The 144,179-nt window shown below is 37.4% G+C and overlaps 1 pseudogene; it reads left to right on the plus strand.

Annotated features, from left to right (window-relative positions):
* Positions 1 to 6,076: 6,076 nt before the first annotated feature.
* On the plus strand, positions 6,077 to 108,196 carry LOC138094451 (large ribosomal subunit protein eL8 pseudogene; annotated as a pseudogene).
* Positions 108,197 to 144,179: the final 35,983 nt, after the last annotated feature.

Below are 144,179 nucleotides of genomic sequence, written 5' to 3' on the forward strand. Positions count from 1 at the left end.
CCCACTCCAGTACTCTTGCCTGGAAAATTCCATAGACGGAGGAGCCTGGTAGGCTGCAGTCCATGGGGTCACTAGGAGTCGGACACGACTGAGCGACTTCACTTTCACTTTTCACTTTCATGCATTGGAGAAGGAAATGGCAACCCACTCCAGTGTTCTTGCCTGGAGAATCCCAGGGACGGGGGAGCCTGGTGGGCTGCGGTCCCTGGGGTCGCACAGAGTCGGACACGACTGAAGCAATGCAGCAGCAGCAGCAGGGAACTCTATTAATTTATTTTCTGATTTTATTAAAGAAAGTCTATTCCATACAGAATCACATTTCAAAATATAAAGATTGGTTTCTGCTCTAATAGCTCTGTTACAAACATTGTCATATAGTAAAGTTTATTCTAATTCCAGACCAATAGATGGACATTGCATAAAATAAACAGCTTTTTAAAACTCAGACTGAACAAAATGTCTTGCAGCACGAATGAACAATTACCATGTTTCTTCATCTCCTGGAAAAGTTCTTACTGTAGCTGTAAGCCCCAGTGAGTTATAGTTCTCTTATACACATAAAAAAAGATAATGGTTATAAGTCCTCTATGTGAGTTTCAACTTTCACCTCTCTTTCTAAAGTTAAAAGTTAGCTTCCAAAGCTTTTAGAAGGCTGCTGCCCTTTTCAAACTGCATTTCTAGTACATCAGTCTTATTGATTTATTCATAGTAAATGTTACCCGCTCATTCTTTGTGTGTGAAAATGAAGAAGGCTACATAAGTGCTTCCCAAACCCTGGCAACCATCTCAGACGTAACTTGGCTAAACAGTGAAAACGTATTCTTTCTGATCAGGACAATGGGCAGGCTGGAAAGGGGAAATGGCCAACTAGGATAGGTCATAAATTCCAGTTTACCACCAATATTGAATGTGAAACATTTTACCATTCCAGTAACTGTTACTTTCAGAAAATGATAGAGCCTCTCCACTAATGAAGGCATTGATCCTGAACTGAACCATGAGTGCATGATGTAAATTGGGGGAGTCTTTTTGGAGAAATCCATTTTTGAGTCTCAAAGTCCTTCAGCTTAATATCAATCAATGCATAACAAAAGAAACAAGTTAGGCAGCTTAACTCTACTACCCAAAATACAAATTTACAAAGAGGAAAAAAAAATTAGACCGCTTATTGTTATACTAAGATATCTCATCTCCCTTTATTTATGTTTATTCATTCATGTTATTTCTAACGTTTTAGCCCTGAATTTGCATTATATATTTTATTCCATGTGACAATTTATGCTGAACTAACTGACTTACTACTACCTAAAGATTTATAAAGTAGGGAAAACCTGAAAAACATTTTTTGACCAATAATAAAAAAAAAATATGTAATAGGTTCAGTTCAGTTCAGTCACTCAGTCATGTCCAACTCTTTGCAACCCCATGGACTATAGCACGCCATGCTTCCCTATCCATCACCAACTCCTCGAGCTTGCTCAAACTCATGTCCATTGAGTTCATGAGGTCATCCAACCATCTCATCCTCTGCCATCCCCTTCCCCTGCCTTCAGTCTTTCCCAGCACCAGGGTCTTTTCCAGTGAGTCAGTTCTTTACACCAGGTGGCCAAAGTATTGGAGTTTCAGCTTCAACATCAGTCCTTCCAATAAATGTTCAGGACTGATTTCCTTTAGGGTGGATTGGTTGGATCTACTTATAGGCCAAGGGACTCAAGTGTCTTCTCCAACACCACAGTTCAAAAGCATCATTTCTTCAGCGCTCAGCTTTCTTTATGGTCCAACTCTCACATCCATATGTGACTACTGGAAAAATCATAGCTTTGACTGGACATAATAGGTAATAGACTAGATGTAATAGGTAAGTTCACCTTTTTATTACCTTTATTGCCTATGCATTAAAAAGAAAAGCAAGAAGCTGAGATGATTTGATCTGAGTAGTTTGATCCCCATCACCCATTCTCTAGTTCAATATTTAGAAAGATAACAATCAAACTTATGAGAGAAATAAATGATGATGATATTATTTTCTAGAAAGCAAATATGACCAGAAAATTCTGTTTATTGTTTAGTGCTGACCCAATTAGTCAATAATGTGGCAGTGGGGCCAGTGTGTAGTGAAGGATGTTCTAAGCTGATTCTTCATGCCTCAGTGTTAAATATAAATCACCAAGGAGCACCTGACATTTGAGATAAGCATGTAATAGGAAATTACAGTGACATGTCAATATGCTAAACAGAGACAATGTTTGTAGATGAGGAAAAAATGCAAAGAAAATATATGTAAAGGGGAAAAACATGGTCCTTTAAGGAAGAAAGATAAAAAGAAAGGAGACAAGAAAGGTAGGAGGAAGGAAAAAGAAAAAAGAAACCTAAAAGGAAACTCAGGAAAAAAGATATTAATATATGTTATAGAAGATTTTTTTGTTTTTTGTTTTTATCTGACAGAAAATTCAAGGAAATCCTATAGGAAAGGTAAAAAAAAAATCAATAACTAGAGAAATATAATTTTCATTTTTTTGCTTTATAATATCACGATAAATATGTAACTTACCTAGTTGTTCAGTTGAACTAATTTGAAGTTCTCAGCTAATAATTCCAATAACTAGTGTAAATAATGTTGACTATAACATTAGCTGAGGTTTTTTTTTTTTTTTTTTTTCTGAAGATTTCCATTAAAGTCATCCTTAAAAATTCAATTCCTGGGACTTTTTTCAAGAAATGGAGGGTAAATTACAACCATCTGTGGTTATGCAGTGTTCATCCATGTGTCCTATTACCACACACAAAAAGTCATGTCCTCTTAAGTAGAAAAGAAACATTTTGCATAGAACCAGCTTTACACATTCAAAGGACTACAGAACATGTATACACTTAAGTTGGCCTCATTCTGGAAAGTCTCTGTGTGGTCTGATACAAAGGAGGATGTTCCTGTCACAACTAAATGCTTTTAACACTTTTATTTGAAGAAATTCTGCAGAATTGAATTTATACAATATTTCAATTGTACAAATAGATTGTTGGTACAGAGTTTTTTACTTATTGCATTGTCCATCGTTACTAGAATGCATAATATTATATATCTCTATTATCTACACATGAATGTTCTACTTTAAAAGAATGCTTTACCTGAATGGTGATTTCTTTAAACTTTGTTTATCTCATATATTATATGTGAAAGTGAAATGTCGCTCAGTCTTGCCCAACTCTTTGTAACCCCATGGACTGTAGCCCACTAGGATCCTCTGTCCATGGGATTCTTCAGACAAGAATACTGGAATGGGTTGCCATTACCTTTTCCAGGGGATCTTCCTGACCCAGGAATTGAACTCAAGTCTCCCTCCCTACAGGCAGATTTTTCACTGTCTGGGCCATTAGGAAAGCCCATTTGGACATTAATAATAAGCTAATAATCAATAAAGAAAAGATAAAGAAAATTATAGGAAAAGCAAGGAAAACATTCTTCAGGAACTATGCTCAAATGAAATGATTTTTAAAATCACTTAGTATAATAAGTTATGATATTGATAAGATTTTATGTATGCATGTTTTAAAAATCATCCATTTGAAATCAAGAGGGAGAGGAAGGATAAAAATCTGTTTTCCTCTAAGATAGCTTTCTTTAATTATGGATTATTCATTATCTAGGCTAGTTTTATTTATGCAGAATTCTTATCTCATGATAATCATATACTATATCAACATTTTGAATTCTTACTATGGGAATGATACTAAGATCTATTCAGCCCCCAAATATTTTTACAATACTTCCATTCACTTTTTGGGCTTCCGTTGTGACTCAGTTGGTAAAGAATTTGCCTACAATGCGGGAGACCTGGGTTCGATACCTGGGTTGGGAGAAGGGAACGGCTGCCCACTCCAGGATTCTGTCCTGGGGAATCCCACGGACAGTATAGTCCATGGAGTTGCAGAGAGTCAGACACGACTGAGCGACTTTCACATCATTATCCATTCATTTTTGGCTGTACTTCCCCAAATCTGTTCCAAAACTTTTCCATTTTTCTGTTTCATATTCACTGATATTAATCCAACATATTTATTGAGAAATCAAAGTTATCTAAAGTGATGTCTGTCCTCATTCTCTACTACATAGCTCCTTCTTCCTACCCTCTAGCCTCAGGGCAGAAAGCATCTGCACCACTGCCAAAAACTAATTTCTCTACTTAAGTTTTCAGTTACAAGCCCTGTATGCTTCAGTTCTCATTCTCCTTTATAAGTTTTAATTTCATCAAACAGGTAACTTTTAAATTCATCAACCAACTAACACAGAGATAACCACTGAACACTGATGCTATTATTTTATCTTTAAACTACGGCCCTCCTTTTAAATGACTAATATCTAAGGATTAGTATCTCACAATCACTGCCTTTCCATGCTAACTCTGTTCTTTCCTTAACTACTCCCATCTTCCAAATTCCTTCCTCTCAACTGTCAAAAAATATCAGGGATTCACAAAACTAATAGTTGTTTCCAAGCCTGCATTTTCCATAATTTCCCTGAAGCCAGTTCTGCTTCTCCCTACTCATTGAAAGATGGAGCACTTTATGTTTTATTTCTGTCTGCACTTCTACTTGCCTTGCTCATGAGTGAATGCAGTGTGTGCATTTCCACTTGTCTAGGGTTACTTGCATATGCTTGCCTTTTCTTATTTTAACACAATACATCTACATCTAAATTTAAGATTATAAAATGATGTATTTACACTAAGCCCAATGAAAGGATCACGTCCTAAGTACCAAGAAACTATTTCAGCCCCTTCCCGAATCCTGGGACCCAGAACAGATTAGGATGAGGGCTCGCTGGAACCAAACTCTCAGACCACAGCTAGGAGAAGAAAGGCCCCATGGTTCCTCGCATTTATCACCTGTGAATCTCTCGAGGGCAGTGAGTCCTGGAGGCTTTTAGGTGCTAAAACTGACCTGCTGCGGGACAAGGAACCCGAGCAAATCAGGACAACCACCCCCCGCCCCCAGCCCCCGCCACGGCAAGTTCTGCAGTAGTAGTTGTGGGTAGTCCATCCCTGAAACTGACTTTACTGAGAGAGACCGTGTCCAGAGGGGAGCGGCCACCCTGGAGCCATGCACATCTCCAAAAGCGGTTCATGGTAAGAGGTGCTAGTTTCTCGGGAAGCATCTAAGCAGTCTAGTCTGCGAGCGTTTGTCCCTGGTGTGATGGAGACCGTCCTCACTGGCTCCTTGTGTTCCAGCCACCTGCAGACAGAAGCACTGCTTGACTCAGAAACACAGCCACCTTCCGCCTTTCGCTGGAGAGAAGCTCACTCTCAGTGCGTTGGAGGCGGTGATGTGCTCCACGCGGGACGCGGGGAACTGGACCTGCCCGCGCGTCCCACGCGGCGTGACTGGCGGCTCCTCCCAGACCCGCGGGAGCGCGCCTCAGTGCCGGGCTCGGGCTTCAGCAGGACAGACTCTAACGTGTTAGCTCGTGGGTGGACACCAGGACGATTGGTTGGTTATACCCAGTCCATCCATCTCCACCAGGAGGTAGTTGAGCATCTGCCCTCCTCGGACCTGGAGAAGCAGCTTCTTGCTCCCAGCGTGGATCTCCGCGGTGCACTTGTTGCGGGGCGCTGGGCAGAGGCCTCGTTCCATGGACTCCAGGCGGCTCCTTGCAGGAACAGCACCCGTGATTAGGGAGCTATTGCCTTGGTCCGCAGGGTCTTCCCAGCACGGCCCGTCCAGCAACAAGGGCTGACTCCTTTTCCCGTCATCCCCGAGATGGAGGGGCATTTCCATAAAAGCCCCCAAGGAAACTGGAATCCTGACCTTGCCTTCGATATTCAGATCATCTGCAGCCGCTTGAAGTTTCTCTCAAATGTGTCAGTGCTTGTAACCTGCCTTCGGTACATCAAGGCCACCTGAGCCACCCGAAAGCCCCGGCTCCATGTTGCAGGTAGACTTTAACCAGGTGGTAAAACTGACCTGCTGTGGGACAAGGAACCCGAGCAAATCAGGACAACCACCCCCCGCCCCCAGCCCTGTCTGAACCCACCTCACTTTGTTCTTAGCCAGCGTCTCGTGAGCAAAGTTGGTCTGGAAAATGGTACCCCTGCTGGTGCTGAGCGGATGCAGTAGGCTTCTGAGAACAGAGATGACACAAGGTGAGTATATGCTCCTAGTACAGCTGGTCTTTCCTATTCATGAACCTTTTCTCCTCTTCATCATCTTCAAGGGTCCTCTCCTTGGACTTATCATTGTTTTTAGTCCTCTGCTTCCTACTTGAGGTGTTAAAATATTAATAGTAAGTACCACCTAGAAGGTTCCAGAGTCTGACTGGATTCTGGAGTAGAGGATTTTTCAACAGCAATCTATTGATCCATCAAAGTCAGGTGTTACCAGCTGGCAATTGCAAGCTCTATAGTTTCCACCTCCAGCCTAGGCAAGACCGGCCTGAAGCAGGTGGACAAAATTTAGCCACCTCCTTCCACCTGGGTGAAGAGACCTGGTTTCCAGCCCTAGCCTAGGACCTGAAACCTCCTAGAATATGACCCAGGCCCTGGAGGAGGGACTTTCTTTTTTTTTTTTTTTTTTCTTTACTAGTTGAAGTTCTTTTTGTTTTTAGAGCAACTAAAAACATTTAATATAAAGTCTATTTTTAAAAGGAGCATGGTAGAAGTGAAAAGCTCAAACATGATTCACTAGATTAGGACAATACAGTTAGGAGCTGGTCAGGGAATAAATAATCCCTGAGCCTGAAAAAAGGTCAAAAGCCATGACCTAATCTGAAAATCAAGCACAGGAGTAAAAAATGAAATAGAGAAATAACAGAGATTCCATGACCTTTGTGATGATATCAAAAATGGTCTAACATGCATGTCATTCAAATGCAGAATGAGAGGACTGAAAGAAGGATAGAAGCACTGTTGGTAATTTAACACCAGTAATTCTTAGAATTTGGTGAAAAGCACAAATGTATAGATTAAAGAAGTACAGTGAGCTGCCAAAGCAATAAGTAAAAGCAAAATATTTAACTGACAACAATCCTGTATAAAAATATGTACAGTACTCTTAAAACTCAACAATAAAAGGGCAGTCTAAGAAATGGGCAAAAACCTTGGATAGTTCACAAAGAAATATGTAAACTGTGAAATAAGATGAGAGAAAAGTTCAACATTATTCATAAGGAAAACTTTAAAGTCAAATACAGACACACACGCACACACTAGAAAGGCTAAAATTTAAAAGTCTGTTAACAGCAAATGTTGGTCAGGATTCCTAACACACACACACACACACACACACACACGGCTAAAATTTAAAAGTCTTAAAGGTAATTATTTCTAACAACTAGTTCTCTCATACGTGCTGATAAGACTGTAAATAATACACATTCTATTACCAAAAAAAAAAAAAAAAAGTTTGGTTGCCTATTATAAAGGTATATATAAAGGTATATACCTGTCCCTGAAATTCTACCTACCAAGATCACTGAAATTCCATGTCTACAAATAGTCTGACACAAGAATATCTAGAGCTGCTCTATAGAAGAGTGAAAAATGTGAAATGGCTCTGCTGTCTGTTCAAAGGAAAATACATAAATATTCTGTGGTAAATTCATATCACAAAAATAATGCTCATCAGTAATAATAAACTACTAACACATATAAAAATAGATGCCTCTTGCAAATATGTTGACAAACGAGTCCAATTCAAGAAATTATGATTTCTTGAAATGCTGTATGATTCCAAATGCTATATGATTCCATTTGTAATATATTCTAAAACAGGGAAAACCAATCCATGATGGAAAAAAATTATAACAGCACTGGGATGACCCAGAGGGATGGTACCGGGAAGGAGGTGGGAGGGGGGTTCAGGATGGGGAACACGTGTACACCCGTAGCTGATTCATGTTGATGTGTGGCAGAACCGATACAATGTTGTAAAGTAATTAGCCTCCAATTAAAATAAATAAATTGAAATTTTAAAAAAAATTAAAAATAGAACAAGAAAAAAAAAGGTGAAAGTATTGATGAAAAATAGCCAAATGTTAACTTTATGAGATGATGGAAATATTGTTTTAGTATATGCATTTATCAAAACTCAATAAATTATACATTTAAGCTTGGTTCATTTCCCTCTAATTAAATTTTACTACCAAAATATAAAAAGACAGTAAACAAATATTGAACTCTTGTTTGTAGGTCCTTTTTATTTGTTGTTTAGTAGTATGTTACCAATTTTCAAACTGTATTCTGTTTGCTGAGTTAAAGCAAATGTATAATGAGGGCCAGATTTCTCACTGGTTTGGAAGGGAGTTAAAAATGTTAAAAAGAAAAATATATCTAGAAGATATCCTAATGTTAGCTGTGTTGTTGTTCAGTTGCTGAGTCACGTCTGACTCTTTGAGACCCCATGGACTCCATCATGCCAGACTTCCCTGTCCTTCACCATCTCCCAAAGCTTGCTCAAACTCATGTCCATTGAGTCAGTGATGCCATCCAACCATCTTATCCTCTGTCAACCCCTTCTCCTCCTGCCCTCAATCTTTCCCAGCATCAGGGTCTTTTCCAATGAGTCAGCTCTTTGCAGTAGATACAGAAATATGCATATGTTCAAGTTCTGTTCACTGGTAAGGCGTAGAAGCTATGAATATACTCAGTGTCCAGTTTTATTGTCTAAGAACTGTTGCAAATAAAAAAGGAACAAGGAGTGTAGCTAATAATAGGGCTGAGCCAGAGAAAGTGATATGCTTGTCTGGGCTATCCTGTAGTACCAGGCATTAAAACACTAGAGAATCACAGAGGCAGGTCAGGGGAGGGCCTCATACTCTCAGAGAGTGCAAGAGATAAAGAATGTTAAAGTAAAAGAGGATAACTGTCAATATCTGATAACTGATGAGTGTGAGAAAAGCATGAAGCAACTTATCTGTAAATCTGAAATTAAAACAAGATGAAATGTAGTAAAATATATTGTAGTCAATGTCTTAAAAAGGATTGAAAGCCACTAGACTACTGTAGCCAGTATAACTGAATTCACCCCTAGAATTCTGACTGCATCCTTCTTTTAATAATACTTGCACTATGAATGATGCCTATTTCCTACATCCCTGTCTCAACCAGTCCCTCAGAGTTCACCTGTTTTCTTCTCCATGTGACTTTTTAGCTGACCATCTTTACACCTGACTGGGTGGACCACTCAGGTGTAATTTACAAGTGCTTCCCTTCCATTATTCTTACACTTTGGTATGTCTTTTGTTTTAAAGCTTTTTATAGCTCTAAAAGGCAGAAATACTATTTCTACTGTTGCCAGCCCTCAGAACTAACTACTTTGTATGAGCCAAGCAGGTGCTTAATATTTTCAGTGTGATTGCTCTTTGTATGAAAAAAAAAAAAAAAAACCATATATTAGAAAATTAAGTTTTTTCAGGGTTTGGGTTACTTATAACTTCTTGAAATTGAAACTCATTTCATTTCTGCAGTTGTGTTCTAATTTGTGAGTTACTTTAAGAGCTCAAACATCAGTCAGTTCATGACACTGCACTTGCTACTCTGTTTTGTAGGATATAGCCTCTACTATGCCATCAAACTTGACTTCCCTGGTGGCCCAGACGGTAAAGCATCTGTCTCCAATGTGAGAGTCCTGGGTTCGATCCTTGGGTTGGGAAGATTCCCTGGAGAAGGAAATGGCAACCCACTCCAGTACTCTTGCCTTGAAAATCCCATGGACAGAGGAGCTTGGTGCAGGCTACTATCCATGGGGTCACAAAGAGTCAGGCATGACTGAGCGACTTCACTTTCAGTTTCACTTTCATGCCATCAAAACATTTTCACACCTTGATTCTATTTTAATCGCACTCATCAAAATTATCCAACTTCCTGGTCCTTGCCAGACATAACACAGTCTTTGTAGGCAGATAACATTATTATGTGAAAGACTTTATCTTTAGTGGATTCTGTACTGACAAGAGGAGCGAGAGTGAACAGATGCATTCAAACTCCAGTGACCATCTGCTGAGCCCTGAGCAGTCCTCCTGACAGAGGAGCAGTCTACAGAGTGCTTACTCATAAAACACCCATTTTGTGAATGAAATGGTTTTAGTGGTCTCTGAGGCCATCGCTTTGTCACTCTCTGTCAGTACTGAAATTAATGTGGAAATAAAAGTAAACAAAACATCTTTCCTTCCTGTGTTTCCAAAAATTTATCGACTTGTTTAAACATCTAACTCTACTGCAAGCAAACATGGTTTTATTATAATTGCATTTAAATCTTGATGGAAAAACAGCAACTTCACATCAAATAGCTTTTCCTTTCTCAGATTATATATACAGGCTTACAACTGAGCTCTAGTCTACTCTTCGAGTAGAAGACCAGTCATTTTTTTTTTTAATTTTATAGAGGTAATTTTTTCCTCTGGACATACTAACTGCCACATACTGATTTTGGCATATAATGACATCACCTGCTAAAACCTGCAATAGTCTGCTAGGGCTAATCTAACATAATACCACAGACTGTATGGCTTAAACAACATAAATTTGTTTTCTCACAATTCTGGAGGCTAGAAGTCCAAGATCAAAGTTGGTTGGTTTCCACCGAGTGCTATACAGGAAGGGTCTTCTCCAGGTCTCTCTCCTTGGCCTACAGATGGCGCTCTCTCACTGAGTCTTCCCATGGTTGTCCTTTCGTACATGCCTGGGTTCTGTCCCCCTAAACTCCTTCAGAGCCTTTCTCATGTGAGTTATTTCCCTAGATCTAGGCTTCACCTTATTCCCATCACTACTTAGTCATTGTATGGGACCACCTTACTCAATTTCTCCTCTTTTATACATTTAATACTTCACCATTTAATGGACTTCTGTTACAAGCTTGAAGACAATGGCACCCCACTCCAGTACTCTTGCCTGGAAAATCCCATGGACGGAGGAGCCTGCTGGGCTGCAGTCCATGGGGTCACTGAGGGTCAGACACGACTGAGCAACTTCACTTTCACTTTTCACTTTCATGCATTGGAGATGGAAATGGCAACCCACTTCAATGTTCTTGCCTGGAGAATCCCAGGGATGGGGGAGCCTGGTGGGCTGCTGTCTATGGGGTTGCACAGAGTCAGACACGACTGAAATGACTTAGCAGTAGTGTTAATTGCTGGAGATAAAAGAAAAAGTAAGTTATAAGGGTACATTTATATTATGAGGGTACATTTATATTATGAGGGTACATTTACCCTCATATATAATTGGGAGATGACCTCTGGTTGTGTTTATATAGGTATGTGTGGCAGGTGGTATTACACAGTGACTGAAAGTGGTAACTGGTGAGTGTCTAAGAAAACTGGTTTAGCTGTAGTTGGTATTAGCCATTCAGCCGTATCCAACTCTGCTACTCCATGGACTGTAGTCCACAAGGCTCCTCTAGCCATGGAATTCTCCAAGCAAGAATACTGGGGGTGGGTATCCATTCCCTTCTTCAGAGGATCTTACAGACCCAGGTATTGAATCCGAGTCTCCCACAGTGCAAGGCAGATATGTTACCGTTTGAGCCACCAGAGAGAAAGAAAGAGGTCTTAACAAATGCCTCCTCAGAGATATTTTAGTCTACCAGGAGGAGAGCTGCCATCAGCTGAGGTGAAGAAAACAGCAATTGGAACAGATTTGGAGTCAAGGAGGTCAGAATATCAGTTTTGGAAATGCCAAATTTTGATAGTCTAATTAGAAACGTTAAAAAAAAAAAAAAAGCTAATAGGCTCACACATGTATTAGTCTGAAATTCCTGTAGAGGTCTGATGGGAGATCAAAACTGAAAGTGACTAGGGTTGTATAAGATCATCAAGAAAATAAATGCAAAGAGAAGACTAAGTCAGTGCACACCAAACAGGAGTGCTTAGAGGATAAAGAGTATTCCAGAATTCTTTTTCTGGAGTAAAATAATTTTTGCTTTTTCTCTCATTTACCCTCATAATTTTCCCTCGTGGCTCAGATGGTAAAGAATCCACCTTCCATGTGGGAGACCTGAATTCCATCCCTGTGTTCAGAAGATCCCCTGGAGGAGGGCATGGCAACCCACTCTAGTATTCTTGCCTGGAGAATCCCCAAGGAGATAGGGGCTACAGTCCCTGGAGTTGCAAAGAGTCAGACATGACTGAGCGACTAAGCACAACCTTCATAATATATAGTTGGGAGATGACTGAGGAGTAAATTGAAAGGACAGAGGGAAGTCAGGTGATGGGAGTGTTCTGGAAACTAGTGAAGGAAATCAAAACCAGGTCTTTTGGATTGCAGGCAGATTCTGTACCACCTGAGCCTCCGACGGATTTGAGATGATTGGAATTGCCAAGGGAAATTGTGCAGAAAGGGGAAAACTGCCAACAAAGTTGCATTTTATCAGCCTATAAGTATTGATTAAAATAATTTAAACCACTGAAAATCTTGAAGGATTTCTCCAGCTTTTCTGAGGAGGAAGATGAGAAAAGGGCTAAAGTTGGAATCTAGAGGGTCTGGCACTGGGTGAAAATACAGCAAAGGCTGTTCCTAAACCTTAGGATTTAAAAAATTCTTAGGTTTTATGATATTTCAAACTAAAATTTGATTTCTTGTGTTTGGCAGATTTTAACAGCATAGAACCTATTTCCCTTTCCTAAAACTCAAAAGTATACAGGTGAAAGCTTGTGTAGAATAAGTTCATTCTGATGCTTTGGTATCAAATGTACATTCCAAACTTTTTTCACTTTACCTTTAACTTTATCTTCCTCAAGGCTCTCTTATAAATGCTGAGGTACAACACTCCTTCTCAAGTTTAAATCATTGCCCTGCATTTTCCTTTCATCCCCTAATTAAGGACATTTAATGCAGGCTGCTTCCCTCACATTTTAGAAGCCTCCGTCACTGGCATATTCACTTCAGGACCTAGCTTCTCTCTACAGATTAAACTGAATTTCCTCTTATTGCTAACCCTCCTCCAGGGGATCTTCCTGAGCATGAAGTTGTATCTACTTGTGTCTCCTGCGTTGCAGGCCGATTCTTAACCCACTGAGCCACCTGGGAAGTAAATTGAATTGACCTATATCTCCCTATTCTTCCAAGCCCTCACTCCTGGGAAGCCATCATTCTACTCTCTGTTTCTATGTGTTCAGTGTTTTTTTATGTTTTACTGTAGGTGAGATAGTACTGCATTTATATTTCTTTGATAAACAGTTTTCTTATAATGGATCTTAAGGCAAATCACCACAGGGAAACAGAACAGTCTAAACAATTTAGATATGGGCAGTGGCAAAGATTAGAGTGGTTTTGAATCAGCAGTTCTTGAACTTAAATTTCTGCCTTGCACTTCTGATAGCAAAATGAATGCAATTCTGGCTTCGGACTCTAGCTCCATATTTTTGCTAGTAGAATCCTCCTATTTCTCTCACCCTCAACCTTATCCCACTACTCAAGCAATGTAAAGTGGTCTTGTAAACTTTGCGCCCTGTATCCATTATGTCTGAAAAGAAAATTTAATTCAACTCTGATTATGCAAATTAGACATAATGAAGCTGGCGAGGGGTTGGGGGGCGGCTCTCTCTCTTTTTCTCTTTATTAAACACTGAAACTCAAAGGAAATAATTTCTTTCCTAAGTATTGTCTCAAGTCCTACCTTCCTATGGTTCAGGATTTCTTTTCTTTAGTCAAGTTTTCTTCTCAAGAAGAAGTTGTAGGTGAGGTGAGATATAGGTGTGCAGTGAGGTGCAAAAACTAAAAATATCTCAGTAGACCTTTGAAGGAGAGAGATCTTTGTGTGATTACAGGAAGAGCAATTCTTGACAGTTTTATGATCCTCTTTCCTAGTCAGATTGAGGTATTTATGAAGAAAAAGTGATTGTCTATTTCTTTAGATTTAACTGATTTCTAGTTATTTTAAGTATTGAAAACATGCTTAGAGTCAACTAGCAAATGGTTATAAGCCATGTTATACAAATTCTAGCCCTGGACCAGTCAGTCTCAATTCTTCAAACCTATCAGTCAGATATCACTAATTCTAAGACACCTAGGGGTGACTGTATGTGTACATACCCATAAGTACAACTACTACATGGATAAGGAAAACAAAGAAACAACAAATGAAACCCTCAAGGCCTATGTCTACTGGATCAGCAGTAATACCTCTCCATATAGTTTAGTAGTAATATCTCCCATATAGTTTTTATCTTTTATTTTTTTATGGCTGGATCCACTTCATTCCTGGACTTCCCATGTGGCTGAGTGGTAAAGTATCTGTGCACAATGCAGGAGATGCAAGTTCCTGGGTCAGGAAGATGCCTTGAAGAAAGGAAATGATAGCCCACTCCAGTATTCTTGCCTCGATAATGCCAATCCAAGGGGTTGCAAAAGAGTCAGACATGGCTGGGTGACTAAACAACAGCAACAATACCTAATATATACCCCACTTCATTCCTAACACCAAAATAAAGGCAAATGAATTAAAGATTTACATATAAATATTGAGATATACTTGCTTCGTGTATTTTTGTATTGTTTGAATTCATTTAGCAACACACTTTTCAAATAATTTTTAATACGGTAAAATATACATCAGTTCAGTTCAGTTCAGGCTCTTTGTGACCCCCCATGGCAGCACGCCAGGCCTCCCTGTTTATCACCATCTCCCGGAGTCCACTCAGACTCACGTCCATCGAGTCCGTGATGCCATCCAGCCATCTCATCCTCGGTCGTCCCCTTCTCCTCCTGCCCCCAATCCCTCCCAGCATCAGAGTCTTTTCCAATGAGTCAACTCTTCGCATGAGGTGGCCAAAGTACTGGAGTTTCAGCTTTAGCATCATTCCTTCCAAAGAAATCCCAGGGTGGATCTCCTTCAGAATGGACTGGTTGGATCTCCTTGCAGTCCAAGGGACTCTCAAGAGTCTTCTCCAACACCTCAGTTCAAAAGCATCAATCCTTCGGCGCTCAGCCTTCTTCAAAGTCCAACTCTCACATCCATACATGACCACAGGAAAAACCATAGCCTTGACTGGGCGGACCTTAGTCTGCAAAGTAATGTATCTGCTTTTGAATATACTATCTAGATTGGTCATACTTTTCTTCCAAGGAGTAAGTGTCTTTTAATTTCTTGGCTGCAGTCACCATCTGCAGTGATTTTGGAGCCCAAAAAATAACGTCTGACACTGTTTCCAATGTTTCCCCATTTATTTCCCATGAAGTGATGGGACTGGATGCCATGATCTTCGTTTTCTGAATGTTGAGCTTTAAGCCAGCTTTTTCACTCTCCTCTTTCACTTTAATCAAGAGGCTTTTTTAACTCCTCTTCACTTTCTGCCACAAGGGTGGTGTCATCTGCATATCTGAGGTTCTTGATATTTCTCCCGGCAATCTTGATTCCAGCTTGTGTTTCTTCCAGTCCAGCGTTTCTCATGATGTACTCGGCATAGAAGTTAAATAAGCAGGGTGACAATACACAGCATTGATGTACTCCTTTTCCTATTTGGAACCAGTCTGTTGTTCCATGTCCAGTTCTAACTGTTACTTCCTGACCTGTATACAGATTTCTCAAGAGGCAGGTTAGGTGGTCTGGTACACCCATCTCTTTCAGAATGTTCCACAGTTGATTGTGATCCACACAGTCAAAGGCTTTGGCATAGTCAATAAAGCAGAAATAGATGTTTTTCTGGAACTCTCCTGCTTTTTCCATGATCCAGCGGATGTTGGCAATTTGATCTCTGGTTCCTCTGCCTTTTCTAAAACTAGCTTGAACATCAGGGAGTTCACGGTTCACATATTGCTGAAGCCTGGCTTGGAGAATTTTGAGCATTACTTTACTAGCATGTCAGATGAGTGCAATTGTGTGGTAGTTTGAGTACTCTTTGGCATTGCCTTTCTTTGGAATTGGAATGAAAACTGACCTTTTCCAGTCCTGTGGCCACTGCTGAGTTTTCCAAATTTGCTGGCATATTGAGCACAACACTTTCACAGCATCATCTTTCAGGATTTGAAACAGCTCAACTGGAATTCCATCACCGCCACTAGCTTTGTTCGTAGTGATGCTTTCTAAGGCCCACTTGACTTCACTTTCCAAGATGTCTGGCTCTAGATTAGTGATCACATCATCATGATTATCTGGGTCATGATGATCTTTTTTGTACAGTTCTTCTGTGTAATTCTTGCCACCTCTTCTTAATATCTTCTGCTTGGTCCATACCATTTCTGTCCTTTATTGAGCCCATCTTTGCATGAAATGTTCCCTTGGTATCTCTAATTTTCTTGAAGAGATCTCTAGTCTTTCCCATTCTGTTGTTTTCCTCGATTTCTTTGCATTGATTACTGAAGAAGGCTTTCTTATCTCTTCTTGCTATTCTTTGGAATTCTGCATTCAGATGCTTATATCTTTCCTTTTCTCCTTTGCTTTTCACCTCTCTTCTTTTCACAGCTATTTGTAAGGCCTCCTCAGACAGCCATTTTGGTTTTTTTGCATTTCTTTTCCCTGGGGATGGTCTTGATCCCTGTCTCCTGTACAATGTCACGAACCTCATTCCATAGTCATCAGGCACTCTATCAGATCTAGGCCCTTAAATCTATTACTCACTTCCACTGTATAATCATAAGGGATTTGATTTAGGTCATACCTGAATGGTCTAGCGGTTTTCCCTGCTTTTTCAATTTAAGTCTGAATTTAGCAATAAGGAGTTCATGATCTGAGCCAGTCAGCTCCTGTTCTTGTTTTTGTTGACTGTATAGAGCTTCTCCATCTTTGGCTGCATAGAATATAATCTATCAGATTTTGGTGTTGACCATCTGGTGATGTCCATGTGTAGAGTCTTCTCTTGTGTTGTTGGAAGAGGGTGTTTGCTCTGACCAGTGCATTTTCTTGGCAAAACTCTATTAGCCTTTGCCTTGCTTCATTCTCTACTCCAAGGCCTAATTTGCCTGTTACTCCAGGTGTTTCTTGACTTCCTACTTTTGCATTCCAGTCCCCTATAATGAAAAGGGCATCTTTTTTGGGTGTTAGTTCTAAAAGGTCTTGTAGGTCTTCATAAAACCATTCAAATTCAGCTTCTTCAGCGTTACTGTTTCAGGCATAGCCTTGGATAACTGTGATATTGAATGGTTTGCCTTAGAGACGAACAGAGATCATTCTGTCGTTTTTGAAATTGCATCCAAGTACTGCATTTTGGACTCTTTTGTTGACCATGATGGCTACTCCATTTCTTCTGAGGGATTCCTGCCCACAGTAGTAGACGTAACGGTCATCTGAGTTAACTTCACCCATTCCAGTCCATTTTAGTTAGCTGATTCCTAGAATGTCGACGTTCACCCTTGCCATCTCTTGTTTGACCACTTCCAATTTGCCTTGATTCATGGACCTGACATTCCAGGTTCCTATGCAATATTGCTCTTTACAGCATCAGATCTTGCTTCTATCACCAGTCACATCCACAACAGGGTATTGTTTTTGGTTTGGCTCCATCCCTTTGTTCTTTCTGGAGTTATTTCTCCACTGATCTCCAGTAGCAATTGGTCACCTAATGACCTGGGGAGTTCCTCTTTTGGTATCCTATCATTTTGCCTTTTCATACTGTTCATGGGGTTCATAAGATTTACCATTTTAACCATTTTTAAGTGTACATTTCAGTGACATTATTACATTTACCTTGCTGTGCAGTTATCACCACTATCCAGTTTTTTTTCCAGAAATTTTTATATTCCCAAATTGAAACACTGTACCCATGAAACTGCTCTCCATTCTATTTTCACCCAATTCTGCTTTTTTTTTCTATAAATTTGACTACTCCAGGTAATTCATATAAGTAGAACTGCACAATATTTGTACTTCTGTGGCTTATTTCACTCAGCAGTATTTTTTTAGCATAAATATGATACATCCATGTTGTAGCATGTGTCAGAATTTCCTTCCTTTTTTGAGGCTGAATAATATTCCTTTCTGGTTTGTCTACCGATTCATCTACTGATGGGCATGTGGGTGTTCCCACATTTTGGGCATTGTGAATAATATTACTATGAACATAGGTAGATAAGCGAGAAGAGACCAGAAAGTTCCTCCTCCCAGCCTTACCCTACTCCATCCCTGTCCATAAGTCAGGAAGAGAGTTCTTACCAGAAACCAAATTGGCCAGAAACTTGAACTTGTAGTATCCAAGAACTGCAAGAAAGTAAATTTCTGTGTGTGTGTGTGTGCAGTCGCTCAGATCTGTACTACTCTTTGCGACCTATGGACAGTTGCCCACTAGGTTTCACTGTCTATGGGGTTTTTCAGGCAAGAATACTGAAGTAGGTTGTCATTCCCTCCTCCAGGAGATCTTCCCCACCCTCAGTTCAGTTCAGTTCAGTCGCTCAGTCATGTCCAACTCTTTGACACCCCATGGACTTCAGCAATGACAGGCTTCCCTGACCATCACCAACTCCCGGAGCTTGTGCAAACTCATATCCAGGGGATCTTCCCCATCCTAGTTTAAACCATATGGTTTTGATCTTATTCCACTCATTATTCTATGATGAAATTTTGTATAAATTTTGTGTAAATTTTCATTAGAATTAGTTTTTCGTAAAGTCTTTAAAGAGGAATGATGATGGTTAAATGCTTCTTTAATTAATGTTCACTCATCTATTTCTCAACAAGACAAAATAAAGCCTAATCAATCTGCTGCTCTAAAAATTAATGTCTTAGGTTTAATGATATAGGGGCAATTCCTCCTGATAATTGTATTTATGTCATTCTTTAGCTTTATTCATACCTTAATTTTATATTGAGCTAGCTTCTAAAATCTACCATTGAAAAGAATGTGAAAGCTCCTGAATTAAGTTCTCTAGGGCAGCCTGTTCACTTCCTCCGAAGGAGAATGAAGTATGCATGTGATTGTGAAAGGATGATGTTCTTTATTTTTTTGTGAAGTAAATTGCATTTTGTGGTAGAGACAGGAGAACTCAGTCCTTTCAGAAATTGGCTGAACAAATTAAATCAGAATTTTGTTCTTGCCACCTCTTTGATTTCCCCAGTCCTTCTTAACTTTTCCATAATGAATGTTGTCCTTTGAGCTATAACTCTTCTGCTACAGAACATGCCGGTTCAAGTGAGGGTGGTAATATCCAAAGGGGACTTGACTCAGAGAAATTCCAACAAAAAAACTAATTTTAAACTTAATGTTTGTTATAAATCACACCTAAGAAACCAAGGGGAGTTTTCCTTTTAAATGTTATTGAGACCAGAGTAAGCTAGAAAGGAGTTTAGTAGTTGGAAAAGCAAAGTTGACACTCAGAAGAAAACATCTTGTGTTTATTTTATTTTGTGCTATTCTCTGGTAAGTTAAGAAGTCTTTTAATTTCTCCCCCCTTAATATATAATATCAATAATTTAATTAGGTGAACATATGAGCTGCTCTCCTCATATGGGGAGAAGGGTGGTAATGCTTTAACTAGCAAAATAAAAATAAAATCCAAGAAGTCCTTTAACTTATTTTAAGATGAAGCAAAAAGAATCAGGTGGTGGCTTTTTTTTCTTTTAAACAAAATAACATTATTTTTGTAACCTGAAATGAGAAATTCTAACCACTGATGAAGGCAAAAAGAAGACAACACCCTCTTCCAGAAACACATTTGTAATTAAATTGCTAAGAATCAGTAATACATCTCCTTTCCCCTCCTCTAGGCATTTCTTTTGAAGATCTTTCATCACATATATTTACTGCAAGGAAAAAATGAGGCTGGACAAATGAGTACACCAATATTTAATCATTCATAATTTTTCTAGTCTAGTAAAACTTCCCTTCATAAGATCAAGTGAAGGATGGCACATCATGATAGGAAGCATTTCAAAGCCTGTAGTCAGTGTCAACATTAGGACAAAACCTCCAGAGTTTATGCACATCTAGTGTAAACCTCATTCTTGTTTTAATTAAAAACATCATACATTGACATTTGGTGTTTTTGCATGTACAGATGCAAGGTGGATGGTTCCAGGCTTTAAAAAATTTGATATGCAATAAATAAGTGATATATTGAAATACATTAAAATAAACGTGTGTTACTACTCATTTCTGTATTTACATGTTTATGCTTAAACATATATAGGAAGCTGTACTGGCAGATAGAGACGCTGTTTCTAAGGACTGACAGATTTCCATGTGTGGGTTTTATGTCTCTGGGAATGTTGCTTAGTCTTTCTAAAATGTATGTTTCAGTATACACACACACACTCGCTGCTGCTGCTTCTGTACTGTGCTCAGTCGTGCCCGACTCTTTGCGACTCTGTGGTCTGTAGCTGACCAGTCTCCTCAGTTACCCAATATGTGAACCCCCCATCCCCTACTTCTGGCAACCACCAATGGCAATGATAGGCCCACAGACGATACTAGATACAGATTTCCGCCATAGCTATTTTTGAACTTTTACAATTATTAATATTGTAAGGGCTTATAGAAGACAGTCTTCAAAGGGAATTTCTAAAGTTGGATATACTAATAATCCCTTCTCTCCCCTATACTTATTAATGTTGACATGATTTTAAAATGTTCTTACTCCTCAGTGAAATGCCTTATTTGATACTCAGGTGTAAGTCCTAATTAGATTAAGCCCATCCTGGTAATATGGTAATCAATGGTATGGACAGCAGCATCAATTTGGCAATGGCAGCAGAGAGCAAGTCCTCTGGTAAATGCTAGGAAACTTTTTCTCATTATCATAAAAAATGAATTTCTACCTACAGCAAACATTGTCCTATTTGAATGTGACATCTAAAAATGAAACAGTCATCTTTTAGAAACATGAGAACTCACTTGAAAAAATAGAAAGACATAATCATGAAATCAAAGTGCAAAGAAAAAAATAACCAATTCTGAAATAATTCTACCTCTGTATATTTTACTACGGGAGATCTTTTTGTTCTTAAATTTTAGTTCCTTTGTGTGGGATTTATCTTAAGTGGAAAGTTAAGTAGTTTCACCCATTCATCAGAAGCAAGGGGCTCACTTCAGTATTTGACTTTTGGAGGTTGGTCATTTCATTTATGGGACTTCCCTTGTGGCTCAGCTAGTAAAGAATCTGCCTGCAATGCGGGAGACCTAGGTTTGATCCTGTGTTGGGAAGATCCTTTGGAGAAGGGAAAGGCTGCTGCTGCTGCTGCTGCTAAGTCGCTTCAGTTGTGTCTGACTCTGTGCGACCCCATAGACGGAAGTCCACCAGGCTCCCCCATCCCTGGGATTCTCCAGGCAAGAACACTGGAGTGGGTTGCCATTTCCTTCTCCAATGCATGAAAGTGAAAAGTGAAAGTGAAGTCGCTCAGTCATGTCTGACTCAGCGACCCCATGGACTGCAGCCCACCAGGCTCCTCTGTCCATACTCACTCCATTATTCTGGCCTGGATAATTCCATGGACTGTATAGTCCACGGGGTCACAAAGTGACGACTGAGCGACTTTCACTTTCATTTCTTTTATCAGGTGTAAGACATTTTTAAAGACTCATTGTGTATGCCTCAGAATAGAGACTGCATAATCATCAAGCTGTAGCATTAGAGAAAGTGGAAAGCCAAATTCAAGATATTGGTGTTTCTTGGTCAATTCATACCAAGCATCTATATGCTTTTTTTTTTTTTTTATATTGTAAAAGTAAAGATAAATATTCTGACTGAAATAATGTCCCATCTTTGTTAGATAAAATATTTCATATGTAACTATATATTTATAATGTTCATTATCTTGACTGTTACTATCATGAAATGTTCTGATAATTTTGTGGTCAAACAACTTCCATTCAGGATGTGTGTATATGTGTGCATGTATTACTTTTAAAAACAGCTACAGACTTTTGTTCATAGCAACTAGGTAGATTAAGTACCCATCTTTATACAAAAAGCAACAAGAATGGTGACTAAAATATATTTAACTTAATCAGTAGGAAATGAGGTGTAGAGTATTCAAAAGCTAAAACCTCATTGTAAGAGGGATGCAGAGAGCTTACCAGAGAATTAAAATTTTCTTTTGCCTTGAAAACATTTGATAAAACTTACTAACTTTCAGTCCACTGTGGATAAAACCCATAGCCTACTGAATTGTGTGAAAGCTCATAAGAGACCCTTTGCTCCATTAAACTTGGATACATAAGAATCCTTACTGAAACAGTTAACTATAATTGCCCAATCTTATTTCTAAAGTATACACAGTTCATGACTTCAAGGAGAAGAGCCTTATATATAAACTGTGACTTTCAGGAGAGGAACGTTTGTTTGTTTCTTTCTTTCTTTCTTTAGATTTCATAATCGCAAGTCAACATCACAGCAGGTTTGCATACCAAATTCACACTGTCTGGATATCAGGCAATCTCAGGTGAACAATTTGTTATAGATGACATTGCTTTCATGTGAAATGTAGAAATGGCAGCAATTTCTCTCCAGACTAACTAACTTTGACGCTGGCCTCAAATTTTTCCTTAAATAGGTCTCACAATAAATGAGCTCATGGTGTAAACAATCCAATCAGAAAATGAGCACAGGACCTAAATAGACATTTCTCCAATGAAGAGAGACAGATGGCCAAAAGGCACATGAAAAGATGCTCAGCATCACTAATTATTAGAGAAGTGCAAATCAGCATTACAATGAGATATCACTTCACACTGGTCAGAATGGTCATCATAAAAAAAGTGTACAAATAATAACTTCTGAAGAGGGTGTGGAGAAAAGGGAACCCTCCTACATTGTTGGTGGGAATTTAAATTGGTCCAGCCATTATGGAAAACAGTATGGAGTTTCCTTAAGCAGAGTAAAAATAAAGCTACCATGCTGCCAAGTTGCCACTAAGTCTCTTCAGTTGTATCCGACTCTGTGCGACCTGGGTTTATATCTGGAGAAAATCATAATTCAAGAAGACACATTCACCTTGTTGTTCATTGTAGCACTGTTTACAATAACCAAGACATGAAGCAACCTAAATGTCCATTGGCAGCTGCATGGATAGAGAAGATGTGGTATATATACACAGTAAAATATTACTCAGCCATTAAACAGAACTAAATAATGCCATTTGTAGCAACATGGATGGCCCTGGAAATTATGCAAACTGAAATAAGCAAGACAGAGAAAGACAAATATTTGATATCACTTATATGTAGAATCTAAAAAGAAATCGATACAAATGAGCTTATACACAAAATAAAAATAGACCCCCATACAGAGAAAACAAAATTATGGTCACCAAGGGGGAAAGGAGGAATGATCAATTAAGAGTTTGGGATTAATGTATCCACACTACTATATGTAAAATAGATAACCAACAAGGGCCCACTGTATAACACAAATTATACTCAATATTTTTAATAACCTATAAGAGAAAAGGGTCTGAAAAAGAACAGATATGTGTATATATATATATATATATATATGACTATAAATATGTAGGGTTTATGAAATTTAGCATATAAAATACATAAAACATAGTTTATTGAAATAGGAAAAAATGTAATAGAGCATATCAAAAGGGCCAAAATAATGTCATCATTCAGTTACCAATATAGACATATGTAAAGAGGATTAAAGAAAAAATAAGGAATGTCAAGAAAATGAAATAAAATGGTATTCTGCAAATGTAAACATAAAATAAAGATATATTAATTAAAATTTATATCACTAGAAAAACTTGAATTTATTTCTCAATAATTTCTAAAAATGACCCTAAAGAATAACTTACTAACATTGTAATAATATATTCAGTTAAATCAATATTACAGTTGTTTTCTAGTTTCTAAGTCATGTTTGACTCTCTTATCATTTAACAAATTAACAGGCCTAGATTTGTTTTCAGTGAATTTTACCAATTTCATAAGTTTCAAGCTTACTCAAACTATTTTAGAGCCTTTATCTTATGAGAAGTACAGCCTTGACCTAAAGACCCATGAAGACATAAACAAATTTAAAAATTTATGCTAATTTCATTCATGATTATGAATGTAAAAAATATTAAATTAGACATTTGTAGTAGAATCATGAATCTGGAAATAAAATTGGATTTATTTCAGGATTGCAAGGTTTATTTAACATTATAAAATTAGATGATCTAATTCACTAGCATGTTAGCAGAATAGTAATTCATAATGTTTATGTAATAGGCCACAGGATAATTTATTCATAAAATTTCTCCATCTATGACAAAAAGTTAATCTAATTATTAAAGGGTATTTCCTTTGCCTGATAACCTTATCAGAATAATTAAATTGTATCTTGTATTCAAAAATATTATGGTTTTTTTGCACTCACTTAACAGTTCACTATGGATTCACATTGTTGAGCAGCTATCCCTTAGTGACCTCAGGGGTCAGTTGCTTTCTCTCTCATCATGTGTTTGTTTTTTAATTGGAGTATGATTGCTTTACAATGCTGTGCTAATTTCTGCTGGGCAGCAAAGTAAATCAGCTAAATGTATACATATATCCACTCTGTTTAGATTTCCTTCCCATTTAGGTCACCACAGAGCATTGAGTTCCCTGTACAATACAGTAGGTTCTCATATGTTATGTATTTCATATATAATAGTGCATATATGAAAGCCCCAATCCATCCAACTGCTTCCCTGCCTGGCTATTGTATATAGTGCTGCAGTAAATATTAGGGTGCATGTATCTTTTTGAATTGTGGTTTTCTTCAGGTATATGTTCAGAAGTGGGATTGCTGCGTCACATGGAAGATCTGCTGGAGAAGGAAATGGCAACCCACTCCAGTATTCTTGCCTGGGAAATTCCATGGGCCGAGGAGCCTAGTGGGCTACAGGCCATGGGATCACAAGAATTGGATATGACTTAGTGATTTAACCACAACCTCCACCATGGAGGTTCTATTTTTAGTTTTTAAAGGAATCTCCACACTGTTCTCCACAGTGCCTATACCAATTTACATTCACACCCACAGTGTAATGTAAAGAACTTCTCTCTACACCCTCTCTGGTGTTTATTATTTGTAGATGTTTGATGATGGCCATCCTCACTGGTGTGAAGTGATACCTCATTGTACCTTTTATCTGCATTTTTATAACAAATAGTGATGTCATCATATGGTTATAAAATAAGATGAACTTGTATTATTCAAAATGGGGTATCTTTGGGAGGACTGGGAGGACTATTAATCATTCTGTTAAAATGCCAGGTTTAAGTCATTTTTGCCTCAGACAAACTAGTCTAGTTGGTCATCCTTCAAAAGGATCATTCTTGGTCGTAGCAATTTCTGTCTTTAGTGTGGGTCATAGAATATGAAAGAATACAAAGATTTAACCTGAGGAATTTATTTTATTTTATTTATTTATTTTTTAATATATATTTATTTATTTTAATGGGAGGTTAATTACTTTACAATATTGTATTGGTTTTGCCATACATCAACATGAATCAGCCACAGGTATACACGTGTTCCCCATTCTAAACCCCCCTCCCTCCTCCCTCCCCATACCTTCCCTCTGAGTCGTCCCAGTGCACTAGCCCCAAGCATCCAGTATCACGCATCGAACTGTTGAAATTTTTCATACAGCTTATGGAACTGCAAGCTTGACTAGGAAATTTGGTCAAACATTTGTTCATAAAGTAGGAGAGGATAGATTTTCATCAACAGTCATTGGTCTTTGCTACATATATCTAAAAATATGAAGCAAATATTATACTTAATCCTGAAATACTAAAAGAATGGTAACTCAAGATCAAAAGAAAAGCAAGGTTACACAATCTTATTTAATACTATTTTGGAAATACTACCCAGAGATGAATGAGATATGAGGTACAAAGATTTTAAAGGTATTCAAAAGTGTTATTATTTTCCAATAATATGATTATTTTTATAGAAACCCCTAAATGCTATACATAAAGTATTGTGTGTTAGTCTCTCTGTCGTGTCTGACTCTTTGTGATCCCATGGACTGTAGCCCACCAGGCTTCTCTGTCCATGGAATTCTCCAGGCAAGAATATTGGAGTGGGTTGCCATTGCCTTCTCCAGGAGATCATCCCAACCCATGGATCAAACCTGAGTCTCCTGCATTGCAGGCAAATTCTGTGGAGAATTTTATGTGGATTCTGGATACAAAATTGAGCTTAAAAATGCCACCATTACCCCAACGGTAAATGTAATTAAAAACCACATAGATGATTTTTTTCAAAGCATAAACCAAATGAATATGCCTAACTAAAGCTGTATACAACCAGTAGAGAAAATATTTTAATAAACCTTTATGATAGGATCGCAAAGAGTCGGATATGACTGAGCGACTGAACAGCATCAACAAAAAAGACCTACATAAACTGAGACATATAACATGTTATAGATTAGAAGAATTTAAATTAAGATGTCAGTTCTTAAGCTGTCCAATAGATTTAATCTGATACATATTAAATAAAATCCATAATAAAATAAAGTTAAAATCTGCAAAGAATTTCTCTCAACAATCTGAATTATACATGCACATACACACACAAACGTGTGCGTTGTGTACATGGAAAAGCAAATAGCTCAAAATGACTAACATATCACTTACTTCTGGTAAACTATTTCAAAGAACACGTAGGTGCATTTGTTATATTTTATTATGCTATGTAGTTTATTTGCCCCTCCCAATATTTTCAGTCTGTTCAGTCGCTCAGTCGTGTCCAACTCTTTATGACCCCATGATCTTCAGCACAACAGGCTTCCCTGTTCTTCACCATCTCCTGGAGCTTGCTCAAACTCCCAGTATTTTAGAGGAATAATAAAAATGTTGACTAGCTTAATAGGTCAAATATTCATGTAAAACTGTGCATGAGAATTCTGCAAGTAATTTGACCAGAAAACAGTCAAGGATTCAGATTGATATTTTTCATCTGTAGAGACTAGAAATGCAAACAGAATTCTATTTCACAGATCTTTATCACCTAATACTGTTCTCTTGAGTTACAGACTTGTGTACCAAACTCACACCTGTCTCTACATAGAAATTGTGTGGAAACTTAAATTTGCTTAAAATTGAATACATTATGTGTCCATCTTCCCTTTTCATCACACAAGACCTAATTCAACCATATGTCAAAATAAATACTGGGATATCATTCCAAAATCTTTCTTTTCCTTCTCCCCTCCTACCATCTCTCCTGCAGTATAAAAATAAATCACTGCCAGAAAATAGATGCAACAATAAAATATTTTGTCATACTATCTGCCATTTTTAAATCCCTACTCACTAATTCAGGCTATTATCATTTCATGATGATTACTGAGACTCCAATTTGTCTGCATAGTTATGTCCCTTTATCAGTATTTCTCACTGTGTATTGAGTACAGTTTTTAAGTCAGAAATGATTAGGTCACTCCCCTTCTTTCAGTTTTATAGTGTTCCAAGTGTTTTCAGGAAATACAGTGTTGTTGTTCAATTGATAAGTCGTGTCCAACTCTTTGTGACCCCATGGACTACAGCATTCCAGCATTCCTATCCTTCACTGTCTCCTGGAGTTGGCTCAAATTCATGTCCACTGAATCAGTGACTATCATAACTATCTAACCATCTCATCCTCTGCTACTCCCTTCTCCCTTGCCTTCAATCTTTCCCAGTATTAGGGTCTTTTCCAGTGAGTTGGCATCTTTGTATGAGGTATCCAAAGAGTTGGAGCTTCAGCTTCAGTATCAGTCCTTCCAATGAATATTCAGGGTTGATTGACTTTAGGATTGATTAGTTTCATCTCCCTGCAATCAAAGGGACTATCAAGGGTCTTCTCTACACCACAGTTCAAAAACATCAGTTCTTTGGCACCCAGCCTTCTTTATGGTCGAATTCTCACATCTGTAGATGACTACTGGAAAAACCATAGCTTTGACTACATGGACCTTTGTGGGCAAATTGATGTCTCTTCTTTTTAATATGCTGTCTAGGTTTATCATAGCTTTCCGCCTCTTTTATTTTTTTAAATAAAATTTTATTTTTACTTTATTTTACTTTACAATACTGTATTGGTATGGGGATACATTGATATGAATCCACTACGGATGTACACGAGTTCCCAAACATGAATCCCCCTCCCACCTCCCACGCCATAACGTCTCTCTGGATCATCCCTGCACCAGCCCCAAGCATCCTGTATCCTGCATCAAACGTAGACTGGCAATTCGTTTCTTACATGATAGTATACATGTTCCAATGCCATTCTCCCAAATCATCCCACCCTTTCCCTCTCCCTCAGAGTCCAAACGTCTGCTCTACACAATCTGTGTCTCTTTTGCTGTCTCACATACAGGGTCATCATTACCATCTTTCTAAATACCATATATATGTGTTAGTATACTGTATTGGTGTTTTTCTTTCTGGCTTACTTCACTCTGTATAATCGGCTCCAGTTTCATCCATCTCATTAGAACTGATTCAAATGTATTCTTTTTAATGGCTGAGTAATACTCCATTGTGTATATGTACCCCAGCTTTCTTATCCATTCATCTGCTGATGGACATCTAGGTTGTTTCCATGTCCTGGCTATTATAAACAGTGCTGAGCATCTTTTAATTTCATGGCTGCAGTCACAGTTTGCAGAGATTTTGGAGCCCAAGAAGATAAAACCTGTCATTGTTTTCGCTTTTCCCCTTCTTTTTGCCATGCAGTCATGGGACTGGATACCATGATCTTAGTTTTCTTAATGTTGAGTGTTAACCCAGCTTTTTCAGTTTCTTATTTCAATTTCATGAAGAGGCTTTTTAGTTCCACTTCACTTTCTGCCATTAGATTGGTATCATCTGCATATCTGATTGCAGATGATCCTGGAAATCTTGATTCCAGCTTGTGATTCATTCAGCCTGGCATTTCACATGATGGGCTCCAAAATCACTGCAGATGGTGATTGCAGCCATGGAATTAAAAGACACTTACTCCTTGGAAGAAAAGTTATGACGAACCTAGATGGCATATTGAAAAGCAGAGACATTACTTTTCCTACAAAGGTCCGTCTAATCAAGGCTATGGTTTTTCCAGTGGTCATGTATGGATGTGAGAGTTGGACTGTGAAGAAAGCTGAGTGCCAAAGAATTGATGCTTTTGAACTGTGGTGTTGGAGAAGACTCTTGAGAGTCCCTTGGACTGCAAGGAGATCCAGCCAGTCCATGCTGAAGGAGATCAACCCTGGGATTTCTTTGGAAGGAATGATGCTAAAGCTGAAACTCCAGTACTTTGGCCACCTCATGTGAAGAGTTGACTCATTGGAAAAGACTCTGATCCATGGTAGGGATTGGGGGCAGGAGGAGAAGGGGACGACCGAGGATGAGATGGCTGGATGGTATCACTGACTCAATGGACATGAGTCTGAGTGAACTCTGGGAGTTGGTGATGGACAGGGAGGCCTGGTGTGCTGCGATTCATGGGGTCACAAAGAGTTGGACACAACTGAGAGACTGAACTGAACTGAACTGAACTCAGCAAAGAAGTTAAATAAGCGGGATGACAAACAGCCTTGTTACACTCCTTTCCCAATTTTGAACAAGTTCATTGTTCCACAGCCAGTTCTAACTGCTGCTTCTTGACCTGCATACAGGTTCATCAGGAGACAGGTAAGATGACCTTGTTCCCCCATCTCTTTAGGAATTTTCCACAGTTTGTTGTGATCCACACAGTCAAAGGCTTTGGTATAGTCAGTGAAGCACATGTTTTCCTGGAATTCCATTGCTTTTTCTGTCATGCAGCAGATGTTGGCAATTTATTCTCTGGTTCCTCTGCCTTTTCTAAATCAGCTTGTACATCTGGAAGTTCACAGTTAAACCACTGAAGCCTAGCTTCAAGCTTTTGAGCATACCTTGTTATAAAATTGTATGGTAGTTTGAACATTCTTTAGCATTGCCCTTCTTTGGGACTGGAAAGAAAATTGACCTTTTCCAGTTTTATCACCACTGCTGAGTTTTCCAAATTTGACATATTGACTGAAACACTTTAATGGCAATTAGGATTATTAGGATAGCTCAGCTAGAATTTCATCAGCCCCACTGGCTTTGTTCCTAGTAGTGTTTCTTAAGGCCCACTTGACTTTCACATGCCAGGATGTCTGGTCCTAGGTTAGTGAACACACTGTCTTGGTATCAGGTCATTTAAGACCTTTTTTTGTATTCTTGCCACATCTTCTTAATCTCTTTTGTTTCTATTAAGTCCTTATCATTTCTTGCATTTATCATGTGCATCCTTGAATGAAATGTTTCCTTGATATCACCAGTTTTCTTAAAGAGATCTTTAGTCTTTCCTATTCTATTGCTTTTCTTTACTACTTTGCCATGTTCATTGAAGACGGCTTTCTTATCTCTCCTTGCTGTACATATTTCCTGGAACTCTGCATTCAGTTGAGTAAATCTTTTCCTTTCTCCCTTTTGCTTCTCTTCTTTCCTCAGTTATATGTAAAGACTCCTCATACAACCACTTAGCCTTTTTGCTTTTATTTTTCTTTGAAATGGTTTTGGTCACTGCCTCCTATACAGTGTTATGAACCCTCCTCCATAGTTCTTCAGGCACTCTGTCTACCAGATCTAAGCCCTTGAATCTATTCATCACTTCCACCATATAATCATAAGGGGTTTGATTTAGGTCTTGCCTAAGTGGCCTCATGGTTTTCCATACTTTCTTCAATTTAAGCCTGAATTTTGGCATAAGAAGCTATTGGTCTGAGCCACAGTCAACTCCAGGTCTTGTTTTTGCTGACTGTGTATAAATCCAATTATGTAGATAGGTTGGTGTAGATTAGACTGTAGAATCAAATAAATTCCCCAAAGTGTATAATAGCTGGTGACAGAAGATGTTAAATTTCTTGCTTATGAATCAGCCTCATGAATGTTAATAATTTTTTCAGGCAGCTCTCTGCTGTATACTCACCGAAGGACCCACATTCTTCCCATCTTCTGGCTCTTTATAGTCTGGTTACATCCATCAGAAAACAAATCATGGGTAATATAAAAAGGCACTATCACTTTTGAAAAGCCTAGAAATAGTGCTCATTTTCTGTTGGCTGGAAATCAGTTCTACAGTAGCAGCTATTAATAGCTGCAAAGAAGCCTGAAAAATGAAATCAGACTGTGTACTCAGGAGAAAGAGAAGAATACTGGGTTTTGGTAACCACTTATCTTGAGAATTTTGTGACCTGGTCCTCTGATCCTACTCGCCTTACTATATCTCTCTCTATTTCTGGCCTCCTCTGAATCTCTTCTCTGGCTCTGATGAGTTACTACAATCCCTGACATTCGCTTTCCTCAAGCATTTTTTATGTATTGGCACTTTCTTTTTCTTTCTTTCTTTCTTCCTTTTTTTTTTTTTTTTTACTTTATATTGGAGCATAGTTTATTAACAACATTGTGTTAGTTTCAGGTGTAGAGCAAGGTGATTCAGTTATACATATACATGTCTCTATTCTTTTTCAGATTCTTTTCCCATTTAGGTTGTTACAGATTTGAGCAGCATCCTCCATGGCATTTTATGACTGAATTTCATTTTCTACCCAAAGACCATTTTTAGGAGCAGAGTTTTGTCTCCAAAAGGTCATATTTCTTAGTCCCAAATCCAGTACTTTAGAATATAACCAAACTTGGATGTAAGCTGTTTAAAGAGGAAAGAAAGAATGTGACGTCACTCAGTCGTGTCCGACTCTTTGTGACCACAAGGACTGTAGCCTACCAGGCTCCTCCATCCATGGGATTTTCCAGGCAGGAGTACTGGAGTGGGGTGCCATTGCCTTCTCAAGGGGACCTTCCCAACTGAGGGATCAAACCCTGATCTCCCGCGTTGCAGGCAAATTGTTTACCCTCTGAGCCACCAGGGAAGTCTGTTTAAAAAGGAGGATGAGTTAAAATGAGGCTCTTTAAGAGTGGAGACTAATCCAGCATAGCTAGTGTCCTTATAAGAAGATGAAGAGAAGTGAGGGATGCCTGCATAGAGAAAAACGATGTAATGATACACCAAGAAGGTGGCCGAGGACAGAGGTCTCAGAATAAACCAAACTGTCACTATAATTGACACCTCTGTCACTTGTGTGACTTTCTTTTTGGGCTGACAGAGATGTGATGTATGAGTGTATGTGCCAGCCTAAATCAAGTGAGGATTGAGGCAAGAACAGGGGAAAGGAACTAAGAAAACAGTGTGAAACTCAGACATCTAAATCACTGTAGATTTCATGAGGAGAGAGAGAACCATATTTCAGAATAGCCAGAGCATAATGTGACCTGATGGATAAACTCTGATGAGTGAAAGCTAATTGTTTCTACAAACTTTGAACGTATACATGGTTAGCTGATACTTGTGCACAGTACCCAATACTGATGCATGGTTTTTGCGAACTACAATTGTAGTCTTGTGGAGTGGGACCCTGAGAGCCTGGCAGTATGCCTTAAAATAACATGCTTGTATTTTGCCCAAGCAAGCATAAATTTAAGATAGACACAGATTTACTAGGACTGGTAATTTAAATGTTGCATCCATTAATGTTATTTAAGAGGCCTGGTAAATAATAGCTAACCCATTTGTCCCTCTTGTCACCAGAGCTGTCTCGATCTGCTGAGTAAACAGAATCTTGGATATTTTGGTTGTGAATATTTCTATGCTACTATATTCTATGGCTTAGAACACAGATAATTTTTTTTTCCCTGCCTGCTCTCTTAAGCAGATAAATGCATGATCTCAAAAGTTATTAGCATATCACTGTCTAATTGACTGTAATAAAAAATGAAAAATCCTAATAACATTCCTATATGTCATTCTCATAGACCTCAATTATTCAGAAGTTTCATAATGCTGCTGCTGCCTAGTAGAGTATAACCCATTAAATATGCAACTGGGCTAAAATATAAAAGTTTCTCAAATGCTCATAGGATGAAATCATGGTGGTGGTTTAAAATTTAATGTTGCTTAACCTGCAACACAATGAATTCCTCTGCCCAGATATAAAGTTTATGACGTGAAAGTTGAAATTAATCCATAGTGTTTTGTAAAACTGGTCACACCAAAATTTTTATTTTTCTTTCTTTGTTCAGATTTTGATTTCTGCTCTAAATATACAGTTTACTCTAACAAAGATGTAAAGTTTGGAAATAAGAATGGACATACAATAAATTGTTATTCTTATCACAGATAAAGAAGATCAAGAAAAATAAAATAAGGAGAAACTGATCAAAGTTAGTCACTCAGTCGTGTTCGACTCCTTGTGATCCCATGGACTATAGCCCACTAGGCTCCACTCTCTATGGAATTCTCCAGGCAAGAAGTACTGGAATGGGTTGCCATTTCTGTCTCCAAGGGATCTTCCCAATCCAGGGATTGAACCTGGGTCTTCGGCACTGTAGACAAATTCTTTACCATTTGAGCCACCAGGGAAGCTTCTTGTTAAATATTTCAAACTCTATCTACCTATCTATAATCTGTCTTTGTAACTTTGCTTTTCAATAGAAAACAATCAAGAGTAATCCAGATACATTTTAAAAAGAATTTAAAAAAAAAACTTTAAAGTACTTCAAAGGTAATTTCTTCATATGCTTCATGAAAAAATAAACATATGAGTTATTACATGTTAACATTCAAAAATTTATTTTCTAAAAAATATGTTAGGCAGTTTATCATTTTAAAATAAGCCACATTTTTGTTATATATATATATACTTGCTTGCTAGTGCTTAGTTGCTTGGTTATGTCCAACTTTTTGCTACACTTTGGACTATAGCCCTCCAGGCTCCTGAGTCCCTGGGATTCACCAGACATGAATATTGGATTGGGTTGCCACGCCCTCCTCCAGGGGATCTTTCCAAACCCAGGGATAGAAGTGGCATCTCTTGTGTCTCCTGCATTGCGGGCAAATTCTTCACCACTAGGGCCACATGGGAAGCCTATATGCTTGATATTTTATAAAATAAAGTATAGACTATTTTATTTGATAATAAAATGGATATATACGGGCTTCTCAGGTAGCACTAGTGATAAAGAACCCACTTGCCATTGCAAGAGACCTAAGAGATGCAGGTTCGATCCCTGGGTCAGGATGATCCCCTGGAGGAGGGCATGACACCCACTCTAGTATTTTTGCCTGGAAAATCCCATAGACAGAGGAGCCTGGCAGGCTACAGTCCATAGGGTCACAAACAGTCAGACACAACTGCAGCAACAGAGCATGTACACAGCATGGATATATACATTAGGAAATATTCAAGAATACTTCTTATAGTAATAAAAATCTAATTTAAAAAATTTTAGAAGAAATATTATTATATAATGTCCTTGGAACTTTAACAAGACTATAGATAATTTGTATTTTAAATATTATTTTTGAAGAGCAGTACTTTAAAAATGAACTTAAACCAAGAATATGATTTATCATATACAGAACCCATTCTTAAAAACAATCAGAACATTTTTAGAATTTATAACATTTCATATCACTAATTTCCCTCTTTAACCTTTTTATAGATATGAGCATGTTTGGAAAACATTCTGAGGATAGTTATGTGGATGAATTGCTTTGGGCATCAACACAAAGTTGAGATTTTTCCATTTCCTTCCTTCCTGCTTTCCTCTCTCCCTTCCTCCTTCTTTCTGTCCCTCTCTTCCTCCTTTTTTCTTTTTTCTTTCCTTTACCTCTTCCCTTTTCAATACAGCCTGGAAGTGTAGAGACAGGGTGAGAGGTGAAGATAATGGTAATCCATTCAGTATTTGGGAGAGTTCCTAACTTAAAATGCTCGAAAATAAATTTTCTTTTTTTGAATGTAGTTGATTGTATCATCAACTGAGAATATATTAAAATGAGCTTAGACAACAGTTGTTAGTGGTTTATATGGAAAGGATTAAGTCATAAAATAGTTATATGTACATTTTAATAACAACGTGCCTGCCTACTCAGTAGCTTCAGTCGTGTGGGACTCTGTGACCCCATGGACTGTAGCCTGCCAGGCTTCTCTATCCATGGGATTCTCCTGGCAAGAATAGTGGAGTGGGTTGCCATACCTTCCTCAAGGGGATCTTCCTGACCGAGGGATCAAACCATCTTCTCCTGCGTCTCCTACATTGCAGACAGATTCATTACTGGTTAGCCACCAGGGAAGCCTTTAATAATAGCATCAATCTTCATTTTCCCCCTTCTTAAGAAGCAGTGTTGGAAAACAAGAAAAACCACGATATCAATCTCCTCTCTTGGGTGGGGTAGTGATACTGGTAATTTTCAAATAAGCTGGCATATGTCTTCCTTTCAAAAAATAGAACCAATCAATACTCTTTTTATGCATTTCTGTTTGTTTCACGTTAATATTTTTTACTTAACATTATATCAAAGGGGAAAAATTAAAAGTCAGACTAATGCCCCGAAAGTGTACATACCTTTCTGTGTGCTTACACACAAACGCATGTGCACACACACTCCACAAAATTTAGCCTGTGAAAGATATTGGGTTAAATGGAGCAAATCCAAAGGACTGAATAATTAACCCCCAGCTCAACTATTGTTTCTCATGGTACATGTGGAAGTAATATACTTACTCTACCTTCAAAGAAGCAGTCATATAAATCACTTCTTTATTGTTCTATGAGTTGAGACATTTCAAAATGAGTAATTCATAGAATCTGTTGACAAAATATATAAATTGCCAAAATGCTCATGTGAGTGTGCACGCACACACACATGCGATCTTTTACTATACTAAAACATGTTTGAAATAAAGACATGGTTTTAACACTCCCTGAAGATCTGAGAATACTTTAAAATTCAAATGAGAGAATCTAGGTATTTTAGATTAGAAAAAAAGTTGGTGGAAGAGGACAAATTTACAATTTAAAACAATTTTAAGTACAAACATTTTAAAGGCCTAATTGAAAGCTGTCTTTAAAGAGTTCTGACAATGAATCAGAAATTTTCTTTGTAAGTTGCAATATTACTATCTCCTACAGCATTATACATACTTTCTTCTTATTTCTTCAAATTAGTTAATGACCCTCAACAATAGCCCAATTTGTATTTGTGGAAATGCTTACATATTCTTTTTAAAGGGACCAATATTTGAAGAAAATATGTTAGTTTACTCAGTCTAATTTTTGTTGTTTTGAAATAAACCTTTCTGAAATTGAGAAGAGTTCTAGATTTATAGAAAGGTTGCAAAAGAATGGAGTGTTCATACATCCCACACCCATTGTCTCCAACTATCAATAATTCATACATATATACATAGTATGTTTGTCACAATTAATGAAGCAGTACTGATACATCATATTTATTAACTGAAGAAGCTACTTTATTCAGATTTCCTTAGGTTGTTTAATGTCATTTTCCTGTTTCAGGATCCCATCCAGAAAACTACTTTGTGTTTTTTGTTATGTTTCAGACTTCCCTTATATTGATGACCTCGACAATTCTGAAGACTACTGATGAGGTAATTTTTAGAATGTTCCTTGATTGGAACATTTGTGAAATTATTTATCATGAATTGTATAGGCTTTTTCAAATACTTTCTCTATTAATGAATATGGGCATGTAAATTTTTTCCCTTTAACTTGTGGATATAGTAGGTTAAATTTGTAGAGTCTGAATGCTGAAACAGCCTTATATGCTTAGAATAAATCCCACCTGGTCTTGTTGAATAATTCCTTCTATATTTTGTTAGCTTTATTGAGCATTTTGTGTGAATTTTCTGAAAGAGTTTGGCCTGTACTATTCTTTCTTGGAATATTTGAATCAGTTTTGTTTTGGGGTTATGCTTGCATCACAGCATGTGTAAGGACTGATTCCTTGCTTTTATTTTCTTGAGGAGATTTTGGCAAATAAAAATTTTCTTCTTAAATATTTAGTAGAGTGAGTTAGTGAAATCATCTAAGTTTAGTGCTTTCTATTTGGAAGATTTACAAGTATTGATAAAGTTTTGTACAGCTTAATGTTATCTGTCTCTCCTGGTGTGAATTTTGGTTATTGTGACATTGCACAATAACATTACATCTAAATTTTCAATTGTATTTACATTTAATCATCATTTTCCCTTCTTAACATTTTAATGTCCATGTATTAGTAGTGATAAACCATTTTTCATTTCTTATATTTATAATTTGTATGTTATCTTTTTTTTTCTTGGTTAGTCTGTCTAAAGATTTATCAGTTTTATTAATGTTTAGCTAAAAAAAGATTTTGCTTTCTTATATTTCTCTGTTTTTTTTTTTTTCTCTCAGTTTTGTTGAGTTCTGCTCTAATTTTATTATTTCCTTTTAAGTCTGGTTTTAGACTTAATTTGCTCTTCTTTCTCAAGATTTCTAGTGCAGAGCTTAAGTTATTTTTATATTTTTTTTCTTTCTAATGCATGTAAGTGTGTCTTAATCTGCAGATATTTGGGGATTTTCAGATGTCTTTCAGATAGTGATTTCTAGTTTAATTCCATTGTTACTTGAGCACTTAATTTGTGTGATTACTTGTTAAGGGTTTTTATGGCCAAGAATATTGTCTTGTCTTATAAACATTCCATGTGAGATAGAGGAATAAGATATATGCATTATGCTGTCATTTGTGTATTATATTCTATAAACGTCAATTAGAGCAGGTTGGTTGATAGTGCTTTCAGTTTGTTTATATCCTTATTATTTAACTCATGCTCAACCAATTGGTGAAAAAAGGGTATTGAATTCCCCAGCTATTGTATAATGCAGTTGTCTATTATTCCTTTAAATTTGTTAACTTTAGCTTGATATATTTTGAAGCCCTTTTGTCACAGGCATAGCCATTTAGGGTTATAATATCATCTTGGCAAATTGGCCCCTTTATATAATACTCTCCTTAAACTTAATATTAGTCCTTGTTCTGAAGTTGAATTTGTTTGAGGTTAGTATAGCTGTGCCAGCTTTCTTTTGATTATTGTTAGTATGGTATATTTTTTCTGTACTTTTTTTTTACTTTTAACTTAGCAGATTCTTTATATTTTAAGTGGTTTTACACAGAGTATATTTAGGTCGAGTTTTTATCTCCTCTGAAAAATATCTGTTAGTGGTGTAGTTAGAACATTCACATATAAAGTGCATATTGATATTTTGTGGCTGTATTGTTGAGTCGCTAAGTCGTGTCCGACTCCTTAGTGACCCCATGGACTGTAGCCCACCAGGTTACGCTGTTGATGGGATTTCCTAGGCAAGAACATTGGAGTGAGTTGCCATTTCCTTCTCGAGGGGATCTTCCTGACCCAAAGGTTGAACCCATATCTCCTGCTTGGCAGGTGGATTCTTTATCACTGAACCACCAGGGAAGCCACAGCTTATTGATACATTTAGGTTAATATCTCACATAGTACAGAACAATGCAGTGCTCAGTCATATCCGACTCTTTGAGACCACATGGACTATGGCCCATCTGGCTTCCCTGTCCATGGAATTTTCCAAGTAAGAATACTAGAGTGGGTGCCATTTCCTCCACCAGTGAATCTTCCCAACCCAGGGATTGAACCCTTGTCACCGGCATCTCCTGCATTGGCAGGTGGGTTCTTTACTACTGAGCCATCTGGTAAGTCAATGATCACCTTCAAATGCACTGTACTGCTTTGTGTATAGTGCAGGTAACTTAGAACTGGGAATTCCCAAGCCCTCTCTCCTCTCCCTTATGACGATACTGTCATTCATTTCACTTACTTGTGTGATATACTTACTCAAAACATTATTACTATTATTTCTCTAAACACTTACTTTTTAGATCAATTAAGAATATGAAAAATAAAGGATTTATTTTACCTTTATGTATTTCTTCTCTGGCACTATTCCCTTCTTCTCCATGCCATTTCTTCTTTTTCTCTGGTCTTTCTTCATCTGAAAGCCCAGCTGTGAATGTTGCATCTTTTGACATTCTCACAGTTCTCAGGTTTACTATTCCACTTATTTATGTATTTTTTTCTTTGTCCTTCAGTTTGAGACGTATCTACTGACCTAACTTCAGGTTTATGTATTAGTTTACTAATTTGTATGGAATATACTAATGATCTCATGAAAGGCATTCTTCATTTCTGTTGCTTTGCTTTCTATTTCTATCATGTCTTTTCATTCTTTCTTAGGATGTATACCTCTGCTTATACTTGCTATTTTTGATGCATGTTATGTACTTGTAACTTTTGTGTCTGAATTTCTCTGACATTCCTACTCAGAAAGAGTATGTATCTGTAATTTCTGCTACAGCTTTGAAATTTTCCTGGTGGAATGTGAGTGGATGACAGACTTTTATCGTCTTTTGAATAAATCGCCATCTTTTCACGGACCTGTAGTTTAGGACTGTGACCCTCATAAGTGTTTATACAGTGACATGGCTTTTTGTTGCTGTTTCTTTTTTCCTTTCCCTGACTGAAATATTCTCATTCTGTTTACTTGAAGCTCACTACTGTTGACTATTTTGCTTTTCCTGTTAGGTGAGACAGAAAGGCTAGAAGACAATAGACTGGTATAAAACTCCCCTTCTCCTAGCTACCATAATGTACTAACAAAGTTTCTTCTGCTAAAGAATAAACCTTTGTTATGGAGAATGCCCTGGGAATATTTCACAGTGATAGTCGACTCTCCTTACCACAGCTGCGAAGGAATCTTTTCCACTCTTCACCATGAGAATCTGGTGAGGTTCCTGAAGGGAAGATACATGAAGCTGTGGGCCCTTGTAAAGCTCTCCTCCATTCACTTTCTCACCTGCATGCTAGTCCACACTTATCTTCCCTCAATTCAACAAAATTATCATTTAAGTGTTCCTACCAGTTTATGGCTGTAGTGCCTTTTCCCCCAGGTAAGCAGCTCTAGGTTGCTTTATTACTCTGGAGGCACCTGTTCTCTAAATCTCAGGACAACATATTCTTCTCTGACTTTATTTCTCTGATGGACCCAAGAAAATTCATTGATTTTCAGTTTTTCCAGAGTTTTTTCTTAACACAAGGGCAAGACACACAACTCCAAGCTCTTTACATGTTAAAGCTGATACCAGTCAATTTGGTGACATAAAAATTAGGCTTGTTTGGTCAAGTCATTAACTTCTCTGACTGCATATGCATTTGCAAAATGTGAAACAGTGCATCTCATATAAGTGCAATGTGAAAGTTAAATTCAGTGATCGATATGAAAGATTTTTGTCACTACTATAAAGTACAAAACATATGTCTTAATGTTGGTGTCTTTTTATTGCATTCTAAGTTCAGAATAAGCTCTTGTATTATCATAAATCTCTTGAGTACCAGGATGAAAATCCTACTTTTCTTAACCTGATGGTTTTATACACTATAGTATGCTGAATAATGGCCTCCCAAAAGTCCATATCCCAGTATGTTAACATATGACAACAGAGACTTTGCAAATGTGGTTAAGGATCTTGAGATGGGGATAGAGGGTGGGTTATTCTGGGTTAACCGGGAGAGTATGATGTTAATCAAATAAGTCCTTCTAAGAGGAAGGTAGGAGATCAGAGACACTGGAAAAGAGAAGGCAATGTGATGATGGAAAGACAAACTGGATTCATATTCAGAGAAAGTGACCATATGTCAAAGAATACTGGAGGCTACTCAAAGCTAAAGATGACAAGAAGATTCCCCTAGATTCCAGAGAACACCAGCCCTGCCTACACCATGACTTTAGCTCAGTGTTACTGACTCCAAACTTCTGATCTCTAGAACTCTAAGAGAATAAATGTGTGCTCTTTTAGGGCACCCAGTTTGTGATGATTTTTTACAGTGGCAACAGGAAACTAATAATACACCCAGAAATAAGTAAAAGTACAATGTGATAAATGAGTTCTGTGAGATTTCCTGAGCCCCAGAGGAATTTTCCTAAGGGTCAGTGATTTGGGAAACTTGAGCTCACAGAGTTTGGAAACAAATATCTGCACTTGGAGAAATTCTTCAAACAGGACCTGAAGTGAACACTACAATAATATTCCAACAAATGGCATCTCCCTTGCTCTTTCTTGTTTTCTCTCTCAAGCTCACATTTTCCCTCTCTCTCCCTCTCTTTTTTCCATCCTTCCTCCTCTTGTCCTCCTTTCTTCCAAGACACACACACACAGACACAGACACACACACACACACAGACACACACACACAGACACACACACACACACACACACGCACACAAACTACCTGCTTTCTAAATCCTTCCTGTAAGTGGGGTTAAGCACTGGACTCACACAGTGTGATGCCTTATAGGGATTAAGTGAGGTGATGCTAAGTCAGCTAGTTGCTCCCACCATTTTACCTTTGGAAGCCTGGATACATGTAGAACCCATGTGTAACCCAACTACATGTAGAAATACTGAGGCGGAGTATAGAGGTCAAATGTTTTTATATATTATACTTGAAAAAAAAATGCTATTGTTGCAGAAAGGGGGACCCCTTCCAGGGCCCAAAACTGGGCTCTTGCCTAATTCTTGGAAATGAATTGTCCAAGGAGACACATGTGCTGACAACAAGAAAGAGATGTTATTCGGAAAGGGTGCCTGGGCAGAGAGCAGTAGGGTAAGGGAACCCAGGAGAATTGCTCTGCCACATTGCTCACAGTCTCAGGTTTTACGGTGATGGGATTAATTTCTGGGTTGATGGTCTTTAACTGATCATTCTGACTCAGAGTTCTTCCTGGTGGCGCATGCCTTGTTTAGCCAAGATGGATGCCAGCAAGGATCCTGTGAGGTGGTCAGACATGTGATGTCTCCTTTTGATCTTTCCAGAACTCTTCCGGTTGGTGGTGGCTTATTAGTTCCATGTTCCTTACCAGGATCTCATGTCATGAAACAACTCATGCAAATGGCTACTATGGTGCCTGGTCAGGGTGGGCGGTTTCAGTCAGTGTGCTTCCCCTAACAATATGAGTAACATGGTGTACTCTAGCCTGTCAGATCTTCAGTAATTTTGTCCCTAGATATTTTGATACTTGAATAATGCACAGTTTTCCCTGCACTGCTTTCCTCAGGACAATATTTTTTAATTCATTTCTTTAGTGGCAGATCTGTCAAGTTTTATATGAATGATCAAAAGCCTTGGAAATTATATATATATATATATACACACACATACACACATAGATGTAATACCTTTAATAAAGCAATCACAGAAGTGTGAGATGTCTACAAAACCTGTAGATTGCAATTCTGTGACTTCTGTTTATTACTGAGTTCATAAGATGAAAATTATTGTAATGTACTCCACTTACATTATTCTTGAGTACAACACTTCCAACAAAAATATCTGCAAAATCAACACCTCAAACCCAGTGTATTATTTTAATTACAATAAGGCATTCTTGAAGGATGACTAGTGCCTCCAAGGAATAAAATGAAGATTAGGCAAGTGTGTGATTAAAATGGAGGCCCAAGAAAGGTTACATTTTCTATGCATTTATTCTCCACAGGGTGCACAACCCCCTAAGAGTAAAACAAATACTTTCTAAAGCTGAAAGTCTTCCATTTGAAAAGAAATGCTTAAAATAACAAATTATGTTTGTTTTACCATCACATTTCTGTAACGTATAGAAGAGTTATATTTCCTCATCACATTTCAAAAAAAAAAAAGAAAGCTGCTTTTGACAAAAATTGTATTTTGTCCCTGCAAGGTGTGTTGGACTAGAAATATAGGACACAAAAATAGGCTGACATTAAATTATGTTGAAAAATAAAAGGGAAAAAGGATTGAAAAATAATGGTGTTTTAATTAAGTGGCTCTTTTACAAATACTAGTATTATTAATATCAGTATGTCTTCTTTTTTAAGTTTTGCATTTTTAGAAAATGTGTAATTTTATTTATTTTTGGTTGTGTTGGGTCTTCATTGCTGTGTGCGGGCTTTCTCTTGTGGTATATAGGCTTCTAAGCAGTGACTTCTTTTGTTGCAGTAGTTGTTACGGCTCATGGGCTCAATAGCAGCAGCTCATGGGCTTAGTTGTCCCGGGGCATATCCAGTCTTTCCAAACTAGGGATACAACCCGTGTCTCCTGCATTGGCAGGCAGATTCTTAACCAATGGACCACCAGGGAAGTTCCAATATGTCTTTCTTTTGCTAAGCATTGTAGATTTAACTATAATAGTTACCAAATGCATTGTTCAATATTCTTATTGCCATTAGTGAAACATATAGTATATTTGTACCTTGGCTTCTCTACCCTTGTAAATGCCTTAATTATTTAAATATTTTTTCTTTCTCATCAGCATTTATACTACATACTGTATATACATTGTTAGCATTATCATATTCTCTATGTAGCTAAAGCGGAATACCATAGTTGGAAGTATATATTTTTAGTTAAGCTTTTCTGTTTTCTAGAAATAGTTCATTTAATAAATGTTCCTGCATATTTATTATTTTTAAAATTGTTTCATGTGCTTTTCCTCTGAATTTTGTTTTTTTCTAGCTGGAGTAAATTTCCATAAGAATTCTTTCAGTGAGATATCAGCTATTCTAAGGTTTCATTTTATAATCTTCATAGCATTTTACCTCTGGTTGTGAAAGATCGATATCTAGGCATAAAATGCTGGACTAACAAGACCTTCCAGAACTACCACCAAAATATATATATATATATATGTCCTTTTCATTATAGGGGACTAGAATGCAACAGTAGGAAGTCAAGAAATACTTGGAGTAACAGGCAAATTTAGCCTTGGAGTACAGAATGAAGCAGGACAAAGACTAATAGAGTTTTGCTAAGAGAACACACTGGTCATAGCAAGTGTGTTTAGCACCCTCTTCCAACAAAACAACAGAAGACTCTACAAACAGATATCACCAGATGGTCAGCACCAAAATCAGATTGATTATATTCTTTGCAGCCAAAGATGGAGAAGCTCTGTATAGTCAGCAAAAAGAAGACCAGAAGCTGACTATGGCTCAGATCATGAATTCCTTATTGACAAATTCAGACTTAAATTGAAGAAAGTAGGGGAAACCTCTAGACCATTCAGGTATGACCTAAATCAAATCCCTTATGATTATACAGTGGAAGTGAGAAACAAATTCAAGGGATTAGATCTGACAGACAGAGTGCCTGAAGAACTGTGGATGGAGGTTCATGACATTGTATAGGAGACAGGGATCAAGACTATCCCCAAGAAAATGAAATGCAAAAAAGAAAAATGGCTGCCTGAAGAGGCCTTACAAATAGCTGTGAAAAGAAGAGACGCTAAAGGGAAAAGAGAAAAGGAAAGATTAAGACCCATCTTAATGCAGACTTCCAAAGAATAGGAAGGAGAGATAAGAAACTGTTCCTCAGTGATCAACGTAAAGAAATAGAGGAAAACAATAGAATGGGAAAGACTAGAAATCTCTTCAAGAAAATTAGAGATACAAGTTCAGTTCAGTTTATTGTGATTCACACAGTCCAAGGGAACATATAATGCAAAGATGGGCACAGTAAAAGACAGAAATGGTATGGACCTAACGGAGCAGAAGATATTAAGAAGAGGTGGCAAGACTACCCAGAAGAACTGTACATACAAGATCTTCATGACCCAGATAATCACAATGGTGTGATCACTCACCTAGGTCTGGAATGCGAAGTTAAGTGGTCCTTGCTGCTGCTGCTGCTGCTAAGTCGCTTCAGTCATGTCTGACTCTGTGCGACCCCACAGAGAGCAGCCCACCAGGCTCCCCCCATCCCTGGAATTCTCCAGGCAAGAACACTGGAGTGGGTTGCCATTTCCTTCTCCAATGCATGAAAGTGAAAGTGAAGTCACTCAGTCATGTCTGACTCTTAGTGACCCCATGGACTGCAGCCTACCAGGCTCCTCCATCCATGGGATTTTCCAGGCAAGAGTACTGGAGTGGGGTGCCATTGCCTTCTCCATAAGCGGTCCTTAGGAAGCTCAAAATTCTCCAAGCAAGGCTTCAGCAATACATGAACTGTGAACTCCCATATGTACAAGCTGGTTTTAGAAAAGGCAGAGGAACCTGAAATCAAATTGCCAATATCTGCTGGATCATTGAAACAGCAAGAGAGTTCCAGAGAAACATCTTTCTCTGCTTTATTGGCTATGTCAAAGTCTTTGACAGTGTGGGTCACAATAAACTGTGGAAAATTCTGAAAGAGATGGAAATACCAGTCCACCTGACATGCCTCTTGAGAAATCTGTATGCAGGTCAAGAAGCAACAGTTAGAACCAGACATGGAATGGCAGACTCGTTCCAAATAGGAATAGGAGTATGTCAAGGCTGTATATTGTCACACTGCTTTTTTAACTTTTATGCAGAGTACCTCATGAGAAATGCTGGACTGGATGAAGTACAAGCTGGAATCAAGATTGCTGGGAGAAATATCAACAACCTCAGATATGCAGATGATACCACCCATATGGCAGAAAGTGAAGAAGACCTAAAGAGCCTATTGATGAAAGTGAAAGAGGAGAGTGAAAAAGTTAGCTTAAAAATCAACATTAAGAAAACAAAGATCATGGCATCAGGTTCCATCAGTTCAGTTCTGTTCAGTTCAGTCATTCAGTCATGTCTGACTCTTGGCAACCCCATGGACTGCAGCACGCCAGGCCTCCCCTTCCATCAACAACTCCTGGAGATTACTCAGACTCATGTCCATTGAGTTGGTGATGCCATCCAACCATCTCATCCTCTGTTGTCGCCTTCTCCTCTTGCCTTCAATCTTCCCAGCATCAGGGTCTTTTCAAATGAATCAGCTCTTCTCATCAGGTGGCCAAAGTATTGGAATTTCAGCTTCAACATCTGTCCTTCCAATGAACATTCAGGACTGATTTCCTTTAGGATGAACTGGTTGGATCTGCTTGCAGCCCAAGGGACTCTCAAGAGCCTTCTCCAACACCACAGTTCAAAAGCAGCAATTCTTCAGTGCTCAGCTTTCTTTATAGTCCAAATCATGCATCCATACATGACTACTAGAAAAACCATAGCCTTGACTAGATGGACCTTTTTGGCAAAGTAATGTCTCTGCTTTTTAACATGCTGTCTACGTTGGTCATAAGTTTTCTTCCAAGGAGTAAGCATCTTTTAATTTCATGGCTGCAGTAACCATCTGCAGTTATTTTGAACCCCCCAAAAATAAAGTCAGCCACTGTTTCCACCGTTTCCCCTTCTGTTTGCCATGAATTGATGAGATCGGATACCATGATCTTAGTTTTCTGAATGTTGAGCTTTAAGCCTACTTTTTCACTCTCCTCTTTCACTTTCATCAAGAGGCGCTTTAGGTCTTCTTCACTTTCTGCCATAAGGGTGGTGTCATCTTCATATCTGAGGTTATTGATATTTCTCCTGGCAATCTGGTTTCCAGCTTGTGCTTCATTCACCCCAACGTTTCTCATGATGTACTCTGCATAGAAGTTAAATAAGTAGGGTGACAATATACAGCCTTGGTTACTCATTTTCCTATTTGGAACTAGTCTGTTGTTCATGTCCAGTTCAGGTTCCATCACTTCATGGCATGTAGATGGGGAAAGAATGAAAACAGTGACAGACTTCATATTTTGGGGCTCCAAAATCACTGACTGCAGATGGTGACTGTAGCCATGAAATTAAAAGACGCTTGCTCCTTTTAAGAAAAGTTATGACAAACCTAATCAGCATATTAAAAAGCAAAGACATTACTTTGCCAACAAAGGTCTGTCTAGTCAAAGGTATGGTTTTGTCAGTAGTCATGTATGGATGTGAGAATTGGACTATAAAGAAACTTGGCACTGAAGAATTGATGCTTTTGAACTGTGATGTTGAGAATACTCTTGAGAGTGCCTTGGACTGCAAGGAGATCCCACCAGTCCATCCTAAAGGATATCAGTCCTGAATATTTATTGGAAGGACTGATGCTGAAGCTGAGACTCCAATACTTTGGCCACCTGATGTGAAGAACTGACTCATTGGAAAAGACCCTGATGCTGGGAAAGATTGAAGGCAGGAGGAGGCGGGGACGACAGAGGATGAGATGGTTCTGATGGCATCGCTGACTCAATGGACATGAGTCTGAGTAACTCCGGGAGTTGCTGATGGATGGGAAGGCCTGACGTGCTGCAGTTCTTGGGGTCACAAAGAGTTGGACATGACTGAGTGACTGAACTGAACTGAACTATCATTTTGTTTTTATAGTTTATGTTTTGCTATTTTTGTTTTTCTGCCATTGTGTGACTATATGCTTTTCAATTATCCCTTAATGATGCTCTGTTTATTTAGAAAAAAAAAAGCTATACATTGGTAAGAATTATGTTCTTTATTCTTTGTTTTATCAAGTTTCATTAGGATTTCTGTAGGCAAAATTGCTTTTTATTTTTTCTGCTCACAGTAGAGCTTGTTTCAAATATGAAAACTGGTGCTTTTCTATAATTCTGGAAATTTCTAAGCAATGTCCTTTTCAAATATTGCCACTATATTTTTTCATTTCCTTGTTTCTGGAAGTCCTGTTAGATGACTACTAAATCCTAAGATTTGTGCTCCTAATTTCTTGCTATTCTTTCAATCACATACATGGGTATACAAATACATTTGTATGTTGTGTAGAGTCCATTTGGTGTTACTCAATAGCATTATTAATTCATGTATCCTCCTACTGACAGTATGTAATAGATCACTTATCCCATTTCTTAATTTTAAAATTATATGTAATTTTAAATTCAGGAAGTTTTATTGCACTCTTTTTCAGAAGCCTAAGGATATTTCTCTGATTGAACAGAACTAATTTTGCTTTGGTTCTAAAACTAATTTTATCCTAAATGGTGACTACTTAAAATATTTGGACAATTTTCTAAGTAAAAAGTCTAATAAGCAATAAAGAGGATTTACAATTGTGCTGGTTAATGCAGTTTTAAAGTGTAAAGAGAAACCAGATTCTGAGTGTTTTATAAGGAGTTCTGATGATATTAACTCCATCTATTGTCTCATGTTTTGTTTGTTTACTTGCTAGTTTTCTAAATATTATTTTTTGTCACTACTGAGGCATAGGTGAGGTAGTATAATTGAAGGCTTTTTAAGTATATATGATGATGGTTTGGTATACATATGCATATGAAAAGACACCTCAGTTCAGTTCAGTTCAGTTCAATTGCTCAGTCAAGTCCGACTCTTTGCGACCCCATGAATCGCAGCACACCAGGCCTCCCTGTCCATCACCATCTCCCAGAGTTCACTCAGACTCACATCCATCGAGTCCATGATGCCATCCAGCCATCTCATTCTCTGTTGTCCCCTTCTCCTCCTGCCTCCAATCCCCCCACCCCCCCAGCATCAGTCTTTTCCAATGAGTCAAATCTTCGCATGAGGTGGCCAAAGTACTGGAGCTTCAGCTTTAGCATCATTCCTTCCAAAGAAATCCCAGGGTTGATCTCCTTCAGAAGGGACTTGTTGGATCTCCTTGCAGTCCAAGGGACTCCAAGAGTCTCCTCCAACACCTCAGTTCAAAAGCATCAATTCTTCGCTGCTCAGCCTTCTTCACAGTCCAACTCTCACATCCATACATGACCACAGGAAAAGTCATAGCCTTGACTAGACGGACCTTAGTCGGCAAAGTAATGTCTCTGCTTTTGAATATACCATCTAAGTTGGTAATAACTTTTCTTCCAAGGAGTAAGCGTCTTTTAATTTCATGGCTGCAGTCACCATCTGCAGTGATTGTGGAGCCCCCAAAAATAAAGTCTGACACTATTTCTACTGTTTCCCCATCTATTTTCCATGAAGTGATGGGACCGGATGCCATGATCTTCGTTTTCTGAATGTTGAGCTTTAAGCCAACTTTTTCACTCTCCTCTTTCACTTTCATCAGGAGGCTTTTTAGCTCCTCTTCACTTTCTGCCATAAGGGTGGTGTCATCTGCATATCTGAGGTTATTGATATTTCTCCTGGCAATCTTGATTCCAGCTTGTGCTTCTTCCAGCCCAGCGTTTCTCATGATGTACTCTGCATAGAAGTTAAATAAGCAGGGTGACAATTTAGTTAGTTAACACATCCATTACCTTACACATGGGCACATGTGTGTGTGTGTGTGTGTTTGTGTGTGTGTATACACACATTCAGTGAGAACATTTAAGTTTTTCTTTCCGCAAACTTCAATTACACAATAGAGTGTTAAGAACTATAGCCTTTTAATGCATGTGATATATTAGATCTTCAGAAATTATTAATCTTATAGGTAATAATTTGTATCATTTTAAACATCTCCCTATTCCCTGTACCTATTGGTCCCTGACAACCACTTTTCTAATCCACTTTTTCTGTGAGTTTGGTTATTTTTTAAGTTTCCATATGTAAGACATACCTCTCAATATTTATCTTTCTCTCTTTGGCTTATTCTTTTAGCATAGTGCCTATAAGATACACCCATGTTGTCTCAAATATTAGTATTTCCTTTCTTCTCGTGGCTCAGTAATATTCTGATGTACCTAGAAAGTCCATCTTTTTTACACGTTCACCCTTCTCGTGGCTCAGTAACATTCAGATATACGTATAAAGTCCATTTTTCTTGCACATTCACCCACTGATGAACATTTGGATTGTTTCCATATCTTGGTTGTTGAGAATAATGCTGTAGTAAAAACGGGAGTACATGTATTTCTTCAATATCATATTTTCATTTCTTTAGAGGATGTACTTAAAGTGGGGTTTGGGTCATATTGTAGTTCCTTTTTTAATTTGTTGTTGTTGTTCAGTTGCACAGTCATTTCCAACTCTTTGCGACCCCATAGACTGCAGTACAACAGGCTTCACTGTCCTTCACTAACTCCCAGAAATTGCTCAAACTCATGTTCATTGAGTCAGTGATGCCATCCAACCATGTCGTTCTCTGTCATCCCTTTCTCCTCCCACCTTAAATCTTTCCCAACGTCAGGGTCTGTTCTAATGAGTTGGCTCTTTGCATCAGGTGGCCAAAGTATTGTACCTTCAGCATCAGTCCTTCCAATGAACACCCAGGACTGATCTCCTTTAGGACGGACAGGTTGGATCTCCTTGCAGTATAAGGAACTCTCAAAAGTCTTTTCAGCACCACAGTTCAAAAGCATCAGTTCTTCAGTGCTCAGTTTTTCTTATGGTCCAACTCTCACATCTGTACATGACTATTGGAAAAACCATAGATTTGACTAGACAGACCTTATTGGCAAAGTGATGTCTCTGCTTTTTAATATGCTATCTAGGTTGGTCATAGCTTTTCTTCCAAAGAGCAAGTGTTTTGTTTTGTTTTTTTTTTTTTGTGTGTGTGTGTGTGTGTGTGTGTGTGTGTTTTTAATTATTTCATGGCTGCAGTCACCATCTGCAGTGATTTTGGAGGCCAAGAAAATAAAATCTCAGTGTTTCCATTGTTTTCCCATCTATTTGACATGAAGTATTGGGACCAGATGGCTTCTTTTTCTAAATGTTGAGTTTTAAGCCAGCTTTTTCACTCTCCACTCTCTTCTTTCACTTTCATGCAGAGGCTCTTTAGTTCCTCTTCACTTTCTCCCATAAGGATGGTGTCACCTGTATATCTGAGGTTATTGATATTTCTCTGTGCAATCTTGATTCCGGCTTGTACATCATCCAGCCCAAAATTTCTCATGATGTACTATTCGTATAAGTTAAATAAGAAGCATGACAATATACAGTCTGGACATACTCAGAAACCTCCATATTTTTTTTTTTTTTCTTCCATAGTGGCCGCACCAATTTACATTCTCACCAACAGTGTGTGAGAGTTCTCTTAACTTCCTTGTCAGCATTTGCTCTCTGTTGTCTTCTTCATGAAAGCCATTCGGACAGATGTGAGATGATAACTCGTTGTGGTTTTGATTTGCATTGCCTTTATGTTGGATATCTTTTCATGTACCTTTTGGCCATTTGGATGTATTCTTGGAAGAAAAATATCTATCAGGTCCTCAGTTCATTTTTGAAATTTATTGTTTGTTTTCTTGTTACAGAGCTGTATGAGTTCTTTATATATTTTGATTAACCCTTTATCCAGTATGTGGCTTGCAAATATTTTCTACTATACTGTAGTTCATATCCAGACTTTCTGGGTCTAAAATTTGTGATGTGAACCTTTATGTTATCCTGTTTCAAAGGCTGGCTGTTTGTTCTAGTTGGGCTGATTTTATATTCAGGGGTTGTTTATTAAAGCCTTTGCGGGAGACTAGAAAGGAAAGTAAATTTAGATCAGAATACTTGATATAAAGCTGTGGTCTTAACCATGTTATTAAAAATCACCTCTATAGTGCAGTGAAGTGAAGTTGCTCAGTCGTGTCTGTCTTTTTGCGACCCCATTGACTGTACCCATCAGGTTCCTTTGTCTGTGGAATTCTCCAGGCAAGAATACTGGAGTGGGTTGCCATTTCCTTCTCCAGGGGATCTTCCCAACCCAGGGATCAAACCCAAGTCTCCCTCATTGCAGGCAGACACATTACCATCTGAGCCACCTGTGAAACCCAACAATCACCTCTATAACATTAAGTAAATCCTAGTCCCTAGGCCTTGCCTTCAGAGATCTGATGATGTTTCATACATGCAGAACATTCCAGATGATTTTATGTTATCATGGGTGGGAGGAGTGGCAGAGGAATTGAGAAAACCACAGGTAAAAATACTTGTCTGTACTAATTATATACAGATTTTAGATTTGGGGATTATAATCCTGTAATGCATTAGCTTCCTAATCTGTGAAATGGAAATGACCAAAACCTAGTTTTATTACCTTGCATGATTTTGGTGATGAATAAATGAAACAATGTCTTTGTGACACATTTTACCAATTAGTGAAACAGTGTTAGTCACTCAGTGGTGCCTGACTCTTTTCGACCCCACGGGGTGTAGCCCACCAGGCCCCTCTAAGCATGGCATTCACCAGGCAAGAATACTGGAATGGTTTGCCATTCCTTTTTCTAGAGGCTCTGCCTAACCCAAGGATCGAACCTGGTTCTCCTTCATTGCAGGCAGATTCTTTACCATCTGAGCCACCAGGGAAGCCCCAACTAGTACGTACATACAGATAAGTTTCTGTTCTTAATGTAGTTTCAAATCCTTTTATCACAAAATATCACTGTTTGTCACAATTTTGTAATTCTAAAGCAACAAGATGTAATACTCAAAATACAGTCAAAGAAGGTCAATACTATACCAAAGGTGAATTTGAGCTCTGGTAGGCATTCCTCACTTTATCTTCAACATAAATATTGTAATAGCCCCTGTTGTGGCTACATTTTTGAAACTTTTCTTGTGTGTGTGTGTGTGTGTGTGTGTGTGTATGTGTGTGTGTTTTACAGTAGGCAAGATTTGTCTTGCAAGTGTGATGCTTCCCCATATGAAATATAGTATATGGAAGTAATGGGCAGATAGTTGTGTAATAAATGAACTTGCTAGTTCAGTTCAGTTTGGTTCAGTCTCTCAGTCGTGTCCGACTCTCTGTGACCCCATGAATTGCAGCATGCCAGGCCTCCCTGAATATCACCAACTCCCAGAGTTCACTCAAACTCACATCCATCGAGTTGGTGATGCCATCCAGCCATCTCATCCTCTGTCGTCCCCTTCTCCTCCTGCCCCCTAATCCCTCCCAGCATCAGAGTCTTTTGCAATGAGTCAACTCTTTGCATGAGGTGGCCAAAGTACTGGAGTTTCAGCTTTAGCATCATTTCTTCCAAAGAACACCCAGGACTGATCTCCTTTAGAATGGACTGGTTGGATCTCCTTGCAGTTGTTCTTAAACTTAACTTGCTATGATTATCAGTGCCAGTTCTAAATACGACTCTGAAAATATTGATGTAGTAGCAATTATCACATATTTAAATTTCTTTTTCTCAATGATTGACAAATAAGGCATATTGGAGGAAACTGCAAAGGAATATTTATCATTTCAATGAACTTTTCAATGGTGTTACTTTTAAAGAGTAGCTATATTCTTTTATCGTATAACTAATCCATTGTTTTACTATTTGGTGTTTCCATTTTTATCCACAATTTATCCTTAGGATAACTGGTAAACAATTTTTCAGTACAGATAAAATCAAAACTATAATCTTGCTTGTTCCTTGGCTCATTGAGCAAACCGTCATTAATTTTTGACCTAAAATCAAAGAATATCCACTCATGAGATAGTGCATACAGCTCAAAATTATACCTACATTATTATCTATATATTTCAAATGAAAGATTGTAAATGCTGTCCTGTCTCTGTTCAATTAAGAATTTGTTGTTGCTGTTCAGTCGCCAAGTTGTATCCGACTCTTTGCAACTTTGTTACAACCTCATGGAAACATGCCAGGTTTCCCTGCTCTTTATTATCACTGGAAGTTTGCTCAAATTCATATCCACTGAGTCGGTGATGCTATCTAATCCTCTGCTGCCCCCTTCTCCTTTGTCTTCAATCTTTCCCAGACCCAGGGCCTTTCTTAGTGAGTCAACTCTGCATCAGGTGGCCAGATTATTGGAGCTTCAGCTTCAGTATCTGTCCTTCCAATGATTGACTTGTTTGATCCCCTTGCTGTCCAAGAGACTCTCAAGAGTCTTCCCCAGTACCACAATTCAAAAGCATCAATTCTTTGGCTGTCAGCCTTCTTTATGGTTCAACTCTCACATCCATAGTGGAAAACTATAACACTGATTATATATATATATACCTTTGTCAGCAAAGTGATGACTCTGCTATGTGGATTTGTTTTAGTTTTCCTTCTAAGGAGCCAACATTTTTTAATTTCATGGCTTCAGCCACCATCCACAGTGATTTTGGTGCCCGAGAAAAGAAAATCTGTCACTACTTCCACTTTTTCTCCTACTGTTTGCCATGAAGTGATGGGACTTGATTCCATAATCTTAGTTTTTTGAATGTTGAGTTGCAAACCATTTTTTTTTCACTCACTTCTTTTTCACCCTAATCAAGAGGCTTTTAAGTTCTTCTTTATTTTCTGTCATTAGAGTAGTGTCATCTGCTTATCTGAGGCTGTTGATACTTCTCCCAGAAATCTTGATTCCAGCTTGTGATTCATCCAGCCCAGCATTTCAAATGATGTACTCTGTATAAAAGTTAAATAAGGGTGACAATATACAGCTTTGACATACTCCTTTCCCAATTTTGAACAGGTCCATAGTTCCACATACAGTGCTAACTGTTGCTACTTGACCTCCATACAGATTTCTCAAGAAACAGGTAAAGTGGTCTGATATTCCCCTTTCTTTAAGAATTTTCTACAGTTTGTCGTGATCCACATAGTCATAGGCTTTAGCATAGTCAATGAAGCAGCACTAGATGGTTTTATGGAATTTCCTTGTGTCTCTATGATCCCACAGTTGTTGGCAACTTGATCTCTAGTTCCTCTGCCTTTTCTAAACCCAGATTTTACATTTGGAAATTCTTGGTTACCGTATTGCTGAAGCCTAGCTAGAAAGATTTTTAGTATAACCTTGCTGGCATGTGAAATGGGTGCATTTTATTTTAGTTTGAACACTCGTTAGCATTGCCCTTCTTTGCGATTGGAATGAAAACTGATCTTTTCTAGTTCTGTGTTCACTGCTGAGTTTTTCAAATCGCTGACATTGAGTGCAGCACTTTCACAACATCATCCTTTAGGATTTTAAGAAGTTCAGCTGGAATTTCGACACATCCACTAGTTTGTTTACAGTAAAATTTTATAATGCCCACAACTTCACACTCTAGGATGTCTGGCTCTAGGTGAGTGACCACACCATTGTGGTTATTTGGGTTTTCAAGACTATTTTAGCATAGTTCTGTATTTTCTTGCCACTTCTTAATCTCTTCTGCTTCTGTTAGGTCCTTGTTATTTCTGTACTTTATCATTCCCATCCTGCATGAAATATTCCCTTGATATTTCCAGTTTTCTTGAAGAGATCTCTAGTCTTTCCCATTCTATTGTTTTCCTTGATTTCTTTGGATGGTTCATTTAAGACGGTTTTCTTATCTTTCTTTGCTATTCTCTGGAACCCTGCATTCAGTTGGGTATAAATTTCCCTTTATCCCTTTCTTGCTCTTTTCTTATTTCTTCAGTTAAGTATGGCGATCATTTTATCATCTTTCTAATCTTCAACTTAGAAGATGTACCACTTGTGTTTAGAAAACCACCATTGCAGATGACAGAACTGGTTTTATTTGAATGTAAAATATGCAGATATACAATTGTCCATGTCATTGCTTTGACAGGAAAAATGTGTCATGTGTAATTAAGAAGTCATGTGAACCACATTTCTTTACACTCATCTCTACCTATATTTAGCCCTTGGCATTTTGGGTAAAACAGTTGATTCTCTGTGTATCATTCCTCCCAAGCCCATTAACTGTAGTATTTTGCAGAGCAATCTAAGAGGATGATAAGAGCTATCAACAACAGAGCCTCTGCTTCTCTAACTGATTCATATGTGTGCTACTTCATGGCAAAGCTTGCCTCTTTCACCATCTCTTCCTCAGTTCTTGATGTGTTGAAAACTAGCCTTTGGTTTTATGGCATGACAATGGCAAATATCAAGACTCCCTCCCCCCATTATTTTTTGGAAATGCATATTCTGTTGGCCTATAGCCTTGTGCTCTTCCTGGGATTAACTGAAGACATTTCCTTACCAATTTGAAAGCTTACTGAGCTAATTTTATGAAAGTGATTCTTTCAATGTGTGAAGTACATGATACCATTGGTCTGTCAGAAATGTGGATTTCTGATTTGCTTTCATGAGCAATCCATTAAAGAATGTTTCTGGGTGTTGCTGTTGTTGTTTTATTTTGCTTTATAAAATGTGCTGATCATCATATTTTAGATAAGTGCATGAATCATGTTTGACTAAATTGCTAAAAAGCAAATGGGAGATGGCAACAAATATATGAACATTTTGTGAACAAGATGCTCCCTGTGTTAATCTATTTCCTATGTAAATTATCCTTTGTTGGCAGTACGATTTTGTTCAGTTTCAAATTACGATGGTACTATAGAATTTTATAGTTAGCAGGCGCCTTTGAAAACCTTATTTTTAACAATAAGGAACCCAACAGTAAGGAAACTATTCAATTCACATAATAAATATGGTTAATAACAGACTGAGGACTAGTACTCAGGTCTTGTCATATTCTGTTTAGTTTTCTGCTTTAACTTTAAACTGCTCATCCAAGTAATCTATTTTAGAGATGTATATGAGTTCCTATTTCATAATTACTGAAATTTCACATTTATTTCATTTGCTTGTTGCTGTTGCAAAGCATACGTACAAAAATAAAACAAAATAAAACAAACAAGTATTTTTCTAGCAAAACTAACATTTGGTTCAGGGCAAATGTTTCTTATTTTCTGTTTCATGTAAAATAAATGTTAGGTTTGCTTTATTTTGTGTAAATGGCATGTTTTTTAACACATCAATAAAATTTTATTTAATTTATGTGCCACAGCTGTCAACTACATCCAAATCCTGTTAGTGCAGTGATATGGAAACCTTTCCCTGAAATCTCATTAAAAATACCTCTGGGAATTCATATTCATATCCATTTAAAAGAGTGGATGAACAGAATCTACCTAACGTAATTTGGGAGCAAAATCAATAATATTCTCTTATCAACTGTCCTCTTTGCTTTCTGGTTATTGTTAACACAGTAAGTATTGAGAAGGAACTATTTCTAGTCTTTGATTTGTTCTATTTATTTTCAGAATTGTATTATACTTCTTTTGGAAAGTAAAGACAGATGTTCTATGAATTTTGGATACAGGCCCATTACTTCAAATATTACTTGAAGGTTTAATTAGCTATTTTTTCCCTACACATCAGCCATTTCATAAGTTATCTTAGAGATGAGATGGTAAAATTAACCTCTGATTTTATGGGACACTGGAGTTTAGAGATAGTGCGTCATTACCCAGGGCTGCTCAGTGCAGAGCAAGATGAGATTTTAACCTAGGGATATGACACCTCTGTGCACTTTCACACTCTACTTCAAAGTCTTTTATGACATACACATTTTTGATCCCTTCAGAAATATTTTATCAGTTAAATAGTTTGGTTGATTCAAATTGAAAGCATCTGTTGATTAAAAACAGGCAAATAAATATATTTAAAAAATTCAAATCAGTGTTAATAAGTACAAATAAATAAATACTTTAAAGGCAAATTGATAGCAAATTGACTATCTTATTTGAAATTCAACAGATATTATTTACTTAACCTATGATGCTGTAATAAAATACCATAAATTGGATGGCTTATCAACACAGAAATTTATTTTTCACAATTCTGCAGGCTGGGAATTCCAAGATCAAGGTGCAGTCTGATTCAATGTCTGGTAAGAACTCCTTCTGGTTGCCAACAACCATCTTACTGCTGTGTCTTCCCATGGCAGAAAGCAAGCTACCTCTCTGGTCTCCTCTTATAAAGACACTAATTCCATTCATGAGGGTTCCACCCTCATCATCTAATTATCTTCTAAAAGCACCACCTCCAAATATCATCACACTGGGGCTAGGTTTCCAACATACGAATTTTGGGGGAGACACAAACATTCAGTCCATAACTTTATGGACAAAGCTATAGATGAGACAAGTCCTTTTCTCTCACACTCTGAAGTGGTTTATAAAATCATTTAGGGACACATCCAACAAATACATTTGTGAGGGATCAAATAGCTCCTCTCAGAAGCAGGTGTTCTGGTGATATGGGCCTGAAAGAGGGCACAGGTGAATGAGCCAAAGATCAGAAGAGATACTTATTATATGAACTGAAAAGGTAAATAAACATTTATAGATGCAAATAGAATATATTAAAGTAAAATATGTGAAATATTTAGACTTTTATCTTACCACATTGATAATCCCTATCCAAATAATGTTAAATGGACTATTTGGAGTGTAAAGTAAAGCAGTTATAATGGCAGTTACTTACCCAAACTAAAATTTAAATTTTAGGACTTAGGATTTGTAAATTAGTTCTAGAAGCCTCCAAAATGCTTTGATTCTATATCTCCCTAAGCCAAAATATCCACTAAATTTACTGAAGGCTGAATGAAAGACAGTTTTGATCAGACAGCTTTTGGAGCAGGATATAAAACTGTTTTAAGAGTAGAAAATGGAGGTCTTTAATGTTCATTATGTTCTTTTGATTATATTGCCACTCAGATTGAAAATATAATCTTGTGGATATAAACCTGCAAAGTTGTCTCTGTTATCATTTCTGACAGTTTTCCTTACTAAATTAGATGTTACTATCAAATAAATATATTCCATTTCAGTTACTTAATTTTTATATTATCCTTAAGAAAAACAATGTCAAACATTTGATCCTTTTAAATGGGCTCATTGTTTCTGTATATCAAATTGAAATAGATTAACTTTAAAATATAGTTTTAAAGTTGCAATTAAGAACTAGATATTTCTAAGTGCATTTCCCCTAACTTACACACACACACATAATTTAAATGTTGGCTTTTTTTTTTTTTTTTTTTTTTTTATTCTGCTGAAAGGAAGGAAGGAAGGAAGAAAGTACAGTTAAGTGATTGTGAGTTCTGGGGGCATAAACTGCTACTATCAACTAATCACTATGCTCAGTCATCTGTTCTGACTTTATGTTTTAAAATGTAAAGGCATTTCTATAGTGCTACGTTCTTTGTTTATCTGAAAGTTATATTCAAATTCTTAGCTTTCTAAAAACCAAGTACATATCAAAAACTCAGAGGAGTATCCTATCCATCACCACAATTTTTATCTTCAACAAAAGAATATATTTTTTCCTAATAAGATATTCGTAGGATCTCTTAAATTCATTTATTGAGTTCTAGATTAAATCAAAATACGCAGTAGCTTTGAGTTTTTTGGATGACTGCATCAAAGAATGAATGATTGGAAATCCCAATGTGCTATACTATTCCATATCTCATGTTTTAAAGAGAGGAATGCCATAATCTATAATTTAATTCAATGAGCTTTGAAACAATGGTACATACTGCTGTTTATGGTTCAAGCAATACAGTTGGAAAATTCTTACTTGACAGGGATTGGAACACCAGCCCATTTCTTATTGATTTAAGTTTAACAATAGATGGACCCCTCATAAGGAATGAAAACAGTGAGGGCGGTATAAATGTTACCTGAGGAAAGATCATGTCAAATGCTCTCAAGTAAATTAAAACATTTGAGATTTTGTTTTGTTTCAGTAAATGATATTTTTGTAAATTTTTTGAAGTCTCCACTTCATAATGAAAAAATAATTTGAGTACCTAGGCACACTGTTAAGTCTCCTAAAGGTTTTAGTTTTTGGAACTCCCTGGTTATACTATGCATATAATGAATTGTCTCCCTTGATGTGATAAATTATGCATTAGAATAATGGACAGATCAATCAGTGGAGCCGTATAAGTGAAACACACAGCTTTTGGCAGAGCAGGTTCTGCATGTTTACATTTATCACCCAAATGCCTTGACTTTGATGCAGACCTTTGAGATGCATTTATTAATCATGATTTCATTAAAATTTTTGGCAAACTAATGACTTTTATTTGTCAGAAATATTGCTGATGATATACTGCTGGTGTTCAGAAACACTCATCTTCTTTTTGCTACTTAACCTTCTGTGTGATTGTTAAACAATAACTTGCATGAGACATCATACTTTAGATTATCAGAAAGGTCTTAGTGTCAGAACTAATCAGATTGTGTATTTGCTGATAGTGGAATGATGTGACTTTTTCAAGTACAGTTCCAGTTAAAGTTCACTTATAATACCTTATCTATAGAAGAAGGAAGAGTTCTACTGTAGGGGGAAAAATACTTTTACTGTTAATATGAATGGTATGATTAATGGTACAAATTATTACTATTTTAATATATTTCAATGATTGTGAAAAACTTGAGCTTGAGTAAACTACTAAAATAACCAAGTGCATTTCCTTTATGACCTATTTCTCATCTATAAATAAAAACATCTCTTGTGATATAAAATCTAAGCAAGTTACTCTGTGGGGAAAGAAAATTGAACTTTTCCATAATCCTAAATAATTTACAATCTACTTAGCTGGACAAAAATTATTATGGAAAGTGATAAACTCATAAAATATACTCTATATTTGTGAAATACCTACAAATAATAAAACAGAAAATGGGAAAATGAATAATATAAAACACACTACTGTTGCTTTAGAAAAAGAGAAAGATCTTTGCAGTTTTTTTTTTTTTTTTACAAATTACATTTAGTGGATGAAATTTATAATTAAACTAATAATCTGAAGTTCTTTGGGAGAGTCTATTTCCCAATGTTTAGAACACAATTATTTAAATATGCTATTGAGTCAGTTTTAGGTTATGATGTTAACTGTGTAAGTATTTCTACTTCCATAAAAACATAAATTATTATAGCTTCATTTACTGGAAATTACTTAAAGAGTGGTCCAGTTAATTTTTTATGTAAAAATAGGTGCTTTGTGTGGTTATATATTGCTAATTAAAATCACCCAGGTGAAAAGGGTCTTGGACTCCATGTTACTCAATCTGGTGTTGGTAACTACATATTTTTCTGACTAACTGGAAATAAACTTTACTTATTCTCAGGAACATGGGTTTCACCAAAGAGAGGCAAGCCAAGCCCTAAGCTGCCCATCACTAAAATTCCCCAGAATTCAGCAACTGAAAAAGAAGAAGGGTTTGTTAAGAGCCAAGTTTCTTGTTCAGTACTGTTTTTCTCATACATTCTCTTATTGTTGATTTACACAAAATGCAGTATTTCCTTAGCTCATATTTCTTGATGTTACACATAGATGTAAACCAGGAGAAACTTATAAAGTTTAAGTGGATTTACTCTGAAGACACATCTTTGTTTTCTTTATGATAATAGTTTTAACCCATTGCTGCTGCTGCCAAGTCACTTCAGTCATGTCCGATTCTGTGCGACCCCATAGAAGTCAGCCCACCAGTCTCCGCCGTCCCTGGGGTACTCCAGGCAAGAACACTGGAGTGGGCTACTGTTTCCTTCTATAATGCACGAAAGCGAAAAGTGAAAGGGAAGTCTCTCAGTCATGTCCAGCTCTTTATGACCCCATGGAATGCAGCCTACCAGCCTCCTCCGACCATGGGATTTTCCAGGCAAGAGTACTGGAGTGGGTTGCCATTGCCTTCTCCGTAATACATTGCAAGTTATAAATTATTTGTGTGTATGTTTGTGTATGTGTAGGCACTCAGTTGTGTCCAACTCTTTGTGACGAATGGACTGGCTATAGCCCACCAGGCTCCTCTGTCCATGGGATTTTCCAGGCAGGAATACTGGAGTGGGTTGCCTTTTCTTCTCCAGAGGATCTTCCCAAACCAGGGATCAAACCTGGGGCTCCTGCATTACAGACGGATTCTTTATCAGTTGAGCTACCAGGGAAGCCAATAGATATATATGATTTTCAGTTTTCAATTTGGATGAAATATACATCATCTTGACTCCATAATTCTGTTTTTCCTACATGAATCAATTCCTTTTTGTGATGAAAGTATCAGGTCATCAAGAAATTAAATAAATGAAGCATCAACAAGGAGAGGTTAGGAAAGGGATTCATTCCAGGTAAATTTTCATTTTATTTGTCAAATTTTGGAAATCAAGAAATCAGCTGTTGCCATACATATAAAGAAAAAAAATATCTAATTATTGTAAGTCTTCAATTTCAAAGAGTGTGCACTCTTTTGTGGGGTATCATACTATGTGTAAATACCATGGAGAACAAAAGAGTAAACTTTAAAATTGTATTCTTTTTTAACATAACTTCTATGCTTTCAGTATATGTAATGTAGTAAAATTATAATTAATCACCTTAGCCTGAGTTACATTTTACTATTTCATTTAAATGTAATGGCATAAAAAACATGAAAGTAGCTTGTGATAAGGGTAGTTTATGTAAACTCTTTTCATGGGAAAAAAAACAAACAATTTGACCTGGGCCTGAACTATGGATCACATTCTGTCAGACCTCTCCACCCTGACCCTCCCGTCTTGGGTGGCCCCACACAGCATGGCTTAGTTTCATTGAGTTAGACACGGCTGTGGTCTGTGTGATCAGATTGGCTAGTTTTCTATGATTGTGGTTTAAGTGTGTCTGCCCTCTGATGCCCTCTCGCAACACCTACTGTCTTACTTGGGTTTCTCTTACCTTGGATGTGGGATATCTCTTCATGGCTGCTTCAGCAAAGCGTAGCCACTGCTCCTAACCTTGTACGAGGGGTATCTCCTCACAGCCGCCCCTCCTGACCTTGAATGTGGCATAGCTTCTCTCGGCCCTCCTGCACCCGCACAGCCGCTGCTCCTTGGACGTGGGGTTGCTCCTCTTGGGCGCCGCCCCTGACCTCGGGCATGGGGCAGCTCCTCTTGGTCCACTGGAGAAAGGAATGGCAAACCACTTCTGCATTCCTGCCTTGAGAACCCCATGAACAGTATGAAAAGGCAAAATGATGATACTGAAAGAGGAACTCCCCAGGTCAGTAGGTGCCCAATATGCTACTGAAGATCAGTGGAGAAATAACTCCAGAAAGAACAAAGGGATGGAGCCAAAGCAAAAACAATACCCAGTTGTGGATGTGACTGGTGATAGAAGCAAGGTCCAATGCTGTAAAGAACAATATTGCATAGGAACCTGGAATGTCAGGTCCATGAATCAAGGCAAATTGGAAGTGGTCAAACAGAAGATGGCAAGAGTGAACACTGACATTCTAGGAATCAGCGAACTAAAATGGACTGGAATGGGTGAATTTAACTCAGATGACCATTATATCTACTACTGTGGGCAGGAATCCCTTAGAAGAAATGGAGTAGCCATCATGGTCAACAAAAGCATCTGAAATGCAGTACTTGGATGCAATCTCATAAACGACAGAATGATTTCTGTTTATTTTCATGGCAAATCACTCAATATCACAGTAATCCATGGCTATGCCCCAACCAGTAATGCTGAAGAAGCTGAAGTTGAATGGTTCTATGAAGACCTACAAGGCCTCTTAGAACTAACACCCCAAAAAGATGTCCTTTTCATTATAGAGGACTGGAATGCAAAAGTAGGTAGTCAAGAAACACCTGGAGTAACAGGCAAATTAGGCCTTGGAGTAGAGAATGAAGCAAGGCAAAGGCTAATAGAGTTTTGCCAAGAGAACACTCTAGTTGTAGCAAACAGCCTCTTGCAACAACACAAGAAAAGACTCTACACATGGACATCACCAGATGGTCAACACCAAAATCAGATTGATTACATTCTTTGCAGCCAAAGATGGAGAAGCTCTATACAGTCAACAAAAACAAGACTGGGGGCTGACTATGGCTCAGATCATGAACTCCTTATTGTCAAATTCAGACTCAAATTGAAGAAAGTAGGAAAATACACTAGATCATTCAGGTATGACCTAAATCAAATCCCTTATGATTATACAGTGGAAGTGAGAAATAGATTTAAGGGACTAGATTTGATAGACAGAGTGCCTGATGAACTATGGATGGAGGTTCCTGACATTGTACAGGAGACAGGGATCAAGACCATCCCCATGAAAAAGAAATGCAAAAAAGCAAAATGGCTGTTTGAGGAAGCCTTACAAAAGCTGTCACAAGAAGGGAAGTGAAAAGCAAAGGAGAACTGGAAAGATATAAGCATCTGAATGCAGAGTTCCAAAGAACAGCAAGGAGAAATAAGAAAGCCTTCCTCAGTGATCAATGCAAAGAAATAGAGGAAAACTACAGAATGGGAAAGACTAGAGATCTCTTCAAGAAAATTAGAGATACCAAGGGAATATTTCCTGCAAAGATGGACTAGATAAAGGACAGAAATGATATGGACCTAACAGAAGCAAAATATATTAAGAGGTGGCAAGAATATACAGAAGAACTGTACAAAAAGTTCTTCATGACTCAGATAATCATGATGGTGTGATCATTCACCTAGAGCCAGACATCCTGGAATGTGAAGTCAAGTGGGCCTTAGAAAGCATCACTACAAGCAAAGCTAGTGGAGGTGATGGAACTCCAGTTGAGCTATTTCAAATCCTGAAAGATGATGCTATGAAAGTGCTGCACTCAATATGCCAGCAAATTTGGAAAACTCCGCAGTGGCCACAAGACTGGAAAAGGTCAGTTTTCATTCCAATCCCAAGGAAAGGCAATGCCAAAGAATGCTCAAACTACCACACAATTGCACTCATCTCACATGCTAGTAAAGTAATGCTAAAAATTCTGGAAGCCAGGCTTCAGCAATACCATGAACTTCCAGATGTTCAAGTTGGTTTTAGAAAAGGCAGAGGAACCAGAAATCAAAATATCAACATCTGCTGGATCATAGATAAAGCAAGAGAGTTCCAGAAAAACATCTATTTCTGCTTTATTGACTATGCCAAAGCCTTTGACTGTGTGGATCACAACAAACTGTGGAAAATTCTGAAAGAGATGAGTGTACCAGACCACCTGACCTGCCTCTTGAGAAATCTGTATGCAGGTCAGGAAGCAACAGTTAGAACTGGACATGGAACAACAGACTGGTTCCAAATAGGAAAAGGAATACGTCAAGGCTGTATATTGTCACCCTGCTTATTTAACTTATATGCAGAGAACATCATGAGAAATGCTGGCCTGGAAGAAACAAAAGCTGGAATCAAGATTTCCGGGAGAAATATCAATAACCTCAGATATGCAGATGACACCACCCTTATGGCAGAAAGTGAAGAGGAGCTAAAAAGCCTCCTGATGAAAGTGAAAGAGGAGAGTGAAAAAGTTGGCTTAAAACGCAACATTCCAAAAACGAAGATCATGGCTTCTGGTTTCTTCACTTCATGGAAAATAAATGGGGAAACAGTGTCAGAGTTTATTTTGGTGGTCACCAAAATCACTGCAGATAGTGATTGCAGCCATGAAAATAAAAGACACTTACTCCTTGGAAGGAAAGTTATGACCAACCTAGATGGCATATTCAAAAGCAAAGATATTACTTTGCCAACAAAGGTCCGTCTAGTCAAGGCTATGGCTTTTCCTGTGGTCATGTATGGATGTGAGAGTTGGACTGTGAAGAAAGCTGAGCACTGAAGAATTGATGCTTTGAATTGTGGTGATGCAGAAGACTCTTGAGAGTCCCTTAGACTGCAAGGAGTTCCAACCAGTCCATCCGTAAGATCAGTCCTGGGTGTTCATTGAAAGGAATGATGCTAAAGCTGAAACTCCAATACTTTGGCCACCTCATGCAAAGAGCGGACTCATTGGAAAAGACACTGATGCTGGGAGGGATTGAGGGCAGGAGGAGAAGGGGATGACAAAGGATGAGATGGCTGGATGGCATCACCGACTCGATAGACATGAGTTTGAGTGAACTCCGGGAGTTGGTGATGGACAGGGGAAACCTGGCGAACTGTGATTTATAGGGCCGCAAAGAATCAGAGAGGACTGAGAGACTGAACTGAACTGAACTCAATTATGGATCAGTAGACTCTATGTTATTTGCAAGAATGTGCTTCTTACCCTGAGGCAGAAAATGCACTTTATCGTATCTCCAGGAAGCTGACGTAATATTTGTTTTTGGCTCAGATCCCTAAAGTACCCTATTTCACTTCCATTCTAGTTACTTTAGTCTGCCTAAGCTGAAAATATGTTTCCCTTTAAAACACAAGTGCTATTTTAATAACTCCCCTCAAGATCCAGAAGAGAGAGAATTATCAGCCAACTTCCTCTATGGCTTTTGTAGGGAAGAGATGAGCCTGTTAAACACTCTGTGGTGATTCTAATGCATAAGGTCACTGACAGGGATAAGAACAAGAGAAGGAGAGGAAGATTCTCTCTTAACAGTGTGGAAGCCAGAGGCTATGGGTGAGGCTTGGGGACTCACATCATTGTCTACCACATATTGTTGAAAGTGGAACTCTTGGGATGAAGCTAGAACTTTACTTCTTTGGACCAAAAACTGCCATGGAAATTGAACAACAGAATCCCTCATTTATAAATACAAAAATTGATGGCTAGAGAAGGTATGTTTTCTATGACACATTTTTTTTTAAGTAGTATACAGTGTGAATTTACAAAAAACAAAAATCTAAGCCTATTGCTCTTTCATAATATCCATCCAACTAGTTCAATTTAAATAACATTTATTTATCAAGTGTCTATTTTGTGCCATTAATTTCCTGATTGGAAATTGACAATGAGCCACACACACACACACACACACACACACAAAACTCTCAAGGAAGTTACTTTTTGTGAATTATATCGACAGATATTTGTGTAGTAACTATTAAATAGAATTTTCAAAGAATAAACTCTTGTGTTTCATAGGTTTTAAAATGCTGTGAATATTTTCCTTCAACCAGATGGTACGTTAAATCACCAACAGTCAGAAACTCATTTATCCATTTTCTTCTAAGCCTTAGGCTAGTTGAAAAAATAAGAATTGCAATAAAATTACACTATAATATCACACGTTTAAATTTTTTAAAACATATTTCTTAAGAAGTCCAGAATTGTTTTGCAGTAAAATCACTGTTAAAATCAATATGATAACCAAATAGTTGATACAGACTTGATTTCATGGAGATTTTCCCCCATTGAGCATTTTACTTCCATGCATAAAAGACAAAATGATGTGTAATGAAGAATAACATCCTTGGAGGAAGCTGCATTGCTTGAGAAAATACAAGAATGCAAATTAAAAGCATGTCTCAGTTTTACACCTCACAAATTATGGTGGTGGACACAAATACCCTGGCTCCAAACAATGAAAATTTGGTCACTGTGAATCAAATGAGGAATCAGAATATCCAAAGCTGCATTTTAGCTAGGCAATTTTATCTATAAACTGTTCAAATTGCATAGAGAGGATGATCTCAGAATTGAAAGCAATGATTTTATCGTTAATTACTTTAATATTTAGTTTTATTTTCTGTTTTCCTCATCCTCTAAAGATGATTATATTGAACTCTCCCTACTCTTCTCCTACCCCTAAACATATGAAAACAAAGATTCACAATTCTAAAGAATGGCTGGTTTATAAAGATGAAAGGAACAGAATTGTGAATTAGTTTTCCACTTTCCATTGACACATTAGCCCAATGATATTGACTAGATGGACCTTAGTCGGCAAAGTGATGTCTCTGCTTTTGAATATGCTGTCTAGGTTGGTCATAACTTTCCTTCCAAGGAGCAAGTGTACTTTCTTAGACAATAAAACCAGGGTATTCCAAATGCTCCAAAGGAAGACTTGATAACATATTTAAAGCATGCAGCCTGGATAATAATATGAGTTTATGGATGAGACGGTGTCAAAGAATGTTATTATGAAGAAAAATAGAGTTCATCATTATCAGAACCACTGATGCTACTAGAAAAAAGTGGAAAGAGTATAAAATTTTACTTCCGTCTGTATTTTACTTTCTGTAGATGAGCATATTATATAGGAACAAACTATTCATTTTAAGATTGCTAAGGCATTTTGGTTGAACTGAAAGAAACAATACAAATCAAGGAACTGAGAAATGTATACTTAAGGAAAGGATTTATATCTGGGATATATTTAATTCTAAGGAGTACCTGATCAAGTGTTATTCCCATATGACTTTTTAAAATAATAATAACAGATGGAGTTGTGGCAATGATTCTACATCAAAAGACATAATATTATTTCCCTTAATAATTTTTAAACATCCTATAGTAATTCAGAGTGAACAGTAATATCTCTTAAGACTTGACCATGTGCAATATTGTTTTTGACTTGTTTGCCCAATTTGTCAATGTTATCCCTGCTGCACATGTCATATGTGGTCCACCAAATAACAGTAGCATTAGGAATGCTTCTTGATGATGAAGTTAATGAAAATGTGAAGCTAGAAAACTATGGTAGTCATATTCTAAAATACAAAGGATATAAATGTTCTATAAATTAAGATAAATAATTTAACCTAAGATAGTGGTATAACCTAGATGAATATTTTATTAGTAAATTAATTAGATATGCACAAACATCTAAATGATAGGCTATGGGGGTTTGGACACTAATTTTTAGTTTCTTCCTAACTATGACATTTTAAAACCCAGCATTAACTCTGTTCTCTTCTGTTCTGAATTTCTCTTCTATTACTGATATTCTTGTGCCTGATTCATGCTATTCGGGTCCATATCATCATGTTCTTGGCTGACCACACCCTATATTAGTATCCATATTACTATGCACAGGTAATTCTAAGTCTCTAAATGTTCAAAGTTTATAATAATTACATGTGTTTCAGTCATATGTTTCAAAAGGGTTATTTTGCTCTAACCACCATTTTTAAAACACTACCACCTGTATTTTTGTGTGTGTTAAGAGAGACAAGTCATGATTAATTCTTATAATAAAACCTCCCAAATCTCAGCATCTTAAAACAATTTCTAGTTAATCCCATAGTTTCATGAAGGTTGAGTGGCTCTCTTGGACATCTCCTCCATCCTTTTTTTCAAACATTGCATTTCATTTTTCTTTTAATACACAGAATGCCCTCCCTTTTGCCCTAAGAGTGATAACAAAAAATTTCATCTCTCGATCTTCACATATCAAATCCCCTATCTCTAGTTTATCATAGGTTTTCCCATTAAGTCCAGATAGTTCTTTCCAGAAAAGTGACCTATGAATAATAGCAGACAAATTGATGCATGCATATGTACAAACACACACACACATACTCTCTCTAAATATACATGGCTGTAATGAGAAAAAATAACCGTAATGAAATCCCCTACTTAGAAAGGGAAAGAATGAAAGGCATGCAAAGACTCTGGCTCACCTGGTTCTTGAAATCTGCAGTATCTATATACTAATAGAAGCATCGAGGCTTCTTCCACTGTGTGGCTTTGTCATACCATTATTCTTCAAATTCCCCCCTGAGGACTGAGGCCAATATATATGCAGGAGAATAGACAACATTTAAGGAACCAGGCTTAAAATGTCATATTCCTGTGGCCAGAACAAAGTCATATTTAAGGTTAACTGATGATAATTTATTCTTCTTGTGTGACTAGTGGAAAAGTGAATTGTTTTTTAGAAAATAAAATTATGTCTGCTATACCGCAATGGCTCGTTTCTTCTCCCAGTAATCTATACTTCTCCTCTTTTTTTAAATCTGAAATCAACATATTGATCCACCTATACTCTACTTGCTTTGTAAAAATAAGAGCAATATTTTAGTAGAACTCTTTCTTGCTAAGTAATAATTTTATGATTGAATCTAAGCTGCAATAAATCCTGTCTTAGACAAGGACAAGAAAAAAACATGATGCTTTTTGTGTAACATCATCAATATCTTCTCTGACTACAGTGGGAAAGGGGATTTCATAGTTTGGAATTGAACTGTCCTTATCTAGAAAACAATAGACCTGGTTAGAGATAGGTTTCTTACCTGAGTGGTATTATCCAAAATTCAAATTATCTAGAATTATATCTAAAAAAAATTGTTAATTTAGTCTTTTGAGTCAGATAAATGTGATCTTTCTATTTTATGTGTATTTTTCACCCAGTGTTGATTATAAAAAGCCATATCTACAATCTGGACCAAGATAAACTGAACTATATTAGAATTTTTAAGAGTTTATTTGATTAGATTTTACAGTGGACAAATCAAAAGTGGTTAGCAGTGTTCTGCCAACAGAAGTTGGGGAATAGTGCAGTGCATGTGAGTTTGCTCACTTGTGTCTGACTCTTTGGGACCCTATAGATTGTACTCCACTAGGTTCCTCTGTCCATGGGATTGTCCAGGCAAGAATACTGGAGTGGGTTGTCATGGCTTCCTCCAGGGGAAGCTGACCCAGGGATCCAATCCACATCTCCTGTGTCTCCTACATGGAAGGCATATTCTCTTTTTCTTTTTTTTTAAATTTTTATGCTTTATTAGAAGATAATTAATTTACAATAGTGTGATGGTTTCTACCATACATACCCATAAGTTAGCCATAGGTATAGGTATGGCCCCTCCCTCTTGAACTACCTTCTCACCTCCCTCCCCATACTACCCCTCTGCTGCTGCTAAGTCGCTTCAGTTGTGTCTGACTCTGTGTGACCTCATAGATGGCAGCCCACCAGGCTCCTCTGCCCCTGGGATTCTCCAGGCAAGAATACTGGAGTGTGTTGCCATTTCCTTCTCCAATGCACGCATGCATCCTACCCCTCTAAGTTGTCACAAAGCACTGGCTTTGGGTTCTCTGCATCATACAGCAAATTCTCACTGGTGATCTATTACTGCTGAGCCACTGGGGAAGCCCTTCATAAGGCAGACCCAGAAGCTAAGTGAAGACATCGCTTGATTAGCTATAGCTTAAGTGCCTTATTTGGGAAAGCGTAGTGCTGAATAGTCATTCCAGAATATTCATTGGTAAGACTGATGCTGAAGCTGAAACTCCAATACTTTGGCCACCTGTTGCAAAGAACAGCCTCCTTGGAAAAGACTCGATGCTGAGAAATATTGAAGGTGGGAGGAGAAGGGGATGGCAGAAAATGGGATGGTTGAATGGCATCACCGACTCAACAGACATGAGTTTGAGCAAGCTCTGGGAGTTGGTGATGAACAGGGAAGCCTGACATGCTGCAGTCCATGGGGTCACAAAGAGTCAGATACAACTGATCAACTGAACTGACTGAGTTTGCTGTTTGTGATTGGCTGTTCTTAAATTTTGGTTTCTGGGATATGAATGCATTTACACAATTGACTCTGGATTAAGTTTTTGTTAGTCTATATAAGTCACCAAGGGATTAGAGCCACCTCAGTCTAATGACATCTTGTTTAATTGCTTTCAGTTCAGTTGCTCAGTTGTGTCACTCTTTGTGACCCCATGGACTGCAGCACACCAGGCTTCCCTGTCCATCACCAACCCCCAAAGCTTGCTCAAATTCACGTCCATAGAGTTGCTCTCCAACCATCTCATCCTCTGCCATCCCCTTCTCCTTTTGTCTTCAACCTTTCCAGGCATCAGGGTCAATTGCTTTAGCATGTGCCAAGATCTAGGCACACTATTAACAACAACAAAAATAGATGAACTCATTACTTTAAAGTTTATTCATATTGAACATGTGTTTATGTGTAGAGGCATTTTCTAAGACATTTAAATACCTGCAAACAGCCTATGAAATGTATGCTCTTTGTTGAATTGTAAAAATAAATGAGTGTAATCTTCTGAACCAACAAAAGTGTATCCTTAAACAACAGACTAGGGGTCATTATTTGATGTCATCCAATTATATACATTGTCTAGCACTGGCTTTTCTGAATTGAGTAGGTGTCCCATCTTCCAAGTAGGGAGTAAGCATCAGGACTAAGTGCTGGAAAAAGAACAGTAACAACAAACATAAGTTACTTTTATATCTAGTTAGAGGCTATAATATTGGAGAATGCAATGTTGAAATTAAGCTTTATTCTAATATTCTGAAAGTAGAATCATAACTGGAGAAGGAAATGGCAACCCACTCCAGTACTCTTGCCAGGGGAATCCCATGGATGAAGGAGCCTGGTAGGCTGCAGTCCATGGGGTTGCTAAAAATCGGACATGACAGAGTGAATTCCCTTTCACGTTTCACTTTCATGCATTGGAGAAGGAAATGGCAACCCACTCCAGTGTTCTTGCCTGGAGAATCCCAGGGAAGGGAGAACCTGGTGGGCTGCCATCTATGGGGTTACACAGAGTCAGACACGACTGAAGTGACTTAGCAGCAGCAGCAGAATCATAACAGATCTTAATCCTGTGCTAAAATTCTCCACAGTGCTTTTATTTGAAACATTTTTGCATTTTCCAAAACACTGATTCAAAAAAACTTCTAAATAATATTTAGATAAGTAAATATCAAAGATAATATGAAAATTAAGCCTATTTCTTTATGTATATTGAGTCCATTTGAGCCTAGCTTAAAATTTTCATCTAATGTCCATCAGACAACCTCAACCAATTCTGAATAAGCTCACCTGTGAACAAACATAAACTCTGGTAGTAGCATGAGATAGATTGATTGTCTTAACCCACCATTTGGATAATAAGTCCTTGAAATTACTATACTTCTTTGAAACATATCTTAGATATGTTTTAGATCTCCTAAGATATTTATGTGTTGTCTACTTAGGAAAGTTTACAGTTTTATATGAAAGAAATAAAATCAATAATTAGCCTTATCTTCTTTCCTATATAATCATTTAGACTCGAGAAATTTTATTATTTTGTCACTCAAAATCCTTAAGTTTCAGGAAATAGAAGAATACCTTGGGCAATGAAGGGAAGTCTGTTAGGAAAATACAAGGGTGAGGAAGCAAGGAAAATGGTACATTTTCTTTTTCATACATATATTCCTTCTCCTTTCCTTGCTCAGTCCATGAAAGAACTTTTCTACTTCTCAACACAAATGGTATGGAAAAGGCAGCTGAAACATGGCTTATACCTCATATTCACTTTATGCAATCCAAGCTAACTAGAACAGCTAGGGAAGATGTTTAACAAGAAGAGGGTTTCCAATAATATTCATACAAAACAAAACAAAAAGAAAGAAAAAAGTCACGTTAGTTTTCCATAGAAATTTTGAAACTCATTATCAAAAGCAAATCTAATTTTAGTCTTCAGTTATTTTTCTTCATAGTACAAACTTTAAAGACTGCACAGATTTATTTACAGCCACATATATGATATATATATGAAATCCTACATAGAAACACCTTTACATGTCAGTTTTATCATTTCTAATCAATAAGAGCTTTGAAGGAATTTTTGTGGGATGAGAAATAGAAAGTTTAGTTGAAACTAAAATTAAATAAAAGAAATGAAATCTAGGCAAATTCTAGAAGCAGTGTGTGTATTTTATTTAAAAAAATTCATTGTTCAACAGATTGTTTTTTATTAATCTACTATATTATTTCAACACAGGTATCAGTTTCAAAAAGCTCTGCTCCATTTAAATGCTAATGTAGATACTGTTATGGAGATCTCTTAAAGATTATGGGTTCTGAATACTCTAGGTATAGAACATTTGGCCTTTATAAATAAAATTCCTTGACTTCAGTTAAAAAGCTGTATCTATAAATGGAAAATGACTTTGTCACTCTGTTGGTTCCTAATATTATTAAATATTTATTAAGATTCAGTAGTACACTAAGCATTTATAAAGTAAGAATAGAATAATATTTACTTTAATTAACCTAGTATCTGAAGTCTCTTAAGGGAGATGGATATAAGGTACACATGCTTTGTACAGCTTTTCTGGTTATAGATTGTGATTCACAATCACAGTAGCTCAGGTCTGTTATCTTTTGTTTATTACTATGGAATTAGTAATAATCACTACAGATGGTGACGGCAGCCATGAAATAAAAAATGCTTACTCCTTGGAATGAAAGTTATGACCAACCTAGACTGCATATTAAAAAGCAGAGACATTACTTTTCCAACAAAGGTCCGTCTAGTCAAGGCTATGATTTTCCCAGTAGTCATGTATGGATGAGAGAGTTGGACTATAAAGAGAGCTGAGTGTCAAAGAATTGATGCTTTTGAACTGTGGTGTTGGAGAAGACTCTTGAGAGTCCCTTGGACTGCAAGGAGATCCAACCAGTCCCTCCTAAAGGAAATCAGTCCTTTCAGATGCTGAAGCTGAAATGCCAATATTTTGGCTACCTGATGCAAATAACTGACTCATTGGAAAAGACCCTGATGCTGGGAAAGATTGAGGGCAGAAGGAGAAGGGGACAACAGAGGATGAAATTGTTGGATGGCATCACCAACTCAACGGACATGAGTTTGAGTAAACTCCAGGAGTTGGTGTTGGACAGGGAGGCCTGGTGTGCTGAAGTCCATGGAATCGCCAAGGGTCAGACACAAATGAGCAATTGAACTCAACTGAACTGAATGGAATTAGAAAAGAAAACAAATGTTTAATATTTCTTATGTCCGTGATGGTAAACTCCTTAAACTGAAGACAGGTGCATCTTTGAGACTGCCCTTACTGCTAGCACAGTTTTGCTTTTCCTAATTTTTATTTTGATGTTTATTCTGCTAAAGAATGAAGATATCCAAATTGATCAAAATTCAGTATATATATTTATGGTTCGCATGAAGGTGCTGTAATTTCTCTGTAGTATATTGAATCACTAACAATTAGAACCTCATGAGATTTTTAAGATAAACTTTTACTTTGCCAGAAAAAAATTATGGCTTAGAGAACTTAACATCCATTGGCAATGCAATGCTTCTATCAACCTGTCAGTTATGAGGACAGACAAGTTATCTTCTTTCTATTATTGAAATATTTTGTGTACTTACATGGTAGATAGCTCACCTTTTATTTATTTATTTTTAAAATTTTTATTTTTACTATATTTTACTTTACAATACTGTATTGGTTTTGCCATACGATAGCTCACCTTTTAAAGTGAAACATTTCTTCTTGAATTTCATGAGCAAATGCTACTGTTAATAATACAGAAATACACACAGACCAAAGACTAGAAATACATTTCTACTGTTATTATTTCTAATCAGATAACAGGAGAGGGGGAATGACCCTTCAATACTCCTTTGTGGTGAGAGATGACTCAACACTCTCCTAACAGTCTTCTCTTTGAATTACTATGAAATTGGTGCAGTGGAGCATGATACCATCTGGCCTCCACATGACAGGAAATGCTTATTTGCCAATTAAATTTGCCTCTGTTCTTTTCTTATCAGGCTGTGTTATGCCCAGTGAAACTACTTGGTATCCAAAGGCAAATAGAAAAAAAGAAATCACCTATTGTACTTTATCATGAGAATGATAATGATGATGATGGATGTGGTGGGAATGATAATTTGTTATATAATTGATCTAGGACCTCCTATATGCTAAGCATTGTTATCACTTTAAATGTATTATCCCATTTATTTATCCCAATATTTCTATGAAGTAGTTGCTACGGTTATCCTCTTCTTAGACAAGAAAATTCATATATGGAGAGATATAGCACCTATGTTCAAACACTGTGCATCTTACTGTAACATCCTCATTAATTCCATCCCATTTATAGAGTGTACACTCATTAACACTCTCATCAATATTTATGACCTATATCCTATATACTTATATATGTATACATATACATGTATATATATATATGTATATACACCATATGTTTATTTTAAAGAGTTTGGAGTTAACTTGATCTCAAAAAATAAATTATTGAATTCCAGTTTGAGATCTCCATTTTTATATCACTGAGAGAGAGCATCTTTGTGTATTGTCTTCTGTCTTCAAGCGATCACTCTTAATATGGTTATTATATATTGTCTTTAAGAGTTATAGGTGAGAGATTATGTTTAATATAAAATATTATGACTTCCTTAATTTATTTACACAAAGTAATAAACAAAGACCATGGTGCAATTTCCAATACTTTACACTTTCAGTCATTTTCCTTAGAAAGTTTTCCATTTCCATTTTAAATTGTTTTGGCTTAATTTAGTGACTCAGTTGCATATTTCATAGTATTCAGGAAAAAAATCAGTGGTCCAAAAGTCTTATAAAAGTATATATTGTTATGAGCTGACTCTAGGTTAGACTAGATTAAAATGGGAGATTATTTAGAAATCTCCTACCATTTATATAAAGAGAGTTGCACTTACTTTATTTTCAGTGTAACCTGAAATATGAATTGCTCTATAAGGGCTATTATTTGCTGAGATTAGGGTAGTTCTATTAGATGCAACATAGTTAGGTATTTGAGACTGTTCAAAGAGGCAGTTCAATAATTAAAGATAATCATCATCTTTTACCTTCTCCCCAGGAGATATATAAGCTCCCTCTAATACTAAATGTCTGTATTCTCCTCAAATTTATATGTTGAAATTCCAACTCCCCTTTTGGCTATATCTGGAATTGGGACCTTTAAGAAGGTAAGGTGAAATAAGGTCACAAGGGTGGGTCCCTGATCTGATAAGATTAGTAGAAGAAGAAATACCACAAGACTTCTCACTCTTCTCCATCTCCTATCTTTCATAAGTAAATTCCTTTTATTTTTAATTGAAGTGTAATTGCTTTACAATGTTACATTCGATTCTGCTGTATAACAAAATGAATCAGCTTTATGTGTGTATATATGTGTGTGTGTGCTGTGCTTAGCTGCTCAGTCATGTCTGACTCTTTGCGACCCCATGGCCTATAGCCCACCAGGCTCTTCTGTCCATGGGATTCTCCAGCCAAGATTACTGAAGTGGATCGCCATGCCCTCCTCCAGGGGATCTTTCCTACCCTGGGATTGAACCCAGGTCTTCCACATTGCAGGAAAATTCTTTACCATCTGAGTCACCAGGGAAGCCGTGTGTGTGTGTGTGTGTGTGTGTGTGTGTGTGTGTGTGTGTATTTCTTCTCTCTTGGACCTCCCTCCCACCCCACAATCCCACTCCTCTAGGTCATCACAGAGCACCAAGCTGAGCTACCAGTGCAACACAGCAGCTTCCCACTTTCTATCTGTTTTACGCTCAGTAGTGTAATCATTGGAGAAGGCAATGGCAATCCACTCCAGTACTCTTGCCTGGAAAATCCAATGGATGGAGGAGCCTGGTAGGCTGCAGTCCATGGGGTGGCACAGAGGTGGGCACGACTGAAGCGACTTAGCAGCAGCAGCAGCAGCAGCAGCAGCAGTGTAATCATGTCAATGATACTCTTCTGATGCCTCCCACCCTCCACTTCCTCCCTCCTCCTTCCTTCCTTCCTCTCCCATGTCCATTCTCTATGTCTGTGTCTCTATTCCTGCCCTGAAAATAGGTTCATCTGTACAATTTTTATAGATTCCTTATGTATAAGCATTAATATATGATATTTGTTTTTCTAACTTTGTCTCACAGTCTCTTAATTACCACCCCTCGAATCCATGTAGGGGACCAGGTTCAGATTTCACCTGGGAAGCTCCTGAGGTGGTTTCCCATGAACAAGCATACCTAGAGACATGCCTCTTTCTTTTAAATCCTCTCGGTTCAATTCAGTCACTCAGTTGTGTGCGACTCTTTGTGACCCCATGAATTGCAGCACACCAGGCCTCCCTGTCCATCACCAACTCCCGGAGTTCACTCAGACCCACGTCCATCGAGTCGGTGATGCCATCCAGCCATCTCATCCTCTGACGTCCCCTTCTCCTCCTGCCTCCAATCCCTCCCAGCATCAGAGTATTTTCCAACGAGTCAACTCTTCGCATGAGGTGGCCAAAGTACTGGAGTTTCAGCTTTAGCATCATTCCTTCCAAAGTACACCCAGGGCTGATCTCCTTTAGAATGGACCGGTTGGATCTCCTTGCAGTCCAAGGGACTCTTAAGAGTCTTCTCCAACACCACAGTTCAAAAGCATCAATTCTTCAGCGCTCAGCTTTCTTCACAGTCCAACTTTCACATCCATACATAATCACTGGAAAAACCATGGCCTTGACTAGACGGACCTCTGTTGGCAAAGTAATATCTCTGCTTTTGAATATGCTATCTAGGTTGGTCATAACTTTCCTTCCAAGGAGTAAGCGTCTTTTAATTTCATGGCTACAATCACCATCTGCAGTGATTTTGGAGCCCCCCCAAAATAAAGTCAGCCACTGTTTCCACTGTTTCCCCGTCTATTTCCCTTATTTTTAATTATTCAATCAAATCTTTTTGAAATCAAAGGTGAGAAGTCAAATAGTTAATACTTAAATGTCTCTCCAAAGCTTTGTAATAGAAAAACAGAAACAAGAGATTTTTATTTCCAGGTTTAGAATGGGATTAGAGCTGTTGAAAAATGTTGGATTATCTTTTCAGACAAATGGCATACTTGTAAAAAGATCCTGGAACTAATTTATATAGTAAAATATTCCTGAACTCAGTTTTATATTCACCCATTCCACTCCATTTCAGACTAGACTCTGGGCAAGATAGGACTTAAAGCAGATCTAGTCTGGCAGGCCAGCATGAAGCTGTTACTTGGTGAAACTGAATGTTTAGACATTTCAGTTAGTTGTTTTTTATTGTTATCTTTTACTAAACAGCTTCTGAAAGTATTTTCTACTTCTGAAATAGAGTCATTTAAATAAGAAAGTAGGTCTTTACTCTTACTAAGGCGCTGGCAAATCTTAAGCAACCTGAGAAGTTTTGATAATCTATATGAACAGTATTTTTTGAAAATACTGATTTAGAGAGATTATAATATTGGAGAGTTCCTAAAGTGGTCATTAAATTCTTAACCTATATGTGACACAAAGGTAAAATAAGATTTCAATATATTGACTAGAGAACTCTAGGCTGTTAATGCCCATGCTATAGCTGTGGCATTATATGAGACCTTATCATCTTTATTCCCCGTTAATCTATAATTAGTATGACTGTACCATTAGGATAGTAAAAGGATTAATTACACAGGCTATAATTATGCTTTTAAATAAACAATCACTTATTTATAGGTGCAGTTAATGTGAATTGATTCCCCAGCTCATTGTGGAATCAGTGTTGAATCTTGACATTAGTCAGGTAAAATTTTTCTTTTCCTCAAGGATACAGCCTGAATTAGTGAATGGCTTAATATTTTCTGATTTTGCACAAAACTACTTTTACAAAATCCTAAGGATTATAATTTAGATTAAGCTATTTTAATGGATTCTGGAGGTGAAATTTATTTCCTTTTGTGTTGAGGTTCTCTCTGGAAGTATCTGCCTCTGGAGAAATTAGATTCCATTAACTGGCTGATTCATTTAACCTGCAATTCTCAGAAAACAAACACACTGGCCATCACCAGAGGCTGAATATTTGAAGAAGAGACCACTTTGGTTTTATAAGCCTGTGAATTCTTTTTTTTTTTTTTTCATCTGCTCAGAGTCCTTAAGTAAACAGTATCTGACTATTTACTCTGTGCCACAGAAGGACGGTAAAAAAATGCCTCCACTTTTTGGAACTTACCCAAATTAAAGAAATAAAGTTTCCATAGAAATGCAGCTGACTTCAGTCAGCCAGGTGCTCCACTACATCTGTGTTTTCTACCTTTTTCTCCCTCTAAATATGTTTTTCTTCTCTGAGATACCTATCTCCTTTATGCATACTGTTACTTAGTGGTCCTTTATTTTACCTGACCACCAAAATCCACAGAGAAAGGGAATGTGCCATCGTTACAACTTGCATAGGTAAGGTTTGAGATTTTGAAGCTGTAATTGTGCATGTATCAAACACTCCCCTGCTGCCTTCTGCGTTAGTGTATGGCAACTGCATGCTTTATTCAGTCCCCCAAGTAATTCAACTTTGGGTTGAAAAAAACAGATGTTAAATAGATATTAGCAAATTGACGTATATTGACTGACTTTTTCAAGTGAAGCGAAGGCATTATAAACATCAAGAAAACATCAAAGATTCTCAGGACTGTATGTTTAGGCCAGGTGAAAAATAGTCATGTTATTCTCTTGGTTCCTTCTGCATTCTGCTTCACATTGAGCTGAAAAAAGTTAAAAAGCCAACATTCTGCTAAAAAATAATTACCTGAGACTTCCCTTGTGGTTCAGTGGTTAAGACTCCACACTGTTAACACAGGGGGCCTGGGATCTATCCCTGGTCAGGAAACTAGATCCCACGTGCCACAGCTAAGCCACAGTGCAGCCAAATAAATCAGTAAAAATAAAGAATATTAGAAAGAAATCTTCATGCAAATAGCTTGAATAGATCTAAATGGACTTACATACTCATTTACATTTTGTGAATTTTTACTAAAATTATACTTTTTTAAATGTACCAAAAGTTTAAAAATCCTGAAAGTAACTGGGTTTGTCACCTGGAAAGTTTCTCCCCAGTAACCCCAGCCTTCACATGTACACTGCATAACCTGAGAAGATGTTGAATAGGTGATGAAAGATACTTTACAGCAAAGGAAAGAAAATTTTTTTAAAATAATATTGTACTCATATTGTTTTATTCATTTCATAAACTTTCTATAGGATTCTTTAAAATTAGTACAAAATATAAAACTAAGTAGGCTAGAAATATGAGAACTGCAAAGTCAAGACCATGGTGTAAGAATTTCTATGTTAGTTCAGGGTACTTGAGTTTTGAGAATAAGATAAAGCCAAAGTGTGGAGTTAAGGGCACTAAGGTGTGCAAGGTATTGCCTCCCTAGGATCTTTTATCATAAAACCTCCTAAGACCATTGAGAAGACTGATCCCTTCTACTAAATCACCAGTGGATACTGTTGACCTGACTTGGTAGTTAAACTTTGGAAATTCTAACAGCTCATATAAGGTATCTCATTACAGAAATTTATCTTCTCTGACAGCCAGATAGTATTGTGACCATGAAATAATGGGATATAAAATAGTCTGTCTTCATATACTTGGTAGTAAATTTTTAATAAACATCTCCCTATTGTGTAGTAATGTGAAAACAAAACAGAAATGGTTTTGGGGGGGCGGTGGCTAGATGTCACTCCTGGTATATTGATTACTGTTCTATGAAAATTGGCCAAACAATCCCTTTGGATTTCAGCTTTGTATTATATGAAAGAGAACTTAAAATAGCCTTTATTATTATTTTTTTTTTATTTCGCAGGGATTTTGTAAGTAATCAAAGTGTTTAAAGTGGGTGCATATGTGTAAATAACATTTTGAAAGAGGTTAACATCTAAATGTTAGGCAAGAGAAATATAAAAAAAAATAGCTAAAAAGGAATATTTGTTCATTTTTCCTTGTGTAGGCAGGTCATTTGTGTTAATCTTTTAAAATCTTTTGGTTTTAAATATTACAGTACATTCATTCTTCATGCCCAAGTCACTCAAACTGAGCATGATTTTATTGAGTGTTTGTAGTGTGTGGATACTGGAATAGGCTGGGCTTTTTAAAATTTAATGTCTGCACTTAGTCTGTAGTTATGCTTCCTATTTTGATCGAAATGAGGTTGCATTTTTGAAACCCTAACACTGGTATTTTGATCACATTAGGTATCTTACATTTTTCTATCATACCAATGTTTGCTTGACAAAGATTGTTGTTTCTCACCTCCCACAGCTGTATACTCCACTTGCTGTATCACTTCAGGTCATTACAATTTTAAACACAGGGGGCCTTGACAAATCCATGCATGAAAGGTATGTGTCTTTTTTTTTTTTTTTTTCTATTCTCATGTTCAAGTCCATTAGATACATGTTATCCTTTGTGAACTTGGAAGTATCGGGATATCCTCCTTCATACTCTTCCCCCCCCCCCCACCCAAATCTCACTGGGTTTAGAGATTGTGGCATTAGTAGAAGGTAATTTTTCAGCATTAGTAACATTTTGGAGGCTGATTGTGCTCAAATTCAACCTTTAGGAAAGGTGGAATATTTTCCTTTTTGAAAAGAAAGGTAACTGGTATCAAAATTTTAGTAAGTTGCTTGCTTTTCAAATATTTATAAATAGCATCTCTAAATGGTATACTAAAAACAAACGAACAAACCAAAAATACCCACCAAAACACTATATAGCTATCCTGAAGGTGCATTGCATATATCATCATTAGTGTCCTATGATGTTTTGCTGATTAGCGGAGCTTGTCCCTATGTTCTGGTAGATTGAACTGTTTTTGTCTCTCTGAAGGGCAGTGCAGTGTTCAGTAGTAGGTTTGCCGGTGTCTATGGGTCCATGAAATTAAAAGACGCTTACTTCTTGGAAGAAAAGTTATGACCAACCTAGATAGCATATTCAAAAGCAGAGACAGTACTTTGCTGACTAAGGTCCGTCTAGTCAAGGCTATGGTTTTTCCTGTGGTCATGTATGGATGTGAGAGTTGGACTGTGAAGAAGGCTGAGCACTGAAGAATTGATGCTTTTGAACTGTGGTGTTGGAGAAGACTCTTGAGAGTCCCTTGGACTGCAAGGAGATCCAACCAGTCCATTCTGAAGGAGATCAGCCCTGGGATTTCTTTGGAAGGAATGATGCTAAAGCTGAAACTCCAGTACTTTGGCCACCTCATGTGAAGAGTTGACTCATTGAAAAAGACTCTGATGCTGGGAGGGATTGGGAGCAGGAGGAGAAGGGGACGACAGAGGATAAGATGGCTGGATGGCATCACTGACTCGATGGATGTGAGTCTGGGTGAACTCCAGGAGTTGGTGATGGATAGGGAGGCCTGGCGTGCTGCGATTCATGGGGTCACAAAGAGTCGGGCACGACTGAGCGACTGAACTGAACTGATGTGTTCACTAAGTCTTTGGGCAGTCCTTCTGGCTTTGGCAGTGTTGCTGCTGCCACTGCTGCTGCTAAGTTGCTTCAGTTGTGTCCGACTCTGTGCGACCCCACAGATGGCAGCCCACCAGGCTCCCCCATTGCTGGGATTCTCCAGGCAAGAACACTGGAGTGGGTTGCCATTTCCTTCTCCAATGCATGAAAGTGAAATGTGAAAGTGAAGTCGCTCAGTCATACCTGACTGGTAGCGACCCCATGGACTGCAGCCTACCAGGCTCCTCTGTCCATGGGATTTTCCAGGCAAGAGTACTGGAGTGGGGTGCCATGGCCTTCTCCACAGTGTTAGACACATCTATTTCTGCAGCCATGTCGAACCCCACTAGGGCTTCCCAGGTGGCACTAGTGGTAAAGAACTCACCTGCCAATTCAGGAGGAATAAGGGATGCAGGTTCAATCCTTGAGTCAGGAAGATCCCCTGGAGGAGGAAATGGAAACCTGCTCCAGTATCTTCTCTGGGAAATCCTATGGACAGAGGAGCCTGGGGGCTACAGTCCATGGGGTCGCAAAGAGTAGGACATGACTGAAGTGAATTAGCCTGTGTACACACACACACACACACACACACACACACACACACACAGATAAGTTCCAGAAATGTATGTGGTTTGGGGGGTGATCATCTCCTGGAGTACATGGCAATTCCAATATATACTGTAATTGACCTTGAAAAAGGCAATTTGTTCATACATGTTGTATGTTTATAAGAAATGCTAAGATATGCATTTAATAAGTGGTTACCATGTTTCCTGTACTAAATGTTTTATACAAGGTATATAATCTTAGGTACTATGCAAAAATAAGTTTTATTTTATAGAACCTCTTAAGCATCTGTTTTTAGATGAAAGACTTTAGGTATTAAGAGCTGGCTGAAATTTTCACAGCCAAGAAGATGTAGTCCCTAGATCCAAAGTGAAGAAGAAATTTTGCTCTTACCCACTTAAGCACAGCTTCCTTCATGCCTGAAGCCCATCCATTTTCCTTATACACCTTCCTAGCGGAGCAGACATACAACAATAAGTAAACTAAATTCACTTACATTTTTAAAGGTTTTAACTTCTCTCCAAATATTTCAATACATATACCTGCAGTGTATATGACAGTGATGCATATGGCAGAATAAACATTTGTATCTTTAGGACTGTGTCAGTAGTTAAGTGAATATCTCTATTCATGTGCTTGGCCTACTTCATTTGTCACTCCGTCTAGAACTGGAGTTGATGTGCCTATTTTACATATTCCATTTATCTGTTTGATTGTTATTTGTCAGTTTCTCTGTCTAGCGATCTCCTTTTATATGCATCTAATGTGACTACATATATCATTGTTCAACCTCAGAATGCTTGCTATGTCCTGTTTCATTTTTCAACTCTTCCCTCATCTAAAAGATTTAATGGTTTCTAAAATATGGCAATGGAAGCAATTCATATTCTAAGGGAATTAATCTGACATACTTGAGTATATAGTAGTATGTATTTTGCCTCTTTCCCCTTATTATTTAATGTAGATATAATACTGAAATCAGGAGTGATTGTAATAAGTATATACTTACTATTAACATCTATTTTTATTATAAACATATATTTAAAAGTGTATAGGCATGTTAACCTCAAACAATTTATGTCACTTTGGTACCATATCTCTCCGGTCTTTCATATCCAATTCATGGGTTACAATACAGTGCTTTAGAGGGCATAACTTATGTCCCAGTGCTTTTTCATAAGATTCTAAGAAGTTGATGTAAGAACATTTAGCAGAAGCAGGAGAAAATTCTTGTAATAGCTAGCTTGGGCGTGTAACCACTAGGGTGTGTAACTCTGCTCCAGTGATGACTTATCACCTTGGACAAGATACTTAAATTTTCTAAAACTCAGTTTTACTCAAACGGAAATCACACAAGTTGTTTCAAACTGTCACTGTGGGATTTCTGCTTCTGGCTATAAGGCAATAATTGCCACCAGATTACCTGCAAAAAAAAAAAGAAAGAACATATATACCAAAGGACTAATTTTCAAATGTTTGACATAACCTAAAAACAAATATTCTAAAGATAGAGCTGACTTATTGTTAAATTAGCTATCTGTCCCCCCAAAAAAACTTAAAATGAAATTTAGTCTCAACATTATAGCATTAACAATGGATAGCATACAGCAAAAAATTACTAGATATACAAAGAAGCAGGATAAATCTAACTGTATTACAAATATATGCAACAAGCACATTGACTGAGGTGACAGAAGTAGTACTGACCTAAGTAACTTTGAAAAAGATTGAAGTCTGTAAATCCAAAGGCAAATAACTGTACATAAACACTGTACACTAATTCACGATGTTGCTTACACTGAGAGTGCAGGTTAACAATATTGACACTCTAATCATGCATGCGGGACTGAAAAAATTGTGTAAATTAATGCCATATTGTGGGAGCTAAAGTTTTCACTTATGTAATGGAAATTTATAGATAAGCCTGAACAGGAAGTTAAAATGAGGCCTGGAGTAATGAATTCTAGTTGGAAACATCAGAATGAGTTTGTGCATAGCTTAATATAGATACAGATGGTTACGTATAGAAGTATATATAGATATGTGAAAATATGTAATAGTATACAGGAGTATATTTCCATGCTCTTTCAGCTGAAAGAGCCTGGAAGTAAAGACTCCAGAATCACCAAGTATCCCCAGCACTGACATCTTGATTTCTGATACCATTCTCCAACAAAAGGAGCCAAGGTTTCTGGAGAAATGGCTGATTTAGTATTGGTTCCCATAATATGCAAAATGTAAAAGATGAGAATGGAATCATTGACCCAACTGCCACACACACATTTGTGGAAATATGGTGAAGATACATAGCTGGTGCAACTGAAAGAACTCCCAACATATTGAGTGTAAAATAAAAATAAAATTGCATAATGGCTGCATGTAAAACATTTGAGTCCAAACTGATATGAGTAAATGATTTAAATATATAAATAAATGGGGAGAATAAAAAACTCATGTGTAAACCATTCCAGTAATATATAGATATAGTCTGCCTTCAAGGAGTTTGTGCATAAATCCCCACCTCTTAGGTGTGGGCTGCCATAGTAACCTTCTTCTGAAGAGAGCAATACAGGAAGTGAGGAAAAAAGAATTTTAGGGTGGAGAAACTTGGCAAATGCTGGCTCAGCCTTGTGATCAAGGTCAGCATAAAAAGTGTTACTTTATGTTTGTAGTATGTACCCTTATTATGGTGTGATGAAAATGGCACTTTACCTGTGTTTTCTTCTTCTCCAAACACATAGCCCTACTATAAACATGAGAAAAATATCACCAAATCCCAATACTGTACCTGAACAATCCTCCTAGAAACCGTCCAGATCAGAAAAAAATATGGACAGTCTAAGAAATTGTCACAGATGAAAGGAGCCTAAGGAAAAAAATCAATCAAATGTAATGTCCTGTCTTGGATAGAATCCTAGAACAGAGAAAAAGGCATTAGGTAGAAACCAAGAATTTGGAATAAGCTATGTATTCTAATTAATAACAATATATCAATATTAGTTCATTAACTGTAATAAGTGAAGTGAAGTGAAGTGAAAGTCGCTCAGTTGTGTCTGACTCTCTGCAACCCCATGGACTATATTCCAGGGACTTCTTCAGGCTGGAATACTGGAGTGGGTAGCCTTTCCTTTCTCCAGGGGATCTTCCCAACCCAGGGATCAAACCCAGGTCTCCCACATTGCAAGGAGATTAGTTACCACAAGCGAAGCCCAACAACTAAAACTGTAATAAGTGGACCATAATAATGTAATATGTTAGAAATAGAAACTGGGTAATATGTACACAGAAATTTTCAGTACTGTCTTTATACTTTTCCTAATCTGTTCTAAAATTAACGATTTTTTTCAAATATCAAAAATAAAATAGAAGATTTGTACATACCATCCATGGGATTTTCCAGGCAAGAGTGCTAGAGTAGATTGCCATTTCCTTCTCCAGGGGGTCTTCCCGACCCAGGAATCAAACCCCGATCTCCTGCATTGCAGGCAGACGCTTTACCGTCTGAGCCACCAGGGAAGCCATATTATCAACTAACTCAACCTAATTTTCTTGGTGCAACAATACAACTAAAACCTGAATCATATGTATTTTTTTTAAAAGTATACGTGAAGCATTCACCATAATAAACCATATGGTAGACTTTGATATTCACCTCAATTTGAAATGACAGAGACATGTATACATGCATTCTCTGGCCTCAGATAAGATTATTTTATTGATTGAAAACCCAGAAGGATATCTTTTAAAATATCCAAATATTTGGATACTTAGAAACCATTCTAGTGTATATATGTGTCAAATATGAAATAATAAGGCAAGTACAATTTATTTGGTTGTGAAGATTTATGTAGCTTTATTATCAAAGAAACAACTTATCAAAATTTGGGAATGCACTTAGAGAATCTGAGAGAAAAAGATATGTACCACAAAATTACTGTATTAGAAAAAAGTAATTAGAAAAAAGTTAATTACAATAACTGATATTGATAGAATAAGAGCATATATCAATAGACTATGTAAACAATAGAGAATATCAATTACATCTAGATCTTCAGAAGCACCAATAAAATTAAAAATCCTTATTTAGACTGAAACTATAGTGAGGAAATATATTAATTTATGAGTACTTAAAATAAATGATAAATAATTACTTGTGATTCAAGATTGATATGTTGCCAGATTTGGGAAGGGGTCAAAAAAGACCCTAACTCGTGGGCCTCGATTCTTGGTATGGACACAAAGAAGAATCTTATGAGATTATGAGTAGTCATTAGGGGTAATGAGCGGTCTTACCCCTGGCAAAAACAAGTTTATTGAAGAAAGAGAAGAATGAACAGAAAGAACACCTCTGGTAGAGGTCAGTCACGCCAAAAGAGGCACTGGCACTGAAGTGATGGGGTAAGGGGGTTTTTCAAGACAGGATCTTTACATATTCATCTAGACAGGCGTGGACTAATAGTTTTGATTGACAGTTGCTAGTTACATGATGACACACTGTTTTGCGCATGGCTTTTACATAATTCAGTCTGTTGTAATCAGATATATGTATCTATAGAATATTTATGAACCCCTAATGATGGTGTGATCACTCACTTAGAGCCAGACATCCTGAAATGTGAAGTCAAATGGGCCTTAGAAAGCATCTCTACGAACAAAGCTGGTGGAGGTGATGGAATTCCAGTTGAGCTATTTCAAATCCTAAAAGATGATGTTGTGAAACTGCTGCACTCAATATGCCAGCAAATTTGGAAAACTCAGCCATGGCCACAGGACTGGAAAAGGTCAGTTTTCATTCCAATTTCAAAGAAAGGCAATGCCAAAGAATGCTCAAACTACCACACAATTGCACTCATCTCACACACTAGCAAAGTAATACTCAACATTCTCCAAGCCAGTCTTCAGCAATACGTGAACCGTCAACTTCCAGATGTCCAAGCTGGTTTTAGAAAAGGCAGAGGAACCAGAGATCAAATTGCCAACATCTGCTGAATCATCAAAAAAGCAAGAGAGTTCCAGAAAAACATCTATTTCTGTTTTATTGACTACGCCAAAGCCTTTGACTGTGTGGATCATAATAAACTGTGGAAAATTCTGAAAGAGATGGGCATACCAGACCACCTGACCTACCTCTTGAGAAACCTATATGCAGGTCAGGAACCAACAGTTAGAACTGGGCATGGAACAACAGACTGGTTCCAAACAGGAAAAGGAATACATCAAGGCTGTATATTGCCACCCTGCTTATTTAACTTCTATGCAGAGTACATCATGAGAAACTCTGGGCTGGAAGAAGCACAAGCTGGAATCAAGATTGGCAGGAGAAATATCAATAACCTCAGATATGCAGATGACACCACCCTTATGGCAGAAAGTGAAGAGGAACTAAAACCTCTTGATGAAAGTGAAAGAGGAGAGTGAAACAGTTGGCTTAAAACTCAACATTCAGAAAACGAAGATCATGGCATCTGGTTTCATCACTTCATGGGAAATAGACGGGGAAACAGTGGAAGCAGGGACAAAGTTTATTTTGGGGGGCTCCAAAATCACTGCAGATGGTGATTGCAACCATGAAAGTAAAAGACGGTTACTCCTTGGAAGGTAAGTTATGACCAACTTAGAAAGCATATTAAAAAGCAGAGACATTACTTTGCCAACAAAGGTCCGTCTAGTCAGTTTTTTCAGTGGTCGTGTATGGATGTGAGAGTGGGACTGTGAAGAAAGCTGAGTGCTGAAGAATTGATGCTTTTGAACTGTGGTGTTGGAGAGGACTCTTGAGAGACCCTTGGACTGCATGGAGACCCAACCAGTCCATCCTAAAGGAGATCAGTCCTGGGTGTTCATTGGAAGGACTGATGCTAAAGCTGAAACTCCAATAGTTTGGCCCACCTCATGTGAAGAGTTGACTCATTGCAAAAGACTCTGATGCTGGGAGGGATTGGGGGCAGGAAGAGAAGGGGACGGCAGAGGATGATATTGCTGGATGGCATCACCAACTCGATGTACGTGAGTTTGAGTGAACTCTGGGAGTTGGTGATGGACAGGGAGGCCTGGTGTGCTGCAATTCATGGGGTCGCAAAGAGTCGGACACAACTGAGTGACTGGATTGAACTGAACTGAATGAACTGGCTGCCTAAAGGTCACTTGAGGACATAACCTGCCATTGGAGAAGCCCCTGTGGTTAATTTGTATCCTCTGTGCCTAGAGTGTGTGCTTAAGAGTTGGAAAAGTCTCTGGTTATTTTGTAGAATATCTGTGAGCTCCCCTGGGTGTGTCTTTGATGGGGTTTAGAGATAAGCTTGCATCCCTTTCAGCTTGACTCATGCTTAACTTCCTACCTAACAAATATATAGCTTTAACAAATAAGTATCTTTTTTATAAATATACAAAATAAATATTTTACATATTATTTATTTATAATAATTTAAAAAATTTGTATATGTAAGATTAGATTATAAAATTTAATTGTATTTTATTAAAAAACAAACATGGAAAATAGAATCAAAAATGTAATCCTAAATGATCAATTTATTTCTAGTTTCAATAAAAAACAACTACAAAAATAGCTGAAATGAAAGACAACCTTAATTAATGATGAGTACAATATTCATGCATTTAATGACTTAAATATTGATAAGATATGTATACTGTCATAGTGATGTGTAACTTCAAAGAAATCCTACTGAAATACACTGTTCTTTTTAATTAACAATTGAGAAACTGATTGTAAATTGTATATGGAAATGTAATGGACCTAGAATAGTGCATATTTATTTGAAACAGAACAGTAATAAAGGGCAGATATTTTTAAAAGGGACACATCTTGCCTACCTTAATCAGTTGATGTAAGCTATAACTGATAATATGGTATCTATGCTGAGAGCAGACATACAGATTAATGCACCAGAATAGAGAATTAAGAAATAGATGACTCCTTCATACCTGTATGTTCAATTAATGCCTGAAATGTACAAAAATAATTCAATGAGAGAAAAAAATATTTTCAACAAACTATTCTGGAATAAGTTGTTCTACATGTGAAAAAGAAATAGAAAGAAAACTACCTTACACCTTCCAAAGAAGGGCTGTATTGTACTTGAAGAGGGCATTAACAATGCATCTGTTGAAGGAGGTGACAGGATGCCTCAGCGTGTCAGTTGGTAGCCGAAATAAAAATAGTTCTGAAATAATTCGAGATCTGTTGGGGACTGTAAGATCTGAATATTTGCTACCATCTGACCACAACCATGTGACATGAGCAATGCCAGGCAGGGATCATCCATTTGAGAGTTGTCAAGACCCAAGACTGTGTGTGCGTGTTCTCAGTTTCTCAATCGTGTCCAAATCTTTGTGACCCCATAGACCATAGACCTCATAGAATGTCCATGGGATTTCCCAGGCAGGTGGCCGTTTTCTACTCCAGGGCATCTTTCCGACCCAGGGATTCGACCCACACCTCTGTCTCCTGCAAGCACGTGGATTCTTTGCCACTGAGCCACCTGAGAATCCCCACAAGACCATGAGAAATTATGTATGCTGCTGCTGCTAAGTCGCTTCAGTCGTGTCTGACTCTGTGTGACCCCATTGATAGCAGCCCATTAGGCTCCACAGTCCCTGGGATTCTCCAGGCAAGAACACTGGAGTGGGTTGCCATTTCCTTCTCCAGTGCATGAAAGTGAAAAGTGAAAGTGAAGTCGCTCAGTTGTGTCCGACTCTCAGCGACCCCGCGGACTGCAGCCCATCAGGCTCCTCCGTCCATGGGATTTTCCAGGCAAGAGTACTGGAGTGCGGTGCCATTGCTTTCTCTGTTTAAGCCAATTGTACATGAGTAACATGACTGGTTACTCAACATAAGACGATTGAAATAGAAGAATCTTCCTCCTACAAGGGGAAAACAAGCAAAAAACCACAGAAGCAACTGCAAAGATTATGTACACAAAATTTTAAACATCCAAGAAATAACCCATAATAAAGGAATTCAGGTGGCAACAGAGGGTTAATGACCTCAAGAACTTATGATAATAGATAATCTGAAAGAACACATATGTAATAGAGCTAAGATAAGGAAAATAAATGAGACTGTCCTTGTATTTTACCTTGGAGATAGTATTATATCCTAATCAAAGTTGAGACTCATATGAATTATGAACAGTAGTGGATATACTTTATAAGGGGTGCAAAGTAGATGACTTGAAGTAAAATAATATTTAATAAAACAGTATAATTTATATATAGAAGCCAGGGTATAACTGAAAGCTTTTGTGCTAATCTAATGAACTTGACTATAATAAGTACTTTTACAGTAGTTTGTTTTATTTTATAGCAATAAACTATGCTAGAATAACAATTATATATTTAAGTATATTGCCATTAACTTGCACTAGTTTGAATTATAAATTGAAGAGAACATGCTAATTTGAGAATATAGACTCTATTTAGCATAATACATTGTTTCTTGAGGAATGATATTCTGCATATTAGAGAACTAGGTTATAAACAGATAATTAAATGTGAGAATTAATTTTGTTTCATGGGGCTCAATTACCTTATGTGAACAATGTAAATCATTTAAGCTTTGTTTTTAAATATAGCATGCATATTCAAAACGCCCATGATTATAATCTATGAATAATAAGTAGATATATTTTTAGTCAAATAAGCTACTGTACAGAGGAGTGCTAACGTTGCTTATCTTTACAGTGAACTTTCAGTTCCAGGTCAAGCTGTAGCGAAGCATCTGCTGTGGCCATATGTCTTCTCAGTAGATTGCCACCAGGTGAAATTCTTTATGAGACACACCAAATTCTAAAAACTATCACAGGAGATGCTATAATACATAAGGCTTTCCCCTGTTTGGCCTCCTGGTCCCAGTGGGGGAGATAATTCCACATTTCAGCTAATATTATTTTGGTTCCTGCCATGAAGTTGGAAGATATTTCTTGCAGTATTGAATCTCCCACCAGCATCTGGAAAGTGAGCATAAGACTGAAAGTCAGAGAAAGAATTTTACTCACCATGGGAAAATATTTTTGAGGACTGGAAAACAAAAGTGTGAAGATGACAGTATTTCCCTTTTACTATTACTTGTGCTGTGCTTAGTTAGTCGTGTCCAACTCTTTGTGACCCCATGGACTGTAGCTCACCACTCACCTCTGTCCATGGGGATTCTCCAGGCAAGAATACTGGAGTCGTTGCCATGCCCTCCTCCAAGGGATCTTCCCAACCCAGGGATCCAACCAAAGTCTCCCGCCATAGAGATGGATACTTTACCATCTGAGCTACCAGGGAAGCCCAACTGGCCTTAAGTTTCTCACTTTCAGAGACTCCTAAAGAAGGATTAGAATTTTCTGTTGTTTTGAGGCACCCATGAATCTCCTTGATTCAGTAGGGTGCTTTCAGTTCCTTAAATTCTTAGTTTTATATTGTACTTAGTTTGTTGCGTCTGTTTTTTATGAACATAGATCATTTTATTTGGTTTTAAGCAGAATGAAGTCTCAATTTTTCAATAAACTATATTAAAATATACTGAGATGATATAAAAAGTACAGTATTAATATGTTTACCACAAATCATTTTAAAATAAATGTGAGTCTGTATTTTTCATATTTTTCTGAAATATTTTTCATATTTTTAAACAACAGTTTGGCATAGAAGAAGGATGGAGAAACTGAAGTGTGGAAAGGATCAGTGTAGCTGAAAGCACTGTCTCCAAATAGAATATAGTTTAGCATTTTACCTTTAAAATGTGCATAAAAAGCACGTATCTGGACATTAAAACTCCATTAAATAGCTGATTTTTAAGAGTTAGTTAAGCCCTTTCTAATTCAGTCACCTGGAAGAAGGGAAGTTTATAATGTTTGTGTCAGGTTTGGAAAAATGACCTATGGTAGACATAGTCTAAGACACCTCAAGTTTTCTGCCTCCTGATATATGTACCCAATGTAATTCCCTCCTCTTTAGTGTAATGAACCTGTGCATGTGGTGGGATGCCTTCCTTGTAGTTAGATCAGTCAGTTCACTTTAATTTAAAAGAAAGCTGAAGCATCAGAAAGATGCTCGTCTGTTGGCCTTGAGAAAGCCAACTGCCATGCTGTGAAAGCCATGGTACAGAAGACAGTGAGTGGCCTCTTAGAGCTGAGGACCTCCATTCTTTAAAATTATAAGGAAATTAATATTGGCAGTAGATGTTGGGTTTGGAAATGAACTTCAAGGCTATAATTGGATTCTGTTCCCTACCAAAGCCTTGATTCCAGCCTATGGAGATACTGGGTGGTGGCCCCTACTATTTGAACTAGTTTAGTACTTCAAGGCAGGGATTGTTTTACAGTAGTGGATAGTGGGGTTCAGCTTCCACAGTGTCACTTTCATGTAAATCGGGATGGAAGAGATTCATTATCAATCTGGAGAAATATTTATCTGAACCAATTAAGAGCAAGGATTGGAAAGGGCCCCTGTAGGTCCTTGCAACCCCTTCATTGAGAACTGGGAAATTGGAAAGGCTGGTTAAGTGAGCTGAAGGCCCTTAAAGTACTTAATTTGTAAACAGTCTCTTTTCCAGTGGTCTCGCTCTTTGCAAATAATAGCACGAACTAGGAGGGTTTGGTTGCATTTAGAAGTGTTCATTTACTGGAGTTGCAGATAAAGAATTTCGGTGTTTTTTGTTTGTTTGTTTGTTTCTGAGGTGATTCAACTAGAGTGTGAGAGAATTGATTTGCCATATTCACTAAATCTGGAGTGGGCATGGTTTCCCATTCTCTCCTGACAAGTTTTACTGTAAGGGAGTGATCCTGGTTCACTCTATTCATAAATATAAACTTAAAAGATACCTGGGTAAAATAAACATCTGAAGGAAAATCAGAATTTTCTTTAAAAGCAAGCTGAAGTTTGTATTAGTTGTGAACAGGTTCATCAGATTTATGTGTGTGTGTGAGTGTGCAAGTGTGAATTTTGTTTCAAACAGGTTTTGAAAAACCTTGAGGAATTGCTAGGTGAAGTCACCCAGTGATTGCCCAAGCCTGATCATACAATAAATCAGTGGACTGGTCTCCCAGTTGTAATTCTAGAGACCTTTCAGGATTTTTCCAATTAATGATTTTCATCCAATGCTGGGCTTGGCCTTCACTGGCAAGCATATGGGCCAGCTTATACAAGTCAGAGAAATCAGGTTGATAAGTTTGGATGACTATTAAAATTCCTGAGCAAGTATGTAAGGATCTTTGTTTTTTTTAGGAAAATCTTTGACTATGGTTCACAGATCAGCTTTATTCCAGGGAATATAAGAAATTAAGAGTTAGAGTGCTGGGTCCTCAGAAGACTTAATTTTAAAGGGAGAAGTTCTTATAAATTCAAAACAGAAAGTAGAGAGAATTTTCAAGGAAGGAAATGAGGGATTTGAGGGTTTAGAAGGGGCATAGGTAGCATAAAAAGGAAGGAGGAAGGGATCTTCCCAACCCAGGGATTGAATCAGAGTCTCCTGTGTTTCCTGCATTTAGGTGGACTCTTTACTGCTGAGCCACCTGGAAAGCCCTGGAATCTGGCCACTGGGAGCCAAAAGAGAGAGACAAGATGGTGGTGGAGGCTGAGCCTAAGACAAGGAAGAGAAGCTGGAGGCTTTGGGAGCCTTTGTGTCTTTCTTTAATCATTTGTTTGTCTGTTAATCTTAAAATCTTATTTTGCATAGAGGCATTTTGAGGATACTGACGATGCTTGGAAGCCTCAAAAATATCAATCACCATCAACATTCCAGTAACTTCTAGAAATTTTAAGCTGTTGTAGTCCAGTTAGTTTTACAGATATTAAATTTGGGGATTTCAAAAGTTCCCCATAATGACCACTGGTATTCTAAACTGGTTTCGGTCACATCGGCCCATTTATTTAGAAAGGCACAGGAGGAAGGACTACAGGTTTTAATTATAAAGTCAAACAGACCCCTGTAGCTGAGGGCACCATCAAAATACTTAGATAAGTGGAATCCCATTTCTGAGAGGGTTTTCTCTAGAGGAAAAGTTTTCCAATAGCTCATATCACTTATAGCTCAGATAGTTCAATGCAAACAGCTTGCAAGCTAATCCCAGCCAATTCTACGGAAACAGCTTGGTCCAAGAGTTAAACCAAAGGTATTTTAGCCAACTTCCGTAGAATAACCCCAATTTCACAGGAATAGGCCAAAGGCCGGATAGCTGGCACAATTTTAGTGAAACAGTCTCTGTTTTAAAAGGAATGGGCTAAAGATATTTTTAGCCAGCTTTTGTTGACGAAGTCTGTTGACAAATCAGACCGAAGCACTAAACATGTACCCACATAGAGAACAAGGCTTTAACCAAAAACAAACTTTTTAAAAATAGATCCCAAATCAAGCCTGGAGAGCTTCAAATGCAAACAGAGTGTGAATTTGAGTCAAGGAGAAAGAGATGTGGGCTCAAGCTCCACGGTCAATGAGAAAAAAGCGTGATGATGAGCTTAATTGTAGATATCACACCTATTTGCTCACCAGCACTGGAACATTTGTGGGTCTTCACTGGTCCCTGTATGGACCGCCAAAATATTGACTTGAAACAAACTGCCAGATATTTCTCCAGCAAACATATATTTATTCAGGATCAGCAGGGAATTGCAAGTATCAGCAAGCCATGTGCAGGGCAATGAAAGGAGACCTCTGCTAGAGAGGAAAAAGAAGCTGGGAGGGCTGGAGTAAAAAAAGAGAACACGGCTTTTTATTGACAGTCCTTGCCAGGAAATGAAGACGGCTCTTTCTTTTTGGGCTTCGCTATTGTTGGAGGGTATGAGAGCGCCCCCTTCTGGTCTCCTGGTTGAGTCTTAATTGAAGTTTCTGTTTATCTTTTTTTTTTTTTTTTACACTGGTATACATTTGGAAGGCATGACGTCTGTATTTTGAGGTTGAAAATGTAGTAACTGGATCACTAACAGACATGCATTAGATATTATACATTATTATTATTACATATATATAATGTGATATATATTAATTCTCTCTGGCAAGATCATAATAATAACAATCTTTCTAAGATATTTAAATCATCTAATACTATGTGAAAGGAAAAAAAGTGTTAGTCACTTAGTCATGTCCGACTCTTTACCACCACAAGTGCTGTACCTCACCAGGTTCCTCTGTCCACGGAATTCTCCAGGCAAAAATACTGGAGGGGGTAGTCATTTCCTTCTCCAGGTGATCTTCCTAATCTAGAGATCGAACCCACGTCTCCTGGGTGCGTTGACGGCGGATTCTTTACCATCTGAGCCACCAAGGAAACCCATGTGAAATGAATCCCTTCACAGTATCTAGCTATCTAGCTCTAGCCCTGCTCAAAACACAATTCAAACTGTTAGTCATCTTCTGTTTAAAAGGGAAAATATTTGTGTATGATCCAAGTCAGAAGGCAGGAGGGCACCACTTGATAGTTTTGGCTGTAAAGCTACAGTGCAAGGATTAGAAATGTCAGCTTTACCTCTTACTGCCTGGATATTCCTAAACAAGTCATTTAATCTCTCTGTGCTTCAGAATCTAAATCTATGAAGTGGGGATATTATTGACTTCTTATGTGTTAATAATTCTTTGAAGGCTGTGTGAATTAAAGTATGTAAAAATCTTTGTTTCTCACACATAATAAATGATTATAATTAGCTTTACTATGTCAGGAGGACCGAAGTACAGTATACAAAATTACTACAAATGTTCATTTTGGGGGTTATTTCTAGAAAAATTATACTTAATTTGAAATAGTTCTTAAAAATGGAAACTAAAAATGAAGGTTTGTGTTTCATGCATGCTACATTTCATTAATTTATTGCTTGGCCAGAGGTATAATTTAGTCAAGGTCTTTAAAGAAGATGGTATTGATTTTTAATTTAAAATTAGCAACGGATTTGCTTGGTTTGTTCTAGTCACCATTGTATTTCATGTTCTTAATTCCCCTTCAAGTTACTTTATCTGTGATTCTTTTAACTACCCTAGTTGGTTTTATCATGTGCTCATATTGACACTTTGCTTAGTTGTTGATAAAATTGCCAAACTGAGTTCGTGAAAGGAATAATGAATACTCCATATGACATTCATTATTTTGATTTTCAAAAATAGTGTAAACTGCATCCACAGTTTGTCACTAATTTCACTTTGAAATTAAACAGATAGTTTCTGCAATGATTATTCTGTCTTCTTATTGACAATAGCTGGCCTCTTACATGAATGTCAAATAATGGTTCTATCTTATATCCATATTTTATAACTTTTATCAAATGCAGACATCAGATTACAAAATTGATGATCTTTTTAATGAAAATTAGCATTGATTGAACATAATAGTGCAGAAAGTCCATATTGTCCCTGCAGGAGGCAGGATAATGCATTTCCTCACCTCTTAGGGTATCCACATCCAGATCCCAGGAACCTGTGCATATATTCTGTTACATGGCAACAGGTAACTAAAGTTGCTTGTGGAAATAAACTTATTGAGCAGCTGACGTTAATGTAAGATTATTCTATATTATTGGGATGGACCCAATGTTACCACCAAAAAGTGGAATCGAAATGCAGAATGGAAAGTTAGAATAACACAGTCTGAGAAGGATTTAGTCTGCCCTTTGAATCTGGAAAAAGGTGGTATTGATGCAAAGCTTAAAGGAAACCTCAAAGTGAAAAAGAAACAAATTCTCCCCTAGACTTTCTAGAAAAGAACTCAGTCCTGCCAAGCTCTTGAAGTTGCCAGGAGAAGCCTGTGTCAGACAGGCTTCTACAGAGCTGTAAAATATCAAATGTCTTAAGTCACTCTTTGCAGTGTTTGTTACAATAGCAGTAGAAAGCCAGTAAGGTGCCATCTTCTGAGGGGGGCTCTCCTTGCTGTCTCAAAGTCCGAGCAGACTGGGTGCAAACTGAGCCTCTAGGACCACAGACAACACTTAAATTTCAGACAGTGTATTTGGCAGAAGAGGAATATTTCCTGAACGTCTATGAAAGAAATGATATGAGTGTGACAATCAGTCTACAGACCTGACTGCATACAGCCATTGATGCCAATTTTATAAAATTCCAAGCCACTTCCTTTGCAGAAAAAAAAAAAAAAAACAAAACAGTTAGCTTAACATACCATATGAAGCTATTTTATATACTTTGATAGTTTTCACAGTAATTTTACATTTTACTCAAATTGTGATAAATATCCTAAAATTTTCTATTTTCTGCTTTACAGCTTAGAGATAGAGTCCCTAGATCCATTGTTCAAAATGCTATATGTGTATATATATAGATACAGATTTACATATTTAAATTATGCATATATATATAGTTATACATATAATTCAGCCTTTTGAAGAGAGGGGAAAAATGGAGGCAACATATGGGTTTAGTTTTAGAAATATATGCCTGTATTCACGTATGTGTTTGCCCTACTGAATTGAAATGTGCCTTTTCCTTCCATCCTCTCACAAGAACATTCTTGCTTTGCTTGCTAGCATTTGAAGAGGAATGAAAGAGTTAGTTCATAAGGTGTGAAGAAATAGGAAATTCCTTCCTAAAGTTGTCGTGTTATCTTTCTGGCCACATGGCCCATGTTCTGACACAAAAGAGACCAGTTTAGTTTATTATTTAAAGCTGAATACACCAATTCTTCGAGAGAAGGCTAAAAAAACTAAAGGAAGTACTTCACTGCAGACAAGAAATTACTGTGACCATGACTCTATGTTTCATTAACAGTGAATTATTTTCATTTCAAGTGTCTTTTTATATCAGAGCAGCAGGTTATGTTGAACGGGAAACCCCAAAGAGAAACTATGATATGTTTAAGGATTGCTACTTTGCATTATTGTAACTATTCAGAGCTATTTGGTTTCTTTCCAGGATGACAACATGGTACATATTAGAAACAATGACCTAAACTATAGCACCCATTTTTTTTAAGGTTTACTTTTAATTTAAAAAAAAAAATGCTTTTTCATCTATCAGATAAAGCACTGACTTATGAGTAATTATTTCAATTTTTCTCTTTTTCCTCCCTTCCCTCCCTTAAAAAAGCACTGTTAACCAACCTCATGATGGATTATTGCTCCCTGCTGCACTAAAATGTGGCATATAACATGGAATTGATAAACTTAAAATTCTTACAAAAGGGGGATGATATTAGTAAGAGTCAACACATACAGTTCTTACCATGTGAAGGAAATATTTTAAACTTTGTTTGGGTACTGACTCACTAAGTTGTCACAAACAGTAGGAATACTACACTTGCATTTTATGCAAAACAGGTGAAATAAGTTATAAGAGTCATGTAGTGGATCTGCTAAGCATAATAATCTTTTTTTTTTTCATAATAATCTTGCTAGCAAAGAAATTTTCTTTTTTGTGCTTTTATCCACAGCTTAGATTGAAATTAGTTTGGCTTTTTGTTTGCAAATAACAGAATAAATTCAAGAAAGAATAGGCAAGAGTGTGTGTGTGTGTGTGTATAGTATTATGCTATAGCATAATAGCATCTCATGGAACACAAGTCTTGTTATTGTTCTGTTGTTAAGTCATATCTGAATCTTTGTGACCCCATGAATCATAGGACACCAGACTCCTCTATCCTCCACTATCTCCTGGAGGTTGCTCAGATTCGTATCCATTGAGTCAGTGATATTATCTAACCATCTTATCCTCTGTCACTCCTTTCTCATTTTGCCTTCAATCTTTCCCATCATCAAAGTCTTTTCCAGTGAGTTGGCTCCTCCCATCAGGTGGCCAAAGTACTGGAACTTCAGCTTTAGCATCAGATCTTCCAATGAATATTTAGGATTGATTTCCTTTAGTATTGAGGGTTTGATCTTGCTGTCCAAGGGACTCGCAAGAGTCTTCTCCAGCACCGCAGTTTGAAAGCATCAGTTCTTTGACTCTCAGCCTTCTTTAGGATTGAACTCTCACATCCATACATGACTACTGGGAAAACCATAGCTTTGGCTATACAGACCTTTGTTGGCAAAGTGATGTGTCTACTTTTTAATACACTGTCTAGGTTTGTCATAGCTTTCCTTCCAAGGAGCAAGCACTCTTACAAACATAGGAGGTCTTAATAAAGACATTTGGAGCCACGCAGTAATAAGCACTTAGAATCACATTTCCACCTTTCACTTCTTGTCCTTTTCTTCTGCTGCTTTAGTCTTTCTTGTTTCTAGACTAATATTTTCTGTTTCCTTATCATCATGGTCAATAGAAACTAGCCACCACATAACTCTCATGATCAATGGCTCTTCATTTCACGTCCAGTCCATATGAGGTTTGTCTTAATTATACATTCTTATGCTGAGAAATTAGATTGGCCAAACTTAGCTTAGGTGTCCATATTGTCGTGTCAAAACAGTTCTACTGTTGATGACTACGTTTGAAGTACCTTGAATATAAGAAGTAGAGGAGAGGAAGTTGAGTAGAAAATATCATAATTTTAGTAACTGGAATCTTCCAATGTAAACTAATGCTTTTTTAGTATTTTAATATGCTAATGTATACATTGTATATTATTAATTCAAACTCATGCAATACTACCAATGAGAGGCTGATGATCTCTTTCTATGCAAATTATATGAACAGACAAAAGTACATGAAAACTAGAACAGGAAGCTCTTTGAATTCCACTCCAGCTAACACATGCAAAAGTTGTCTACAAGAAGCTCAACAGTAGGACTATATAGTATTATATTAAATTCATTAATACATGATTGATGTATACTTTTGTAATGGATTTTGGGATAAATATTGCTAAGTGTGAACAATCAATTCATTTAAATCCCATGATTATTCTCTATTATTTGGTTATATGAAAGTTATTGATTTCTAAAAGAAAAAAATCCAGTATTACATACATATGATAAAAACAATCAGATATAATCTGAATTTGTGATATTCATGATATAAACTCAGACATAATCTGAAATTATAATCAGACCATTTATGGTACCTACTTCTACGCAAGTATCACACGTATATGAACTGTGTCTTTCTGACCAGATATCTTTGGGCACTTACTATGAAAGAACTAAATTCTGCTAAACCATAAATGTTATAGATTTGGGGGTTTTACACCACACTATAGAAGACTTTCCTTGGTCAAAAATACTACTAAGCTTATGGGGATGGTAGGGTTCTCTGTGGGGCCCTCTTTAGTCGCTATGTCATGTCTGACTCTTTGCAAGTCCGGGTACTGTAGCCCACTGAGATTCTGCTGCTGCTGCTGCTAAGTCGCTTCAGTCATGTCCGACTCTGTGTGACCCCATAGACGGCAGCCCGCTAGGCTCCTCTGGCCCTGGGATTCCCCAGGCAAGAATACTGGAGTGTGTTGCCATTTCCTTCTCCAACGCATGAAAGTGAAAAGTAAAAGTGAAGTCACTCAGTCGTGCCCGACTCTTAATGACCCTATGGACTGCAGCCTACCAGGTTCCTCCATCCATGGAATTTTCCAGGCAAGAGTACTGGAGTGGGTTGCCATTGCCTTCTCCCACCAAGATTCTATGTCCATGCTATTTCCCAGGCAAGAATACTGGAGTGGATCGCCATTCCCTTCTGCAAGAAATATTCCTGACCCAGGGATCGAACCCACATCTCCTGCTTGGGAGGCATTTCCTGCTTGGCTGGTAGATTCTTTACCACTGTGCCACCTGGGAAAACCCCTCTCTGTGGGGTGGAGAGATTAATTAGATTTCCATACCAGCAGGAGATAAGACCATTGTCGTGGGATGGGTCCCATGTGAGTAGCACACCCTTGTTCCCACCAGAAGGAAATGAAAGTTCTTTCTGAGAGAAAGCATGATTGATTTAGGCCCCAGATTTCCACACTCACATCTCTCTCTCTCTCTTTCTCTTTCTCTGTTACTCTCACATACACATAAACATTCTCTCACTCACCATGAATGAGAATCTGTGGGAGCAAAAAAGTCACACAAAATTTACTTTCATGGACCTGAATGCTGACATTTTAATAAATAAATAATGATTGATTATATATGAAGAAAAAAAATAGAAATATTAAAGTGAGCCAGCAACAATAAATAAGGGGGAAAAAAACAAAGAACTATATGTAGTACATTATTAAAAAAAATAAGTGAAATGAAACAATATATTGTTTCAATGTAAACATGTGATAAAGTATAATAAGGCCAAGGATGATAAGTTTAAAATCCAGGATGTTATTACCTCTTTTCTGGGAAGGGACCATTCAGTTCAGTTCAGTTCAGTTCATTTCAGTCGCTCAGTCGTGTCCGACTCTCTGCGACCCCATGAATCGCAGCACGCCAGGCCCCCCTGTCCATCACCATCTCCTGGAGTTCACCCAGACTCATGTCCATCAAGTCCGTGATGCCAGAAGGGACCATTAGGGATTTGAAATCCTGAAGGAAGTGTTGAGTGGAGAGTGACAGAATTCCTTAGAGTAAGGTTGCAGTTCTTAAATTGCCAGTAGGTTCTCAAGTACTCTGTTATGCTTCAAAATTTATATGCACACCACACATATTTTGTGTATATATATATATATATATATATTTGTTGTTGTTTTTCAGTCACTCAGTTGTGTCTTACTTCTTACGACTCCATGAACTGCAGCACGCCAGCCTTCCCTGTCCTTCACCATCTCCAGGAGTTGGCTCAAACTCATGTCCATTAAGTTGAGGAGCCACCCAACCATTTCATCCTCTGTCGTCCCCTTCTCCTTCTGCCCTCTATCTTTCCCAGCATCAAGGTCTTTTCCAATGAGTCAGCTCCTCGCATCAAGTGGCCAAAGTATTGGAGCTTCAGCTTCAGCCTTAGTCCTTCCAATGAATATTCAAGGCTGATTTCCTTTAGAATTCGCTGGTTTGATCTCTTTGCAGTCCAAGGGACTCTCAAGTCATTTTATATATATATATGTATATATATACACACATACATGTATATAATATTTTAAAATAATAAAGAAAACTTCCAAAAGCAATTATAAAAGCTAATATAAAATTAAGTACTGTTTTATAAAATAACTTTAAACTTTGTACTTTAGATTACATGGTAACACAAGGTCTAAATTGATATTTCCCAGGGAGCCATATATCCTGATGTCCTGAAAATTTCTCTTCTTTCTCCATCTGCCACTTCTTCTCCTCTCTGTCCTTCTTCTTTTTGGCAGTAACCCTGAGAAAAGTTTGTGTCTGCATTTACTTCCATTTTAAGTTTAAACAATGTAGTATATTCTGCAGTATTTCAGTGGTTACCTTAGAGGTATACGGTTACTTACAACTATGATGGCAACAATCAGACTTAATTCAGTAAATGGATTTACTTTATGATTTGTGAGTCAACAAATCATTTTACTTTTTAATGGTTTCACGTTAATGAGAAAAGAATGGAGGTTGAGGGAAAAATGAAATATTTTTGCAAAGCCAACGCCATGGGACCTCGTGGTATACTTAGTTTAGAGTAGTTTGAATAGTAAAACCAAAATTGATTCCAGAATGGAATCATCACATACCTGAAACTAAAGTAAGTATACAGAGCTCAAAATATCCTTAATTGTGTGACAAAACTCTTTTTGTATTTTAAGAAGTGATTTAGTTTCAGCAAAACATTTCTGCTGCATTGCAGCTATTATCTAATTCCTCAGTATTTAGTGTAATAAATTTAATTAGTAATTTTTAGTGTTGTAATTGTATAAATGATATAATAGTTCCTTGCTAGTTTCATGTTTGAGTATATTTAGTTAACTTTATGACTACATAATTTGTCATCACTGAAACACAGCTTTTTAAAATGAAAAGTATGACTAATTTAATATGGTTGAGATCACCAGATTAAATCTGCAAAAGCTCAGTTAATTTTTAAGCCTGGTATATTACTGTTGACTTGAATTCTCATTTGAAAGTCCAAGGGACTCATAATTAATACAGTAAAAATGCAAAGTTCAAACCCAACTATAACATACCAAGAGCAAATTAAACCAATAATATTAGGTAGTAGGCAAGAAGGAAAACATGTTCATGTTCCTACATTGAACATCATGTAACATCACTTGAAGAGATTTTTCTACGAAAATTTGGAAGACATGTGAACTTCTTATTGGAAAGATATTATAATTAGTTCTGTAAAATATGACTGTTTGATATTCCTACACACCATTCCAGTTCACTGCATTTGGCTTGTTACATTCAAGATATTAATGTTTATTTTTATGAATTGGTGAATGAGTGAACAAAGGAACAAATAAGTCAACAAATTCTTCAGGAATCTATTTTATATCCTCAGCATCACTCTCTTTCAGCAGAAGATGTATTCCAGGATCCTCAGTGTCAGAAACTGATTGTCTCTCTGGTCTATGGCCTGATTCTTTCATGCTTCCTTTAATCTCCTGGTGTTTTCTTTCTCAAATGCTTCTTATAAGTGCATCTAGGTATAATGATGATCCAAGATACCTTCTGAAGCTAGTGTCATTTCATTATTGTATGATAAAGGCTTTTTAAGTAGAACAGCTTAAGTTTGACTAATGTGCATGCAATAGATAATGACATTCCAAAGACAAATCAGCATTTGAAGCATCTACAAAGAAAATTTAAAATAATTAAAATACGTTGTTCTTAGTGTCTTGAATCTTCTCAGCTTAAGTATATAAGAAATGAGAGAAAAAGAGAGGGTTTTAGGGAAGAAGATAGTGAAAGGAAAATATATTTTTGTTTATAAATGTGATGGTGTTATTTTTTGAATCCCCCCCTCCAGGTAGGATGTGATATTCCTTTCCGCCTCTTCTCCCTCTCTCTGCTTAAACATCCATGTGGGGTGCAGGCTGTCACTGGGATCTACAGAAAGTTTAATACACTACGCCTGCATTAGGGAGGCAGGGTGGACTAGGATCTGACTCTCACTGTGGGACTCTTGCAAAAGAAAAAGGCCTTAATAACTCTTTGGATAGTGAGGCTATTTTAGGGTCGACCTACATACACTCCCTGGATAAGTCCTAACAATGGATGAAGGCCTGTAGGGTTCTCTCCTACCTGATGTGAACTGAGCGGAGAGCAAGTCATCCTGTCCAAGAGCGCCACCTGGAGTCACGGAGGGAACAAAGCAGCAAGGAACTGAAGGTGCATATTCACAGCTCAGGGAAGAGTGGCAAAGGGCTATTGAGAACAGAAGTCAAGAGAAAGGTAGGGGAGAGAGAACTGGACTGCAGCGAATGTCAGAAGAAAAAGAAAAAGAAACCCTTGCAAAATATGTCAGGACCTTAGAGCTGAATGGTGTTTAAGAAACTGTTTTTATCTAGAAAAGAGGGCAGAGAAAGAATTGTCTATGAGAGACGTTTCAGTAAACAAATAGAAAAGTCAGCTCCCCATTTTTAATCTTAAAGGTATCCGACCTGAAATAGGCTGGTGTTAATATGACTAAGTCATTAAAATATGCTATTAAATAAAAATTCTGAGTGGTGATGGATATGGATATCTTGGACTCAACATTATGATTACTGAATTGTGTCTGTGAAAAACTGTGAAGTATCCCTAGAACAAATTTTATCTGAGTGGGAAGGAAAATCCTGACAGTTACCACACTGAGTATATTTTAAAGGAGCAGTGGGTGATAAAAGGAAATTTACATTTTGGATATGGCAAAAGGAGTTGTCCAACCTCCAGGTTACATAAGAAAATGTAAAATTTTCCATAAAAAGCTAATTCAGTTCTCTAATACTGTCAAAGTAAGTGGCTGTATTCTTTGATAAGGTTGCATTTGGTTTTATTTTTATTTCCTCTATTTCTTTTGGATTTATTATCCAAATCCTGTGTCTTGAGTGGCAAATATCACTATCCCACAAAAATTCTGTTTCTAAGAATACATATGAAATCTCAACAAATTTTGTTATATCACAACTTAACTTTTAAACATTTTAACAGTTAAGTTGAAAACTTAATATTATAGCAAAGAACAAAAATTTCCTCATTGTCACCTGCCCGATATTGTTGGAGGTGGTATAATGCACTTTTGAAGTATTATTTAGTGCTCATTTTCAGCTAACGTCAGGGAGAAGTAAGAGTGTGTGCGTGTATGTGTGTGTGTGTGTTTCTTTATTACCTCCTTAATGATGAGTGTCTGAAATTGTCTTCTCTTTAATTTAAAGATTTGGAGATATTTTCCACAGTGAGATGCAGTTTCATTTAAGCAATCTGACAAGTCAAAACTTTATACTCACTTGCAGAGGAAGCCTGCTGAACACATTTCCAAACAGATCTAATGCTGTCACTTTCAGATGTTTGTTTTAAACTTCTGTTTTTTCCGGAGAAGGTGATGGCACCCCACTCCAGTACTCTTGCCTGGAAAATCCCATGGACAGAGGAGCCTGGTAGGCTGAGGTCCATGGGGTGGCGAAGAGTCAGACACGACTGACAGACTTCCCTTTCACTTTTCACTTTCATGCATTGGAGAAGGAAATGGCAACCCACTCCAGTGTTCTTGCCTGGAGAATCCCAGGGACGGGGAGCCTGGTGGGCTGCCGTCTATGGGGCCACACAGAGTTGGACATGACTGAAGTGACTTAGCAGCAGCTATGTTTTTTTCAATTTGCTGTCTAACAGAATCACCCAAGTACTTAGCCAATTAGTACTTCATGCTTAATTTTTATCATGAAAACAAAATCATCTGGATTTTCATCAACATTTCTGCTTTCTTTGCACACCCACTAAATTTAGCATCTTTCCTACAAAAGATATAGCAGAGGGCCTTACAATAGGTCTCATGAAAGAAATGCACATATTTTGAAGATATATCAATATCATATTTTATCAGCAGCTACCAACAGTTGAACAACTTCTTGTGTTATATGTCGGCATCAGTTGTTAATGAGCTCTGCTATGTTGGTATTGCTATTTACAAAATAGCATATTTAAGATTTCTATTCTCAAGCAGCCTTTTCACACTGAAATAACAGTTATTACATTTGTGTAAATATAACAATATACTTACAAATTTGTTTCCATGTCATTAGATTTATTTAGGGCTAGAAAAGAATGAAGAAGATAGATTGATTACCAGTTGGCTTACAAATAGTATTTTTATTTTGTTGCGATATGATCATTTTATGAACACATAACTGCAGCATGCAAACAAAACAACATATTATATGCTTTTGATACTTGGAATTAATTATCTTTATCATATTTATCCACTTGTGAAAGTAAGCTAATTTTCCATTCTATAAATATTTTTTCAATCATATTGCCAAGTTGTTAGTTGAGTAACATCCTGAAATATCGCATCAAGCAAGTTATCAGCAACTCAGTTAAGTTAATCATAAATCCATGACACTTTCTACATAAAAAGCTCTTATCTGATGTGTTATAAATAGCACAGTTTATTCTATAAGTTGGGTAAGAATTTGTATATCACTGTAATAATAAGAACTAAATATTATGAAAGCATAAGGAAACAAAGAATAAATGATATATTGGTGATAGAAAACCTTTGAGGGCAGGGATATTTTAATCTGATCAAAAAGAATAAGATTTTTCCAAACTAAAAGTTATACATTGATTTGGCTTCTGCCCTTCCTTCCTCTATCCCTCCTTTTTCTTTCTTTTTAAAAACTGTACCATTGGTTTGAGCTTTTTTAAGTTTTCAGATAACTATGAATAGCTAGAGATTATTCCTTCATGATAGTAGCATGTGTTATGAATATTAGGCACAGTGTCTCAAAAAGAACATTGAATATTCTCCTTTCTTTCATGGACTGTTAAAGAATCGATTGTTTAAAATTTTACTAAACATTATTTATATTGTACAATAAAAATGATAGTCTCTGGTGACTGTCAAATTGTGCCCAAATCCTGGCCTTGTTACATATCAGTTATGTGATTATATGTTATTTTCCAGTGGAAAATAATGGCATTTACTTGATAAGAGTTGTTGTGAAGGTAGCCCTAGTCCCTGCTGTCATGAAGAATCAGGAAGCCAAGAAGGTGGTAAACCACCTGTTTGAGGAAAGGCCCAAGATTTCTGTCACTGGAAAGGACATCCAGCTTAAAAAGGCACTTTGCTGATTTGTGAAATGGCCAAGATGCACTGAGGTGGAGTGACAAAACACTATCCTCTGTAAGCAGTTGAAAGCGCCCCCTGCAATGAACCATTTAACCAGGTGCTGGACAGCTGAACAGCTACACAGCCGCTTAAGCTGGCCATCAAGTACAGACCAGAGACAAAGCAAGAGATTGTTAGCCGCACTTGAGAAAAAAGCTGTGGGCAAAGGGGATGTCCCCACTAAGAGGCCATATGTCCTTCAAGCAAGGTTTCAGACTGTCCCCACCTTGGTAGAGAACAAGAAAGCTCAACTGGTAGTCATTGCACAAACGTGGACCCTACTGGGCTGGTTGTCTTCCTCTCTGCCTGTGTCGTATAGTGGGGGTTTCCTACTGTATTATCAAGGTGAAGCCTAGGCTGGGCATAGAGTCCACAGCAAGATTTATACCACCATCACCTTCACATAAGTTAATTCAGAAGACAAAGGGGTTCTGGCTAAGCAGCTGGAAGCTACAATACCAGGATCAATTACACTGACAGATATGAGAGGTTCCCCATCACTAGGGGAGGCAATGTCCTGGGTCTGAAATTGGTGGCTTGCCTTGCCAAACTGGAAAAGGCAAAGGACAAAGAACTGCCCACCAAACTGGGCCACGTGTATACTATTGAGTTTTCTATACTTAAATATAAGTTCTCCTGCAGACCATGTTGACTGAGGGAAAAGAAAATAGCATAGTGCATATCCATTAAAATGTATGGCTTGCAGCATGTTAAAATAAGCCATTGATTTCTGACTTTTCGGTATATACTATCTTTGATAGTCAGTTCCCAGGTTCTTCACTTTAGATCAAGAATTATACTCTTCTCCCTATTATCTTTTTCACATGGTCTTTACAAAAGCTAACACTGTGCTTTTCAATATCATTTCAAGAAAGTACTTATTTCTCAACAGTCATTCAGTATAAAGAGATGCAATAGACTCTTGCCTCTAAATCCTGTCTGCATGTTAAAAAATACTAGAAGCTAATGTTTCCTTTCAATAAAACCAATGTCACCTTGTTTTTCTATAGTACCATTAAAAGGTCTCTATCAGCATCTTTACCAAAGGTGCTTCCCTGTCCTTGTATTTGTGCTTCAAATACTTTGCTGATTGTGCATTCACTCAGATGATATTTTGAGTCCCATTTATAGTAGATCTTTGTCCTTTATACTAAGGTGTAAATCTATTTTGCCCCTAAAAGTAAAACACTTGGGAAATGTTAATCCCAGACGCTCCTTGTCACTATTCTCTTTCACACTTCCTTTGCATCATGCCTTTAGAAAAGGGAAAACCTGAATGTGTGTTGTGTGCATGTATATGGGGTTCCCTGGTGTCTCAGTCTGCCTGCAGTGCAGGAGACCCAGGTTCAGGGGTCCAGAAGATCTCCTGGAGAAAGAAATGGCTACCCACTCTAGTATTCTTGCCTGGAGAATCCCATGAACAGAGGAGCCTGGTGGACTATAGTCAATGGAGTTACAAAGAGTTGGACCCGATTGAGCAACTAAGCACAGCACCTACATATATCAGTGTAGATAAATTAAATCTACAGGTTTCAAGAAATTTATGTTTAATGAGAAGAGACAAAAAATATCCAAGATTTGATACCATTACATGTCACTCTGTAGACTGGTGATAAATGCTATGGGGCTATAGGAAGCAGAGAGGACAATAAGCAGTGATGAGAGTTGCTATTGTTCATTAGAGCTGATAAAGCAGCCCTTTCAGATGAAGTGGCTTTAAAACAAAACCTTGATGAAAGGGAGGGAAGAGCTGTGTAATATTTGAGGGGTCAGCATTCCAGGTAGAGAGAGAAAAGAGCAAGTGCAAAGCCCTGAGGTAGGAGCATGTTTAGGAAAGTGTTCAGAAAATACAAGGAGAATAATACTACTGGAACTGAGTAACTATAAAGATGATGGCAGGGTAAGATGTAATGTCAGCCATGTGGAGAGGTATGAGGCAGTGCTTCTTGGGTGTATTGAATTGAGCACTTCCACTTTTGACAAATATGTGTGTATTTATACATATATGTAATACATATTGTTGTTATTTAGTTGTGAAGGAGCATCCGATTCTTTGAAATCCCATGGATAGGCTTCTCTGTCCATGCCTTTTCCGAGGCAAGAATACTGGAGTGGGTTGCCATTTCATCTCTAGGGGATCTTTCTGGCCCAGGAATCGAACCCAGGCCTCCTGCATTGGCAGACAGATTCTTTACCGTCTGAGCCACCAGGAAGCCACATTCATATGTATAATAGGGAACTGAAATATGACACCCACAAATATGCCTGTTATTTTGAGCTGAAGGCATTTGAAGTTCAACCAGTAGGAAAGAAGTCTTCCCAGAGCTTCCCTTATCTGATTAATCTCTTGAGTTATGATGACTGCCACATACATCCCCTCTCCTGGGAAGTTTCAAGACCATGGTGAACAGAAAAAGTTGGCACTGAAATGGACCAGAACAAATACTACTGTATTAGTTTCCCCATATGTTTGCCTTCCCACAGTTTATCACCTTGGAAGCCTGAAGTCTTTCCTTTTGTCTTGTCTCTTCTCTACACATTTATTATTAACATTCTAGATAAACTAAATTTCTAACCATTCCTTTGAGTTACTCATCACTGAGTTTCTCCTGCATGTATGCACTCTATACAGGATAATATACTCTATTTGTCTTTTCTCTTATTAATTTGTCTTTTGTCAGTTTAATTCATAGGGCCCCAGCCAGAGAAACTAGGAGAGTAGAGGAAGAAGAACTCGACTTTTTGTAGGACTCGACTGAACAATAGCAAATAGTTTTTGCTATCTTTAAATGAAAATCATAGTTTGTTTAACCATATGCTTTGCTGCTGTGCTTTGTCACTCAGTCGTGTCCGACTATTTGCAACCCCATGGACTGTAGCCCGCCAGGCTCCTCTCTCCATGGGGATTCCTCAGGCAAGAATACAGGAGTGGGTTACCCTGCCCTCCTCCAGAGGATCTTTGCAACCCTGGGATCTAACCCAGGTCTCCCGCATTGCAGGCAATGAGCCCCTGAGGAAGCCTAACCTATGCATACATAATGCTTTTAAAGCTAATGTACGATCCTTACAGGGTAATATGAAGAAAAAATAAAACTAAAATAACTTATAAAAGTGCATTTCAGTACAAAGGTACAGCTGTACTTTAAGACACAACAAAGCTGCTGGATGCTTGCCTTCATATGTAGAGTTACTGTGACCCTTGTAGCCATACTTGTAGTCTGAATTGGCAACTCAGCACTACAGACACTTTAGGTTATGGCTATGTGATTGCTCAAAAAGTGAACAGTGCTTGGCAAAACTGAAGAAAGCTCAGACCTAACTTCACCTGATTTGCATAAGTTTTGTCTTCTCTGTAATGGGAAAGTAATTTACATCTAAAGTGGTGTTTGGGTCTGAGCCAGACAATAAAATACTGAAACAAGCAGGGTAGTTCTTCATTGTGTGGCATTGTCTTTGAATTTCAGAATGTCCTACTGTCTGGTCTTACCAAATACAGTGTGTCACAGTCAGTGAGATAAACAAAGCACTTTGAATAATTCCAATTTTCTCCCTTGCATCTTGGTAAAGATGTTGGTTTTATTCTTTCTGAAGTGTAATAGGCAACTATTACAGTCTTTAGAAGGAAAATGCCATGATCAGATATATATCTTTAAAAAATCATCTTTTGATTAAAGGTTAAGTGCTAGGACATGAGAATTAAAACTCACAAATCAAATAATTTTATTTTATATACTTTTTGTTTGTTTTGTTTTTCTTTTTGTTTTGCCCTCAGTGTTTCAGAATAACATATTTTAAGGAAAACACTGAATTCATTTGAAACAAAAACATTTTACCAATTATCAAGTTTAAACATTGTCATAGGGAACATCAGTTTGATAGAGTTCAAGGCTCCAGACTGTTGGGAAGATAGTCCAGAACTGCAGATTTGGTGTTGATGTATCGAGTTCTAATAGTGTCTATATTACTAACTGTTATGGAAAGTAGACAGTAGCTTCTCCACACTCATAAGTATAAATCTAAAATTGTATTCTACCTCTAATGACCCCACATGATAATTAACACTATATTGGGGGTGACATCATGTTCTTTCTCATTCAACAGTGAACCAAAATAATGGGGATCATTTTCTCTTAAAATGAGTTTGTTTTTCCTTCTCTCCCACACTGCTTATGTCTCTGGATACAAGATTTTCCACCCCATAATTCATCCTGAGAGTAAACTGGCTGGGGTAGCCAGGAAGACTGCTCAAATCAAAGAGATATGTGGTCCCAATGGAGACAGTACTTTTCTCTGAACCTTATATCATACTCAGTTGATTCAAAAAATGGTTGTTTAAGGGAGATGTTTTTTCCTAGGCCCAATTCATCAAATATATTAGAAAACTTTTCACACTAAAAACCTGTGCTTAGCAATAAATCACACAATAGTATCTGTAAGAGAGGAAAAGGAAAGCTGCTTTAATTGTTTCAGCCATTAAATCAGTTAAGAAGGACACACCAATTTAGGAATTTTAACAGTCAAATCTTATCTATAAACAATCTGCTAAGTTCATCAAGTTTATCATTAACACTGTATATGAAAGTATTTGATTTGATGTTAATGAACAAATATTAACATACTCCCCAGGGGTACTAGTGGTAAAGAATCCACCATCCAATATAGGAGACACAAGAGACATGGGTTTGATCCCTGGGTCGGGAAGATCCCCTGGAGGAGTTCTTGGCAACACACTCCAGTGTACTTGCCTGGAGAATCCCATGGACAGAGGAGCCTGGAGGGCTACAGTCCATAGGTTTGCAAAGAGTCAGACACCACTAAATCTTCAGGCAGGCATGAAGATTACTAAAAATGTGGGTCTAGAACCACACAAAAATTGCACATATAGTGTTGGGGAATGTATAGTAGTATTTCATTTAGAAGCAGGGAGTTTCGAGGTTGGCTGCTGCTGCTGCTGCTAAGTGCATCAGTCGTGTCCGACTCTGTGTGACCCCATAGACAGCAGCCCACCAGGCTTCTCTGTCCCTGGGATTCTCCAGGCAAGAACACTGGAGTGGGTTGCCGTTGCCTTCTCCGTCGAGGTTGGCTATCTGGGTTTAAATGTTAGCTCTACCACTAACCAGATGTGTTACCTTAAGTAAGTTATTTTTCTTTTCTATATTTTCCCTATCTGTAAAGGAATTTCTAACTACATGTTTGTTGTGTGAACAAGATAACCCATGCACTTAAAATACTTAAAGTGTTTGTTGAATGGGAACTCATAGATAAAAATTTGGCATTATTGCTGTAATTTAGAAGATAAGCTATACTAGATATTAAAGATTAACAAGATTTTGACACAGGGTAACTGGGAATATATAAATGTTCACTCCATGGTGCTGAACAAATACAGCTTTCCTATGATATAATGAACTGTGATACTTCAAAAATTTCTCCCTTTTAAAGTGGAAATGTTCACATCCAAGCTTTAATTTCTATTAAAATTTCTGAAGAATAGGCAGCTTTTATTGTTAGAATAGGTATTAAGCACCAGATGTATTTGTTGACAGCATGTAGATTCTTAAAGAAACTCATATATATGGCTCTAGTTTATCCCCTTTTATGAATATCCTAATATTCAGAAACAAAAGACAATGACCTTGTTAACTTGGTTCAGTTCAGTTGCTCAGTTGTGTCCGACTCTTTGAGACTCCACGAACTGCAGCATGCCAGGCCTCTGGTCCATCACCATTCCCAGAGTCTACCCAAACCCAGGTCCATCAAGTCGGTGATGCCATCCAACCATCTCATCCTCTGTCGTTCCCTTCTCCTCCTGCCCTCAAGCTTTCTCAGGAGCAGGGTCTTTTCGAATGAGTCAGCTCTTTGTATCAGGTGGCCAAAGTATTGGAGTTTCAGCTTCAACATCAGTCCTTCCAAGAACACCCAGGACTGATCTCCTTTAAGAAGGACTGGTTGGATCTCCTTGCAGTCCAAGGGACTCTCAAGAGTCTTCTCCAACACCACAGTTTAAAAGCATCAGTTCTTCGGCACTCAGCTTTTTTTATCATCCAACTCTCACATCCATATATGACCACTGGAAAAACCATAGCCTTGACTAGACAGACCTTTGTTGGTAAAGTAATGTTTCTGCTTTTTAATATTTGTCTAAGTTGGTCATAACTTTCCTTCCAAGGAGTAAACATCTTTTAATTTCATGGCTGCAGTCACCATCTGCAGTGATTTTGGAGCCCAAAACAATAAAGTCTGCCACTGTTTCCCCATCTATTTTCCATGAAGTGATGGGACTGGGTGCCATGATCTTTGTTTTCTGAATGTTGAGCTTTAAGCCAACTTTTTCACTCTCCTCTTTCACTTTCATCAAGAGGCTCTTTAATTCTTCACTTTCTGCCATAAGGGTGGTGTCAACTGTATAACTGAGGTTATTGATATTTCTCCCAGAAATCTTAATTCCAACTTGTGCTTCCTCCAGCCCAGCATTTCTCATTGATGTACACTGCATATAATTTAAATAAGAAGGGTGACAATGTATAGCCTTGATGTACTCCTTTTCCTATTTGGAACCAGTCTGTGGTTCCATGTCCAGTTCTAACTGTTGCTTTCTGACCTTCATACAGGTTTCTCAAGAGGCAGGTCAGGTGATCTGGTATTTCAATCTCTTTCAGAATTTTCCAAAGTTTATTGTGATCCACACAGTCAAAGGCTTTGGCATAGTCAATAAAGCAGAAATAGATGTTTTTCTGGAACTCTCTTGCTTTTTCGATGATCCATCAGATGTTGGCAATTTGATCTCTAGTTCCTTGCTTTTTCTAAAACCAGCATGAACATCTGGAAGTTCATGGTTCACGTATTGCTGAAGCGTGGCTTGGAGAATTTTAAGCATGACTTTCCTAGCGTGTGAGAAGTTAAACAGCTCTGTGAAGACCTACAAGACCTTCTAGAACTAACACCCAAAAAAGATGTCCTTTTCGTTATAGGGAACTGGAATGCAAAAGTAGGAAGTCAAGAAACACCTGGAGTAACAGGCAAATTTGGCCTTGGAGTACTGAATGAAGCAGGGCAAAGGCTAATAGAGTTCAGCCAGGAGAACCCATTGGTTATAGCAAACACCCTCTTCCAACAACACAAGAGAAGACTACACATGGACATCACCAGATGGTTGACACTGAAATCAGATTGATTATATTCTTTGCAGTCAAAGATGGAGAAGCTCTATACAGTCAATAAAAACAAGACTGGAAAGTGACTGTAGCTTGGATCATGAACTCCTTATTACCAATTTCAGACTGAAATTGAAGAAAGTGGAGAAAACCACTAGACCATTCAGGTATGACCTAATCAAATCCCTTATGACTATACATAGAAGTGAGAAATAAATTTAAGGCACTAGGTCTGATAGAGTGCATGATGAACTATGGATGGAGGTATGTGACATTGTATAGGAGACAGGAATCAAGATCATCCCCAAGAAAAGAAATGCAAAAAAGCAAAATGGCTGTCTGAGGAGGCCTTACAAATAGCTGTGAAAAGAAGGGAAGCAAAAACCAAAGGAGAAAAGGAAAGATATACCCAATTGAATGCAGAGTTCCAAAGAATAGCAAGGAGAGATAAGAAAGCTTTCATCAGCAATCAATGCAAAGAAATAGAGGAAAACAACAGAATGGGAAAGACTAGAGATCTCTTCAAGAAAATTAGAGATACAAAGGGAACATTTCATGCAAAGATGGGCTCAATAAAGCACAGAAATGGTTAGGACCTAACATAAGTAGAAGATAGTAAGAAGAAGTGGCAAGAATATACAGAACTGTACAAAACAGATCTTCACAACCCAGATAATCATGATGGTATGATCACTCATCTAGAGCCAGACATACTGAAATGTGAAGTCAAGTGGGCCTTAGAAAGCATCACTACTAACAAAGCTAGTGGAGGTGATGGAATTCCAGTTGAGCTATTTCAAATCCTGAAAGATGATGCTGTGAAAGTGCTGCACCCAATATGCCAGCAAACTTGGAAAACTCAGTAATGGCTGGAAAAGGTCAGTTTTCATTCCAATCCCAAAGAAAGGCCATGTTAACTTACTAGTAATTAATTCTTCAAAATTCTAGAATGGAAATCAGGAGGTAAAGAAAAATTGCAGTTAAAAGCAGAGTAAGTTAGTCAAGGCTATGGTTGTTCCTGTGGTCATGTATGGATGTGAGAGTTGGACTGTGAAGAAGGCTGAGCGCCGAAGAATTGATGCTTTTGAACTGTGGTGTTGGAGAAGACTCTTGAGAGTCCCTTGGACTGCAAAGAGATCAACTCTGGGATTTCTTTGGAAGGAATGAAAGCTGAAGCTCCAGTACTTTGGACACTTCATGCAAAGAGTTGACTCATTGGAAAAGACCCTGATGCTGGGAGGGATTGAGGGCAGGAGGAGAAGGGGACGACTGAGGATGAGATGGCTGGATGGCATCACGGACTCGATGGACGTGAGTCTGAGTGAACTCCGTGAGATGGTGATGGACAGGGAGCCCTGGCATGCTGCGAATTCATGGGGTCGCGAAGAGTCGGACATGACTGAGCAACTGAACTGAACTGAAGTTAGTTTATTTACACAATTTTTTGGGAAATTTCTCAGAGGTTAAAGTGTCTGCCTCCAATGAGGGAGACCCGGGTTCGATCCCTGGGTCGGGAAGATCCCCTAAAGAAGGAAATGGTAACCCACTCCAGTATTCTTGCCTGGAGAATTCCATGGATGGAGAAGCCTGGTAGGCTACAGTCCACTGGGTTGCAAAGAGTCGGACATGACTGAGTAACTTCACTTCACTTGTAAAGTTAAATGTCATCCAAAGTCATGATAGAAAGATATACCAAAAAATAAATAAATAAAATTAGTGTCAAAATAAATGGTGTTCTTTTCAGACTCATGTTAACCCAAGAATGCAGAAAAATAAAAACCTGCTATAACTATTAGAACTATAGAAGTACTATTAATCAAACTGATTTTTTTAGGGGCAAATGCAAGGACTAGAGTGTTATTTTTATGGTTGTTTTATGTTATTTGTCCATTAGGTTTTTAAGGAATTGTGCTTCCAACTTATTTGCATAGCACTATTGTTCAATATCCACACTGTCGCTGTTTCTGTTTTTTCTCTGAATGATGTTCTTGTCTGTTAGTATGGATGGAGTTGTCAGCAGCAACAGTAGCAGCAGGAATCACCGTGATGTTCTGGAAACCTGTGTAAAGACAAAAGGGTCTGAGAGTCTCAGGAGGGCTGAGGACTTTCTCTTTAGTTACCATTTACAGAGACATGTTCTTGGCAATATGGATTAGGTGTTTGCTATGTATCTTGTGAGTTTTTTAGGCAAGGGATGCAAACCTGAATGAAACCAAGTCCACAGTTCCGGCAGCAGCTCCACTATGGAGTAAATTCATGCTTATACTGAGGTTGCTGGGACCACTCTTCTCTCCTCTTCCTTGTTATTAGTGTCAGTAATTAATTTGAACAAGCCCCTTCATCTCCACTTCAGAGGGAAAGCGATGAACGACTACTGGTTATGAAAACGGAAATGAGATTGCTCAGTGGCTGAGTCATGCCTAACTCTTGAGACCCCATGGATGATAGCTCACCAGGCTCCTCTGTCCATGGGATTTCCCAGACAAAAATACTGGAATGGTTGCCACTCCCTTCCCAGAAGATGAAATTAGAGTACTATTCAACCAAACAACTTCCCTATAAACTCATGTTTCTTTGAGAAAGATATTTACCTTTGGTGGTGTCACATTCAAGTGTTTCTGTTGATAAGAATCTGAAAATCAGTGTAGACCATGGTGGAGTTCTAATGGCTTTAAAGCAAAATTTTGAAATACCTAAAATCAGATGAATGAGGTATATTAGGAGTGATAATTTTGTCTGAAGATAAGTGCTGTCTATACATGCTCTGCCTTAAAATTAAGCCCAAACATGTGCATATTATATTTTCTATAACATATAATATCAAAATATTACTTTTATATTTTGAAACATAAAAAATAAGTTGGTATGGCAGGTATATAAATGTATTCAAAGGCTAAGTACATGCAACAGTGCATAAAATATATGGACTCCAAAAATTATATTAATGTAAATATACCTGATTGATATAGTTTTTAAATGTAATATCTGAAATTTCCTTAAGATATTTAAGGTAACCTGGCCTGCCTTATGAAAATTATCAACTTGGGAAACTATTCTATGTGTTACTAAATGTCAGTTGTTTTAAATAAAATATCTGCTTAGTTTATTAAAAGTCAATTAAGCAAACTTATTTTAACCTTCTATTAATACTTCAGTGAAGCTGCACTGCATAAGGGACAGTTTTATTACCTAGGTAGAAATGGGAACCTGAAAGCTACTAAGCACTATAGATTTCCCAGTGTATCATAATTATAGAAACACCTGTGTCAAATAACTCCAAGTTGATCCACTCTAAAAATATAGAGTGCTTAATAGTCCCGAGAATGAAACTCACTGCCAACAAGCCACAGGTGTTCACTGCAGGAAGCCATAAAAAATGTGAAGATGAAGGATGTGATGACATTTCCCAACATAATATATATATATATCCCCAAATGAACTTATGCATTTATAATTCAGTTGGTTTTTAAAAATTGTTAATGTGGCATTTAGGTTGTTTTTAAAAATAAAAGGCTGTTAAACTTTCAAAATGTGCATAATATGTTAGTTTATAAAATTGAATGCCAAGGGATAAAATCAAGCTAGAATCATAGTTTTAATTTTTAAAATATTTTATCTTATTCGTGATAGCACTTGGATTGCCTATTTCCTATACTGAATCTAAAGTTTATGCAGATGAGTAATTATATGAATGAATCTTCATTAAAATACAGCTTTTTAAATTTTATTAATTCAAGTAGCAGCCTTCAGATAGACTGTTTGCTGCAATAAAAAATTATAATCATGTTTCACCTAAGATTTGTTATTTTTCATATAAAAAGTTGTATCTAAATTGAACCGTAATCATATTGTTCCATATTTCTTTAACATCTACACTAATTTTTCTATTTAATTTCATTAAACATGAAAATAATACTTAGTAATGCATTTTGCAGGCTTTATTAATGCCTTCCAGACATTCATGTTTGTTAACTGAACACACTTGATTTTCCATGCTGATGGAAGACTACAGAAGCATGGATAATTGAAAATAGTAGGTAATTCAGAAAATTGCTGTGCAGGCAGATGCACATTCACAGAAACATATTCACACATTTGTTCAAATACATCCCCTTTGTCAGTTCTGTAAGTAAATGATCCAAAGTAGTTGGTATGGTTTCTGCCAAAGTACATGCAGATAATAAATTGCATGTGCCGCTGTCTCACTCAACACAGCAGGAGAAGAATGTCTGTATTTCTGCCTCTAGAACCTTATGTTTCCATGTAGGCAATCCAAACTCTCCTCTAGGTTAGTTCTATCCGAGATGGTCCAGTTAATACCACAGTGCTACGAATCTAGAGGGAAAAGTATGGGTTAAGGTTATAAACCAGTTTGACTGGTAGATCTTACCAGTAGACCAGAGTCAGCTCAGTGGACTGTAGAGCAGAATCAGAAATAACCCCACATTCTGACATTTTAAATGTAAAGTTCATTAATAAGTTTATTCAACTAAATCAAAAAAAAAATGGCAGTGGCATAAAAAATAAGATAGATGTTTACTTCTCTTTTGTGTTAGGCATGATATGCTAGGAATGGCAAGATGATGTTTCTTTGCTCAGTCAGGGGAGCTTTGAGGCTTCTTGTACTTTCTTGTTCTGGTGCCTACTGCCAGTTGCCTCCTGATATGACCAGAGATAGTTTACCACAACCATATCCACTTCTCAACCCACAAACAGGAGACAAGGAAATGGAGGACAAGCAATTTCCATTCAGTGAGGGTGACCTGGGAGGGGCCAGTATCATATTTTCCAGAACTTAAGCAAGTGCTCCAGGCTGGCTCAGTGAGCCTGTGAATGTAATCTCCAACAAGGGGCTCGTTTACTCAACTAAAATGTAGGAGTTCAAAGACTAAGATAAGAAGAGAAAAATGAATGCTTGAAGATAATTGCAGTCTTTCCCATAAGAGATAACAAAGAGACAATATCACAGTAAATCACAATGAATAGTCAGGATATTTATCCTCCAGAAATGGTTAAAATCAGGTCGGACTCTGAGGAAAGAAAATGAGACTACTCCTATTGATAGTATGAAACTCCCTATGGAAAGACTCTAGAAATGTTAAAAGGTTCCAACTTCCTTGTTGAGACAGTGACTATTACTATTTCTAATAACTGAGACACTATATTCTGAGAAAAACTGAATTTCATATTACATGAAAGCCAGAATTTAAAGGGAAAGTAGTATCTGTTTTTTTCAGTATTTTCCAAGGTATGTTCCCTTGGCTAGTAGTTCAGTGAAATAGTTATTGGTAAATTTGTTTTCTTATCAAAGAGATTTAGCAGACATTGACTACTGTGTCACCAACTAGACAATTTTAAAGTCTAAGCATGTGTTTTTCCAGTAGTCATGTATGGATATGAGAGTTGGATCTTAAATGGCTGAGTGCTGAAGAATTGATATTTTGGAATTGTGATGCTGGAGAAGACTCTTGAGAGTCACTTGGACTGCCAGGAGATTGAAACAGTCAATCTTAAAGGAAATCAACTCTGAATATTCTTTGGAAGGACTGTTGCTGAAGCTGAAGCTGCAGTATTTTGGCCACCTGATGCAAAGAGTTGATTCACTGACCTTGATGCTAGGAAAGATACAAGGCAGAAGGAGGAAGGGGTGGCAGAGGATGAGATGGTTAGATAGCATCACCAACTCAATGGACATGAATTTGAGCAAACTCTGGGTGATAGTGGAGGACAGAGGAGCCTGGCGTGTCGGAATCCATGAGGTCACAAAGAATAACACAATATTTTGTGACTGAACAACACCAGCAAGCATATTAATAGATATAGCATCATATATGCTGCTGCTGCTAAGTCACTTCAGTCATGTCTAATTCTGTGAGACTCCATAGACAGCAGCCCACCAGGCTCCTCCGTCCCTGGGATTCTCCAGGGAAGAATACTGGAGTGGGTTGCCGTTTCCTTCTCCAATGCATGAATGTGAAAAGTGAAAGTGAACTCGTTCCGTCATGTCCGACTCTTCGCGACCCCGTGGACTGTAGCCTACCAGGCCTCTCTGTCCATGGGATTTTCCAGGCAAGAGTACTGCAGTGGGTTGCCATGTCCTTCTCCAATAGCATCATATAGTAAAGTGTTAATCAGGGGCTTCCCTGGTAGCTCATATGGTAAAGAATCTGCCTGCAGTGCAAAAGACCCAGGTTTGATCCCTGTGTCAGGAAGATCTGTGGAGAAGGGAATAGCAACCCACTCTGTATTCTTGCCTGGGATATCCCATGGATAGATGAGCCTGGCAGGCTCCACTTAAATGCCTTTATTCCAAATATATTAACCACATAATTATTATTCAAGTGCATTTATCAGTGTATTTTCAAATAGACTTTTAAGGAAATCAATTTGATCCAAACTCTTTATTTTATAAGATATTGTAACAAATGAGGACCAAGTATTTATATAATTTAATGAGAACTAGATAAGTCAATTAACCTAACACTCCATGCAGTGAGGTCTCAACTTTAAGTATAAACTATTAATTGATTTAATTCAGGGTTCAGCAAACTATGGTTCATGAACTAATTCAGCCAATTGCCCATTTTATAAATAAAATGAGATTGAACTTTTATACTCATTCATTCACTCATTATCTGGGGCTCATTTCTCACTGCAGTAGTAGAGTTTACTAGTTGTGATAGAGTTTGTGTGGCTCATAAAACCTCTAATATTTACTGTTGTTTTTTTGTTTGTTTTTTACAGAAAGACCATAGACTCCTGATTTAATTCATTCTGAAATATACCTTAAATATGAGTTAATATGGCTTCCCATGTGGCACAGTTGGTAAAGACTCTGCCTGCCAGTCCAGGAGATGCAAAAGATATGTATTCTTGCCTAGAAAACATGGACAGAGGAGCCTGGCAGGCTACAATCCACGGGGTCACAAAGAGTTGGACACTACTGAGAGCTCACACACACAGATCTCAAGTACAATACATCTCACTTAAAAAACAAAAAATAATTTGATATGAAATCGAATTAAGATTGAGAAACCCTTTTGGAAGCAGTGATCTCAATGTGTATTATTTTAACAAAAATTATTGATGAGAAATTCAGCTGAATAAAACAAGATATCTCAACTGGGTTTTATCTGTTACTTGAAAGCACTGGATTCCATTGGTGCTGATGTGGAGATGAATGAGGCATGGTACCAGTTCTCGACTAGCTCACTCTCCAGCAAAGAAATAGAAAAGATATCCATCAAATATTATATGATGACAAGATCTCTAATAATGTCCACCAAACTCTATCTAAGAAAGAGGTATGCCACATTATTTAAATGTACCTTTTCCCTCTTTTCCCCTAACAGTTATATATCACACATACATCAGGCATATTCCAGTTACTTTACATATACATGAGTGGGCATGATGAGTCAAAACCATCTCTTTGTCACCCTGTGGACCGCAGCCAACCAGGCTCCTCTGTCCATAGAATTTTCCAGGCAAGAATACTAGAGTGGGTTGCCATGCCCTCCTCCAGGGGATCTTCTCAACCCAGGGATCAAACTTGCGTCTCTTGCATTGCAAGTGGATTCTTTACCCACTGAGCCACCTGGGAAACCGTTTAAATACATATACTAACTCATTTAGTAATCACACAACTGTAAATATAGTGCTTCTCAGTCTGTAAAGACATAATTATAAGGAAGGTAAAGTGTTTTACAGAACAGAATGTTTCAGACAGTGCAGTGGAGGTTCTGAAACAAGAGAAAGTGAACGAAACTTCTTAAGTTTTCATTTCAAATATAGTGTTAAGAATAGGAAACAAGAGTGTGTGAATCAACTCAGAGAGCATCTTGTCTAAAAAATTTTATCACAATTATAAAACGGATAATAAAAATCTCATGTCAAATACTGCTGCTGCTGCTGCTGCCAAGTTACTTCAGTCGTGTTCGACTCTGTGTGACTCCATAGATGGCAGCCCACCAGGCTCCCCCATCCCTGGGATTCTCCAGACAAGAATACTTGAGTGGGTTGCCATTGCCTTCTCCGTGAAATACTGACATATGGTAAATTCAGAGATGAACTCTCATTATTTTAGTTTACTCCCATATCCTTGCCTGAAGAATTCCATGGATAGAGGAGCCTGGAGTGTTCCAGTCCATGCGGTTGTAAAGAGTTGAACATGACTGAGCAACTAACACTTCACTTTCATTTTTATTTTCTGGCATCTGATATGGTGAGATCATACTGTGAAATTTCTCAGTGGCTCCATGATGGTTTGAATCGTCACAAAATTCTGCATGGTGTGTAGTTAACTCAAACTATGTAATTATTGTTTATAATATTATCACAATATTACATTAATAATTGTAATAGTAATTATTATTGTAATAATAAGCTGGCATTATTAAGAATAGTTTAAGTAAAATAGTGGTTTAGGAAATTATATTTTATACATGTGCACAAACATTATGTGAATAGACTGGCATTTATAAAATATCAAATTATCTTAAGGGGTTATCTAGTCCAGTATCTTAATTTATTCAGAATGTATAGGGAAGATTTATAAAACTATACAGCTAATCCCATCATTATGACTTCCAAAATATTAGAAAATCTGTATACTGTGAACCATTTATCAACTCCTCTGTTTTTGAGGCAGAGTTAGCAGTAGGTAGATTTTCCACTGTGTGAGAGTTGGCACCCCTAATCCCTATATTGTTCAACATTCAACTCTATTTTACCTAGACATGAGTGCAAAAGTTATTTTGCTTTTAGCTGCATTAAAGGAATGCATATCTAGATCTATGCCCACCAGTGTCTTTCTGTCAAGAAAAAATGTCATCTTGACAAAAAAATGGTGTTTTTGCAAAATGCCATATTCTATGACAGAGGAGGAAAATAAAACTGCTAAAACTAGTTGTTTGGACTGTAATTCTAGGTGCAGTAGACAAATAATATTTTTGTCTTAAGACCCAAATGCATACATGCCCTTATAAAAAAGTTATTGATGCTAAATAGAACTACCATCTATATCTCAGCTTCCAAATTCCTTAAATTAGTGGAACCAACCAAGCCAAGGTCAACTGAGAGACACTTGCCTTTTGTTCCTCTCCTCCTTTCATAAGCCTAGCATACTTCTTTACTTAGAACTAAGAACATACTAACATGTTCATGCTTCCATAGGTCAGGCCATTCTTTTGTTAGAATTTTTAAAATTATGTCTCGGAATAGGAAATAAATAATCTGATGAGAGAACTTCCCAGGTGACTCCGTGGTAAAGAATCACCTGCCAATGCAGGAGATGCAAGTTCGACCCCTGGGTAGGGAAGATCCTCTGGAGGAGGAAATGGCAACCCACTCCAGTATTCTTGCTGGAAAAATCCCATGGATGGAGGAACCTGACAGGCAGCAGTCCATAGGGTCGCAAAAAGTCAGATGCAACTGAGCATGCACACAATCTGATGAGAAATGACTCTTGGTTAAGAGCAAACCGTTTATACTCTTAAGTTTGGTTATCTCACTTTACTATGAGCTACTAATTTTTTCATATATTTTGGGTCAGTTACTTTTATAGTGTGGATAACATGTATTAGCTTTTACAATCGCCCTTCTTTTCCTGTTTTACTAAGAGAGTATATTTGTGTCTGTCTTCCCATTCCTATACTGAAAGCACTACGTGACTTCTGTATTTCCCCATTCCTCAGTGTGTTTCTATAGAAATCTTCTAAGAGAGTCAATCTATGACTCATTCAGCACTGATCTTTCAGGATTATTCTTCCTATTGCAGACTTTGTAACTAAAAGATAATTCAGTTTCAGTGTTGATTCTAAAAGAAGAAAACATGAATTATTTCTTTAGTTTCATAAGCACTAATTTTCATAACAGTTATGAAGAATAGGATAAAACATATAAATATAGTACATGTAGGATATTTTAAATCCAGAGGAATTAGAGCAGGTTTTATTACTGTGTCAGATTAAAGAAAAGGTATTAAAATATTTGTTGGTCCTTTACAGCATTTTTAATTTAAAATAAAAAGAGCCTTTGAAAACAGCAATACAAAATTAAATGTTAACCATTTAGAATAGAGATTTGGCAGTGATATCAAGAGAATTAAGAAAGTACGTATTATCATAATTAAATAATAATTCCATTTCTTCAATTGTGCCCTAAAAATAACCCAAAATGGAACATATATATATACACACACATATATATATATATATATATATATACATATATATGTATACACAGAGAGAGAGAGAGATATAAATTGCATTCTAATAAATATAGTATGATTAGTACACACTTTAATTCTCTGGAGCTCCAGATAACATGTGGCAACAATGAGAAAATATTAAAGTATAATACAGTTCATGTGCCATGCTTTGCTTACACTCAGTTGTGTACGACTCTTTGTGACTCCATGGACTGTAGTCCACCAGGCTCTTCTGTCAATGGGATTCTCCAGGCAAGAATATTGGAGTGGTTTGCCATGCCCTCCTCCAGGGGATCTCCCCAACCCAGGCATTGAACTCAGGTCTCTTGCATTCAGGCAGATTCTTTACCCTCTGAGCCACCTGGGAATAGCTAGGCTCAAAAATGACTAATTTTGCTATAGTTCAGAAGTAGAAAACTGTTGTCACAATATTATGTGAAGAGTAATCCCATGTGAGGCACATGATTTTCAGCAAAAACCTTGGAGTAGTTTGATTCCAGTATGGTTAACTATGACCAAATTTCCCATTATGCTAATGAGAATTCAGTGAGGCCCATTATTTTATATCAGGATCTGGGCTCTACTTCTTTAAAATATAGAGAAAAATTCTGGCAGCTCTCTGGAGTTGATACTTTTATAAAACTTTTCAGTAATAAGTTAGAAAGAAGGAGGAGGTGGCCACAAAATGGGAGCTGTGCCAAGATGTTCACTGGTTCAGTGAAAAGATGTATGATGTTAATTATGTGATATGAGACCTGAAAACTTCACTGTTATTAAGGATTGCACAGGACTGGGGTGAAATGGCAATTTGCCGTAGTGGGAGGATAACCAGACACACACACACACACACACACACACACACACACACACTGCGTGTTCTCATTCAAGGTGAATATACAGTAAAGAACCTCTTCAAAGAGCTTTAAGAATGCTACCCACTAAGTTATAGTTATCATCAATTTGTCTGAAAATAAGGAAAAATAATTTAAAATAAGTGTGTTTAGCTTCCTCAAAGTGATAATGGAAAAAATAGCATACACAAAATAAATCATACTATGGAAATAGCAGATAATAATCAAAAACATTTTAGAAAAATAAACAAAAATATTAGGAGTGAAAATTATAGTCATTGATATTCAAAGATAGTATCATAGTCTTTGGGATGAATTTTATAAATTATTTGATAAAAGAAAGCATTAGAAATATGGAAGATAATGTGGGTTAATTTACCCAGAATTCTACACAAACAGTTAAAGAGATAAAATAATAGGTAATATGTTTAAAGCATTGAAAAATAGTTCTAGAACTCAAGATTAGTTTACATATTAAAATTACAGTATTTGAAGACATTATAGCGACTTTTCTAGAACTGCAGAACAACTCACTTAAAATTCAGTGTGGTTCAATTAAGATAAATAAACATAAATACAGTCACTTCTAAGGAAAAACCTGAATGCTAAATAAGAAAAAAACTCTTTTAAAAAGCTATACAAAAGACACCAATTACATATCAAAGAATAACATTCAACAGTAAATTATCTTCACTTTGACAAAAATAATAATGAGATGACCATCAAGCTAGAATTCAAAATCAAGCCTAAGGAACAGTCAAGATTTGGGGTAAAATTACATTTCAGACATACAAAAGTGAAAACAGTCTAGAGCACACATAATCATGCTGAATCAACTACAAAATAATAGTTTCCAGTAAGAATAAAATTAAACACAAAAGGAAGGAGTGAGATGCAGAAAACAATGGTCCTAAAAATCAATGTGTGATAACGGGATAGGATTGATGTGGTGGTAGTTTAAATATGCTAAGTTTATTTCATTTATAAGATGATAAATTTCCAAGTCACTTTAGAGTTTGCAAGTTAATGTGTTTCTGTATGTTGAAAAATTATGGGTTATTACAAAGACGCAAAATCACGTATGTAAGCTGTCAAACTAGTAGAAGACAATACATGGAAAGAAATGAAGAAAATCTTACCGACCTAATAGAAATGAAGAAGACCAGGTAGGTAGACAAACATGCCAATAAAAAGCTATGGAAAAGCAATAAAACACTCAATCTAAGATAAAATATATCATATCACTAATTACAGTACATCAAAGATATTGTATTCACTTTAAATTGGTATTTTTAAACTTGGCTTTTGTTATTTACTTGAGCAGCTCATAAGATAAATTAGCACTAAATGTTATAACTAAAACTATGAAAGCTAAGTCAAACAATAGATAACAAAATAAACTATGACTATTACTATAGTATAGTGTATTAGTTTCTAAAAATGTGTTATTTTAGCAAATTGCCACAAATTTAGTGGCTTAATACAACACAAACATATCAATATACAGTTTTGGGTGTCAGAAGTCTAAAATAACTCAAAGGGGGCTTTTTTTTTTGCCCCTGGAGATTCTTTTTCCTTGCCCTTTTCATCTTTTAGTGTCCACCTTTATTCTTTGGCTTGAGAGCCCTTCCTCCATCTTCAAAGCACATCACTTCCAATGTGTGCTTCCAACATCCTCTGACTCCTTCTCCATCATTCTTATAAGGGCTTTTATGCCTGCATAATAGAGGATAATCTCCTTATCAGCATCAGACAATCACATCTGAGACGATGTCTCTTCTGCCTTACAAGGTAACATTCAATGGTGCCAGACATTAGGACACAGGCAATGTTTGGGGGCCATTATTCAGATTGCTACTGCTGTTGCTGCTGCTAAGTTGCTTCAGTCATGTCCGACTCTGTGTGACCCCATAGATGGCAGCCCGCCAGGCTTCCCCGTCCCTGGGATTCTCCAGGCAAGAACACTGGAGTGGGTTACTATTTTCTTTCCAATGCATGAAAGTGAAAAGTGAAAGTCGTGTCCGACTCTAGCAACTCCATGGACTGCAGCCCACCAGGCGCCTCCCATGCCAAAAAATTAATGAGGCCTATCAATTGGAGAGATAGAGAAAATGAACTAATAAAAATAATTTTAATTAAAGCTTGATAAATTATTAAATATTTAAAAATAGTGTATTTGTAAATACATGTGTATATTCATATAAAAATATATAACATGCACACATAAAATTCATAATGCTTGCCCCTAGTGTTCTCGCCTGGAGAATCCCAGGGATGGAGGAGCCTGGTGGGCTACCGTCTATGGGGTCGCACAGAGTCAGACACGACTGAAGCTACTTAGCAGCAGCAGCAGCAGTAGTGAAAGAAACATGGAAGAAGGAAAAATAAATATTTCTGTAAATTTTAATTCATTTTTAACAAATATCTAAATTATTAAAACATTAAAACATTTTTAAGAGTTTTAAAATTCACTGATAAGATTTTCTTCATTTCTTTATATGTTGTCATTTGCTAGCTTGATAGCTACATATTTAATTCTGTATCTTTGAATTACTCATAATTTTTCAACATACAGAAACATATTAACTCACAAATGCTAATAAAATTGATATGAAAATTTATCTTTTAAAATTCGCTGAAATAAATTTGGAAATACATTGTCTTATAAAAGTTTTAAACTTGCTGATTTCATGATTAATAGAAGCTTCTTATTATTTGGCTCCTTTATCACAGTTGCTTTTAATATCATATATTAAAACAATGTAAATATTTTAATGTTTTAATGGTTATATAAATATCAAAGAGTATCATAACATTGAAGATGATAGAGAAGTTTCTGTAACATGGAAAAGTCTTATGTTTGCAATATATGTATAAAATATTACAGAATTAAATTCACAAATATACATACACAGTTATGCACTAATTTAGAAGAGTTCCTATGTCAAAACTTTTACTTGTATACATTATCCTATTTAATTTTTACTGCCTTCTGAGTTAAAATACATACATTTTTGATACCAATTCTAGAGATGAGGAATCTGAGCAATAAAATAACTGAGTAGTTGAGCATTATTTCAAACCTTTTCTGGCTGACTCTAAGCTTGAACTCTTAATTTCTGTATAATATTGTCTATAGAGCAAACAAGAATTACAAAATAGCTATTTTTAAGAAAATAACTATTATTAAGCAATAAGTCAAAAGTAAATGGTAATTGTTTTCAGTTTGTAGGCCTATGGATGATTTTTTCCCCCTGTATTCTCAAAATACTATATAATGTAATGACATTCTTTATTTTTTTAATGATGAAATATTGACATATGTGGGTACAAAAGTAATATTGCAGAACATCAGACATTACATTTATGGCACATATGAGCTAAAGAAAAATTAAGTTCTTTGGAAACATCTATTTTAGGAATGATGAAAAACTGAAGAAAAGTGTGAATTTGAAATAACTGTTGTTTTTGTTCAGTTGCTATATCATGTCCAACTCTTTGCAGTCCCAAGGACTACAGCTCACCAGGCTCACCTGTCCTACACAATCTCCTAGAGTTTGCTCACACTCATGTCCATTGAATCAGTGATGCCATTCAACTGTCTCATCCTCTGTTGCCACCTTTTCTTCCTACTCTCAATCTTTCCCAGCATCAGTGTCTTTTCCATTGAGTTGGCTCTTTGCATCAGGTGGCCAAAGTATTGGAGCTTTAACTTCAGCATCAGACCTTTCAATGAATATTCAGTTGATTTCCCTAAAGATTATCTGGTTTGATCTCCTTACTGGGACTCTCAAGAGTCTTCTCCAGCACCACAGTACAAAAGCATCAGTTCTTTGATGCTCAGCCTTCTTTATGGTCCAACTCTCACATCCATACATGACTACGGGAAAAATCGTAACTTTGACTGTAAAGACCTTTGTCAGCAGAGTGATGTCCTGGTGTTTCAATATGCTGTCTAGGTTTGTCATAAGCTGCTATTATCTTATTAAAAGAAGTTCATTTTCTTGTGACTCCATGGACTGTAGCCCTCCAGGCTCCTCTGTTCATGGGATTTCCCAGGCAAGAATACTGGAATGGGTTGCCATTTCCTTCTCCATGGGATCTTCTTTACCCAGGGATCAAACTCACATCTCCCACATTGCAGGCAAGTTCTTTACCACTGAGACATCATAATTAATGGATATATTTACAAAATAGCTAAATTTTACTTTTCTATCTAATTTTATAACATAGTATAATTTCTGACAGAGTGTTAGACAAGGATGGGCCATACATGAGGAATAAAACATGGGATGTGCACATGTTAATTACATTTATGTCATTGGCAATGCTCTGTTTCTTTCTTTTTTTGGAAGTTTTTATACACTGGCAACATAAAGCATTTAAATAACTTCAAAACAATTTGTGACCAACTTTTACAATTGAAATAGTTTAATGTTTACATATTAACTTATATGATGATATACAGCAATCTAGAGAGCTTGTGAGTCTACAAACTTATTATTTTAATAAAGAAAGAACTAATAACCAGAAAAAGTGAAGTGAAAGTGAAGTCGCTCAGTCGTGTCTGACTCTTTGTGACCCCATGGATAGTAGCCTGCACCAAGCTCCTCCGTCCATGGGATTCTCCAGGCAAGAATACTGGAGTGGGTTGCCATTTCCTTTTCCAGGGGATCTTCCCGACCCAGGGATCGAACCCAGGTCTCCCACATTGCAGGCAGACACTTTAACCTCTGCACCACCAGGGAAACCCTAATAACCAGAAGCCAGTGTACAAAATGATAGTAAGTATTAATACTTACCTCACAGCAATTATTTTCAATATATGGATAAAATAGTCCAATTAACAGAGATAAGGGCAGCAGAATGAATTTTAAAAAATTCATTGAATGCTGCCTCAAGGATAGTCTTCTTAGATATAAAGAAACACAGAGACTGAAGTGAAAAGATTGAAAACCATATTCCATGAAAGTAGAAAAAAAATAACTAGGATATCAATACTCATATCAGACAAATATAGACTTTAAAGCAAAGACTAACAGAAGACAAAGAAGGGAGTTGCACAATGATGAAGTGGGTCAGTCCATCAAGAGGGTATGAAATTTGTAAATATTTATGCATCAATATGCATATGTGCATGTTCAGTTGCTCAGTCATGTCTGAATCTTTGGAATCTCATTGACTGCAGGCCCCTTTGTCCATGGAATTTTCCAGGCAAGAATACTAGAGTGGGCTGCCATTTCTTCTTCCAGATCTTCCCAATCCAGAAATTGAACTTGCATCTCCTGCATTGGCAGGCAAATTCTTTACCATTGAGCCACCTGGGAAGCCCCATGAACCAACCCAGGAGCACCTAAGCCCCATGAACCACCACAGGAGCACCTAAATATATAAGGCAAATATTAACAGATACAAAGGGAAAATAGACAGCAATATATTAATAGTAAGGGACTTTAATACCCATTTACATCAATGGGTAGATCATCCAGACAGAAATTCAATAAGTACACTCTAGCATAAAATGACACATTAGATCATATGAACTTAATAGATATATACAGACCATTCCAAAGTAGAGGAATTTATATTCTTTTCAAGTACACATGAGAATTTCTCCAGGATATATCACATATTAGGCCACAAAAAGTTTCCATTAATTTAAGCAGATTGAAATTATTTCAAGAATCTTTTCTGATCACAGCAGTATGAAAATAGAAACCAACTACAAGAATAAAACTGAAAAAAACTCATAAACATATTGAAATTGTACAACATCATACTAAAATATCAACAAGCAAACCAAGAAATTAAGAGGAAATAAAAGAAAACCTGGAGACAAATGAAAATAAAAATACAACTCTCTGAAATCTATGGGACACAGCAATAGCAGTTCTAAGACTGAAGTTCATAGTGATATAGGCCTACATTAAAAAACAGTAACACTTTCAAAAAAACAATCTAAATTTATATGTAAAAGAAACTGAAAAAAAAGAGAAATAAAATCCAAAAGTCAGTAGAAGGAAGGAAATAAAGATCAGAGTAGAAATAAGTGAAATGAATAATTAAATAAGAAAAAACCGATGAAACTAAAAATTGGTTCTTTGAAAAGATAAAACTGACAAAATTTTAGCCAGACTCATCAAGAAAAAAAGATAAATAGCCTAAATAAATAAATTAAAAGTGAAAGAGGAGAAATTACAGTTGAATTACAGAAATAAAAAGGATCATAAGAGAATATTATGAAAGTGTATATCAACAAATTAGGCAACCTAAAAAAAAAAGTAAACTTCTAAAAACATAAAATCTTCCAAGACTGAATAATTACAAAGTAGAAAATCTCTATAGTTTAATTGTTGCTGTTTAGTCATTCAGTAGTGCCAACCCTTTTGTGATTTTATGCATTGCAGCCCATCAAGCTCCATGGGATTTCCCAGGCAAAAATACTGGAGTGGGTTGCCATTTCCTCCCCCAAGAGATCTTCCCGACCCAGGGGTTGAATTCACATCTCCTGTATTGGTAGGCAGACTCTTTACCACTGAGCCACCAGGGAAGCCAAAACTAATATAAGCTATGACAAACCTGGATGGTGTATTAAAAAGCAGAGATATCACTTTGCCAACAAAGGCCCATATAATCAAAGCTGGTTTATCCAGTAGTCATGTACGAATGAAAGACTTGGACCATAAAGAAGGCTGAGGGTAGAAGAACTGATGCTTTCGAACTGTGGTGCTGGAGAAGACTCTTGAGTGTCTTGGACACCAAGATGAAACCAATCAAACTTAAAGGAAATCAACCCTGAATATTCACTGGAAGAATTGACGCTGAAGCTGAATATCAATATTTGGCCACCTGATGCAAAGAGCCAGCTCATTGGAAAATACCCTGATGCTAGGAAAGATTGAGGGCAGGAAGAGAAGCATGCAGCAGAGGATGAGATGGTTGGATGGCATCACTGACTCAATGGACATGAGTTTGAGCAAACTCTGGGACATAGCAAAGGACAGGAAAGCCTGGTGTGCTGCCTTTCATGGAGTCACAGAGTTGGACATGACTGAACAACAGTGTTCATTATAACTCAGTTTTGTTTCTTTTTAATAAGCACTCATGTCAAAGACCTTGTTTAATTGATTCCATTCTGCTTTTTTTGTCTCACTTACCATATGAAATCTGTTGTAGCCAGAAAAGCCACTTTAATACAGTCCATTGATGAGGTTGGTGGCTTTATATTCTTACTATAATGATAATCCTGAATGTTCATTGAAAGGATTGATGCTGAGGCTAAAACACCAATACTTTGGCCACCTGAGGTGAAGAGCCAATTAGCTGTAAAAGACTCTGATGCTGGGAAAGATTGAGGACAGAAGGATAAGGGAGTGAGACAGGATGAGATGGTTGGATGGCGTCACCGACTCTATAGACATGAGTTTGAGAAAACTTCTGGATAGTAAATGACATGGACACCTGTCATGCTGTAGTTCATGGGGTTGCAAAGAGTTGGACATGACCTAGCAACTGAACAACAAGCCTCCTGCATTAGTCAAAATCACTGTTTAAGTGGTCTCGCCTATTTATGTAACAGTACCTTCTGCTCTCAATTGCTGTTGTTCAGTTAAGTCCTGCCCAAGTCTTTGTGACCCCATGGACTGCACAGCATGCCAGACTTCCCTGACCTTCACCATCACCTGAAGTTTGCACAAACTCATGTCCATTGAGTTAGTGATGCCAGCAACTATTTCATCCACTGGCATCATCTCTAGACTAGCAGATTTTAATTGCAGTATCACTTTGAATGTGCCTCATTCTCCAGATTTCAGGGTGACAATTTGCCCTGTGACCTCTGTTCTACAATGTGTATAAGAAAAATAATTTAGTTTTAGTCTCTACTGCTTTTCTTGTTTTAAAAGATAGAAGTGGCAATTTCCAGATTGATTCCATGCCATCTCTGAAAGCATAAGTCACAATATTGTTTCAGTAGCATCTATACCTTACATTGGACATGTCAGTACCTTAGACTCCTAAGCTACACTGAATTTCTCTCACCTGGCAGTTCCTATCTTGATTTCTTCCATTTAGCACATAGTTTTCATTCTTTGGTTTGCTACTTTGGTTTCCATTCATCCACTTGCATTGCATCTTAAAAAATTGTTGGTATTACTGTTATATTATTGTTTTAATAACAGTATTTGTGAATTTATACTATTTTCTCCTTCATTATCACTTAGTATATTTTTAGTAGTAGGGATTAGCTAACATGTATCTGCCCTTTTATATTTTGTGAACTGGTCTCTTTTCTGTTTCTTTATTTGTTCTGTTTCTTTATTTGTATACTTAGAGCTTCCCTGGTGGCTCAGAGGTTAAAGCAGCTGCCTCTAATACGGGAGACCTGGGTTCGATCCCTGGGTTGGGAAGATCCCCTGGAGAAGGAAATGGCAACCCACTCCAGTATTCTTGCCTGGAGAATCCCATGGACGGAGGAGCCTGGTGGGCTACAGTCCATAGGGTTGCAAAGAGTCAGACACGACTGAGCGACTTAACATCGTAACATCAGAGCTAACTACATGTAGATTAGGACATGGATGGTAACAAAATTTAGTTCCTGGTTTTATAGTTTTGTATCTATTGTAGGACAATAGATGGGAAAATTGTAAATTTTATACTAAATAAAACAGACTTGATGTGTGAAAATGTTTTTCTTATTTTTGAACATTTCACATGGGCTACTTACTTATTTTACCCCTAGATAGTCTTCATCCTGTCCAAAGATTTTAAATCATAAGATATTATTTTCATAGATTCTTAGATTTCATAGACATCAATCATAAATTCAATCTTTTTCCTCTAATAAAAGTGATGTCTCTTCTTGTTGGCACTACATTTCTAACTTCCATCAATCAAGAGAGTCTCTAAACTGAATATAAAGGTATTATATCTTTAAAAAATTGAATTTAACACTACTGTGACCCTTTAGGGCCTGACTAAATTGCAGAAAGCTCTCTTACCAAGGTTCATGCCTTCCTGGGGCATTCTGTATCTGATAACTGAGCAACACTGGAGTGTTAAGATGTAGCATCTTAGCCAGGCATCAGATAATTCTGATGGGAAATAGTTACTCCAGAGCTCCCTGTAGGGTTGCTGTTGTGGACTGAATGTTTGTGTCTCCTCAGAATTCATATGTTGAAATTGTAACCCCCAATATGATGGTATCAGAAAGTAGGGCCATTGGTAGATAATTAGGTCATGAGCGTGGGGCCATCGTGAAAGGGAATAGTGTCCTTGTCAAAGAGACTCATGAGAGCTCTCTTGCCCATTCTGACATGTGAGTAAACCATAAGGAAATGGCCTTTACAACACAGACAAGAAATCACACCAGAATCTGATCATGCTTACACTGTAATCTCAGACTTTTAGAACTCCAAAACTACGAGAAATAAATTTCTGCTGTTTTTAAGCCATCCAGTGTATGGTATTCTGTTCTAGCAGCCCAAGCTGACTCAGGTATTGGCCAAGGTTTTGTGGATTTGAGTCATTATTTGACTTCTGTTTTTGTCCAGTTCTACTTCACACACTTCCTTTCAAAGATGGTGTTCCCTGATGAAGATCTTATACCCCAAATTCAGCATCTCACCATAAGCTAGGAAACTAACTTATGACAATAACTTAAAGAAATTAAAACCAAGAAAATTTATAAGTATGTGTATTGACAATTATCTCTTAGCACAAATTGCTTTGAAGTAGCAGTTTCTTACCCACTCATTGTTTACAGCGTCACTTTTACCTTGAAGGGATACATTACTGCTAAATCATTTCATTCGTGTCTGACTATGTGTGACCCCATAGATGGCAACCCACCAGGCTCCCCCATCCCTGGGATTCTCCAGGCAAGAACACTGGATTGGGTTGCCATTTCCTTCTCCAATGCATGAAAGTGAAGTCACTCAGTCATGTCCAAATCTTAGCTAGCCCATAGACTGCAGCCCACCAGGCTCCTCCATCCATGGGATTTTCCAGGCAAGAGTACTGGAGTGGGGTGCCATTACCTTCTCCATGAAGGGATAGAGTAACTTTGGGCTAATGACAAGATTATTTATGCAATAGAAAAAGGGTCAGTTCTATCTTTTTTATTGCACTTGTGTTTGCATGATAAGAGTTTTTATTAAACCATAGTCCCTTAAATAGAATCTACATAATACACTTCAATTTTGTTAGCATTCAGTTAGCAGCTAAATTTCAGCTTGTATTTGAAGAAGTATCCAAAATTTGACTTAATTGGGTGCACACATATCAAAAATGTAAAACTAAGTGAGAGCACCATGCTTCACTTTTTCTTTGTGGATTTCTACTCACACAAGAATAATGAAAGCAGAATGCATGAGAATTATAACCTGGATTAGTATTGAACTGAGGACATTATTGTAAATGTACCCTTGATTTCTTCCCTTTCCATTAAAACATATACCCATTAAAATTTTAACATTTCTTTTCAAACCAAATTTGCATATGTGTGTGTCCTCTGGAATGCATTCAACTCCAGTTCAGTTCAGTTCAGTTCAGTTGCTCAGTCTGTCCGACTCTTTGTGACCCCATGAATCACAGCACGCCAGGCCTCCCTGTCCATCACCAACTCCCAGAGTTCACTCAGACTCACGTCCATCGAGTCAGTGGTGCCATTCAGCCATCTCATCCTCTGTCGTCCCCTTCTCCTTCTGCCCCCAATCCCTCCCAGCATCAGAGTCTTTTCCAATGAGTCAACTCTTCACATGAGGTAGCCAAAGTACTGGAGTTTCAGCTTTAGCATCATTCCTTCCAAGGAAATCCCAGGGCTGATCTCCTTCAGAATGGACTGGTTGGATCTTGCAGTCCAAGGGACTCTCAAGAGTCTTCTCCAACACCACAGTTCAAAAGCATCAAATCTTTGGTGCTCAGCCTTCTTCACAGTCCAACTCTCACATCCATACATGACCACAGGAAAAACCATAGCCTTGACTAGATGGATAGACACCAATAATAGGTTAAAGGTCCATGAAATAAGAAACTGTAGGTATCTTATTGTTGTTCATTCACTAAATCATGTCAAACTCTTTGTGACCCAATGGACTGCAGCACACCAGGCCTCACTGTCCGTCACTACCTCCTGGAGTTTGTCCAAGTTTATGTCCATTGAATGGGTGATGTTATCCAACCATTTCATCCTCTGCCACCCTCAGCTCTTTTTGCCTTCAGTCTTTCCCAGCACCAGGGTGTTTTCTAATGAGTCAGCTGTTTGCCTCAGGTGGCCAAATTATTGATGCTTCAGGTTCAGCATCAGACCTTCTAGTGAGTATTCAGGGGTGATTTCCTTTAGGATTGATTGGTTTGATCTTCTTGCAGTCCAAGGGACCCTCAAGAGTTTTCTCCAGTACCGCAATTCTAAAGCTTCTTTATGGTCCAACTCTCATATCTGTACATGACTACTGGAAAGACTCTAGCTTTGGTGGACTTTGTAGGCAAAGTGACATCTTCGCTTTTTAATATATTGTCTAGATTTGCCAAAGCTTTCCTTCCAAGAAGCAAGAGTCTTCTAATTTCCTTGGCTGAGTCACCATCTGCAAATACTTTGGAGCCCAAGAAGAGAAAATCTATAACTGCTTCTACTTTCCCCACTTCTGCTTGCCATGAAGTGATGGGGATCAATACCATGATCTTACTTTTTTGAATAATGAGTTTTCATCCAGGTTTTTCACTCTCCTCTATCACCCTTTTAAGGAGGCACTTTAGTTCTTCACTTTCTGCCATTAGATTGGTATCATCTGTGTATCTGAGGTTGTTGATATTTCTCCCAGTAATCTTGATTCCAGCTTGTGATTCATTCAGCCCAGTATTTCACATGATGTACTCTGCAGATAAATTAAGTAAACAGAATGACTCTATATAGCCTTGTCATACTCTTCCCAATTTTGGAGTAGTCAGTTGTTCCATGTAAGGTTCTAACTATTGCTTCTTGACCCACATACAGGTTTCTCAGGAGACTAGTAAGGTGGTCTGGTATTCTCATCTCTTTAAGAATTTTCCAGTTTGTTATGATCCACGCAGTCAAAGGCTTTCACGTAGTTAATGAAATAGAAGTAGATATTTTTCTGAAATCCCTTTGCTTTTCCTATGATCCAATGACTGTTAGCAATTTGATCTCTGGTTCTTCTGCCTTTTCTAAACCCATCTTGTACATCTGGAAGTTCTGAATTAAAGCACTGCTGAAGCCTAGCTTGAAGGGTTTTGAGCATAACCTTACCAGCATGGGAAGTGAGGGTAATTGTCCAGTAATCTGAACATTCTTGAGCAATGCCTTTCTTTAGAATTGGGATGAAATCTGATCTTTTTCCAGTCCTGTGGCCACTGCTGGGTTTTCCAAATTTGCTGGCATATTGAGTGCAGCACTTTAACAGCATCATCTTTTAGAATTTGAAATAGCTCAGCTGGAATTCCATCACATCCACCAGCTTTGCTAGTAGCAATGCTTCCTAAGGCCCACTTTCCTTCACACTCCAAGATGTCTAGCTCTAGGTGAGTGACCACACCATAGGGACTATCTAGGTCCTTAAGACATTTTTTGTACAATTATTCTGTGTATTCTTGCCACTTCATCTTAAACTCTTCTGCTTTTATTAGGTCCATACTGTTTCTGTCCTTCATCATGAAATGAAATATCCCTTTCATATCTCCAATTTAGATGAGATCTCTAGTCTTTCATATTCTGTTGTTTTCTTCTTTTTCTTTGCATTGTTAATTGAAGATGGACTTATCTCTCCTTACTCGTCTCTGGAACTCTGCATTCAGTTGGGTGTTCCTTTCTCTTTCTCTCTTGCCTGTCACTTCTCTCTTTTCTCAGCTATCTGTAAAGCCTCCTCAGACAATCACTTTGCCTTCTTGCATTTCTTTTATTTATTTTTTTCACTGGTTTTTGTCACTGCCTCCTGTACAGTGTTAAGGATCTTTGTTCATAGTTATTCAGTCAGCCTGTCTGCCAGATCTAATCCCTTGAAACTATTTGTCATCTCCACTGTATAATCATAAGGGATATAACTTAGGTCATACCTGAATGGCCTAGTGGGTTTTTTTTTTTTTCCACTTTTTGTAATTTAAGCCTGAATTTTGCTATAAGGAGCTGATGATCTGAGCCACAGTCACTTCTAGGTCTTGTACTTGCTGTCTGTATGGAGCTTCTCCATCTTCCACTGCAAAGAATGTAATCAGTCTGATTTCTGTATTGACCATTTGGTGATGCCCATGTGTAGAGTCATCTCTTGTGTTGTTAGAAAAGAACTTTTGCTTTCTCTTGGCAGAATTCTGTTAGCCTTTGCCTTGCTTCATTTTGTACTCCAAGACCAAACTTGCCTGTTACTCCCAGTATCTCTTGACTTCCTACTTTTGTATTCCTACTTTTGCATTCCCCTATGATGAAAAGGACATCTGTTTTGGGTGTTAGTTCTAGAAGGCCTAGGTCTTCATAGAAATGGTCAACTTCTGCTTCTTCAGCTTCAGTGGTTGAGGAATAGACTTGGATTACTGTGATGTTTATGGTTTGCCTTGGAAATGAACCAAAATCATTCTGTCCTTTTTAAAATTGCACTCAAGTACTGCATTTCAGACTCTCTTGTTGATTATGAGGGATACTCCATTTCTTCCATGGGATTCTTGCCCACAGTAATAGATATAATGGATATCTGAATTAAATTCTCCCATTCCTGTCCATTTTAGTTCACTGATTCCTAAGATGTTGATGTTTTCTCTTGCCATCTCCTGCTTGACCAGGTTTAATTTACCTTGATTTGGGGATCTAAAATTCTAGGTTCCTGTGCTTTACAGTATAGGTTATTACTTTCACCACCAGACACATCCACAACTAAGGGTCATTTCCTCTTTGGCCAGCTGCTTCATTCTTTCTGGAGCTATTAGTAATTGCCTTCCACTCTTCCCCAGCAGCATTTGGGCACCTTCCAACCTGGGGCGGCTCATCTTTCAGTGTCATATCCTTTTTGCTTTTTGTACTGTTCATGGGATTCTCATGGCAAGGATACTGTAGTGGTTTGCCATTCCTTCCTCCAGTGGACCGTATTTTGTCATAACTCTCCCCTGTGTCCCATTTGTCTTTGGTTCCCCTGTGTGATATGTCTCATAGCTTCATTGAGTTATGCAAGCCCTTTTGCCATGACAAGGGAAAAATCCATGAGGAGGGTAGGTATCTTTTATTTTTATTTTCAGTTCCTTGTGTAGCATCTGAAAAACATTTCATACCTATATAGGTGCATAAATACAATATGTAATAAATATATGTAATAACAAAAATATATACATATGAATATATACTTTACAACTGTGAGGGGACTTATAAAAATGTTTGTAATTCCCAAGTCATAAAATGATCCATATTATCATTTAAAAAATATTTTATCCTTAGAAAAAAGAGTTTTTTATCAGTTTTCCTGTGAATTCTTTCTTAAACTTTTCAGCTGCAGTTAACTACACCTCCCTCCAAAGCCCCTTCTACCTTCCTCTCTATCTGCATTAATAAATCTATTGGATTTAATGCCATTACTCTTTATATGTTTATCTCCCCTCTCTTCTGTGAACACCTTGAAAGCCATATCTTTTTTTTAACTTCCAAGCCCTAGTGCCTAGCAAAGAGACTAATGCAATAATATTTCATAATAGTTTGTTGAATATAATTAAATATATTAATATGTTAACTTTTTTCCCTTAAGTGAGTTAAATTATTCAAGTAAAATAGAAAGGTATTAAAGAGTTTGCCTAAAATGCAAAGTACAAAACCAAACTCACATAATGCTTGTAAAGTAGGTGGATTTAACAGATTATTTTTGTCTCAGCAGGCATCAGCAAAAGCATATTAAGAAAATATAAAGGAGCATTAATAGTCTTTGTTGTATTTGTGTAATATTTTATTTTCCTATACAACTGAACAATTTGTGACAATAAGAATCTATAGTAATACTTTAAAATAGCATTACTTCTCTGAGTTATCTCAAACTGCTAGTATTATGCTTTCTTTTTCTTCATTTTACTTCCAAATTCAGGCTAAGATCGAGAAAGAAAACCTAAATAGATAGTAAATAAGGACAGATTTTTTTGAAAAAAATTTGCAGGGAAGAAAAGCGGCTGGAAGCTCTGACTGTTTGGTATTCAGCTTCTGTCCTAGCCAAGTACCTGTTAGTTTGCCTTTCCATTATCTTTCCTCTCTTCCTTCAAGACCAGTTATTTACTTAATCATACTCTATAGCGTCTGTTTGTTGTTTACATATTATACGGGAATTTGTTATTTCTCTCTATTTTTAATGGCCAGTCTCTCTGAGTAATTTCAATATAGATTTTTTGAGAATAAGTCATATTCTCTCACCAGATGATAAGGACCTTATGAGTAATTTAGACCCTGGAACGAGCTTAGATATGGAGAGATTGTAACTTACTATGGACACGCTCAAATTGCCCATGTGTAAATTGAAACACACTGAATATAGAAGCAATCATCATCATAATATGATTGTTATAAAAAATCATTACCTTTCATGCTGGAAATGTCAGTTAAATGTCAGTTTAGAAAATATAGAACTCCAGCTTGTGCCCTCACTACATGCCACTTAATTCACCTATTTGAGATGAAATGACATTCTACTAAACAGCTATCATCTTGCAACTAATGTACTTTTTTTGATTGACTAAAATGACTGAATGATGTACAGTTTATCAGCTAGAGTATTTCAGTTATTCCTTTTTCTTCTAAACTTGTAAGACCAGCTATGCAAATTACAACAATAACTACAAGAGAAGTAAAATACCAGAGTAAGTATGCATTTTCATGAATCCTTCTGTCTGGTTATGCAGAGTAGTGAGGTTTAGCTGTTTTGGAACTTTGCTTATGTGGAATTCACCTTTAAAACTTTTACTTCCTTGTAAAGTGTAGCATGAAAAAGTCTCCAAAACTATTAGGTAGAGCAAATGTCAAAAGAAAATACAGAATCCTTACTATCGAAACCCTTCTGTTAAATCTCTAGAAAGAATTTGATTTTTGGAGGCAAGTTGCAACTAGTACCTCTTAGTTGCATTCAAATAATTTTACTGGTAAGAAAGTATTGTCAAGTTCTTGGTAGATAGTCCTCAGAATACTGCATCAGGCCTGTAGAAGTTTTAACTTCATAGCCTTTCATGCAGGAAATAAACATTGCTCCCAAAGAAGTCCAGCCAGGCGTAGTGTTTAATGAGGTAAATAAGACTCTATTGCGTGCAAGTTCAGTGGAGACACATTAATGGCTCTGGAGAGGAGAGATAACACAGCCATTAACAGCACCACCATAAGTTCATACAGCTACAAGCAATTTAACTAAAGGAAATCACATGCTTTACAACCAGTGTGTCTCACAACTGGAATCCAAATCCCAGGTGCTCTCACTACTCATATAAATTAGTCTGTGTATTGAAAAAGAGAGTAACAAAATGAATTGTCATATTTTTTAAGATACCAGAATTTAGAGGGTTGTGGGGAGAAGGCACAATGATTAGAGTGATATCAGTGTCTGCATTTCTTGGGCACATTTTCCAAGATAAGGTTCCCCACTTTGTTCACCAAAAGTCACTGAAAACTACTAAAGAAAAATGCTATACCTGTGAAGAAGGATGCCATTTTGGTCTCAGGAGGACACTCAGGGACACTTAGCAATCTTTTTATATGTCCCATCAGCAGCCAGGTTCATCTTCTATTACAGGGAATGGATACTGAAGAATTTCATCACTTTTCTCAATATGTTTATATTGTCTCTATCCTTGGACTCATTGTCAAATTCACAGATATAGTGGAAGCTAGATATAAGCATAATTTCCTTCAGTTTATTACACTTGTCTCCTTCTAAACCTGTTACAATCTGTTTTGTCCTTTTTGTTTGATCCAGTGGTTCTCAAACTTTATTGTGAAGAAAAGCTACACGAGGGATTTTATTTTATTTTTTAATCCACAGAGCATGCTGGACTCCAAGTCCAAACTTTCTAATTCAGTAGATCTAGGGTGGGACTTGAAAAAACTTGTTCTAGTACTTTCCAAGGAAATGCTGATGCTGATGGTTTCGGTAACACTTTGAGAAATGCATGTCTAAGGAAAAGAGCAAAAGCTGAACTTCATTCTGTTGAAGTTTAACTTCATCAAATGTCCTACATTACAGCCCATCAGTTGTATCCTCTCATTTTTATTTAATTTATCCTTCAAAATATAATCATATGTAAATACCTCCAATTTTGAAGAACTTTTGATGACCCTGTGTTTATCAAACTAGTAGCCACATAATTTTATTATGACCACCGTGTTTAATGTTTCAGCTTTATTAACCTAACACTTCTCATGGCTGTATATTCTTGATTCAGTCCATGTTATTCTTCTACATGACTTCTTTACAGATTCAACAGTTTCCTAACCATCATATTATAAAAATTCATTAACCACTTCAGCTCTAGCCTTTCGGTTCACTTCCTCATCTTGAGAAACTACCGTGTCTACTGGACCTCTCACGGCTTACCATATTTCTCCCTGCTTCTCCTTTCAATCTCCTTACTGAAAGCCACTATTTCTCTGTCTCCCTGGGATGTCTATACTACAGATTGGGTGGCTTAAAAATAACAGAAATGATCACTGACATTTCTAGAGGCTGGAAAGTCCAAGAGCAAAGTACCAGCAGATCTGGTATCTGGTGAGAGCCTCCTTCTCTCTCTCTGTACGCTTTGGTGGAAGAGGGAGCTCTCTGGGGTCTCTTTTATGAGGGCACCAATCTCAGGCTTGAGGGCTGCTGTCTAATGATCTAATTACCTCCCAAAGGCCCCACCTCCTAATCCCATCGCATTGGGGTTAGGATTTCAAAATATGGATTTTGGAGGGATTTGAACATTCAGTATACTGCACCTCCCTTGCCTCCTTTCTGCTGGTGATAACCAAGATTTCCTTATTATAATTGTCATTATCATTCCACATACAATAAGGATGAATTAATTCATATCCATAAGTTTAGCAGATACTTATCCCATGAATCAAAAATCTGCCTTTGTAGCCTAGAGCCCTCTCCTGAGGTTCAGATCTGTACAAAAAAATTCCTATTGGGCATAACCACCCAGATGTACCACAAAAACCTCAAACTCGTTGAGAATTTAAGAAGATGGTAATTTTATCTTTATATACCGATTGCTAGATATTTTTAAATCATTAAAAACGTCTCCATCTAATGGGTTAGACAATAAGAAATTTAGGAGTTTCTGTCTTAATGTGTAATCAGTCGACAAACCTTCCCAAAGCTGCTTCAGTTCTTGTAGAAGCTTGGCTCCTACCTTCAACTTCCTCCAAATCATGCTATACTGCTGCCAGTGCAAATTTTCTGAAACAAAACTCTGATATATTTA

Source organism: Capricornis sumatraensis, chromosome 18, assembly GCF_032405125.1.
Source record: "Capricornis sumatraensis isolate serow.1 chromosome 18, serow.2, whole genome shotgun sequence".
In the NCBI taxonomy this organism is placed as follows: Eukaryota; Metazoa; Chordata; class Mammalia; order Artiodactyla; family Bovidae; genus Capricornis; species Capricornis sumatraensis.